Source organism: Leucoraja erinacea, chromosome 21 (assembly GCF_028641065.1).
Source record: "Leucoraja erinacea ecotype New England chromosome 21, Leri_hhj_1, whole genome shotgun sequence".
Taxonomy (NCBI): domain Eukaryota; kingdom Metazoa; phylum Chordata; class Chondrichthyes; order Rajiformes; family Rajidae; genus Leucoraja; species Leucoraja erinaceus.
In genome coordinates, this window is record NC_073397.1 from 24,149,412 (window position 1) to 24,271,307 (window position 121,896).

At 41.7% G+C, this 121,896-nt stretch overlaps 1 protein-coding gene across 1 annotated transcript; it reads left to right on the plus strand.

The window, feature by feature from the left end:
* Window positions 1–34,108: 34,108 nt before the first annotated feature.
* On the plus strand, window positions 34,109–121,352 carry LOC129707421 (formin-H). The gene is made up of 17 exons (XM_055652443.1): window positions 34,109–34,300; window positions 48,291–48,416; window positions 50,359–50,433; window positions 51,326–51,499; window positions 52,831–52,988; window positions 58,718–58,894; window positions 63,198–63,660; window positions 67,473–67,635; window positions 78,250–78,361; window positions 85,630–85,720; window positions 91,182–91,268; window positions 107,926–108,078; window positions 111,851–111,980; window positions 112,426–112,458; window positions 118,670–118,767; window positions 120,713–120,796; window positions 120,891–121,352. Exons 1-17 carry the CDS (start codon window positions 34,262–34,264, stop codon window positions 121,017–121,019), a joined length of 2,292 nt encoding a protein of 763 aa, XP_055508418.1. The 5' UTR covers window positions 34,109–34,261; the 3' UTR covers window positions 121,020–121,352.
* The last annotated feature ends 544 nt before the right edge of the window (window positions 121,353–121,896 follow it).

A 121,896-nucleotide genomic window follows, 5' to 3' on the forward strand; every position in this document is an offset into this window, starting at 1 on the left:
CCTCATGATCTTTCTATATCTCTACAAAATGACCACTCATTCTCCTGCGCTCCAATGAATAAAGTCCTAGCCTGTTTCAATGTGTTTCTATAGCTAAGGCCCTTGAGTCCTGGCAACATCCTCCTGAATCTTCTCTACACTCTGCACTCTTTCCAGCATCTTTCCTGTAACAGAGTGATAGGAAAACAATACTCCAAATGTGGCCTCACCAACATCTTGTACAACTGTAACATAACATCTTGACTTCTAAAATCATTAGCATGGAAAATGGGCAATGTTTTTCTTCAGTTCGGGAAGAAGAGGCAGAGATTCTGCAGCGTGACTTTAGAGAACTCGGAAGTATCTCTGGTTTGCTTCCAGTTCCTCGTGTTGGTGAGGGCAGGAACAGGGAGATTGGGGATTTGAATGTGTAGCAAAGGAGCTGGTGCAGGGGGCAGGGATTTAGATTCTTAGACCACTGGGATCTGTTTTGGGGTAAAGGGGAACTGTACAAAAGGGATCCTAACAGGCAGGGGATCAGCATTCTGGCAGGCAGCTTTGCCACTGCTACATGGGTGGGTTTAAACTAAATAGTGGGAGGAGGGGGGGGGGGGACGGGGGGGGGGGGGGGACGGGGGGGGGGGGGGGGGGGGGGGGGGGGGGGGGGGGGACAAATTTGTAATACGATTGAGTTAAAGGGAAAGACAGTTTAGGGAAAGTTAAGAAAGACACCAGAATTAACGGAACAGAAAGCTCACGAAGAGATAGGAGAGTATGGCCAAGTGAAAAGTGAAATACGAATCGATGTGAAAGGTGAGGGAGTAATGGATTAAAAGTATTATATATGAATGCACAAAGTATAAGAAGTAAAGCGGATGAGCTTGAGGCTCAGATAGAGATTGGTAGATATGACATTGTGGGGATTACAGAGACATGGCTGCAGGAGGATCGGGCCTGGGAACTGACTATTCAGCGTTATATGTCCTATAGAAAAGACGGGCAGGTGGGCAGAGGAGGTTGGGTAGCTCTGTTGGTGAGGGATGAAACTCAGTCCCTTGCGAGGGGTGACACAGGGACTGATGATATAGAATTGCTGTGGATAGAATTGAGGAATTGTAAAGGTAAGAAGACACTAATGGGAGTTATCTACAGGCCCCCAAATAGTAGCGTGGATATAGGGTGCAGGTTGCAGCAGGAGTTAAAATTGGCATGTAACAAAGGTAATGCCACTGTGGTTATGGGAGATTTCAATATGCAGGTAGACTGTGAAAATCAGGTTGGTTCTGGACCCCAAGAGTGCCTCCGAGCTGGATTCTTAGAGCAGCTTGTACTGGAACCTGCCAGAGAATGGATTTAGTGTTGTCCAATGAACCAGATTTAATAAGGGAACTCAAGGTAAAGGAACCGCTGGGAGGTTGTGACCATAATGTGACATTTTAATCTGCAATTTGAGAGGGAGAAGGTTAAATCAGAAGTGTCAGTGTTGCAGTTGAACAAAGGGAACTATGAAGGTATGAGAGAGGAGCTGGCCAAGGTCAACTGGAAAAGGATCCCAGCAGGAATGACGGTGGAACAGCAATGGCAGAAATTTCTGGGCTTAATCCAGAAGATGCAGGATCATTTCATTCCAAAGAGGAAGAACGATTCTAAAGTGAGTAAGAAGCAACCGTGGTTGACAACGGAGGTTAGGGATGGAATAAAGCTATGAGAAAAAGTGTATAACACAGCAAAAAGTAGCGGGAAGCCAGAGGACAGGAAACTTTCAAATGACAACAGAAGGTAACAAAAAGGCCAATGCGTGGTGAAAAGATGAAGTACAGGAGTATGCAGGCCAAGAATATAAAGGATAGTAAAAGCTTCTGTAGGTATGTTAAGAGAAAAAGATTAGTAAAGACAAATGTTAGTCCCTTGAAGGCAGAAACAGGTGAAATTATTATGGGGAACAAGGAAATGGCAAAAGAGTTGAACAGGTACTTTGGTTTTATCTTCACTAAGGAAGACACAAACAATCTCCCAGATGTACAATAGGGCAGAGGATCTAGGAAGACAGAGGAACTGACAGAAATTTACATTAGGCGTTAAATATTATTGGGTAGACTGATGGGACTGAAGGCTGATAAATCCCCAGGGCCTGATGGTCTGCATCCAAGGGTACTCAAGGAGGTGGCTCTGGAAATCATGGATGCATTGGTGATCATTTTCCAATGTTCTATAGATTCAGGATCAGTTCCTGTGGATTGGAGGGTAGCAAATGTTATCCCATTTTTCAAGAAAGGTGCGAGAGAGAAAATGAGGAATTATAGACCAGTTAGTCTGACATTGGTGTGGGGAAGATGCTGGAGTCAATTATTAAAGAAGTAATAACGCTGCATTTGGATAGCAGTAAAAGGATTGGTCCAAGTCAGCATGGATTTATGAAGGGGAAATCCTGCTTGACTAATCTTCTGGAATCTTGAGGATGTGACAAGTAAAATGGATGAAGGAGAAGCCAGTGGATGTAGTGTATCTGGACTTTCAGAAAGCCTTTGATAAGGTCCCACACAGGATATAAATGGGCAAAATTAGAGCACATGGTATTGGGGGTAGGGTATTGACATGGATAGAGAATTGGTTGGCAGACAGGATACAAATAGGAATAAACATGTCAGAATGGCAGGCAGTGGCGAGTGGAGTGCTGCAAGGCTCAATGCTGGGGCCGCAGCTATTTACAATACATATTAATGATTTAGATGATGTGATTAAAAGAAACACAAGCAAATTTGCAAATGACACAAAGTTGGGTGGCAGTGTGAACTGCGAAGAGGATGCTAGGAGGTTGCAGGGCGACTTGGACAGGTTGAGTGAGTGGGCAAATGCATGGCAGCTGCAGTATAATGTAGATAAATGTGAGGTTATCCACTTTGGCGGCAAGAACATGGAGGCAGATTATTATCTCAGTGGTGTCTGATTAGGAAAAAGGGAAGTGCAATGAGACCTGGCTGTCCTTGTACTCCAGTCACTGAAAGTAAACATGCAGGTACAGCAGGCAATGAAAAAAGCTAATGACATGTTGGCCATAACGAGAGGATTTGAGTATAGGAGTAAATAGGTCCTTCTGCAGTTTTACAGGACCCTGGTGACACCACATCTGGAGTATTGTGTGCAGTTTTGGTCTCCTAATTTGAGGAAAAACATCCTTGCTATTGAGGCAGTGCAGTGTAGGTTCACGAGGTGAATCTCTGGGATGGTGGGACTGTCATATGAGGAAAGATTGGAAAGACTGGGCTTGTATTCACTGGAGTTTAGAAGGATGAGAGGATATCTTATAGAAACATATAAAATTATAAAAGGACTGGACAAACTAGATGCAGGAAAAATGTTCCCATTTTGGGGGAGTCCAGAACCAGGGGCCACTAGTCTAAGAATAAAGGGGTGGCCATTTAAAACTGAGATGAGAAAAAATGTTTTCACCCAGAGAGTTGTGAATTTGTGGAATTCTTTGCCACAGAAGGCAGCGGAGGACAATTCACTGGACGCATTTCAAAGAGAGTTAGATAGAGCTGTTGGGGCTAACTGAATCAAGGAGGTATGGGGAGAAGGCAGGCACGGGTTACTTATTGTGGATGATCAGCCATGATCACAATGACTGGCGGTGCTGGCTCGAAGGGCCAAATGGCCTCCTCCTGTACCTATTTTCTATGTTTTATTCTATAGTACTAGATACTACTTCTGCGAGGTCCTTTCTCTTTGGATCACTTCAGAAGAGGTAATGGTGCAACAAACTTGAGAGGAATAAATCTGGTAGATGCACAGAATCTCTTGCCCATGGTAGGGGAATCATGGACTAGAGGACATAGGTTCAAGATGAAGGGGAAAAGATTTAATAGGAATCTGAGGGGTAACTCTTCGCACAAAAGGTGGTGGGTGGATGGAACAAGCTGCCAGAGGAGGTAGTTGAGGCTGGGACTATCCCAAAGTTTAAGAAACTGTTGGGCAGGTACATGGATAGGGCTAGTTTGGAGGGATATGGAACAAGCGCAGGCAGGTGGGACTAGTGTAGCTGGGACATATTGGCCGGTGTGAGCAAGTTGGGCTGAAGCCCTTGTTTCCACACTATATCACTCTCTGACTCTGTGACTGAACCAAAATGTACACTTCCATTGCTCTTGCAGCCACCAGGTGGAGATGTTGCTACTAGTTTGCCTCAATCAGCAGTAATTGTAGATATAAGGAATGTATGAATCTTAGGATAGACACAAAATGCTGGAGTAACTCAGCAAGTCAGGCAGCTTCTCTGGAGAAAATGGATAGGTGACATTTTGGATTGGGACCGTTCCTATGTCTTAAAAAAAATCTTTGTAGCTTAATGTTGTCGTGGTACTAAACTTGGTAGATTCAGCTGATGTTATAAATGTTTTTCTCTTGCACATTTAATATTCATTCCACATTAATCATTTATAGTGAGAGGTCATGCTGCTAGAGGCACTGGTTTTAATTAATCAGATAGAATTAGAGGTCGTACTAACAAGATAGTTACTGTTCCTATAGAAAATATCATATATGGTCAGGCCAGACCCAGCCCAGACATTGCATTCATCTACCCACTGCCACACTAATGTTTTGGGCTGCGATAAGCTGGAGACCATGTGGCTGCAGCCATCCCACATTTGCAGACGACCATGGGTGGTGACTCAAACTGTGACATCGACGGGCCTGATGATGTTCAGACTTGTGTGAGCAGCGGAGTGTATTTTAAAGTTTCCGATTGCCATATTTTCCAGATATCCCCATATTTATTTAAGGTACTGGAGACCATTCAGCCCATCTTGTCTTTGCCCGGCTCACAGAGAAATCCAATTTCCCCAATTAATTATCTTTGTATCATCTTCTCCCCACATTCCCATCAACCTACCCACATCCTTTCATTCACCTACACACTTATAGGCAATTTCCAGTAGCCAATTAACTTTCTAACATGCTCGCCTTTGGGATCTAGGAGAAAACCCATCCACATGAGAAACCCACACTGTCACAGAGAGAGTGTGCAAATTCCGCACTGGAGGTCAGGATTGAATCTGGATCACAGGAGGTATGAGTTGTCCGGCTGTATCACTGTGCCATTGCAGAGCCACTTAAAAAGAGCTAACATGATTTAAAAATGAAACAATTATGTAATTTCTGTACGATGTAAATTAATAAAAACAATGCAAAAAAAAATTCAAATCACCTAGTTCGGAGTGAAGATCAGTGGACCCATTCAAACGAATGTGACTGTTCGATACCCAGCGCTCAGTGACATAAACCTGCCTATTATTTATGATGGCCAGCTCACGCTGGTCACAAAAGCCAACCTGCCTCAGTATTGACTCCAGTTAAGGGCCTGACCCACGAGCATGCGGCAAGCACGACCAAAACGGAAGCGGGGGCCGTGTAGGGGTCGCGCGGAGGTCGAATGATCTCCGTACAGGGCCGGTCCCACCAGCATGCGACTGCATGCGGCGAGCGCGTGACGTGAAGTTCGTGCCAAGTCCGCGGGATGTTCGCGCGTGATGTACGCCATCAAGACGCTGCGTCCGGCGGCGAGACGCTGCGTATGGCGTTGAGGTGGCTGCAGGCCGTTGCCGCGTGGAATTTTTGAACACTGTCAGTTTTTCGGAGCCCCGCGCGATGTTGGAACCAGTTCCGCACAACTCTACACGGCTCCGGCGATCGAAGTGGGACCGGCCCCGCGAGGCCGTACGGCTCAAGCGACCACGTTAGGTCGCGCTTGCCGCATGCAGTCGCATGCTCGTGGGACAGGCCCTTTACAGAGATGCACATCCAGTATGATCCATGCTTCTGTGATACAGTGTAGAGGACAGAGACCAGAGTGCACAGATATATGTTTTACAGTGATGAGTTGTTCTCTGACTGCAATACACTCCAGTGCCCATAACAAGTTGGCGTGCCATGTCTGCCAAACATCACGGCAATGGTTAGACTGCTTTTAATAGTCTGAATCTCCATTTGCTTTGTTGTGAAATGTAGAAATAGTTTGTGGGATTGCATCTTGTTCCTATATGGGCCACATTTAATGGGTTATAGCTGAGTAGAGAATGACAGCAAACGACATGGATCTTGGAACTCAAATCAAACCCAGAATAATCACTTCAAAAAGATTTTACTGAGCGTCTCGTTATATGTTATCCAGAGGGTATTGTGCCAAATATGTCCAGACCAAAACACAAACAAAGCTTTTGGTTTAATATTAGCTGCAAACATTGCCTTGTTACCAACTGTATGTTATAGGACATTAAATTGCATTAATAACTCCATTTATATTTTGTTTCATTTGACAATTTAGACAATCTTAAAGACAAGAGACTTGTGTCCCCTATTTCCTCCCACTAACACTGAAGTTTGAACTTATGAAGAACATTTCTGCTTTGATTACAAACTGAGGCAGGCTGACTTCTGCCCTGAATAATTCTTACTTTATAAAAAATCTATATTTATTAACAGATCTTTTATCCTTTTCATATATCAGCAAAGGGAAAGGAACTGATTGTTAAACATATCTAAGAGGTTCTTGCTATCAAAGGCTATGAGTAAAGGCTATGAGTTCTCTGCTGGAAGCCTTCTCCCGCTGAGGTTCTTCTCTAGGCAGGATGGTGTTCCGATTCTGTCCATCATTGCATGACTTAGAACTGGTTAAGTACTGGTAGGTACTCGGCTGGCATTGTAGGATATTTCATTCCTGACAGCTTCAGGTCATTGTTCAAGAGTTAAGAAGAATCTTACACCCCCATCAAGAAACCTTCTCCATAAATACGTGGCCTTTGTCAGCTGATTGACAACGAGGTAGCTCCCTGACACCATGAAATGTACTGTGCATCTTGCTGTTTCCCATGGGAGATTTAGCATCCACTACTTATTTGCAACAGAAACAGCTGGTTAGAATTACCTTCCCAGTAGGCACCCATTACATAATTTTAAACTGCATATTGTTCCACAGATTTTATTTTTGTGTTTAGATTTCTACAATGAAGCCACTTCATTGCAATTGCATAGAAATTACACTTACATTTATAGATTTAATTTGAACATTTGGACCTGCCAGAACGTGAATAATGTTTAGTGCAAGATAAAGACAAGTAAGGTCCGATCAAACATAGTCCAAGGGTCTGCAATGAGGTAGATAGTAGCTCAGGACTCTCTCTAGTTGTTGGTAGGATGGTTCAGTTGCTTGATAACAGCCGGGAAGAAACTGTCCCTGAATCTGGAAGTGTGCGTTGTCATACTTCTATATCTTTTGAACTATTTAATTTGTCTTCGTGATTTATTATTTGGAACTTGCGTACTTTGAAAGGATGGTTTTCCTAAAACTGGAAATTCTAAATCCTTTTTACTTAATTGGAACACATTCTGGTTTTTGAACAGAAATGCAGCTTTACTTTTTGCTGGCGGACTAAATGATGGTTTTATCAGTTTATCAAGCTTGTCCTACATCAAAAAGGCACATTCATGGACTGTAGATATGCTAAGAAGTCAGAGCCAAACAATAAAAATATAAGTGCCTTGATATTGTAATTTGTCGCATGCCTAAAGGTTAAAAAATCTGCTTTACCATCTACAACATTGTAAGTGCTCACAATGACACTAATAAGTGCTCCAAAAATGGCAGCCAATGTTGATTAGAAGATCTCACAAGTGAACAGATGTTTGTCACCAAGGAGCCACTGGATTTTCAACATTTGTTTCAACCAGGCAGTGCAGTGGTAGAGTTGATGCCTTACAGCTCCAGAGACCCGGGTTAGATCCTGACTACGGGTGCCGTCTCTATGGAGTTTGTACATTCTCCCCATGACCTGCCTGAGTTTCCTCAGAGATCTTCGGTTTCCTCCCATACTCCAAAGATGTACAGGTTTGTAGGTTAATTGGCTTGGTATAAATGTAAATTGTCTCTAGTGTGTGTAGGATAGTGTAGGTGTGCGAGGATCACTGGTCGGTATGGACTTGATGGGCCGAAGGGCCTGTTTCAGCGCTGTATCACTAAACAGTAAATTGACCTGGGTTAAAATGTCACCTGCCAGAAATAAACAATTCTACTTACTTGCTGGATGAACTCAATTTGCTGCAGAATTTTGTTGAATTAAATTTGCTTTAATAAAAATGGAACTTGCAAATCGAAACTCTCATGTTTAAATTTTAAGATTGTGGGGCTTCTGACAAAATAAGTTAAAAATATACAATTACGAAATCATTACAATTAAAATATTCACGGTAAAACAATGAATTTGGGCACATTGCAAAAATCACATATGTGCAAAAGCTTAACTACATCAGTCAAATGCTATCAAGAAATTTGGAGAGTAGGTAGTTTTATCAATGTGCATTCCTGATTTGACTTCACATTCCTGCACTCCTGAAGGGCCTGTCCCACTGAGGCGACCTAATTCACGAGTTTAGAAGAGTTTGCCCTCGACTCATACTTGTAGCATGGTCGACACGAGGTCCTAGGAAGTCTTTGTAACTCTCCTTCATGCTCGAGAGTAGTCCCCGCGTACTCGAGGCCTCAGTTAAGTTGCGGCTTTGTTTGTAAATGCCCGCGAGTAAAAAAAGGTCGGCATGGAAAAATTTGTCGTAGTAGGTCGTAATACTATCGCAGGTAATCGAAGGCAATCGAAGGTAAAGCACGTTGAGAAAAATTGGTAAGTAAACCGACCAGTAATGTTAAATGCCTGTTAAACTTTATTAATTGTCTGGCTTCTTAAAAGTGTCTCCACTCCTTCTCCCCACCCTTCTCCCCCCCTTCTCCCCCCCTTCTCCCCCCTGCTCTCTCCCGTAACTCTACCCCTTCTTCTCTCCAGTTCATTGCGCGTGTGAATTTCAGACAGCCTCCCCCGCTTCTCTGGCCCCCACCTTTGCAATTGTCTGTGTGTTCTGTGTGTGTGTGTGTGTGTGTGTGTGTGTGTCTAAAGGACTGTACTCTGTGTGTGTGTGTATGTGCCTTCTGTTCTGTTCCTGTGTCTGTGTCATTGCGTTTGTGTGTCTGTGTGTGTGTGACAGCACTCCCCCGTGTTTCCCTGTGCCCCCGCCTTTGCTGTGTCTGTGTGTGTGTGTGTGTGTGTGTGTGTGTGTGTGTGTGTGTGTGTGTGTGTGTGTGTGTGTGTGTGTGTGTGTGTGTGTGTGTGTGTCTGTGTCTGTGTCTGTGTGTGTGTGTCTGTGTGTCTGTGTGTGTGTCTGTGCAGACGGTCGATCCGGCTCACGGTTTAATCGCTGACGGTCGATCCAGCTCGAGGTTTTTCAGGCGAGTGCCCTCAAGCTTGAAGGTCGAAGACAGTCACTGAAAAGTTATTGGCCCTTAACCTCGTGGAACTGAATTTGCATTCAACAGAAGGAATGTGATTTTAAAGAATCAATACCCTCCTTTGGATCAGTTGCTAGTTTAATAAAATCTGGGCAAAATAATGCGCACAAGAAATACAACACCCAGCTTTCCTCTTTACTGATACCACCCCGGTGTATTTTCAACATTCTCTATCGCTGTTTCATTCTCCTTTAATCTATGTTTTTAATTCTTATCTGTGCCAGCAGAATTACCTTTTGCTGCTTGCTGATATGTGCAAACTCAAAACATCAACAGATTAATTCTCACATCCTGTGTGATCCTGGGCTGGCCTTCAACCTCAATTCCTCACACAACGATGGTCTACTTCCATGTATTTGATGCAATTGGATCTCGTCTCAACAGATCAGCCATTGTCCTGGAAGCTCCCTACATGATTATTCCATACTGCCTTCCCGATACACCCATGAACAAGCATTAGAGGATACAGCGTGGAAACAGGGCCATCGGCCCAACTTGCCCACACTGACTGTGGAAGAAATTATTAATATCCTTCCTTACTTAATTTTGATTGGAATTGAACAAGGTAACGAAAGAGTGTTTGGATGTGACAATTTGCATCTATCGTTGACCAGGTGTAGAAGGGCTTTGTGGGAATCGGGGAAGTAAGATTAGACGTATTACATTGTCTAGGAATATGTTGAAGGGTGGATGGTAAATGGAAACATGAAATAGTAGATTGAGATAAGGAAGCTTGTTTCCCTCAGCAGTGTGTTACAGTCGACCACCCACGCCCCCTACCGCTAATAGCGTAGATACGTTGCAGTAAATGGGGGGCTTATGATTGGCTCGGCGAGGGAATGGTGGCACAGTCCACCTATAAGGTAAGATAGAACATTGTCAAGATGGCCTTGTATTATGTTGGACTTGTATTAACCATCTGTAATTGAATAAGATTGACATTACAAAATAGTATGTTATAACTAATAAAATAATTGGTACCCACGTATAATAGATAGTTTATTTTTGTATAGTTGTATCTAACAAAAAACAAAAGTTGTTTACTGCACAGTATAAACTGTCGGCTAATTTTACTGTGAAGTTAAAAAACTGGTGAGCAGTTTAACTGCCGCCATCTCTCCATGATATCAGGCAATAAAGTATTTTAAACCAAACTGCAAAATCTTCGCTTTTCATTTTCCTTTAATTTCCATCTAAATTATTTTTTTCCACTGACCAACATGTCCCATCTACAGTAGTCCCACCTGCCTCTGTTTGGCCCATATCCCTTTAAACCTGTCCTATTCATGTACCTAACTCAATGTTTCTTAACCATTGCAATGGTAGCTATCTCAACTACTTCCTCTGGTAGGTCATTGCATACACCTACCACCTTTTGTGTGAAAAGGTTACCCCTCTATCTCCTATTAAATCTTTACCCCCTCACCTTAAACTGATGTCTTCTAGTTCTCGATTCCCCTTCTCTAGGCAAGAGACTCCGTGCATTTATTCAATCTATACCTCTCATGATTTTGTACTCCTCTACAAGATCACCCCTCATACTACTGCATTTCAAAGAACAAAGCACGAGCCTGCTCATCCTCTCCCTATAGCACAGGCCCTCAAGTCCTGGCAACATCCTCATAAATCTTCTCTGGACCCTTTCCAGCTCGACAATATCTTTCCGAGAACATACACTTGAGCTTGACACAATTCATGTGTTCTGCTGCACTAATTTCCACATTCATTTGCAGGGATTGTCAAATTTAACTCCCTGTCCACATATGTTTTGACCCTAGAAAACCTAATCAAAAATAGGAGAAAGAAACCACACAAAGTGCTGGAGTAACTCAACACGTCAGGCAGTGTCTCTGGTGAACATGGATGGGCAATGTTTCCGGTTGGGATCCTTCTTCAGCCTTTGGACCTGACTTGAAACATCACATGTCCACATTCTCTGTAGATGCTGCCTGACCTGCTGAATTACTCCAGCATTTTGTGTCTTTATTTTGTAAACTGGTATCTGCAGTTCCTTATTTCTACATCAGAAATAGCATCATATGATTTGTTAATTTAGTAGTGGAGTAAATTGCTCAGTTGATGTTACTAATCCCACATTCCACATTGATGCAGCTCTAAACTATCATTATAACAACACAGAGACAATTAGCATCTTGAAGCAATGCAAATGTTCCCCTGAGTGCAGATAATCTCACACGGGAACATTTAAACAACGCAGATTGTTCACTTGACTATATTTGAAATGTTGGTCCCAGAAATTCCACCCATGGTGTTTATGTAAAAGGAATGGACTGTATTTCATCTGGTAAATGTGGAGTGGCGGCATTGCAAAAGGCAGATGCTCAGATATTGCATCAACAAATTAATCATCTAGAACAAAAAACAATATTTTGGAAACAACTCCATCCAAGACCACAAGAAATTGCAGAGATTTGTGGACGCAGCCCAGACCATCACACAACCAACCTCCTTTCCATTGCCTCCATTTATACCTCATGCTGCTTTGGCAAGGTATAATCAGCATAATCAAGGACAAGTCAAACCATGGCTCCAGTTTTCCAGTTTTAGGAAAATCATCATTTCAAAGTACACGTTCCAAATAATAAAACATGAAACAAATCAAATAATTCAGAGACAAGGCAGAATGGAAGCTCCTGGTGGCCGGCGCGGGGGTGTGCAGGAGCGGACCCGGTGGACAACGAGAACAAAGACCCAGCAGCCGCCGACAATGAAGATCGACGAGCTTCCCACAGCCAAGTGGCGACAGACCTGATATGCCGCTGCAAAGAAGGCCCAGTGGGCCGCTGGCAGTAGGAGGAAGCTTGGAAACCCCGAAGACCGGAGGAGGGAGCTGTTGATGACGACAGACGCGAGGAGTGGGCCGGTGGGAGAGGGACCGGGATATTACCTGCAGCGTCTTCAAGGTCATCTGCAGGTGGTGCAGAGGTGGTTGGGTGATGAGAAGGACATTAGGTCACGGGCCTGCAGCAGCCTGGGGTTTATCTAGGCTTACCTGGATCACGAGTGCTCCAATACTTCCAGCATGTGGACCAAATGTGACTTTTTATTTTTCTTTGTAAACAGCACTAAAACATAGCAACTGTGTATTTGTGGGTTGTGCAAAAGAATTTCACTGTATATATGTATACATGACAATAAAGAACCGTTGAACCAAATTCTGATGGAAAATGAGGAGCTGATATTTAGGACCTGCTATTGACCCTCTGGACAGTAGATGGCACCAGAGTCAACAAACAATCAGTTTATCTCTTTGAAATGTGGGCTTCAGGCTTTTGATTTGCAAATGGTCAGAAAATGTTTCAAGGCCAATGAAGTTTGTGGCATGAATATATTCACTCTTGCATTTAGCATTACTAATCGTGTATTGAGAATTTGGATTTCACCCTCTCTTTATATGCACGCACATGATACTGATGTCCAGTCAGATTGCCTGAAAATGGTTGTGAAATTGGTCAAAAAGGTTAAAACTATTGGTATGGTATTTACCACTAAGATTAATGTCCAAAAGCAGCACCTGTGCAGTTCCTGTGTAAAGCTGCATTTAAAGCTCACAGTTTTTAGATTTTAGACACTTTCGCCCATCGAGTCCAAGCCGTCCAACGATCATCCCATTCATTAGCAATATCCTGCACACCAGGGATAACTTGCAAATTTTCCTGAAGCTAACTTACAATTTTACCAAAGCCAATTAACCTACTAACCTGTAAGACTTTGGAATGTGAGAGGAAACTGGAGCACCTGAAGAAAACCCACGTGGTCGAAGGGAGAATGTAAAACTCCATACAGAGAGGACCCGTAGTCCGTATCAAACCCGGATCTCTAGCCCTGTAAGGCAGCACTACCGCTGCGCCACTGTTCCGTTCCTGGTCATGCATCATTGCAGCTTAGCCTCTGGATTCTTGGAGAACTCTCCCTGTGGCAACCGCATTACTGTGGCAGAAAGGTTTTACATAGAGGCAATAGTCCAGGGTATTTGACGTTGCCAGTGTACTCGGGCCCTCCATGCCCTTACAACCACCTTCCCCATCCCAAGTGCTGAACCGACTTTACTAACTCCTGAGCTGTGTGTGCCATGGGGTGGAGCTGAGCAAAGGGCCATTGATTGCAGCCTGCAGTTCATTGTAAAAGGTTTGTGATCCATGTTAGAAGATCGACTGCTTAATATCCATCATTCAAAGCACAGCATGTCAAAGCTGCAAATAAGTCAAGTCAAGTCAAGTCAAGTCAAGTCAAGTCAAGTTTATTTGTCACATACACATACGAGATGTGCAGTGAAATGAAAGTGGCAATGCTCGCGGAACAACAAAACAACCAAACAAATTATAAACACAATCATAACACACATATTATTTTACATAATAAATAATAGAAGGAAAAACGTTCTGTACAGTTAGTCCCTGGTGAGAAAGGCGTTTACAGTCCGAATTGCCTCTGGGAAGAAACTCCTTCTCAACCTCTCCGTTCTCACTGCGTGGCAACGGAGGCGTTTGCCTGACCGTAGCGGCTGGAACAGTCCGTTGCAGGGGTGGAAGAGGTCTCTCATGATTTTGTTTGCTCTGGAGTTGCACCTCCTGTTGTATAGTTCCTGCAGGGGGGTGAGTGAAGTTCCCATAGTGCGTTCGGCCGAACGCACTACTCTCTGCAGAGCCTTCTTGTCCTTGGCAGAGCAATTCCCGAACCAGATGGTAATGTTCCCGGAGAAGATGCTTTCCACCGCCGCTGCGTAGAAGCACTGGAGGATCCTCGGAGACACTCTGAATTTCCTCAATTGCCTGAGGTGGTAAAGGCGCTGCCTTGCCTTACTCACCAGTGCTGAGGCGTGTGATGACCATGTCATATCCTCAGAGATGTGGACTCCCAGATATTTAAAACAGTTCACCCTATCCACAGGATCCCCATTTATACTCAATGGAGTGTACGTCCTCGGATGATGTGCCCTCCTAAAGTCCATGATCAGCTCCTTCGTTTTTTGATGTTCAAGAGGAGGCTGTTCTCCTGGCACCAGAGTGCTAGATCAGCCACCTCCTCCCGGTAGGCCCTCTCATCATTGTTTGAGATCAGGCCCACCACATGTAACACATGTAAGATGTTGATAAGAAAGTACAAACAACAAAACCAGACTTGGTTGGTAGTCCTCTTTCTGCGGAGTTTAATGTTATAATAGAGCGATTGTTCCTATTTTCTTTTTCTTTCTTTTCTAGGGTCTATTTTCTCACTTTACTTCCTTCTCTAACTTCTTTTCTAAGGGCTTTCTTTTCCCAACACTCTTGCACTTCACGACTCTTGCGCACTTTCTTTACTTTCCTTACTTCTATCTTTTTCTTAAAGCTCAAAAAAAAAATGAAGCGGTACAAAAAATGTATTAAGATATATGTGTTGTGTAGTATTGTAATTTACCGTACTTCTAATAAAAATAAAATTAAAAAAAAAAAAGAAAGTACAGATCGTTTAATTGCCATGTCAGTTTTGATTCGTATGCAATACACTCCTAGCTTTCTTCTGAGTGAACAGTTTCATAGTTTTACCCCCAAATCTCCAACTTCCACTGGCAATGCAGAATGTACACCCTGCAACACATGATATCATTAGGTATGTGAATTATTCCAGATAAACATCAGCTATGAGGGTGAATCTCTTACTCCGAATGTTATGACCCAAGAATTGTCAGTCGTGCAATCTAACATAACAAATATCAATTTTGTGGTCTTTGTCGGGATCCTCAGTTTTCTCGGACAGAGGGATGGATAAGCCAGTTGTCTATGTTTTTATTTAATTTATGATTAAGGACTTCTTCTGACCTACTCCATGTGATGGCACAATGCTTTGCTGTCATGCACGTTATTGTTATTATGGATCAGGGCAGCTTTGAACTGCAAGTCTACACCATCGTATCTGAAAAAGGTTTGTCTATATTTACCATGTACATCAGCGGGAAGCAAGGATAGCTCACTGCTGGAAGCAAATGTTGATTCATTGGAAATGTGTTCTCCTGGAATGCAAGCTTAACAAGCATTCTGCTCATTGAGAGAATGAGTGCATCATAAAGCCAGGAGATTGGAATAACACTGCTGTGTGGGTCTAGACTGAGTTAACTGACGATGAGCTCTCCACAGCACAGATAACTATTTTCAATGATTTTTTTCTGTAATAAGAGCTGGAAGATGTTGTAATTTCTCAGTTCTCAATAAAATATTTTATGGAGACATTTGAGCAGTTCTGTTTGATAACTGTGCATTGATTACAATTTCAAGCTTGATTGATGACGATGACAATGACAATTATATTTAATTGAGAGTGATCTCCATCAGTTGCTCCTTAAGCATTTTATCATCTGTAAGAAGTAGCCCACTATTACTGAGTTTGAGTTGTCGTAATGTTTTTCAAAGCCACAACTGACCTGGAAGTAATATGCAATATGCACAAGTCATTACATTCAAGCTTAACGGAAAAAAACAAGTTGGACGCAGAGGACATAAGAAATTGCTCCGTCAATTGAAAGTTCTCATTATTAATGAATACGTAGCTTTACAATCTGACTGAACACTTTGTTTAGGGATTTCATGGACTCAGTTTAATACTGAATTTAAAAGATTCCAATGAACTGTTATGAAGAAAAGTAGGTGAGTTCTTCTGGTAAACAGGGAATTCATCTATCAACCAACTTTAAAAAAAAGATTTTCTGTTCCATAACTCATGGCTGTTCATGGGATCCTTACTTATGTAAATCAATGGTGCAATTTTACAGCAGTGATCCCACTTCAAAACTACTTATGGACTTTAATTGTTATTATATGTGGGATAAGAAAGACCAGGCTTGCTAAGAGATTCTTAGTGAATTTCACCACCAATCATTACTTAGATAAAGTATTAGTAAATGGTTGGCAAGCCTTCAGATTTTTAATTTAAATTTGATTGAGAAAATGGCTCAACGATGTTATCACGTTTCCTGAATTCACCAATAATCTAGGTGACCGTTTCACCGAACAATTACAGTGGCTTGCAAAAGTATTCATACCCCATGAACTTTTCCACATTTTGTCACGTTACAACCACAAACGTAAATGTATTTTATTGCCATTTTATGTGATAGACCAACACAAAGTGGCGCATAATTGTGAAATGGAAGGAAAATGATACATGGTTTTCAAATCTTTTTACAAATAAAAAACTGAAAAGTGTGGTGTGCAAAAGTATTCAACCCCCTTTACTCTGATACCCTTAAATAAAATCCAGTGCAACCAATTGCCTACAGAAGTCACCTAATTAGTAAATAGAGTCCACTTGTGTGTAATCTAATCCAGCTGTTCTGTGAAGGCCTCAGAGGTTTGTTAGAGAACATTAGTGAACAAACAGCATCATGAAGCCCAAGGAACACACCAGACAGGTCAGGGATAAAGTTGTGGAGAAGTTTAAAGCAGGGTTAGGTTATAAAAAAATATCCCAAGCTTTGAACATCTCACGGAGCACTGTTCAATCCATCATCCGAAAATGGAAAGAGTATGGCACAACTGCAAACCTACCATGACATGGCCGTCCACCTAAACTGACAGGCCGGGCAAGGAGAGCATTGATCAGAGAAGCAGCCAAGAGGCCCATGGTAACTCTGGAGTAGCTGCAGAGATCCACAACTCAGGTGGGAGAATCTGTCCACAGGACAACTATTAGTCATGCACTCCACAAATTAGGCCTTTATGGAAGAGTGGCAAGAAGAAAGCCATTGTTGAAAAAAAGCCATAAGAAGTCCCGTTTGCAGTTTGCCACAAGCCATGTGGGGGACACAGCAAACATGTGGAGGAAGGTGCTCTGGTCAGATGAGACCAAAATTGAAGTTTTTGGCCTAAATTCAAAATGCTATGTGTGGCGGAAAACTAACATTGCACATCACCCTGAACACACTATCCCCACTGTGAAACGGTGGTGGCAGCCTCATGCTGTGGGGATGCTTTTCTTCAGCATGGACAGGGAAGCTGGTCAGAGTTGATGGGAAGATGGATGGAGCCAAATATAGGGCAATCTTGGAAGAAAACCTGTTAGAGTCTGCAAAAGACTTGAGACTGGGGTGGAGGTTCACCTTCCAGCAGGACAACGACCCTAAACATACAGCCAGAGCTACAATGGAATGGTTTAGATCAAAGCATATTCATGTGTTAGAATGGCCCAGTCAAAGTCCAGACCTAAATCCAATTGAGAATCTCTGGCAAGACTTGAAAATTGCTGTTCACAGACGCTCTCCATCCAATCTGAATGAACTTGAGCTATTTTGCAACGAAGAATGGGCAAACATTTCAGTCTCTAGATGTGCAAAGCTGGTAGAGACATACCCCAAAAGACTTGCAGCTGTAATTGCAACGAAAGGTGGTTCTACAAAATATAAACTCAGGGGGGCTGAATACTTTTGCACTCCACACTTACCAGTTTTTTATTTGTAAAAAAAATTGAAAACCATGTATCATTTTCCTTCCACTTCACAATTATGCACTACTTTGTGTCGGTCTATCACATAAAATCCCAATAAAATACATTTACGTTTGTGGTTGTAACGTGACAAAATGTGGAAAATTTCAAGGGGTATGAATACTTTTGCAAGCCACTGTATATTCTCTCTATCAAGGCCTGTTGAAACTCCCTGTGCTACCCATGTAAGTCCTCTTCAGATTCAGATTCAGATTCATCTTTAATTGTCATTGTCAGTGTACAGTACAGAGACAACGAAATGCAGTTAGCATCTCCCTGGAAGAGCGACATAGAATATGATTTCAATAAGTAAATCTATTTACATGCATACAGTCATAGTGTTTTTTCCTGTGGGAGGAGTGTCGGGGGGGGGGGGGGGGGGGGGGGGGGGGGGGGTGATTGGCAGTCACCGGGGTACATTGTTGTGTAGTGTGACAGCCGCAGGGAAGAAACTGTTCCTGGACCTGCTGGTCCGGCAACGGAGAGACCTGTAGCGCCTCCCGGATGGCAGGAGGGTAAACAGTCCATGGTTGGGGTGAGACCAGTCCTTGGCGATGCTGAGCGCCCTTCGCAGACAATGCTTGCTTTGGACAGACTCAATGGAGGGGAAGCGAGGAACCAGTGATGCGTTGGGCAATTTTCACCACCCTCTGCAGTGCCTTCCGGTCGGAGTCAAAGCAGTTGCCATACCATACTGTGATGCAGTTGGTAAGGATGCTCTCGATGGTGCAGCGGTAGAAGTTCACCAGAATCTGAGGAGACAGATGGACCTTCTTCAGTCTCCTCAGGAAGAAGAGACGCTGGTGAGCCTTCTTGACCAGAGTTGAGGTATTGTGGGTCCAAGAGAGGTCATCGGAAATGTTGACCCCCAGGAACCTGAAGCTGGAAACACGTTCCACCTCCGTCCCGTTGAAGTGGATGGCCATTCCCATACCGACCTTTCTGTCCTTACCCATTGCCATGTGAGGCTGCATACAAAATTAAAGAATAGCATCTCATGTTATGCTTGGGTAGCTTAGAACTCAACCGTATGGACAAAGAATTCCCCAACTCTAGTGGGCACACATTTCTCCCATCACCTCCCACCACCACAGTCACCTCCTTTGTACATTCAATTCCCATCCCCAGATCCCACAGTTCCCTTTTAACCCCCCCCTCTCGCCCTATCCCCTCCCCCTTGTCCCATTTCACCTGTTTCCCTCCCAATGACTTTACAATTCACTCGTCCTCTCCTCATCTGACACCCTTTTATCTACTTTCACCTCTAGCATTTGTCACTAACTCCTAGCTACCAAACAATCCACCCTCACCTACCTATTACTTGTGTAGGGAGGAATAGCCAATGCTAGTTTAAACTGAAAACAGACACAAACGCCTGGAGTAACTCAACGGGTCAGGCAGCATATCTGGAGAAAATTAATAGGTGACATTTCAGGTTGAGACCCTTCTTCAATCATTTGCCGGGCTATGACCTGCTCGTCTTTTCCAGCTTTTCCCCCTTTATTCTAATTAGTCTGAAGAAGAATCCCGACCCAAAATATCACCTGACCATTCGCTCCACATGTTTTTGGTCAAGATGCCTGTTTTTGGTCAAGATTCCAGCATCTGCAGTTTCTTGCATCTCGACAATCATTAGGGATTTGAATACATGGATGGCTTCACCAAGAATTCCTTCTTGTGATATTATAGTTTGTTTCAAAAAGCTTCATACAAATTGACATCTTACTTTCAGCTTGCAAGTGCAAATGAATAACTTTTCCACTATCGCTGATCCCAAAAGGAATGCCTAATTCAATTTTTTTTTAAACCAGAGCAATAATTTTCACTACAGTGCACTGCATTATGTCCTCCACTGTGGAAAATATTTGAAGAGGATCCTTATCATACTGAAGTCTGCAGCAAAACCAAGATAATAATCAAAACAGTTATGAGTTCCATTGGAGTACCTCCAAGTGACCTGAATGTTGAACATTTGTTATAGCTGGTAAATATCTCAATGCAAAGTACAAGCTGTGAGAAAAATGTGCATGGGTAATAGAATGAGAAACAGCAAATAAAATTGACATTGAATAGATTCCAGTGGATTAGCTTAATCTGTGTCCAATGAAAGAAACATAGCAGATATTTAACCTTGGATGCCTCAAATGATGCCTGCGACCAGTGGTCCTCCATCTTGTGGAACAGTGACACTACTACAGAATTATTTATTGTAAGAAGTGCTGCAGTATGTAATTAGCAATGAACTATTTTGCTACAGATAGACACAAAACGCTGGAGTAACTAAATGGGTCAGGCAGCGTCTCTGGAGAAAATGGATCGGTGACATTTCGGGTCAGGACCCTTCTTCAGATTCTTTTGCTGCTTGGATTGATGTCCCAATTAAGGGAAACTTTCTAAATGTTGCTCAGTGAACAGGATGGTTACTAAGCATTAAACAACAGTTTGGATGATGTTCATTAACTTCATCTAAAGAATCCAACATGTTTGTTTTGTTGCAATGATAAAAAATGTTTTAGTTTGAAGTGCGCTACTAGCTGTGTGACATCTGGGTAGCCAATGCTGGAGTCAAATGGAGTCACCTGCAAGATTTTAGATGGATATACTTGCAGATCCCATCTGGAGTTTGCCATGACTTATGTTTCATATCTTCACAATCTTTTATTGGAGAATAGTATGAAGTGAATGACTTCTGAATTGACAGTTTATATATATTGATTTATAGCTCTTGTGTATACAATCTATCAAGTTAAAGTTGGTGCAATCACAATTACCTTAAGAAACTATGTTTTGTTGCTAAGTATTTCAATGCTGAATATACAACAAATAATCCTCCGCCATTTCCGCCACCTCTAACGTGACCCCATCACTCGCCACATATTCCCATCTCCCCCTATGTCTACCTTCCGCAAAGACCGCTCCCTCCGCAACTCCCTTGTCAATTCTTCCCTTCCCTCCCGTACCACCCCCTCCCCGGGCACTTTCCGTTGCAACCGCAAGAAATGCAACACCTGTCCCTTCCCTCGACTCCATTCAAGGACCCAAGCAGTAGTTCCAGGTGCGACAAAGGTTCACCTGTATCTCCTCCAACCTCATCTACTGCATCCGCTGCTCCAGATGTCAGCTGATTTACATCGGGGAGACTAAGCGGAGGTTGGGCGATCGTTTTGCCGAACACCTCCGTAACATCAACATTCCATTTTCCCCATCAGATGCTGCTTGACCCTCTGGGCCTCTCCAGCAAATTGCTTGTTGCTCTGTCTTTCTGCATCTGCAGTTTCTTGTGTGACCTCTTTCATATGCCAGGTCTCACTTTTGAAAATGCGAGTAAGATTGCAATTATGATTTAGAAAAATAGAACTGAATAGCATGGAGCAAGTTTCCATCAGCTCCAGATACAAATACCAAAGCATTGTGCAATTGGGCAGTAACTGTAGCATCAACTGTGGATTGTTCATTAGAACTTGATCAAGGTTAGTTTTGGTGGAAAATGAGTCAGTGCCCCACCTAAACCTAAAATGAGTCAGTGCTCCACCTGAGCCCCATCTAAAAATAAATCACTGCTGTTACTCACAACACTTCCAACAGCACTTCCCAAATGTGCTATCCCTATCTCCAAGAGCAAGAACAGCACATGTACAGGACCTCCACCATCCGCACGTTCTGCTTCAATTTGAAAAGCCTCCTGATTTGGAAATATATTACAATTTCTTTATTATAGTCAGGTAAGGGCAGGGGAAAGCAGTGGTTCAAGAACCCTCCCCAATAGCACTGTGGAACAGCAGTGGTTCAAGAGCACAGTGGTACAAGACCACCACCATCTCAAAGGCATTTAGGGCTGGGTAATAAACACTGACCTTCCCAGCCATGTCCAGATCCTGATGGATGCCCTGTTTTCCATGCCAGTCTTAGTTCATTCAAAAATAGACTTTGTTATATTTGCAGTAAAATGGAACCTGCACTGGTTTCCAAAACTGGCAACCATGTAGCAGGTATTCAGAACTTGTAGTGGTGGATATCTTGCAGGCAGGGCAATAAATATTCAGAGCCAAGTCAGGAAGGTGTATTTTGAATACAATAAAAGTAAATAAAGATATGGAGATTTGTGAATGGTATTTACAGCTGATGACAAAGGTGAAAATTGTTGTCATGTTAACATTACCATTTAGATGAATGGTCAGAATATTGTAATGCATATCGATGCTACTGTTGTTCGGACAGTGACAGGGTGGCCCATTTAGAGATCTAACTTTAGCTAAGACCTGATAACCTGTAGCAATGCCTTACTGTGCCCATGCTCAGGAAAAGTGCTGTAGAACATCAGGGGAGATAAGTTTCATCAATGCTCAAGATGAGATAAATTGTGCTGCACATAATCATGGCCAACTACACCACAACCAACAGTGGACGGACGGTACAGTGGTGCAGCAGTAGAGTTGCTGCCGTTCAGCACCAGAGACCCTGGTTCAATCCCGACCACGGGACCTGTCTGTATGTTCTCCCTGTGACTGTCTGGGTTATCTCTGGGTGCTCTGGTTTCCTCTCGCATTCCAAAGATGTGCAGGTTTGTAAGTTCATAGGAGTAGAATGAGCCCAGTCGGCCCATCAAGTCTGCCTTTCAATCATGGCAGATCTATCTCTCCCTCCTAACCCAATTCTCCTGCCTTCTCCCCATAACCCCTGACATTTGTACTAATCAAGAATCTATCTATCTCTGCCTTAAAAAATATCCACTGACGGCCTCCACAGCCTTCTGTGGCAATGAATTCTACAGATTCACCAGTGTGGGTTAATTGGCTTCTGTAAATTACCCAAGAATAAAACTAGTGTACGGGTGATTGTTGGTCAAGGGCGACTCGGTGGGCCGAAGGGCCTGTTCTATGCCTATTCACTAAACTAAACTACACTAAACTACAGGACAGGGATTAGATCAACACACTTGGGGCAAGTAGCTTCTTCTGTCCCGCATTGGATAAAGATTGGAACAACCTTAATCTGACCTCACTTGCCACGTGATTTCACCCTTTTGGAGACAATCCCTTTGTTCCTCCATCACCACCCCTCGTCCCGCTACCTTTGTTGCTACCTGCACAAAGTTGTCAAGGCACCTTCAAGTGAAATATTCATTGTTTGCCTGCTTGTAAGCTTGACCTACTTAGTTTAGCTAACATTTTTGATTTCCTGTTTTTTATATGATGTCAGCACAGTTGTTTTAATTATAGTTGCCTAAATCTGGCCTGCAAGACAGGTTCCACCACCCTACCCATAAACAACATAGTACATAGAGCAAGAAAGGCCACTCCTTGGATCATCCCCCTCGCTATTAAATCATCTCACCTTGCCCTATTACATTATCTTCAATATATATATTCTTCCTTTGCCTGATAACATGTATCTCTTCCTTTTTCTACTCCACAGATGCTGCCTGACCTGAGTCTTATCAAGTAGTTGCCATTTGTTTTCTGATTGTCACACTGCTGGGTAGATGGTGAAACTGTTATCGTTCTCGTACTTAGTTCAAAGGTACAATTTAGCACAAATTCTGAAAGTGCAAAAAAACAAAAAACAGAAGTATAGCTGGGGGGGGGGGGGGGTTAACTTTGCATTTGTTACCAGGACCCTACAATAGTCACTAGAGCAAGAAACTTTAGTGACTGTGATAATAATGCTATTGCCATCTCACCTTGCCTATTACATTATGGTATATGGCAGAGCTTTGATCTGACCTGATAACATGTATGATCACTTTTTCCACCTCCACAGATGCTGCCTGACCTGAGTCTTATCAAGTAGTTGCCATTTGTTTTCTGATTTCCACACTGCTGGGTAGATGGTGGTGTTGTTATCGTTCTGGAACAGTTCGAGGTGCAACTAATTCTGGAGTGCAGCACCTCTGGCTGAGTATAGCTGCAACACTTCAAACGTTAACTTTGCATTTGTTATCAGTACCCCACCATCACTGAAGCTGCCTCTTCCCAGTGACTTTTTAATTGTCCATTGCCATTCATGATTAGACCTGGTATGATGGCAGAGCTTTGATCTGACCTGCTGGTTGTATGATCACTTTCCACCATCTATTGCACACTGCTGCACACTGTTACCCCATCTGTTGCACACTGTTTTTGCTCCTTGGTACACAAATAGTCCACTAGGTTGGCAAGTCATCATTTACAGGTATGCCTAGTGAAGCCCTCAGGATGCCTTTCCACGCTCCTTACTAATGTCAGGTTATAATGATTAATGGTTATAAAGTAAGATAGTAATGGGAGAGTTAGGCATATAGATAGGTTGTGAATTGTCAAAAGCATGGCTGGTGGACTATAAAGTGAAAAAAATGGAAGGTCATTCACTTTAAAAGAATAACCAGGCAGTTAGAGTCTTATATAAATTATGAGTGATTGGTGTTTGCCAGGACCTGGGTCCATATGAATCATTGAGTCAGCATATAGATACAGGAAGCAATTAGGAAGGGAAACATATTTACAGCATTATTCAATTGGATTGTAGTTAATTGCTAATCTCAGCACCGCTTCATAAACATAACAAGTATTCTACCTGCTATAGTGGTCTCCTAGCGTAAAAAAGGCTATACCTGCAATCGAGGGAGTGCGATAATTGGCTCCAAGAATGGAAGAAGGTTGCCTAATGTGGCGGAATTAAGCAGACCACGCTTATTCCCTGGAGTTTAGAAGAATCAAAAATAATATAATTGGTATATACATACTTTTCACTGGGCTTGACCGAGTCTATCTAAGGCTGATGTTTCCCCTGACTAGAAATGGGTATCACCAATTCAAAATAAGGAGCAAACAAATTAGTATTTAGTATTGATGTGAGAATCAAGAACTGCACACAGGGAACTCTCATTATGGAACTCTTGTGGAGTCTCAGTATCCAGAATTCAGAGCTTGATAAATATTGAGGGGTCATGGGAAATGAGGTAAGTGCAGAGAAGTGGTGCTGAGATTTGCAATTAACTACAATTCAATTGAATAATGCTGTCAATCCACTCCTGCTATCTTTTTTCCCCATGGTTAACTGATGGTAGAAACTGAAACATCACCACCATATGTTGCATGAAGGTAGGACTCACATATATTGAAATGAAACTGGCCACCACTTCCTTGGCGGAAAAGGTGACTTCCACTTTTCCACAGACATGACGTTAATTCTTTTTCAATAGACTGTCCCATCAAAATACTCAGTGTTCTAGGAACACAACTTGTGTGAAAACATAATCTGGTGATTTGGATCCTGAATTATCCTGTCCCTTTAGCAGGATGACAGGCTCCTTGCTTGTTGATTTACCAGAAACAGCTTTCATTTCCAACCTAACCTCCATTGTGAACCCAAAACGCAAGTCAGTCTTCCTAATGGTCGAAAGTGGAATGTAAGACCTCCCTGGTGGAATAAAACTGGGTGTTAAAAAGGTCTCACTGTCCACTACCTGCAACCTCCAGCAACCACCTTCAACTAGCATCACAATCGGCTTCGACTAAAAAGTTACCGATTTTTAAAACGGCAACCTATTTTTAGTCGCGGCCGGTTTTGAATTTTATGAAATAATCGCCGGAACATAGAGGAAGCGGAAACCACTTTCGACCATTAGGGAGACTGACCAAAACCTCCGGGAATCGCACGGAAACTTTGGTGGGGCGCAAAGTCTCCAGAGGTTTCCGTTAAGGTTTCCTAAGTGGGACAGGGACATTATTATCCTCCAGCAGTTATTTCTAAATCCCCCTCCCCTCCCCTCCCTTGTCTTATCTGCCTCCCATCCTCTTTGGTTCGCCTATCAACTACTTGCTTGTCTCAGCCCTTGCCTTCTCTTTATAGTGTTATCTTTCCTCTCTAGTCTCTGTCTTGATGCAGGATCTCACCCTGAAATGTTGACAATTCCTTCCCCACTCCCCAGCCCTGATGCTGCTCAATTCTCCAAGTTCCTCCAGCAGCTTGTTTTTTGCACCTGGTTCAAGCGTCTGCAATCTCTCGAGTCTCCATTGATAGCCACATTTACAAATTAGTCTTCCTATGCTTAGCCTTTATAACACACAGCCTCCTGCAAGTTTCCAAACTTGTGAACCATTGGTGGCTGCAACAGATCATCTTCCCTTTAGAGGTATGACTTCTGCCAGCAGAACATGATATTAAAGGGTCCCAGCATCCCTTTATATTTGACCCCTTGGATGTTTTCTGAGGCATTAAACATTACAATTTACACTTGGATTGCAGTCAAATCAATTCAGAGCAGTTGGCAGTGTGAACTTTGTGCATTGTGGGCACTAAATCAAATGAATGTAGGTTAATTGAGCTGTATTCCTCCTGCAGCGTGCATCCAATAGTAAGTTAAGACTCCCCTTAACAATTTTAGTCAATGAGTATTATAAAACGCAGTCGATATAATGGAAAAGTTGAAAAAAAAATATTTTACTCAAAGTAATTTTGCGATTTGTTCATATGCGTGTGGGAAATATTTTTCATTTGTATCAGAGGGAAGCATGCATGCATTATTATTCAACAGAGACAGAGGAGATAACCATCTTCAAAATGACAGGCTTGATAGGTGTGCAATGCTTTACAAAGGAAACTACTTTCTTAAAGGTCTTTAAAAATGTCCTTCAACTTTACTATGCATCAAAAGCAAATGATACAAATGATTAAAAGGATTTTTGATGAACGCTTTCTACCATCAACATAGAAGTACTTGGCTTTAAAGGAACATATAGCCTCTGTAATGCACATCTTACCATTATTCCCATTGCATTTCTAATTTACTGACGTTTTATTAAAAGCTTGACTAAGGTTACAAGATTTAATTTGTGCTTTGATTGTTCACAAAATATTTGATGACAGGCTTAATTGACAGTTTAATGTCCAAGTAAACCAATAGCTTCAGAATGATTATTTGCACTGGGATTCCAGTTTATTTTGACATTTTATAATATACTAGACCTAGGTATGTTACAAAACCTACCTGAATCGCCATTGGGAATCTGCCCACAGCCAGGTCCGCGATTTTGGCGCTGTTTGGAGGGGGCGGGTTTAAAACGCGATTTTTACTAGGCTGTACTAATCGCAGATGTTCAGCCTAGTAAATCATTAACGAAAAATCGCTGCAAGACCCGGTCGCAAAAGGTATTATTAGTTTTATAGGCCTCGATAATATAGTTATAATAGTTTAAAATTACTCTCTGATTCCGCAACATCTCGCAGCCCCAGGGTTTTATAAAGCAAACAATTAAAGGTATGTACCTTATTTTTACATTAAATGGGGCATATATATAACCCTATATATCAAGTTATCTATAGCGAGTAGTTCATTTTCGGCTTTTTATATCCCGCAGTATTTTTCTCGGCATTTGACGGCACTAATCCAGCGCGCTGTCAACGTTCTAAACCAGCGCGTTCACAGAAACCCACTAGAAAGCCGATTTAAATGGGCATTTATTTACAGCAATTGAACACTAAATTCCTTCCATTTGGCCTATAAATTAATGTAAATTAGATATAAAAATCATGTTATATTGTGAATTATTTGTGAATAATCTTTGGACACTTAGGCTATTTAAAAATGTTAATCTTTCCTTAAGAAATGGGCCTTTGATTATCCAAGATCACAGCTTTTTTGTAATGTCCATTGAAAATCAATAGGGAACAAGATGCTAATTTCCGAGTATGAAAATGGCCATCACTTTTTTAATACTTGAGATATGAAAGTGAATTTGGTGTCAAATTAAACTTATTGTTATGCTTTATCTGATGGGATAAATTGCAGACTTGATTTTTAAAATCTCAAAATTTTGTAACATTGCTACTAGACCAAGTGGGAGCCGTTGGGTCCTGTCCCCTCAACGCGCGGTTGCGAGGGGAGGGGGGGCGGCCTGCAGCGTCACACACACACACACACACACACACACACACACCAACCAACCCGCCACACACACACACTAACTAAGTTATGGAATTCTTGCTTTGCTTCAGCACAACAAAATATAGAATGAGTTGTGTTGGGTGTCCAGGCCTCCGCTCAGGCCTTCAATTCGAACGTTGAATTCTCCCAATTTTGCTAGCCCTTGCTGTCTCCTCCCCTTCCTTAACTCTCGAGCTGTCTCCTCCCATCCCCCGCCCTCGGGCTCCTCCTCCTTCCTTTTTCCTTCCTTCTCCCCCCCCCGCCCCCATCAGTCTGAAGAAGGGTTTCGGCCCGAAACGTCGCCTATTTCCTTCGCTCCATAGATGCTGCTGCACCCGCTGAGTTTCTCCAGCATTTTTGTGTACCCGCTATCTCTAAGGGGGTTGCATCCAATCACCAACCAGCTTGCCTTAAAATTCCCGTCCAATCAACCAATAGGTCTCCTCCCGTCCAATCAGCCGCTGTCTCCAAGGGCATTGTGTCCAATCACATAATTAGCAGCTACGGTAAATGTTGGAAGCCAGCGGAGCTACTGATAGGCAAACGGGAGGGAGCAGGAGAGATTCACACAGTGTATAATCCATAGCACCTAGTGTACAATTTCATAATATATACTAAATAACTGGGCAGACACACCTTGGCTGGGAATCTGGGGTTCACCAAAATTGTTCCCAATTGGGCCCCGCACTCCCTAAGGCCGGCCCTGACTGAGGGTAGGGGAAAGGAGAGGGAGGGAGAAGTGAGGGAGGAAGTGGGGGAGGGGAGGAGGAGAGGGGAAAGAAGAGGGCGGGTGAAGAGGATGGGGAGGGAGTGCTGGGGATGTGGGGAAATGAGCTACGCCTGTATACTTGGGGGCTATGGATGAGTGGTGGAATATTGCGTTGGGGGAACAGGTTGCATTGGGGAATGGGTGAGTGGTGGAATGTTGCATTGGGGAATGGGTCCCACTTGGTCTAGTTATTCACTAAATCTGCGTGGAAAATCTGTGTTCATGAATTATGATGAGCCTAATTTGCATAACAAAAGTCCGTCTCCTGAATATGAGTATAAAAGGGTGACCTCTCCCTGATTTAGCTGTCAAATTTCCCCACCCTGCAATTACAAAGAGAGAAATCATACATCGGTCTCGATTGCCTTTGCACTATAATACTTTGCAATTTTAAAACATGGACTACACTGTGTGAATAAAATCAATTAATATTCAAATTCAAGGGCCCTTGCAATCAATCTTCAGGGACAAGCAAAACAAAACTTTACATTCATGTAATTTATGCATGCTGATTAAGTGAATTAAACTCAAGGCACACTTGATAATAGGTGCAAAAGGTAACAAATTTACTGTGACATTTCATGGCAATAACCCTGTTCTAATAAATGGTGGTCGAAGAAGGATTTCCTAACATATAACAGTAATCCAATTAGATTGTGCATAATTATACCTCAAGGGATTAATTGTTATTAATATTGCAATTTTGAAAATTCTCATTTGTGTCTGTTTTGATTAAAGAATCACTAACCCACGGCAGTAGATGATCCTCTGTTATTTGTACTTTTGTGGCCAGCATTATATTTATCCAAACTCCCTAAGCTTTCTACAAATGGTGCCAAAATGTTATTCAATTGTGTAATAATCTGGAATTTCAGTTCCTCCCAACATTCACTGAGGTCAAACCTGCAGCCACCCTTAACTACTCAGTCTGCAAAGACCACCAAGACTCAGCTACCACAAACACCGCCACTCAGAATGAATTTAAAGGTCATTAAAGGCATTAGCAGACCAGCAGAATCTGTACATTGTCCCTGAGGTGGCACAGAGGAGATTCATCAGAGAGAGGCACAAGAAACTGCAAATGCTGGAGTCTCGAACAAAACACAAAGTGGTGGAAGAACTCGGCGGGTCAGGCAGCATCTGTGGAGGGAATGGACAAATTACATGTACGGCCAGGATCCTTCTTCATACTTCAATATCAACAGTTTAGAGTGATAGAGTCGTTGAGCATGGAAACAGATATTTCAATCAAACTTGCCCATGTCAACCAACATGCCCCATCTACACTAGTCCCATCTGCCTGAATTTGATCCATATTCCTCTCAACCTATCCTATTCATTCACCTGTCCAAATGTGTTTTAAATGTTGCGATAGTACCTGCTTCAAATACCTTCTTCGACAGCTCGTTCCATATACCTACCGCCCTTTGTGTGAAAAGATTGCCCCTCATATTCCTATTAATTCTCTCCCTCCTCACCTATGTCCTCTGGTTCTTGATTCCCCTACTATAGGTGAAATACTCCGTGCATTTACCCAATCTTTTGCTCTCAGGATCTTATGCACCCTCACCCTCCTGTTTGCCGAGGAATAAAGTCCTAGCCTGCTCAACACCTCCCCTGTAGCTCAGGCCCTCGTAAATCGTATCTGCATCCTTTCCAGCATAACAACATCCTTCCTATAATAGGTTGACTAAATCCAAACACAATACCCTAAAGGTGACCTCACCAATATATTGTACAATATTCTACATGTGGCCTATTCAATGTCTTATTCCTTGTGTCTCCACTTTATTCCAACACTGTGAGTCTCAAGAAGGGTGCAGACCAAAATGTCAACTGCCCATCCCCTTTGAGTTCCTCCAGCATTTTGCTGGAGACTCGTGTGGTTGTTGCTTTGATTGAAGTATTTCAGTCATAACGGGACACTGGAGAGGTTAGGTTTTCCTGGAGAAGAGGAGGCTTTAAGGTGGGAGGGGGAGGGGTGGAATAAAAATGTGTATATGATAGAGATACTAAAAATCATTAGACAAATCATGAATTGGAGGCAATATAAACATTTTTTTCTCTGTGGTGGGGGTGTCTAACACAAACATAGAAACATAGAACATAGAAAAATAGGTGCAGGAGTAGGCCATTTGGCCCTTCGAGCCAGCACCTCCATTCAATATGATCATGGCTGATCACTTAAAATCAGTGCCCCGTTTCTGCTTCCCCCCCCATATCCCTTGATTCATTTAGCCCTAAGAGCTAAACTCCCTCTTGAAAACATCCAGTGAGTTGGCCTCTACTGCATTCTGTGGCAGAAAATTCCACAGATTCACAATTCTCTGGGAGAAAAATTTTCCTCATCTCAGTACTAAATGACCTACCCCTTATTCTTAAACTGCGACCCCTGGTTCTGGACTCCCCCAACATCAGAAACATGTTTCCTGCATCTAGCTGTCCAATCCTTTAAAAAAATTACATGTTTCCATAAGATTCCTCTCATCCTTCTAAATTCCAGGGAATACAAGCCCAGTCGACCCATTCTTTCATCATATGTCAGTCCCGCCATCCCGGGAATTAACTTGGTGAACCTTTGCTGCACTCCCTCAATAGCAATAACATCCTTCCTCAGGTTAGGAGACCAACATTGCACACAATACTCCAGGTGTGGTCTCACCAGGGCCCTGTACATCTGCAGTAGGGCCACCTTGCTCCTAAACTCAAATCTTCCTGCAATGAAGGCCAACGTGCCATTAGCTTTCTTCACTGCCTGCTCTATCTGCATGCTTACTTTCAGTGACTGATGTACAAGCACCCCCAGGTCTCGTTGCACCTCCCCTTTTTCTATTCTGACACCATTCAGATAATAATCTGCCTTTCTGTTCTTGCCACTAAAGTGGATAATTTATCCACATTATACTGCATCTGCCAGTCATCTGCCCACTCACCTAACCTATCCGTCACCCTGCAGCCTCATAGCATCCTCATCGCAGCTCACACTGCCACCCAGCTTTGTGCATTCCGCAAACTTGGGGATGTCACATTTAAGAGTCAAGTCAAGAGTGCTTTATTGTCATATGTCCCGGACGGGATAATGAAATTCTGACTTCCTGCAGCATGATAGAATATGTGAATATGTAAATGTTTTAAATAAATAACAAATATAGTGCAAATAATAATATAGTCCTTTGCAGTTCAGAGCTCATAGCTTATTTGTTGTGTTTAATACAATACAATACCAATACCAATACAATAGCCTGATGCCTGTGGGGAAGAAGATGTTCCTGAAGCTGGACGTTACAGTTTTCAGGCTCCTGTACCTTCTTTCTGATGGCAGTGGTGAGATAAGTGTGTGGGCAGGATGGTGTGGGTCCTTGATGATTTTGGCTGCCTTTTTGAGGCAGTGACTATGATAGATCTCTTCGACGGTGGAGAAGTCAAAGCCGGTGATGGACTGGGCAGTGGTCACAACTTTTTGTAGTCTTTTTTGAAACCAGCCAGAATCTTCTCTACCGTGCACCTGTGTAGGTTTAGGAGAATCCTCTTGGACATGCCGAATCTCCATAATCTTCTCAGGAAGTAGAGTCGCTGATGTGCCTTCTTTACAATTACATAGGTGTGCTGGGTCCAGGAAAGATCTTCTGATATATGCACGCCCAGGAATTTGAAGTTATTGACCCTCTCCACCATCGTCCCGTTGATATAAACAGGATTGTGTGTCCTCATCCTTCCCCGACTAAAGTCCACAATCAGTTCCTTGGTCTTACTGATGTTGAGAGCCAGGTTGTTGTGCTGGTAACATTTGGTCAATCGGTCGATCTCACATCTGTACTCTGACTTGTCCTCATTTAATTCCCTTGTCTAAATTGTAGGTAACTGGGGTCCCAGCACTGAGCTTTGCGGCATCCCATTCTGAAAAGGACCTGTTATTTGCTTCCTGTCTGCCAACCAGCTTAAACAAGAGACTTAAAGAGAGGTAGAAAGTTTAAGCGGGGACCTGAGATGGAATATTTTCACACATTTTTTAATTTAAATGCTCTTCTGAAGAAGCGGTTATTCTCATGACATCAAACAAGCGAGCCAATGACAGCCAATCACAGAGACCTCGAATAATATGGATTTAACGCGGGTTAAAGAGACTGTCCCACATGGGACTTTTCAGCAACTGTCTGCGACCTTCAAGCTCAGGGGCACTCGCCTGAAAAACCGCGAGCTGGATTGACCATCATCGCGCGCGCGCGCACACACACACACACACACACACACACACACACACACACACACACACACACACACACACACACACACACACACACACACACACACACACACACGGGGCCACACACACACATTCACACAGTGCAACGCCACACACACACACACACACACACACACACACACACACCCACAGACACACACACACACACTTTTTAGAAGTCAGATAACTTTTAATAAGCCAGAAATAGACAGCTGTGAAGTTTAGCGGGCATTTAACATTTAACTGTTTTCCTTGGTTCTGAAAACACGTGCTTCATTTTTTTTTCACCCAATGAGCCAATTAAAATACCCGTCAGCAAAGGAGATTACGTACGGCTACCTCGACTACGTATATCTACTTGGCGACCCCACTGCCACTGGACCACGAGTTCAAAATAATCGATTTTCTCCATGCCGACCAATTTATACTCACAGAAAAATTTTCAGCTTGTTGAAACATTTTCCTCGACCAAACTGAGGCTGCGAGTATGCGGGAACTCCTCTCGAGCATGAAGGAGAGTTAAGGGGTTGTCCCACTGCGGCGACCTAATCCATGAGTTCTGGTGAGTTTGCCCTCAACTCATACTCGCAGCATGGTCGACACGAGGTCGTGAGAGGTCTTTGTAGCTTTCCTTCATGCTCGAGAGTAGTCCCCGCGAACTCGAGGCCTCAGCTGGGTCGCGGCGTATTTTACAACATCTTCTAAACTCGCCAATTAGGTCGCCCAAGCGGGACAGCCCCTTTGTTAGCATGTATAAAAATACGCCGCAACAATAGCTGAGGCCTCCAGTACGCGGGGACTACTCTTGAGCATGAAGGAAAGTTACAAAGACCTCCTAGGACCTAGTGTCAACCATGCTGCGAGGGTAAACTCTTCTAAACTCACCAATTAGGTCACCGCAGTGGGACAGCCCCTTAATGCCCGCGAGTAACAAAAGGTCGCCATGGAAAACAATCGATATTTACTCGTAGGTTTAGTCAAAGTAGGTCATAGTAGGTCGGTGTGTTATTCGTAGGTAATCGAGGGTAGTCGAAGGTAATCGAAGGTAGTCATAGTCTGCAACATAGTCGAAGGAAATCATCTTCACTCTCCACTATTCCGTGTCCAATTTTCGCAAAGCTAGTCGAAGCTAGTCTTCAACATTTTCGAAGGAGGTCAAAGGAGGTCTTCAACATAGTTGAAGGAGGTCTTCAATATGACACTTTTTCACTCTCCTAAACTCCCCAATTAGGTTGCCGCAGTGGGACTGCCCCTTTAATGGTTTGGGTGTTGAATGGGCTGAAGGGCCTGTTTAGTGTTGGAAAGCCCCCTGGCACTAACTGCTTCTGGTTGAATAGAAACTTGCCCAAATTTGATACAGAGACAGAGGGTGGAGCAATAACTGGTGGTGTCAATTGCAAGTTCTCTCCTGGAGTCTTGGATTGCGGAAGTCCACCACCCGCAAGGTAAGGTTGAATCTGAGTGTAACCAGGACGCATTCGCCGAGAAGCAGGCGTGGCTTCCACATGCGGGAAGTCGGGGACATTGACGTTTGGCCAGGACATTCAGGAGAGCGCAGCGAGTATGGAGCCGACGGGCGCCGATGGCTGTTCCACACCGCAGGTGAGTCCCACAGGCGTGCGGTGGGAACGGGTCGGTCCGCCGGCCGGCCGGGCGGAGACTTGCGTATCCTTCTTACCTGTTGCGCTTTGGTAATGTGTAGTTCCACCACTCTAATCGCCGTACCTTTGGGTTTTGAACTACCAACATCCAACTGCAAGGAGAAATACCGGGCAAACTGGAAAGACAGGGGAAAAAAAGACTGTGTTGGCTCGGTGTTTGATTTAGCAATTGATAGATTCCATTACTTTTTGTTAGACCGACCTCACATACGGAAAGTGCTGTCTGAAACAAAAGCGGAGAACTGGGAACACACATCAGTCAGGCAGCATCTGTAGAAAGAAAGAAAAGGTTTCAGGAACGTGCCTTGTTTTGTTTAAGATTTGCAGCATTGACAGTTTTTCTTTGATCACTGTTCCAATTCCTGGTACGTTCTTGCCATTCACATGCAGTTCCACCAACCCATTGCGATCTTCTGGATTTGGGACAATCTATATCTCCCAATTTGCATGTTTACAGATCATAAGCTGTTTTATATTTTTTGCCTGAGGCATTTCCATTTTCCTTCCATAAATAACTTGTTCTGCATTTTTGCTCTGTTCTTTTAACTATGTCACTCATAGTTTAAGATTTGTGGTTTAGGTGTTTGCAAGTTAATAAAAAAACTTGCAACTTCTCCATCTGAAATGTGAACATTCCTTCTAAACTTCTAACATCCGTTTATTGGAAATCTATCTATTTATCTAATCGTAAGCACGAATTTTCAGAACCAAGGAGAACCGACCGGTAATGTTAAATGCCCGCGGGACTTTACAACTGTGTATCTCTGGCTTACTAAAGTTGTCCGGCTTCTGAAAAGTGTCTCTCCCACCTCGCCCCCTCCCTCCCTCCTTCTCCTCCTCCCTCCCTCCCTCCCCTCCCTCCCTCTCTCTCTCTCCCTCCCTCCTCCTCCTCCTCTCCCCTCCCTCCTCCCTCCTCCCCTCCCTCCTCCTCCCCCCTCTTCCTCCTCCCCCCCCTCTTCCTCCTCCCCCCTTCCTCCCTCCTCTCCCTCCCCCCTCCTCTCCTCCCCCCCTCCTCCTCCTCCTCTCCTCCTCCCCCCCTTCCTCCTCCCCCCCTCTTCCTCCTCCCCCCCCCCCCTTCCTCCTCCCCCCTCCCCCCCCCCTTCCTTCCTCCTCCCCCCCTTCCTCCCCCCCCCTTCCTCCTCCCCCCCTTCCTCCTCCTCCCCCCCTTCCTCCCCCCCCCCTTCCTCCCCTCCCCCTCCTTCTTCCTCCCCTCCTTCCTCCTCCCCCCCCTTCCTCCTCCCCCCCTTCCTCCTCCCCCCCTTCCTCCTCCCCCCTCCTCCTCCTCCCCTCCCCCTCCTCCTCCTCCCCCCCCCTCTTCCTCCCCTCCCCTCCCCCTCTTCCTCCCCCTTCCTCTCCCCCCTTCCTCCTCCTCCCCCTTCTTCCTCCCCCTCTTCCTCCCCCCCTTCCTCCTCCCCCCCCTTCTTCCCCCCCCCCTTCCTCCTCCCCCCCCTTCCTCCTCCCCCCCTTCCTCCCCCCCTTCCTCCTCCCCCCCCCCCCCCCCCCCCCCCTCCTCCTCCCCCCCCCCCCTCCTCCTCCCCCCCTCCTCCTCCTCCCCCTCCCCTCCCTCCTCCTCCCCCCTTCTTCCTCCTTCCTCCCCCTCCTCCTCCTCTTCCCCCCTTCCTCCTCCCCCCCTTCCTCCCCCCCTCCTCCCCCCCCTTCCTCCTCCCCCCCCCTCCTCCCCCCCCCTTCCTCCTCCCCCCCTCCTCCTCCTCCCCCCCCTCCTCCTCCCCCCCCCCTCCTCTTCTTCCCCCCCTTCTTCCTCCCCCCTTCCTTCCTCCCCCCCTTCCTCCTCCCCCCCTCCTCCTCCCCCCCTTCCTTCCTCCCTCCCCCCCCTTCTTCCTCCCCCCCTTCTTCCTCCCCCCCTTCTTCCTCCCCCCCTTCTTCCTCCCCCCTTCTTCCTCCCCCCCCTTCCTCCTCCCCCCCCCCCTCCTCCCCCCCCCCCTCCCCCCCCTTCCTCCTCCCCCCCTTCTTCCTCCCCCCCCCTCCCCCCTTCTTCCTCCCCCCCTTCTTCCTCCCCCCCCTTCTTCCTCCCCCCCCTTCTTCCTCCCCCCCTTCTTCCTCCTCCCCCCTTCCTCCCCCCCCTTCCTCCTCCCCCCTTCTTCCTCCCCTCCCTTCCCCCCCCCTTCTTCCTCCCCTTCCTGGCCTTCCTCCTCCCCCCCCTCCTCCTCCCCCCCTTCCTCCCTCTCCCCCCCTTCTCTCTTTCTTCCCCCTGGCATTCCTCTTCCCCCCCTTCCTCTCTCCCCCCCCCCTTCCCTCTCCCCCCTCTTCCTCTCCTCCCCCCTTCCTTCTCTTGAATGGTGTGTGAGTCAGTGGGGACCCTTGAGATGAAGGTGTTGGATTTGGCAATAGTACTGCAGTCAAATTGTTTTTCTGTCTCAACCTTACCTGCAAAAAGGGAATAATGACTGGTATTCTCTTCAGCCGTTCACCATCAACCTCTATTAATGACAGAGGATGGAGGGCAGGTAAGTCTGCTTACATGTGTGCATCTTGGAACACAGGATTTGAGTATAGGAGCAGGGAGGTTCTACTGCAGTTGTACAGGGTCTTGGTGAGACCACACCTGGAGTATTGCGTACAGTTTTGGTCTCCTAATCTGAGGAAAGACATTCTTGCCATAGAGGGAGTACAGAGAAGGTTCACCAGACTGATTCCTGGGATGTCAGGACTTTCATATGAAGAAAGACTGGATAGACTCGGCTTGTACTCGCTAGAATTTAGAAGATTGAGGGGGGATCTTATAGAAACTTACAAAATTCTTAAGCGGTATGACATGCTAGATGCAGGAAAATTACTCCCGATGTTGGGGAAGTCCAGAACAAGGGGTCACAGTTTAAAGATAAGGGGGAAATCTTTTAGGACCGAGATGAAGAAAACATTTTTCCCACAGAGAGTGGTGAATCTCTGGAATTCTCTGCCACAGAGGTAGTTGAGGCCGGTTCATTGGCTATATTTAAAAGGGAGCTAGATGTGGCCCTTGTGGCTAAAGGGATCAGGGGGTATGGAGAGAAGGCAGGTACAGGATACTGAGTTGGATGATCAGCCATGATCATATTGAATGGCGGTGCAGGATCGAAGGGCTGAATGGCCTACTACTGCACCTATTTTCTATTTTTTATGTTAACACAGATATGGTCATGAGACCAGTGTGAAGTGAGCTGCGAGTATGATTAGATTTGAATTTATTCTAATTTCCATCCATTTTAGGTTTGAAAATTGGGTACCAATACGCATTGTATTTTGTGGAGATATAAATTCTGCTCTGTACTGGTATTTGCATCCTATCCCATTAGATGAATGGATACTGGGCTAGGAAGGGCCAAGTTCTTGATTTACAGTGCTAAATGCAGAAGCAATATTTCACATCCAAATACAGGAAATTAAATAAAGCATAATAACTTATAGCTCCATCAAACTTGGCAAGAAAATAGACTTTGAAATTTCTTGAGATTCAAGCTCTCTTTAGGAATTGTGTAACTGCCATATTAATGCATATTAAAATGCCTTTTCAGATTGATTGCATAGTTATCTGGTCTTTTGTGTTCTTTTTTAAAATAAAGGCTTGGATTTTTTTTTACTACAATTATCCAAGTTGTCATTTGGTGCGCCAATAAAAAGGAAGGGAAAGACCAGGTTGGTAATTGAGTTTGTTGTCAATAGAATTGCTGCTGCTGCAAAACGAAAATCAGTGTAAGAGGTCTCAAGGATCCTACAAATAGAGTACAGAGTCTAACATCCCAACCACTCCCACCTGTGGGATCTGTAGATTATTCACAGTTCTCTGATAGTGAACGCCTTATGGCTTTTTTTTTTAAGCCTACTGCAGCCCAGTGAAAATAACAGGCACCATTGCACAACCACCTCATCCATTCATCGACCCATCTTCCGCATCAAACACTTCCTGCCCCCACATGTGGTAGATTGATGAGGCTATTGTGGGATCTGTACAGCTCCTGCAGAACCTGGAGAACTGGCGCAGAAGCAGGTCCACCAGGAGTTTCAAGGAATGCTTGAAATAATCTTTACATCGAAGCGCTGTGGCAAAAAAAAAAGGAATATAGTGCTGCAAAATAATTTTATTACTAATTTAAGTGACCAAAACAAGTTAATTGTCCAGTTAATCTATAAACATCAGTGTTCTTTCTGTGGCCTAATCAAATAGAGTTTGAACAGGCCATACAAAAGGCAAGGATGTTGTTACTTCTCGTGGTTCTTTTGAGGCTGTTGACATGGTTTGTTAATGCAGTCCCTGATTCTTGTGCAGGATTGGACTTTGGGCTGCACTCTGCAGTGTGCCAAGGAGATTGAACTGCTCACTGGGTGTTTGTAAAGTCCCTCTTTATTTATAGCTCAGGCCATCCATCACCAGTTTATGAAGGTTCGATCACAGTTTTGATGTGCATGCAAATAAAGTCCCGCACTTGGGGAGACACTTGTGTATTCACGCAAACATTCTTGATAACTAAGGCAAAATACTCTCCGTATCTGTGCCAGAAATCTGATACTTGAAGCTGCCTGTAAAGATGGCACAAGGTGAATGATTGGGTTGGTAAGCCCCCTGTCTAATAACTGCTGTAAAAAAATCGGGCGTGTTCTCATGCAAATCATTTGTGGTCTTTCCTTAATGTTTTGTGTGTGTTTCCTGTTCAAGAGTGCATCCATGAAAATGTAAATCTCTTGCATTGCCCTTTCATGAAATCAATTCTAGATCATGACATCTAGCAGTCTTCGGAAGAGAAATACTTATTTTGCCAATTATCTTAAATTTGTAACTGGTGTTAAGCCTCCCAAGGATGGGAATATTTTCTTCCTATTAACTTTATCAAAATGCTTTGCTGTTGTATCTCTAATCTCCCTATGCTCTGCATTAAGGAGATTAAACCCAAGTTTGCACTCCACTAGTATTGTCTGATTAATTTTCTCTATGGTCTTGCCAAGGTCTTCCTAAAATGCCAGGGAAATCAGAGGTTCAAAAGTTATAGGAGCAGAATTAGGCCATTCAGCCCATCAAGTCTACTCTGCCATTCAATCATGACCTATCTTTCCCTCTGGAGCCCAGTCTCCTGCCTTCTCCCCATAAATCCTGACCCATATTAATCAAGAACCTATCAATCTCCACCTTACAAATGCCCATTGACTTGACCTCCACTGGATTCTGTGGCAATTCCAAAGAAGAAAGTAGATGGCACATGAGAAGGACATAACACTCAAGTACATAGAGATTTCAATAAGAAACTTAGTCTTGCGTGAATCACACAAGCTTGTGGACTAAGCTGTCTCCTGTAGGAGCTATTTCCTCAGCAGAGGGACAGTGGTGAATAATCAGTGGTGAAGAGTACAATAATATTGACATTTTTCCAGCTGTGAAGAGGTGGAATCTGGAGCCTGACTTGAAAGGATGGTTGGGCTGGAATCGCTCAACACAATTGAAAATGACCTAATTGAACATTTAATATCCATTACCAACAGGGTTCAGACTGGGAGCAGGGGAGTAGAGTTAGAATAAGTAACTGCTTTGGCTTGTGTGGACAGATTGGACTGAAAGGCCTTCTACTGAGCCATAACTTCCTATTGCCAAACCTTCTGTAAACCTGTAAAGGGTAGTGAATCTGTGGAATTCTTTGCCAGAGAAGGCTGTGGAGGCCGTCAGTGGATACTTTTTAAGGCAGGGATAGATAGATTCTTGATTAATACAGGTGTCAGAGGTTATAGAGAGAAGGCAGGAGAATGGGGTTAGGAGGGAGAGATAGATCCATGATTGAACGGCAGAATAGACTTGATGGGCAGAATGGCCTAATTCTACTCATCCCTTTTGAACATGATAACCTACACAACACACACACACATTGCCTCCCACCAAACCCAATGCTATCTGAATTAGGTCCTTGAATTCTCAGAGGCACACTGACCTTGCATCAATAAGCATTCCTTATGATTGGCAATACTACTTCTAATTTTAAATGGCCAGCCTGTGCACAGTATCATTTTCATGGCCAATTAAACCACACACCCAGCCTCACCAGCTGTTAAAAATTGAATGTTAGGGAAAGCAAATTAAAAATTAAGCACATATTTGAACATAATTCTTTAAGTTGAATAAAGCAATTAATTCTAAGATCTAAATCTCCTTGTGCTTTCCCTCATTCCACACAGCTGTTCATCCCCATGTGAATGAGTGGATGTGCTGTTCTGACTTAAAGATTGTGTGTGAAGTCCATCATTGGAAGGCCGTGTTCTGTTAGTAGCTAGACACAAAATGCTGGAGTAAGTCAACGGGACAGGCAGCATTTCTGGAGAGAAGGAATGGGTGACGTTTCGGGTCAAGACCCTTCATCAGACTGATAGTTCTGTTAGTAGCAATCATTTGTGTGGCAAGTTGGGATTCTGGCAATCGTACACTGTTGTGCAGTAATCCTGATTTTATGCCATGTTATGAGAGTAAGTGATGCAGTACTACGCAGAATTGATGGGGTGGGTGGGTGGGGGGGGGGGGGTTGTGGAAGTTTCAAGTCTGATTCTGTGAATGTGAGATTTAGCCAAGGGTGAAGCTGGTGATCTGGTTATCAAAGTAGCTTTTGATGCCAAGGAGTCATCCATTTATGTAATTGTGCAAATCAAGAGTCAAGGGCACAGCTGTGAAGTTCAGAGAAGACAAAGCCAACTTATTTTGTCTGTGGTCCTAATTTAACAAAGCAAGGGACCATTTGGGATTTAAAATGTTATATTGAACTGGCTTCTTAAACTAAAATAAAAATGTAATTGGGGAAAGAAATTGATCTTTGATCACCAATGCTAACTCATACTTAAGTGCCTCCAGTACTTACCTCTACAAATGGATTCCATAGATACCTCGATGACCAAACATGTGAATATAATTGATGAGCAAGACCTATGGCACATTTTTCAAAAAAGCCATCATAGACACATTTCTGGTTTTTTTTTGGTGGAGGCAGAATATTTAGTAATGACATTATATTTTAGAATTAAACCATTGTTTTGTTGATAACATAACCATTTTATACATAATCAATGACTTGTATAGCATTTTCGTTACTTGCATCTTTTGTCAACAGTGGCTCTGCTAACATTTTCCTTGTTATTCTTGGCAGCTTAGCAACAATGAACAGATCAGGTTACTCAATGTAGTGAGAAACTGAGAGCTCACCATTGATCAGGCCTGGGAAGTTGCTCAGGTTTAGGGTTAGGGTTAGCAAGTCTACATTTCAGGAACCAACCAAACTGGATAAAGTATGAATGCAGATGGGTTTTTTTATTACCCATTGAGCAATTATTGGATTTAAATCTGACTGGCACTAATTAGTTAATATATAGACATCAATATAGGCAGATTGTGTTGCTCTGCCTAAAACAGCTTAAATTTCCGATAGGTTCAATAAGATGCTCATTAATTTAGTACCTAAGGTATATAACCTATTGTTCTTGCAAAATATTACCCCTTGTTCAAATATCTGTTTCAATTCCAAATTCCTTGAATATGTCTTCATGTTCCTCTTACCGCATTGTTCTCAATTTTTTATGTCCAGCAACTTAGGGGTATGAAACCCAATAATGCACCAGTCACAGAGTGTGTGCCCCGCTGCAGGAAGGTCTCTTGAGTGTCCTGTTTTTTAGATCAGTTTTCTTGGATAAAACCTAAATTACAATTAGAAATTTGATATTTTATAGATGTCTACATGTCATTTATTCAAATAACTGTAAGTGAAATGCTGAGAATGTCCTATTCGTGTCTTTTTCTTATACAATCTGCAAGATATATAATGACCAACATGTCCAGTTACACTAGAAATGACCATCTTTGTATAAAATATCATAGTTGTCTATAAGAACATATACTCCAAACCTTCTCAAAATATCTCCTGTAGATCAGTGCATGTTCCCTTAACCATAGTGACCTCCCCATTACTAACCACTCCCCATTGTCTCCAGTATAATTGTAGTGTCCCCACCTCTAGCTCGCTCTCTAGCTCCAGTGATGACCACGGACAGCTACAGCATAGTGTAAAAGAGTTAGTTTAATAAACAGTTACAGTAAAAGACTTGTGTGTGCAGTAAGTCATTTTACATGGTGTCACAGCGGTAGACCTGCGAGCTAGAGGTGGGGACACTACAATTATACTGGAGACAATGGGGAGTGGTTAGTAATGGGGAGGTCACTATGGTTAAGGGAACATGCACTGATCTACATCCTTCCTCTTAGAAACAAAAGCATGGCAGGTATTATACAGAGTGACCACGGACAGCTACAGCATAGTGTAAAAGAGTTAGTTTAATAAACAGTTACAGTAAAAGACTTGTGTGTGCAGTAAGTCATTTTACATCTCCCTAGTGTGGTTGATGGATGTCTTAGCATAACTGTTGCATGTTGTAAATTGCTTATAATTTTGAATGGAATGATTTTATGCTTGGTAATACTCGTATCTTATTTTCAAATGAGGCTCTTTCATATGAGAGGAATCTGTCTTTGGAATGGTTATTGGTGGCTTGAATCGTGCTTGTCCTTTGCCGATGGAGCTAGATGATGCTCACTTGGTTCCAGATTGTCCTTATTGAGATGGCCAGGTGCATTTTGTACGTAGCTCTAACCTCATGCCAGCTAAGGCTAGCATATCTAGTGTGACCCCATTCACTTGAAAGAGGTTATCAACCTTTAGCAACAAAGGTAATTTAGCTAAATATTTTGTTTTCTTGGCTGTATGTTAAATTTTTGAATTAATCAGCATAAGATTAACATTTTTTAAATAATTATATGTTTTTTAAATGTTCAGATCTATTTTCAATATTGCTAATCTTAAAGAATAGTTAGAAACAGCTGAAAAGACCTTTTGACAGACCCAGCAGCAAGCCTTTGAGGTCATTGGAAGTTGCACAGATTTTTGTCCCGCTCTGATTGATTGACAACTGCTTTGAGTTGGCATTGTGACCCAGCCAACTGCAGGAAGAGCGAGACTATGCTCTTTGGCCACTGGCCCAACCAATCTTCTGTCCCTTTCATCCTCTGGTCTGGTCTGGTCAAGGGAATGGAGGGTTATGGTCTGAGCGCAGGTATATGGGACTAGGGGAGATTATGTGTTCGGCACGGACTAGAAGGGTCGAGATGGCCTGTTTCCGTGCTGTAATTGTTATATGGTTATATGGTTATATGGTCTGAGTACCTGAAGGGGCTGGAGATCTGGTTTTGAGGGGCCAAGGCATGCAATAAAAATTGGCTGGGTTGGATAGCCAATGTCAAGTGGAAATTGGGTCTGTGGAAACAGCACTCCCTCTTGATAACCCAGAAAATTGTGGTCATCAAGTGTGAGGTGGTCTCAAGGCTGTACTTAGTGCGGATGTGGCCAGTTCCCCGCTCCTCTGCCTAATCAATTACCCAGCGATGGAGCGGGTCCAACTGGTCACGATGCCCAAGTTGGCAGACAACGGAAGAAAAAGCATGTCCAACATCTGCCTCATCTTGATAGCTATCTTCCTGTGTGGCTGCAACAGGCTGTGCATAGATCCAAAACACATGGGCACCACGTGTCATTACCTGCCGAGTGCAAGAGTGGTTTGTTTTGTTTAAATATACGTGTGAACAATACTGGATATGGACATGGATTATGGTGTGGATGCTGAGCATGTCTGACACGTTTTTGCACAGTTTTTGTTGTATATATTTTTTATTCGGTATAAAGTTTATTTTGGCAATACAAAGTCAATAAATCTTTGTGCAGACACAGAAGGCTGACGCAACCACAGAACAGTGTGTGTATTATAGTGGTGGTGAAGAGCATGTTTTGAAGCAGACTGTGCCAAGAATGATTTGGGTCATTGTTCTGAGATACTAAGATACTCAACTCCTATAATTATGAAACTGGAGCAATAAAAAATAATCTTCTATCAAGATTTGTAAGAAAAGAGTCTCAGATCTGTTCTTTATTGCATAGATTAAAATTCCCCTTCTGAGCTTCATTGGAACAGCATATCCTGCCTCATCAAATTAATGAACTGGAAATTTTTGGCACAAAGAGCCCCATTTCATGATACGTGGATCCGATGTGCACAAGAAAAGCAGAGTTAATCATAATCATAAACACACTTTATTAGCCAAGTATGTTTTGCAACATGTGAGGAATTTGCTTTGTCATACAGTCGTACTAATAAAGACATACAAAATATATTTTAACATAAACATCCACCACAGTGACTCCTCCACATTCCTCACTGTGATGGAAGGCGAAAAAAAATTAAATCTCTTTCATTCTTTGTTCTCCCACGGACGGGGGGCCTCGACCCTTCCGTTGACGGGACGATCTTGACTCCCGTAGCCGGCGGCGGGCCTCCTCATCGGGGCGATCAAGCTCCTGCATCGGGCGGGGGGGGGATGTCAGCTTCCTGCACCAGTGATCGGACTCCGGGTCGGGGCTTGTCGAACCTTCTGTGTCGTCGGAGCTCCCAACTCGGTCTCTCCTGAGACTGCGAGCCCTTGATGTTAAAGTCCGCAGGCCACGGTTGGAGCATCGATCCCAGGCAAGGAATCGGTTCCGATGTTAAGTTCACGCTCCGCGGTGGTGCTCGGTCAGTCCCGAGCAAGGCCTCCAGCTCCACGATGTTAGGCCGCAGAGCGACCGGAGATACGACCCAGAAAACAATCACGTCTCCGGCAGGGTAAGAGATTGAAAAAAAAGTTCCCCTAATCCCCTCCCTCACCCCCCCCCCCCCCCCCCCCCCCCACGTAAACCAGAAAACATGAACACATATTTTTAAAACACACTATGAAATAATTTAAAAAGGATGAAAAGACATACAGACTGTTGGTGAGGCTGCCAATGTGTCGCCACATTATAATTGTTTTGGAAGATGTGGGAAATATAATACGGTTTTAAAAGTATTGTCTCCAAGCTCCCCTGGATAAACATATCTTGCAGCATTTAATATTCATATCCTCTTTAAGAAGTGCACAACCTGTGCATTTTCAAATTACTAGCGTGTGCTCTGCTTTCTTTGGATCTATTCAGCAGTTTCGGCCCTCTTGGGCTTTTTAGAATGCCTTGGTCAGCCTTTGTTTGCTTTTCTAGATTGTTGATGCGGTTATGGACATGCAAAAAGCTACTGCAAAACCCAGCTGGTGCGTCTTGTTTGCCTCAAGATTATTGAATGTGATTTGTCATTTGTCATCAGGCATTCACCAGGCTTGTAATTTCCAGGAGGATACAAGATAAAGGAAACAGAATTAAATACTTTGGGGGATTTCTATACTGCCCCATCAGATGCTTAGAATTATGCTAGAAGGTTTTGTTGACCAGTTAATCTACTTATTTTCCATATGGTTCGCACTATGCCCCAGTTGAGAACTCTTTGACTCCTGATGAAGGCATGCAGAGTATAGAGCAGTTGTGACATCTTGCCAAAACTTTGAGCCTGTTGACTTTGGTTACCATTACATACCTAGGATACAAACAAAAAGTGTTGGAAATATCAACTGATCAGGCATTACCTATGGAGAAAGAAATAAAGGTAATGTCCAGATTAATAACCTTTTATCGGAAATGTTCACCACTAACCCATGAAGAGATTGATCTACGCATTGTGAGTTTGTTAAATCCCCGCATAAGCAATTTAGGTTAAGAACAGTTTCAAAAAATGTGTTGTGGGAATTTCAGCTCGGCATTCTAACTGGAATTTGGGAGCCATGGGAGCATTGTGTGCAGGGATTCCTGAATCCTAAAGATAGACACAAATAGCTGGAGTAACTCAATGGGTCAGGCAGCATATCTAGAGAAAAGGAATAGGTGACATGTCAGGTCGAGACCCTTCAACCACCATCTGCTGTTCCTTCTTGCACATCTGAATCTTTATGTCCTGAGTATATTTGAGTTCAGATACCATTGTCATGTAGTGAAACACAATGTAAAAAGCCTTGAACTAGTTACAATGTTCTCAGACAGTGAAATCTTGATCAGAGCATCTTATTCTGTTCAAAATAAATCTTTCAGAAACTGCCCTCCAGATCACTCAGCAGTCTTGTGGGTTTCCTACCAATTGAGATAGTTTCTTCCAATCAGTGCAATAAAAATGATAATTTAAAAAATCATGATTAGATTTCCCATTTTACCATCTCTGTTGCAAGAGGAGAATTCCTAGGTTTTTCCACAAACTGAAATCGCTCTCTCCTGATACTGTTTTGTCTAAGCTTCTCTGCAATGTTTGCCCAGAACAGTGTATGCCCAGAAGAGTGTATGTCCAAAATAATTCAGCTCGGTGCTAATAAGTGATTACTAACCAATTAGCATGACATTTTTTCCAATGACAAATGAAGGGTCATTGACCTGAAGCCATTGCTCTCTCGGCAGATGTGGCCTGCCTTGCTAAGAGTATCTGGGATTTTCTGTTTTGGTTTCAGATTACCAGCATCTGCAGATTTTTGCTTTAATTCAACAAGCATTGTTTCTGTACCCTCTGTTTCTATTTAGAAAATGAATTGCTTAACCTTGAATCATTGTACTTAATATCTATATATTACTAAAAGTCTGTTCTTGACCGGTTTTGGCCAACTGTGCCACGATTTCCGAGAGAACGCCGCCACCTATGGCTGTCATTTTTGGCCTCCTTGCTCAGAACCCCCCTCCGCCGCATGTGTGCCGAGGATTTTTCCCGTCGATTAAAAATGACAGAGATATTAATGTTTTTACAAAATTCCCCATTCTCTCTGCTGCCCCCACTGGCGGCAGGGGGGAGGGACTATAAAACCAGGAAGTGGTGTGCCTCAATCAGTGTCTGCAAGCTGGAGGAAGGCAGAGGGTCACGTTTCTCTGAGCTGAACACATGTTTACTCAAATGTAAATGCCCTTAGTGGTTCTAAAATGCTTGCAGAATGTGTCTATTGATTCTAAGCTTGCAAAAAAATGTCTATTGGTTCTAAAGCTTGCAAAAAGTGTCTCTATTTGGTTCTAAAGCTTGCAAAAAATGTCTATTGGTTCTAAAGCTTGCAAAAAAAGTGTCTATTGTTCTAAATTGTCTATTGTTTCTAAAGCTTGCAAAAAAAATGTCTATTGGTTCTAAAAAAAATGTCTATTGTTTCTAAAGCTTGCAAAAAAATGTCTATTGGTTCTAAAGCTTGCAAAAAAATGTCTATTGGTTCTAAAGCTTGCAAAAAAATGTCTATTGGTTCTAAAGCTTGCAAAAAGTGTCTCTATTGGTTCTAAAGCTTGCAAAAAATGTCTATTGGTTCCAAAATGGTTCATACTAGTGCTCCAGAAAGCCCCCTCCCCCCCCCACGGTTGGCTTGGCTTGGGTGTGTCTTGAAATTGAAAGGCACTACTTACTGCAAATGATGGCATGAAGTTGAAAGGCACTATTGCTGCAAATGGTGGCTTGGTTGCTTTGGCTTGCAGTTGAAAGGCACTACTTACTGCCAATGGTGGATTATAATGCCATACTAGCGCTCTAGAAAGCCCCCCCCCCCCCCCCCCAACTGGCCACCAATATTAGAATTGTTGGAGAGGTGGAATATTGCGTTGGATGACCAGCCCTCCTGTGATGTTGGGACCCAACGGGTCCCACTTAGTCCAGTAATTAATATATTTTACGAATTCACAGGATATTGATTACTTGTAAAAGTATCTTTCCTTAGTGAGCTTTGGTTAGTTATAATATTAGAAGTGTGCATTAATTTGTCTGGAAGATTACCTTGAGTTGGCAGAGCTAAATATTCGGTATAGTATTGCAATGGGTTGTATTTGCCCTCTTGTGTTGATTCATTTGAAGATAATGGAATGGATTTCTGATGCTGGGTATAACATGCTAAAATTACCAAGTGATTAAATGACAATATTAACATTTTAAATGCCACCAAACTGAAATTAAATTTCTTGGCCTCATTTTTTTTTTATGGTGAGTCCGCTAACGTCTTCCAATATTCTTATTGTTTACAACAGCTGAGTAACGATGAGCAGATCAAGTTGCTCAATGCAGTGAAAAACCGAGAGCTCACGGTTGATCAGGCCTGGCAAATTGCACATAGTGGCAAGTCTACAGTGCAGGAGGCAAGCAAACCAGATAAGGTACGATAATCTCTTTTCTCCTTTCTTCACATTAAGATCGCTTTGATTTAAAATAGATTAAGCTTTGTTTGGATAAAACAGGTTGTTAATTTTGATGCCACATGAAATTGCAGATAATGAAATCTTCTGCAAAAAAATCAAAAAGTGCTGGAGTAAACTCAGTGGGTCAGTCAAAATCTGTGGAGGAAATGGACAGATCACAATTTGGGACAGACATCAGAGTTTGAAGAAGGGTTCTGACCTGAAATGTCATTTGTACTTTTCCCTCTACAGATGCTGCCTGACCCACTGAATTCCTCCAGCCTTTTTTAAATCAATTTTGTCAGATTAGGTCATACTATATAAATGAAATTTAATGTTAGAAAGGATTCATTAAAGTGACATTTGTATATGCACATCAGTGGAAATATTGGCAATCATGAATTCATAGTATTAATACTGGGGAAAAGAAATCTAACTCCTTTCTGAAGAAGGGTCTCAACCCCAAAACATCACCCATTCCTTCTCTCCAGAGATGCTGCCTGTCCTGTTGAATTACTCCAGCTTTTTGTGTCTATCTACGGTTTAAACCAGCATCTGCAGTTCCTTCCTACACACTAACTCCTTTCTTACAGTTACAAGAACAAATACTTGGCCATTGTTGTTAGCGAATATTCCAAGTTGTCAGCATTTTCTGGGTGGTAGAATGTTATTCCAAATAAAACAACTTCATCACCAATGTTTTCAGAAAGATAAAATATTCTGTTGGGTTTTTTTTAGTGGTGTACAATTCAAACTTAGGCGGGGATGAAGTGAATGAGATTCTGAATCCATGCTAGATTTTAGGATGCAACCTAAAGTTTTTATTTATGTAAGACATCAGAAATGGGTAAATGTTCAACATTTCCAATTCAAAGTAGAGAAGGCACTTCTTGGGTTAATCCATTAAATGATCTCAGGGATTAAGGGAACTTCCATTACATCAAACATTATAACATAACTGCAGTTCCTGCCTGGCCTTGGAATCAACATGAGGGCAAATACAACCCAGTGCAAAACTATAAAGAATATTTAGCTCTGCCAACACGAGGTAATCTTCCAGACAAATTAATGCACATTTATAATATTATAGCTTGCCAAAGCTCACTAAGCAAAGCTACTTTTACATAATCAATATCCTGTGAATTCATAAAATATGTTAATTATATTAAGTACAAAAGGGCACCGCTACGCACGTTCTGCTGCAAAAACTTGGGACATCAGGAAACCATCTAATCAGAATTTAGCTTGTATAGAGTTATTTAATTGCAAAATTAATATAATCTTTCTGGTATAAATTAGCCTAAGGATTTGAGAAATCCTGCTTGAAAAAGTCACAAAAAAAGGCAAGAAAACACAGAGATATATCTGATGTTTTTAGATTGATTTATTTTTGCTTCATCTAATTATTTTGGATATATATATATATATCCAAAATATATATATACCATGATCTATACTAGTTAAAATACAGGATATAAAAGTGGAAATATTACATAAAAAAACAGGAAAATAACCTGGAAGTTTGGAGACCTTCAGTTTCACCTTCAGTGATGTATTTACGGAAACACCCATATGTGTACAAAATATGATAACACTTTATTTATCTCAGGAGAGAAATTGATCTGCCAACAGTCATAAAACACAAAATACATGAAACATGAAATTAAACTGACGGAAAGGATTTGGGATGTGCAAAGATTGGGGAGGGGTAGATGGGAGGGAGTCACTGATGCAGCCCACAATTGCAGAGTCATCTGAAAACTTCTGCAGGTGGCAGGAGTCCAATTTATATCTGAGCTCCTACTTTAAGGATTATTATGAAGTCCTATTTCAGACTTTCACAATCCATTTATAACCAATGCATCTAGATTCTCGAGTGCAATCCCTAACCATACTTATTTGGATGTCTCTTTTTCTTAAGATGCTTGAAAGTACACCCTACAGCTTTGTTGTCCACAAATATAACCGATACAGATGGCAGAAAAGAATATTGATGGTAAGTTAAATGACTTGCTTTGTCATTAAATTAAAGTTGCCTTGCACAAAGAGGAAAGATATCTGCACAATTGTTTGCAGACATTTGTAACCCATCAATAAACTTAAAATAGCATAACTTGTATTAAACCATATTATTGCCGTGATTTTTCAGTAACATACATGTAAGAACAAGACATGGTAACCCACTTTATTGCAGCCCATCCATGACCTTAAACATTCTCCAATCTCTGCACCAGTATATATGTGGCTGCAGTATATACTATCTATAAAATGCACCTCAGCTACTTGCCTGTGCTGAGTAGGTAATGGCATGTCCCAAACCCACAGCTTCCATCACCAAAGACAAGGATTGCACTACCTGCAGCCTCCAGCTTAAGTCATGAACTATCCTGAAGTTCAAATGTATCTAACCATGATCTCCACCTCCAAAGGTAGAGCAGTCCAAACATGTGTAAGGCTGGAATTCTTCCCTTGGAATGCGGCAAAACTGTGACCATTGCTTTGCAAATTTCGATGACCATTGCTTTGAAAATCAGATATCAGAAGATGGATGCATTTGGTTCAGGAAGAGTTTTGAAAGGAGATACCTCTGTCCAAAGACCTTCTTCAGTTTCTCCCTTGGCCTTGTCTGGCAGGGAGGCCTGGCTATTAACAGAATACTTCAGTCAGCCTTGGCTAGAACCCTGCTTTATTATTGTACTTGATGCAAGGTGCATTGTAGTGCTGCACCTTGCCAATGAATATGTGCACACATTAGTTTATGTGGTACAGTCGAAATTCTACCCCAGGATACTTCCCCCTTTCAGCATCTTCCTGACCTTGACCATCGTTGATCTTGACGTGGATTTGATTGTCATCTCTCATTCCGTAACTGTGCATTTATTTTACAGATTGATTTCAATTCAAGGATGTTGTGTAATATTGAAAAAGGAATGATTAAAAAACAGTTTAAATTTAATTCCATCCAATCCTGTGAACATCTTGAAGGGCAGAAGTTCAGCATTTCATTTTTAGGCCACCATGATTATGAACTTGAAGCCACATCTTCTGAAGATCGAGTAAAGGTAATGTCAAATTCTTCAGTGTCCCCAAGCTGCATATCAGTTACGATCTTAAAACACATCTTTGTTGGATTGATGTAGAAAGATAATTTGGATAGTTTAATTTTTCTCATTTGTTACTTAGGGAATGCATGAATGGAATACAAGTCAATTATTTTTGTTGATTCTCTTAAGAGGATCTTTCTTGTACAGCTGCCCAGAGCCAGTTTATCCTGGTGATCATTTTCATCTGGATAACCTGAAGAAGGGTCCAGATCCGAACTGTTGCCTATCCATGTTCTCCAGAAGTGCTGCCTGACCTGCTGAGTTACTCCATCACTTTGCATTCGTTTTTTTGTAAATAAGCATCTGTAGTTCCTTGTATCTACGTGATCATTTTCATTTATGAGCCTGGCCGCCAGCACACATCCATACATTTATTAATCTGGGTGTTTAACTCCCTAATGCAAAGAGGGTGAATCCAGTTGCCATTTCTCTATTTTCATTGTTATTGGGAGCTGATAATTTGACACAAGCTGGCCGTCAAACATCAGTGAATACTGGGGTTGATTTCTCACTGGCTGGTTTGTAGGTGGCTAGCTGGTCACCTCCCACTGTCTTCCTTGGATCAGTGCCTTGGGTTTGAAAGCAACTGCAAGATTTGCTAACCAGGTGCAGATTGTGTGGAAGGTTTCCCAGCCTAAGTGCTGAAAAATCTTCAGAGGTTTGTATTCCCCCGTTGAAAATTGTTGAAGTCCAATGGCAGAGGACAACATGGTCAGGATCATGGAGCCGATGATGGCACTTCTTTATGCTTGGGAGTTCTGAACTTCCACATTACTAATTAGGTAAATCCTAGCAGGCTACAATGCTTTACACTAATTCCTGATGAGCCAAACAATGTATTATTTTTGTACCGAAGATAGACACAAGGTGCTGGAGAAACTCAACGGATCAGGCAGCATCTCATGAGAAAAAAGATGGATAACGTTTTGGGTCAGAACCTTTCCTCAGGTTGAGTGTGAACCCTTCTTCAGAATCCTGACCTGAGAAGTCACCCATTCTTTTTCACCAGAGATACTGCCTGACCTGTTGAGTTACTCCTGCACTTTGTGTCTATCTTCAGTAGAAACCATCAACTGCAGTTCCTTTCTACATAGTTCTGTTTGTAGTTTTGTATTTATTAAGATAAAGATAACACATTATTAAATTGCTTCGTTTTCTGCTGCGGGAGCCAACATTCATTCTTTTGAATGCCATCTGACAAGTTTGCAAACACCAGATTATTACCTCCAATGCATGGACTTCAGTTAATTTAGTGACTTAATTTCACATTTCTTCAACAATGCTTACAGATCCTCCAGCTTGTGAACCAAAGCATTCAGAGTAATATTAATGAGGCAGAGCAGAAACAACAGAGTGCCAATAATACTGCACAGAAAAATACTGGAATCATAAAAGAGGGACATATAGAATTACAGAAAGGAGGCCTTACTTCAGTAAGGTGGAACAGGTAAAAACTATTTTTTTTAAAATAATTTCAGCTGCTTTTCTCATTGCTTGGCATTCTATGAAAAGCCAAAAATTGTCCTCAACATTTTGAATAAGCTTCAATTCATCATATAATTTTACTTATTACAGCATATACTAGAAACATGTTTGGATCTGTGGCTTCACCTTATTTTCATTCCCCTATTCCTCCAATGTAAACAATAGCTGAGTATCTACGGCTCTCTAGGACAAAATCAATTCAAAAGATTCACAACCTTTTCAGTGAAAAAAATTCTGCTCGTCTCAGCCGTAAATGGCCAATCATTCTTGGATCCACGGCTTTAGTTCTAGACTCTCCAGGATGTAAAGTAAACACAGTCATGCGTAACTGCAGGTGCTGGACGCCTATGTGGGGAAAAAAAAACACTGGAGGAACTCAGCAGGTCAGACAGCGTTTGTGGAGGGAATGGATAGATTACATAATGGGCCTGGATCCCCCTTTTGACTGATGGAGTAGGGGAGAAAAAGTGGAAAAAACTAGGTGGGAGTGTGGCATACAGCACCGCCTATTCCCCTTTGTTAGCATATAATCTAACAGTATGAGCATTTTAATTATCCAATTTCAAGTGGATAACTAGCGCTGTTTTCTTTCCTATTCTGCACACATTTTTCCCACCATCTCCCATGATCATCCATATGTTCATCTCCCATTCTAGAATCCCATATTCCCTTTTATGCCCCTTTCTCTCCCCTCCTCCCTGTCCAATTTTCACCCATATTCCTCATACAGATTTACATTTCAAGGGGCCTGTCCCACTTGCGCAACTTTTCAGGCGACTATGGGCGACTAGACTGTCGCCACATGGTGGTGTTGCCTGTATGGTTGTGAGTGGTCTCCTCAGTCGCCCAAAGAATCTTAGCGTTTTTCTGGTTGCCACTGGATTTTGAAATGTTTAAATCCTTTTCGGCGACAGTTGGCTTGATGCCGATGACGTAGGTGCTGACGTAGATTGCCGCCAGGATGACGTAGGTTTCTGCCAGTGCTGACTTCAGTGAATTCCATTGGCGACTACCTACGTCAACCGGCGACAGGTACTGGCGACTGAATTGTCTTATCTTGTCGTAGCTTGTCGCGGGTGGACATGGGTTGTCGTGGATGTGGTCGTAGGTGGACGTCCTAATGGGTCACCGGTTGTCGATAGCTTGCCGTAGCTTGACGTCAACTAGGTGGTAGGTTGTTGTAGACATTGTCGTAGACATTGTCATAGGGCGGGTCTAGTCGCCGTTTTTTCGGCGACCTGCTATGACTATGACCGTCACCGGAAGTCGCCGAAAAATCGCCTAAGTGGGACAGGTCCATCTTCCTTCCTTATCTGACTACCTTCATTCATTTGTCTCCTTTTCACCTCCAGCCTTTGTCACCATCTCAACTCACCTGCCAAATACCATCCTCCCACCTCAATATATCCATCTATCACGGGCCAGGATTTGCCCCACCGCTTCCAACTCTTTCCTAGCTTTCTGATTGTACTCCATTAGTCTAAAGAAAGGTCCTGACCTGAACAAAGTAGGTCTATTCCCTCCATGGTGCCTGACTTGGTGAGTTTCCCCATCACTTTTTTTGGTTCAGTATCTAAAGTTACATATGTCCAAGTACAGAATGATATAAACCCTGTAATAATAGTCTGGTTTTTTAAATGAGTGATATTTATTTAAACCAGTGATATTTATTTTGTGATCTCCAAGTACGAGCAGTATTGGGTTTGGATAACAGCATGAGTTATCTCTATTGATATCTGTATAGAAAACCAGATTAAATAATTGTTTATCATGAATCAATTTTGCTATCCATGAAGAATAAACTTTGTTTTGTGAGTTTACATTATGATTTCTGCTTTATTTTTTTTTAGTTGACAGTTTACTGAGCAAAATGCCCATTTATTCCACTTAGATCAGCCTTGGCCCTGGGCCAAATATAACCTTGTGTGGCAATTATTAACTGTTCTCCTGCTACTAATAGTAATTCTCCACAATGTCAGGTTGAAGTGTTTTTTTTGTACTCATTTCTGGATTAATTAATATGCTTCTATTAGCTCTTGCAAGAGCTAGTAATGGTTAGACTAAATGGAATTTGTTTCCTAGATTTCATATCTGTATGTAGAATTTGCTTCCTGATAATCTCACTGAATTTTATTTGTAAAATTCTGACATTTTAACATTATTATAAGCCTTAACATAAGCCTGTAGATACATTTGCTATTGATAGTATTTGCAACACTAATTTAAAAAAAACATTTCTTAAAATTTATTTAAGGAAGTTTAAATGTAATGCATGAAATTGTGGCTGTATGCAGCACACCAATTTAGTGTTAGATTATAATACAAATGAGGTGGAAATGTTATCATTTCGACTTGTTTCAGACACTCATTTAGTATCCACACTTTCCCTGGCAGAAAATGGTAATTCATTACATAAGGGCGCTCTAAAGTGTGATTAATAATGTTATATGAAGTTGCCCGTGACAATTTGTACCATTTCAAATGACACTCAATCACCATTTCCTGTTCTAAATTGAACACTTGTGTGCTGTATTTAATGTGGAGAAATGAGACTTAATTAGATCTGAATTCACCAAGCGTCATTGATAACATCCGTTAATTGGTTGGGTGAAATTTGCGTGATGATCTATAACACGGCATGTGTGCAAAGTATGAACATTACCAATTCTCAATGTTCTGTTATCTGTCATTTGTAATTTTGCATTGACAAGAAAGAAGGCACTAACATATGGCCCTGTTGCAGTGTGCTTCAAAGCATTTTACATCTAAAAATATAGTGTTTCTGCACAATATTTAAACGGATTATATTGCTCGTTTTCTAAAACACTGGTGGTGATTTGAACAATTAGTAAAGATATTTTCAGTGTTTTGAAAAATTGCTTTACCTGTGGGGAAACTTGTAGAATATATGATTTCACAGCTTTGGAGGAAATTACATTGGTGATTCAATGCTATTTGTTTGCAGCAGTGTGCCTTTTAGGGTTAAGCAAATTGATCTTGATGGTTAGAGTTTAATTGGGCTGGGCACAAGAATTCCCGTGTAGCAAGATTCCTGCAAGAAATCATTACCAGATAAATAATATCATGTTGCTATGATAAATTGTGTCCCCTTACTAGCCCTACATGTTATTTGTTTGTAACAGACAGGCATATTTAACTTAATACACCCTTGGAAAAATGTTCACCTGTGTTGAATGGTTAAAAAGCTTCTGTGAACCATTGGAATCAATATACATGTAGGTGTTGTCACTGATCAGTATCTGGCTTGGACATAAGGTAAATCTGAACACCAAATGTCAAATGGAAGAGTGAAGTTCATGCACCAGAGAAACCTGGTTTCTAATCTCTTGAGTCCAGACGACTGAGGATTGATCTACAGTGGTTTCCAAAATGATTATTTTTCTAAGCCAAGAGTATAATGGATATGTTTTCTTCTGGTCAGGCAATCGAGTATGAGGTGATATAACCATAAAATTGAAGCTAGGCAGTTCAGGATTAAATGAAGATTTTTTTTTTTACCAAGCGGTTATAGAAACAGAATTCCCTCCCTAAAAAAACATGTGGGTACTTGGACAGATGAAGGTTTCGAATTTGCGAAAATTACATTTTAAATGCCAACATCAAACCTGTCGATGAGGGTGATGATAGACCCCAAAGCTGGAGTAACTCAGAGGGTCAGACAGCATCTCTGGACAAAAGAGGAATAGGTAACGTTTCGGGTTGAGACCCTTCTTCAGACTAAGTGTCAGGGGGAAATGGAAACAAGATATATAGATGGTGATGTAGAGAAATATAGAACAAATGAATGAAAGATATTCAAAAAAGTAATGATGATAAAGGAAATAGGCTATTGTTTGCTGTGTGCTAGGTGAATTGTAGACAATGTTTGTTATGCTATTACATTATTTGAATTATAGATGAGTTACAGACAATGAGACTCAACAAGATGACTTTAAAGCTAGTACAATTTGGATGGAGGAGGGATAGAGAGAGAGGGTTTCAAGGATTACTTGAAGTTAGAAAAATCATTTTCAAACCACTGGGTTGAGAGGTGCCCAAGCAAAATATGAGATGCGGTTCCTCCAATTTGCATTTGGCCTCACTCTGATAATGGAGGAGGTCTAGGACAGATTGGTCAGTGTGGGATTGGGAAGGGGAATTACATTGTTTGGCAACTGGGAGATCAGGTAGGTCCAGGCGGACTGAGCAAAGGTGTTCGGCAGAACAATCGCGCAGTCTACGTTTAGTCTCGCCAATGAATAAGAACCAACACCTTGAATAACGGATACAGTAGATGTGCTCTGACAAACTGACATCTTGCAAATGGAAAAAAATTATTGCAGCAGTCAAATGTTAGCTTTCTGATAATCTTCATACCTGTTCTGTACTATGTATGACCCAAACATCAGGACGTTGTTTCCCAGACAGCCACAGATATATCTTCCGTTCACAGCCTTTTTGTCACCCAGCCGGACTCTAGCTTCAGGCCAAGGTCCAGAAACTGGACTGTTGCAGCGGACCCATTGTTTCCGCCAGTTCTTGCCCCACCCAACTTCCTATTACTACTCTTTATTTCTTCCTATTTTGACTTCATCCTTTCTCAATGGAAAGAGAAATAGAGGTCATGTTTTGGGTCAAAGATCCTTTCTGCTCCTTTTTACACATGTTATCTGATGTGCTCAGTGCATCTGCAGTTTTTGTTTCTTTCATGATATCCAGCATCTCACCTGGTCTTGTCCCATCTCGCTTCCAATTATTTTACCTCTGATATCCTCCTCCTAATTCACTGGTCCTCACCTCTCTCATCTTCACATGATTGTTTCTTGGATGTCTCCATCTCCTTCTTATGGGACAAGTTAACAACAAGCATTCAATGCAAGCCCACAGGCTCCCAATACCATCCTGACTACACTGTATTTCATACTCTCTCCTGTAATAATTTCACTCCATTCTCCCAGTTGATTCACTTCCACTGTGTTCACTCTGGTGATGAAACTGTTCATGCAAGTGGTTGTAAGTGGTATACCTTTTCTCCTGAACCACAATTCTGATGGTTTACAAGCTAAAGAAAGGCCAATTGATGCTACCTGGCCTGCTGAGTCTTGTTGGCACATTTTGCTTTTATTGCTGGATTTTCATTTGATAAGAGTATTACAGAGATGGGTTTAGGCAGGGAAATAGATTTGAGGCATGGATAGCAGAATGTCATGAGAATTGTACAGTTTACCCCTGACTCTGTTCTCCTTGGATTTGTTGAAGATGATTTGGTTGAGTTAATGTTCCCCAAAGAAAGTGATTCATAACTCTCGCATGGCAGAATGATTATAATTTTACTTGGTGATGAACTTATTTAAGAATTTATGAAAAAACTGGGGGAAGAAAAAAAACTAGCAGTACTACCTAATTTTTACCTCGAGCATTCCCCAAAGCATTTATCTTCCTGATAATTCAAAATTGGTTAGTTGAAGGGGTTTAAGTTAATTTAAGTTAAACACTGAATTCCGATGCTGCAGACTTAAACTGTTTAATCAAATTTGTGATGCAAAAACTGAATTACAATTATTAATTGTAAGCTTCCCAGATGCCATTAACTCAAATGAAGATTCCAGTGTACCATAAAAAACTTTAATATGTGTCTTAAAGGAGAAAATTTGCTTCATCTTCCATATCTTTACTGAATCCTTGTTTCAGATGCTATGTGCAACTGCGCAAAGGGGAACTGCATTTCCAAAGTGTTAATGTTGGTGAAGCTGGTGAACCGCTGGGCTTGACCCCAAACCTGATTTACTTGTCGGATGGTAACACAAGTGTACACAAGGAAGCAGAAAATGGATCCTTTACCATCATCACAAAGAAAAATTGTTACTTGTAAGTTGCTTTCATGTCATTTGAATGAATCTTATGTCGGCGACTGTCATTTTCTGCTGTGAACTCCCAAGGACAAAATTCTACTTTGAGCCATGTTTGATCCCACTAAAGCTCACAGCACAGACATTGTAAAATACTTACTGCAGAACAGACACAACAGATTTAGTCCTACCTGTTATCGCTTATTTTTACTCCATTTTTCTTGTCCCTGACATACTAGTGCCTTCTGAAAAAGAAAAAGGTTTCTGCACTATACTGTTAAGAAGATGCAAATCTGTTAATCATAACGGAAGCCCAACACTGCTTCTTTAGAAGATTGAGAGGATTCAGAATTTTGATGAATGACCTCTTGAACTTCTACATGTGTATGGTAGAGAGCATATTGACCAGTTGCATCACAACTTGGTTCAGCATCTCAAACACCCCAGAATGAAGGAGATTAGAAAAAGCTGTGAATACTGCCCGGTCCATCATAGGTCCTGATCACCTGACCATCAAGGTGATCTATAGGATGCGCTGTCTTAAAAAGACAGGCAGCATCATCAAGGACCCACACCACCCTGGCAAAGCACTCAATTTTCTCCTGCCATTCGGAAGAAGGTATAGGAGTCTGAAAACTAACTTCCAGGTTGAGGAACCGTGTCTTCCCAATAACCATCGGACTATTGAACACCACCAACTGTAACAAAACTACAAATTGCCTTGCACTTGGGACTTTGGGCATTGTTTAGGTTTTGCTCTATATTGGATTTTTTGTTTATTAATTTATTGTTTGCTTATTATATTATTGAGCGCTGTGTACTGCTGCAAATAAGGATTTCATTGCTTTGTTTTGGTACATGTGACAATAAAACACTCTTGACTCTCTTAACTCTTGTTACAGGAATTAGAATTGGCTTCTTAAGGGTTTATCGCAGGCAAATGGGACTACCTTAGATGGGGCATTTGATCTAGTTAGGCCAAAGGGCCTATTTCTGTGCTGTATGATACTGACTCTATCTGTCAGTTTTTGGACAGAAACATTCAATGCTGTGGGGATTATATTATATCACTTTGATTAGACTTCCGTCATACTAGTATTTTGGATCACAAGAAATCTAATCCTCTTATTAAAGCCTTATACATCTCTTCCTCTCTCCTAAATGCTTCTGTCACAGGATAGTGTCAGTTCTCAACTGACATGGATTAACTGGTGCTTCTCCCCTCTTCCAACTCCACAGTGAATTTTCAACTTGAATTGATAATGCTTGTTAAAGACTACAACCGTTCATCTTGTTTCAATTACAATACCTTACAATTAAAGCCATATCTATTTCTCCTTATTGTTTTGTCCAAGAGGCATTTCATTACATTTGTATATTTTGCATCCATTAAGCCTGCCAACAATTGGTTAGATCCAATTTAAGGTGGAAAAAGCAGGGGCTGGGTGAATTATGTTAAACACACTTTCAAACACTAATATGTCAACAAACTACTTTGATGTACCACTGCATTTTTAAGCTCTAATGCTCACGAGGTAGTCTGTTGTACAATAACATGCGCTTGAAAGTTAGATCCATTTCTTTTTAAGAAAGGACAGATAAATGTTGTGCCATGCCACATAGAATTTGACATGAATCAGAATTCTTATTCTACTCAATGACAAAAATATAAGGCCACTTTATGAACACACATTAAATAATCCATCTGGTGGCGTTTGAAACTGACAAATCTAGTTTTATTTTAGCTTTAATAATGTGTAACCTTGATTATGGAGTATCTTTTGTTCCCGAGCCAGAAGATTCAAGCCTTACTTAAGAGAATTAAGTGCATAACCTAGGAGGACACACCTCTTCAGCACTGAGTGCATGTTGCACTGTCAGGAATTACATTTTGCAGAGCTGATGTTAATCTGAGGATTGTAAAACATGCACCTGTATCTGTTCTGCCTGTTTGTCTTTCTATGTGACTGTCTTGTATATTCTGGTTCATTCTTCTCCCTTTTCCTTTTTTCCCCCTCTATTCTCTACCTGTTTCCTTTCTTTATTGGCGTGCATTAAAAAGGTGATCCATCAGGTTTTATTTTGTAAAGAAAACCTTGCTCGCCATGGCAACAAAGCAACTAAAGTATGGTGTTGCATTGCAGAACGACTTAATGCAAAAACTAAATTACTTAGGCTCTTGCTCAGTGCTCCATTAGAAGAACATTTTGTAGATGTGATTACCCAGTTATAGGATATCATTACCTTTCAGAGCGTACAAAGTCAACCACCAAAATGATTCTGTAGAATTTATTCAGATATTATTTTTGAACAAGTCTTTGTTAAAAATTGGACTTTGACTTGCAGAACTTATTTGTACAATAAATATATATTTCCATATTTAAACAAACTGTATAGAATGGAATGTGTAAATCTTACCCCGCCTATATCTTTGCACTGAAATCTATTCTAGCTTAAAGACTGCTTACTGCCTTTAAAGTAGGATGCCCAATGAGAGCACTATTTCAAGAGATAAGAAATTATTAGACTTATTTTTACAAATTGACCCAAAGCCAAAAGAAAGGGCAAAATGTTGTTTATTTTTGTAATAATGAGATGATTGATAACTGCACCACCTTCAAAATGTCATTGTCTCCTATGGGAATAAATAAGCAGCTAATTCATGAACTCTCCATTCTTCTGAGTGTGAGTCAGCTCAATGAATACAAGTTATTGCAAAAGAGTTCTGTAATTTGAGGACACATTGGGATTTGAGTCAAAAGAAGGAGTTTGAAAGTTATCTTTCCTGGAAAGAGTTTAATATTCGCATCTCAGTAAATAACTGGAGTTGCCACAGGAACCTCTTGCCTGTGATCTGCATCTTTCTTTGTTCAGCAAACAATTGGAGCAACATGACAACACATGGAATGAGTGTTTGTAGTCTCATTGGTTGATTTTCATTTGATCTGAACAATTGAGTCTTGGGCTGGTCACATTCTTTTCAATGGGGGGACACCCAGCTAGTACTTTGACAGAAGCTTATTGAGTGTGGAGAACTGGGATTTGGGTAGTGCCCATACTGATCTGGTCACAGTCGAAGTGCCTGGCACAGGAGGGGGATGAATCCCAGCCGGCTATCCTGAATGGGTGGGAAAGAGGCTGGAAACTTTTTTTCATAGATCCAGATCTCTCCCAGTAGTATAAAACAGCAAGAGGCCCGTTATAAGGTGCCTGTGGTGATCACACAAATGATTGCTTTTTATGCTCTGTATTGGGGCTGCAGAGTGTGTGAGACACTTTAGGACCTATGCAGTCTAATTTATGCATTCTGTTCTTACCAAAACACTCTTAGTTGTCCCAGGATCCCAGTGAAATAACAGGTGTACCTTTAAGGAGGTTTATATAACATAAGCGGCATAAATAAGATGAATAGTCACTGTTTGTTCCCAGGGTAGGCGAGTCTAAAACCAGAAGGCGTAGATTGAAGGGGAGAGATTTAAAAGGGATCGGAGGGGTAGCTTTTTCATACAGATGGTGGTGCATCTAGGGAATCGGCTGCCAGAGGCAATGGTGGATGTGGGTACAATAGTGACAGTTAAAAACAATGTGCATAAATAGGAAACAGATGGATGAATATGAGCCAGGCACATACAAGGGGGAATAGACCGGACAGATCTATTATATCTATTTTTGAAAGATTTAACTCTGAAATGTAGGCTTTGTTCTCTGGTCCTGCACTCCCAAAGAGGGGAAATAGTTTATTTCTAGGGACTGATTAGTACGAGTTTCAGGGGTTATGGGGAGAAGGCAGGAGATGGTGGGAGGGAGGGATAGATCGGCCATGGGAATGGCAGAGCAGATTTGATGGGCCGAATGATCTAATTCTGCACCTATAACGTAAGAACTTATGACTCTGTTAGTCCCCCATCATGTGTTGGAAACTTGCATCAAATTATCTATTTATCTAGGATAAACAGCAGAGCTTTGGGTAACAGCTCACAATTTAACCCTAAATTCAGTCTGCAGTCCATCCAAGACCAACATAATGTATTTAATATTTGATACCCAGAATTGGAGTCTAAACTCTAGTTATGAGTTAAGCAGAAATTTGAATGTAATTTCTCCCCATCAGGTCTAATGGTCATTGGTCATATATTTGGACATAGATTTCTTTCAATATATATTCACAGTAGTTCCACCAATGCCATGATGTTCCCATTTCTAAAACAGTGTAGCTAAATGTGAAACTAGTGTTGTCTTATATACTTTAATGAAGGAGATATGTACTTTTCTGGTTAATTTTTGACGTGCATAATAATTCAATGGCATTGTTTCAATCTTAGACTTCGAATACCAGTTACTGACCAGTTGAAAAGCACAGAAGATTTAATATTGTGCCGGGATGAATGGATAGATGCAATTGATAAGTGTTGTTTGCATTGGAAGAGATTATCTCAAGCACAGTTTTTTGGTGAGAATACCTTGTTTGAGGTTATGCCAGCTACACCATCCAGAAAGGAGCCTGCTGAACATCTCTCATTAAAACAACTGGACTTGCTTCAAAACCAGATGTGGGATAAAGGAGAAGAAAAAGAAGAAGGAAAAAACACTTCCCCCGCTGAGAAATCCCCATTCCAAACAGTGCCTATTTCTCCCAGACCTCTGCGCATCCCAATGCCACCTTTACCTCCTGTTCCATACCAGAGAGCTGTCATCCCCACACCTCCTCCGCTCCAAGCTCAAAATTCAAGTGGTATCATGAGGAAGACAAAACCATTCCACTGGGAAAAGGTTGCTCCAGAAATGGTAAGTGCTTTAAGCAACTGTATTACCTTTTATTCCATTATCGTTGTTTGGACTGATAGTCAATGTCAGCACTGGTCTCCGACTTATTTGACTGTCCTCCTGATTAGATTTTACTTTGTATTTCTCGTTGTCACCTTCCCCTAGCTAACAATAATCTATTCTACATTTTTCTTGAGCTTCATCTCCTTTGATCTCTTGTGTTTATACTTTACCCTCCCATATCTCTTGGAATCCTCCCACCTGACTCTCAGTCTGAAGAAGGATCTCGACCCAAAACATCACCCATTCCTTCTCTCCAGGGATGCTGCCTGTCCTGCTGAGTTACTCCAGCATTTAATGCCTATATGAGGACTTAATATCCTGGAACCCCAGCTTTGAGTCCAAGCATTGTAATTGAGGTATGAGTGAGGCTTCACACTTATCAGTCAAATATATCATCACATCTGCAACTCTTCCAACCTGGTTAATGTTGTAACAACCCAGAAATTGGCCATTTGACCCATCAATACCATGCTAGAAAGCAATTTAAGCAATCCTTTCTTCCCCCTGCCCTCTCCCTCTTTATTTCTCTGTATCATTGCAACTTAACCTCACACATACCCATGAACTCCCTTAGATTTTTGTTTTGCCATTAACTTATGTTGGTGGCAATTTCCAGCAGCCAGCAGCCAGTAACCTATTGACATTTCCTTGGGATGTGGGAAGAAGGGAGGCAGTTCACACAGTCACACAATGTGCAGAGACGGCACACGAGGCCAGGATCAAAACCAGGTACCTCGAGCTGTGAAGTAGCTGCACTAACAGCTGTGTCGTTGTGCAGCCCACACCACAAATGAAACATTTCTCCAGCAATTTAATTTTTTTTTAATGTTTTTAAAGTTATTTTGGAGATGTGGTGTAGGTGGGAGGTCTGGTAAGAGGCAGAAATCAAACTGTATTTAAAAAAAATAAACTGCTAAAATAAATGTATCCAGATTCTCATCATACTTCTGAAAATGTTTTAAAAATGCACACACGGAAATTTTTTTGGCTTTGTATAAAATAACAACTGATTACTGGGGGGCATTGAATACAAGTAATTTGAGCATGTACCTTCCACAAAGATAATTTTTCAGAGGAATAGAATGCCTTTTATTGTCATTCAAACAACTTGGTTTGAACAAAATTGCATTTTCTACAGTTTTTACATTACAAAAAACCCAAGACCCACACTTAACACAGTTTACATACACATCCATCACAGTGAGTCTCCAACACCTCCTTACTGTGATGGAAGGCAAAGTCTTATCTCTTCCCTTTGTTCTTCTCCCGTGGTCCAGCAGTCCAACTGCAGCATCGAGGCGAACTGGGGCTCCGATGTTAAGCCCCCGGCGGACGATGGTAAGTCCTGTGGCCATTTAAGCCACGCGGGGCGATGAAAGGCCCCTGCTCCATGTCCTTTAAACCCCGTGATTCCAGCGGGAGAAGTTGCCATCGCGGGAGCTCTGAAAAGCGGTCTCCCACCAGGGAACTGCGAGCTCCCGATGTTACCGTCCACCAGGCCTGCAGCTGGAGCCCCCGAAGCTCCAAAGTCGGGTTGCAGCCGCGCGCCACCATAGCTCCTCCCGCTCCGAAGACGGCCAGCTCCATGATGTCAGGTCTGCAGGCTCCGTGATTGGAATCCTCGGGTTAGTCCGGGCCGGAGGCCGCCGCCGGCTCCTCGATGTTAGGCCCAACGACATCAGAGACCCGACAGGGAAAAGCTCGGGTCCCTGTACAGGGAAGAGATTAAACGGTTTCCCCAACAGACACCCCCCCCCCCCCCCCCCCCCACCACCCCCCCCCCACATATACATAGCTAAAAAAAAAAAAACTAGCTCAAGACATACATTTATCAAGACAAAAATGAAAAAGACAGACGACTGTAGTCGAGACGTTGCCGTTAGACGCCACCACACTCAGTAACCAACCAACTTACGGACTAACACGACTTGGGTAAATACAAAAAGATGGAGTGACTCAGTGGGACAGGCAGCATCTCTGGGGAGAAGGAATGGGTGACGTTTCAGGTCAAACCAGCATCTGCAGTTCCTTCCTAAACATGACTTTGGGTTATGGTAGGAAATTGGAGAGTACAAGGGCAACCCACATGTTGGCAGAAAAGATGCAATCTCCACACACTGGGCTCAGGAAGTCAGTGTTAAACCCAGCTTGTTGGAACTGTGAAACATCACCTGCAATGCCAGTGTGCTACCCAAATAAACACCACTTAGATCCATGATCTCCCCACACCATGGAACAAACACAGACATTTTTGTCCGTATTGGTTAGTGGCTTATATGCCCATTTTTTCTCCCAAAATCATGGATAAATGTAAGCATCCTTTTGATCTTGTGCAGTAAATAACCAATGAAAAATTGATATTGCATATGTAAGCTGGATGTAAAAAAAAAATCAGAAATCCATTTTGTATAAGCCATGCCATTGTGCATATCACAAAGGTAAGTTTACTAATGTATCATGTATTGCCGGAATGAAATAATTAATGATGGCTGACATTATGCAACAGAAGAATTTTAATCAAATAGTTTTAAATAAATCTTGTAGTTGGATGCTTGCATTTAGAATTGTACTCGGTTGTCATTTTTCAAATAGCAGAAGTTTTAAGGTCGTCAGATTTACTGAACTTCATTTCCATATGACCCACATGTTATACATGTAAATGCTCTGTGTCGAGTGTTGTAGGCATTGTTTACTGCCTGCAAGTTATAACACATTGTTTATCACAGTATTGATAATGCAGTATTTTAAGGAAGTCGTGACTTGTTTTGCTTCATTGATATTTCCAGATCAAACCCTACCTGTACCTCAGCAGCAGTCAAATGTTTCAAACATCTGAGCTTTCATTTATTAATTTCAATAGTGAATATAAGAAAGGTACATGAACTTAGTGAGAGATTACACGTGGGAATATTTGTTCCTCTTGTTGACCTACAGTTATTGAAGGTATGCCTTTCCTGAAAGCTGTAATATAATAGCAGGGTGTGTAGGTTGGGTGGATGTAACTTCACAAGATATTGGCATTAATCCGAGTGATATCAATCTGGCTGTGGGACTCACAAATTTGAGGTAATGGTAAAGGCGTATGGCTGAACTTTGTAAAGAATCAATGTACTGAGATATGTACCATGACTTTGCTAATGTGAGAAGAGCATTTCCTGTTTCATCACAGCTTTTTAGAATTCTGTTTCTATACAAGATGTACTATTAATATTGTTGGTGAAATGTATATAGCAGCTTTGTTTGTTACAGATGCATGGATATGTATATCACACCATGTACAAAGAGACATTTACAAGATGTGTTTTAGGTGATGGCAGAAAATGAGCAAAAGTGACAGAAAAGCAAAGTTGGAAATGAACAAAAAAAAAAACAGGAGAAAAGAAAACTGCTGGAGGAATCTAGCAGGTCAGGCAGCATCCATGGAGGGAATGGACATGATGTCTTGGGTTGGGACCCTTCGTCAGATTGAGGGAGTAGAGGGAGATCGCTGGTAGAAAGCCATGAGGGGTAAGGCTGAGGCAAGAGTGGCAAGTGGATCCAAGTCGAGAGGTTGGTTGGCAGATTTGTCAAGTGGGGGAGAGAGAAGGCTTGGAGATAGTAACCATGGCTAAAGAGTGTGGAGATAGTAACCAAGTGGTGAAAAACAGAAAGCAGGAGATGTTCAGCTGGATAGGCAGCATCCACGGAGAGAAGATGTTCTGCTTTTTTTGTGGACCAAATGGAACTTGGTTATTATCACTGTTCAGATAATTATTTTCCTTTTATTTCAGATATCAAGATCTATTTGGGGACAGAGTTCTGCACAAGAATTGCAATTAAATTATCCAAGTCTCGTAGATCAGTTCGCTGCCCAAGAAATGGTGATCCATTCAGTCAATGATTTTTCCACTCATCAGGTTATTCTTCTGAATCAAAAAGTTGCTCAGAACTTCAGTAAGTGTAGTATTGCATAATTAACTAAACAATTCCTAGTTTATGTTTTTTTAATTGTACGGTGAGTAAAACAGTTCCCAGCTGTTATTATTGCTGTGATGAAATATTGGTCATACTATTAGTTTTTTGAGTTGGTGGTGAAGTGGACCCATGTCTGTATTGTGCAAGTTATCGGCTGCCTGTTTAGCATTTTAGTCAAGTCAAGTCACTTTTATTTCTATAGCACATTTAAAAAACAACTCTCGTTGACCAAAGTGCTTTACATTGGTGGAGGTACTAACGTTATACAACATTGGTTCATAGATTAAGTACATACATAAATCAATCAATCAACCTTTATTGTCATCTTGCAAAGCAACAGTTGTAAAGTGCAAAATGAAAAGACGTTTCCCAGGGAATAGCGGAGCATCGCACATGAAATTTAAAGCGTTTCACACATAATAACACTCAAAACAATCCAGTCCCTGATGGAACAGTATAAATAAATAGTTAAAAGCTGGTAAAACACAACGTTAAAATACAATAAACCAATCAAAAAAAGGTCCGGGGCAGTTGATTTGAGTGGCCAATGCCAGTTATTAAAGTGTCCGTGCCAGCCGCTGAATCAATTGACTGTGAGTACAGAGTGACTGTTTAGCAGCCTCACAGCCTGTGGTAGCAAGCTGTTTAGCAGTCTTGTAGTCCGGGCTTTGATGCTTCGATATCTCTTGCCTGATGGCAGGAGATCCAGGTGTATGTGGTGGGGGTGCAGTTTGTCCTTAGCAATTCTCTCAGCTTTTTTCAGACAGCGGCTCTGGAACAGTTCTTGTACCGAGGGTAGGGAGAAGCTAATGATCCTCTCTGCTCCCCTCATTACCCTCTGCAGAGCCTTCCTGTCCGAGCAGTTGCAGGTGGAGTACCACGTATTTATGCAGTACGTGAGTACAGACTCCACCGTACCCTTGTAGAAAGTCCTGAGGATGTTGGTGGGGAGTGAGGCCTGTTTTAGTTTCCTCAGGAAGTGCAGTCGCTGATGGGCCCATAAATACATATAGCCTTCCCTCAGAGGACGTCAAGAAAGGTTTGAGAGTAAAGATGAGTTTTAAGTCTCGACTAAAAAGAGTCGATGGAGGGGGCAGTTCTGATGGGAAGAGGGATGCTGTTCCACAGTCCAGGAGCTGCAACCGCAAAGGCGCGGTCGCCCCTGAACTTATGCCTAGACCGCGGGATGTTCAGTAACCACAAGTCGGCCAATCTGAGGGTCCTGGAGGTGGTGTGGTGGGTAAGCAGACTTTTGCTGTAGGTGGGGGCAAGCCTTTTTAGGCAAATGAGACCATTGAACCAAATACCATGCTGATTTATTTAGAGATTTCTTCATCTTGCTTATGTCTTACCAAGTAATTTTATGTAACTCTTTTATGTCATAAGCTATTTTGAAGAGATAACTGGGTTAGTGGGATTAGCAGCAAATAGGACCAAGGTGGCTGAAGTTAGGAGAGTGGGCAAAGAAGTTGCAGGGAAGGAATAGGAATACTTTAATGTCTACATGTGACTAGGCACAGTGAAATGTGTTGCTTGCATACACAATATATACAAATACCAGCCACCTATGGTGCTAACAACGTTATAAAACATGCCGGTTCCCCCATGTCGGGTCCCCATTGTCCCTTGTTCTCCCCCACCTCCCTCACAGTGGTCCCCACATGCCGGGTCTTCCATTGTTCTTCCCCTCCCCCCCTCACGGGGGTCCCCCACACCTGAGTAAAATGTGCAATCAGGCACTTTGGTAGTAGGAATAAAGGTAAATACATGGGCAAAGGATTCAGAAATCAAAGGTGCAAAAGGACTTTGCAGATCGAATTGATAGTAAGGAAGGCAAATGTAATGTTAGCATTAATTTCAAAAGGACTAGAATATAAAAGCAAGGATCTAATGCTGAGGCCTTATAAGGCATTGGTCAGACCGCATTTGGAGTAATGTGAGCAATTTTGGGCCTCCTATCTGAGGAGGGATGTGTTAACATTAGAACGTTAGAACGGGTCCAGAGGAGTCTTACGAGAATGATTCGAGGGATGATTGGGTTAATGTATGATGTGTGTTTGACGGTTCTGGGACTGTACTTGCTGCGGTATAGAAGAGTGAGGGGAAATCCCATTGAAACTTGTTGAATAGTGATATCCCTGGATAGAGTGGACTTTGTGAGGATGTTGTCACTAGTGGGAGAGTCTAGGATCAAAGGGCACAGTGTTAGAATAAAAATGTCTTAATCCAGATGGTGTTGAATCTGTGGAATTCATTGACACAGACGTCTGTATAGGTCACCTTTTTGGTATTTTTAAAGCGGAGATTGTGGGTTCTTATATGTAAGGCTATTAAAGGTTATGGGGTGAAGGTTGGAGAATGGGGTTGAGAGGAAAAGATAGAACAACCATGATTGAATAGCAGAGGAGACTTAGTGGGCCAAATGGCCTAATTCTGCTTCAATGTCTTATGAATCTATAAAGACCTTGCAATGTGGTGGGGCAATTGGCGAAGGGATGCATTGGTTAGGGCAGAGGTTGTAGAAGCAAAGAAGATTGTTAAGGCGGTTTGATGTAAGGGAAGGGATGAAGATGGGGATGTGGATTTCTAAAAATAACGAGTCAGGAAAAAAAGTTGTCAATACAAGTAATAATGTCTTAATTGTTAAATTGAGATGTAATAATGCTTTCTAGATTTATTATAATTTGAAGAGAAACGGGAAAGCTAATTTGTTGAAGGTGGAATGCAGTGTGTGGGGAAGTTGTGATTAAAAAGGCAAGAAAATGGTGATGAAATGTTAAAATATTGTGACTATTTTCTTCCTTTACTTTTACCCTCTTAACCTTGATGGTGGGGAGTTCACCAATAACATTCTCGACTGCCTCTCTCGAAATAGCAAAGAATTACCAACTTATTCTTTATTATCCAATCTAAATTGAAAATCTGAATTTAAAATCTGTGCTGGACTGAATTATTAATGAAGAAGATTAATTAACTTAAGAGTAGACGAGTTGGCCATTGGACGATGTATGTGTGTGGGAGAAAGATTTTTCAATGGCCAAGCAATGAACCAAGACGTATCTGAGTACCAGAAATCATGTGGCTGCAGGAATGAACATTGCATGATAAAACAACAGCAAATAAAAATGGCATTATCATATTTTTATTGTGGAGAAAGCATTAATCTACCAAGACTTTTCAAATCGATGTTAATAGCTCATTTAAAAAAAATGTTTGTTTAAAATTTGTAATGTGTGATATAGTTTCTGTTCAGAGAATTGTATTACACACTGATTGATTCATTCTATTCATGAGAAAGGTTGAACAAATAGTGGAAACGTAGTATTTGTGCAAGTTCACTCAATGTAAAAATAGTAAACTGCCTTGGGATGCCTTTCTGATCTCAGCATATAATAACATTTTGAATTAAGCAAAGAATTAGGGTGCAACAGAGTGAGAATTGAGAATTTGCTTTGACAATATTGAACAATGAGAAATTTAAATGTCTCAGATGATGCATTGTGTGGATAAGTTAACCCCTTGTCTAATAATGATTTAACATTTGTTGTCCACCTCAGATGCCATCGATCTTTGAATGACTCATTCAGAGACATGGCATAGTAGTGGGGGACCCTCCCTTCCATTGACTCCATTTACACCTCATGCTGCCTCTGCAAAGCCACCAGTATAATCAAGGACAATTCGCACCCCAACCTCTTCCATCAGGCAAGAGGTATAGAAGTGTGAAAATGCACACCACCAGATTCAGGGACAGTTCTTTCCCAACTGTTATCAGGTAACTGAACCATCCTACCAACAACTAGAGCGCAGTCCTGAGCTACCCCATTGGAGACTCTTGGTCTATCTTTGATAGTTCATTACTGGACTTTATCTTGCACTAAACCTAATTCTCTTTATCATGTATCTGTACACTGTGGATTACTCGATTTTAATCATATATTGGCATACCGCTGACTAATTAGCATGCAGCAAAAGCTTTTCACTGTACACATGACAATAAACTGAAATCAGAAAATCAAACAAGTATGTAATTGAGCAACAGCAAGCCATTTCAACATTATGAATACCTGACATGTAAAATTCGCTTCCACAATTCGAAATAAAGGACTAACATAAAAATGAATATATACTGTAACTGACCATATGAGCAAAGTAGTTGACCTTGATAATATTGTTGTCCCAGTGATTGTTATGATTTGTAAAGAATGGAATTGAGAAGCATTAAGTTGTAGAGAGCTGCCGAGCAGGCAGTATGTGGCGGTTGTGTGGGTTTGAAGTACTGAAGAGGTGTCAAAATTAGTGTTGTGATCAAGCACACCAAAATAATTAATGAATTAAATCTATATGCTTGTCACGTTGCCATATTTGTCATCCACAAGTTGCACTTGATCTCTGTTTAAGATGCAGAATATTTGTGTATTTGTATGTTTATTCCACTTATTTCTGCCCTTGGCTGCCACACCATGTTACTGTGTTCGGATTAGTAATCTAAAGGTGAAATAATGAGATATTGGGGAAAATCTGAAATAAAAAATGAAAGATGCAGGAAAACCTCAGCAGATCAGACAGCTCCATTAGAGCGAGAAACAGAGTTAACGTTTTGGGTCGATGACCTTTCATCAGAACACTGAGTCTTTCTGTGGAAGGTTAACTCTTCTCTCCACGATTGCTGCCTGATCTGCTGAATATTTGGGGAATTAGCTGTTTTTTTTATTTTTGATAATCCAAAGAATCCTTGAAGCATGAATTACAATCCTACCAAGGCAGTTAGAGAATGTACATTCAGCAATTTAAATGAATCTTGAATACAATGCCAGTATCAATAACATTGACCACAAAGCTACAAGGCTATTGTTACAATCCCATCACTGCTTACCTTTACAGATGGAAAACTGTTATTCTTGCAGCCTGGGAATGTAATTTTCCCTTAGCTGCCCTCTTGTGGTTAGAGGTGAGTTGAGTGATTTCTTGCAAGGTTTAAACAAGTGCAGTGCCAAGGGGGCTGACTGAAATGAAATCTTTACCAACTGATTGAAAGACTCTCCAGAGTAATATCCAGTGCAAATGAAGATGCCAGTAGTTGTTGCAACTTTGATATGGCCCCAAATATTGCTGTTGGAGCACTTTTATATGAACATCATGAGTGGGAGTGAAAGTAGGCATCTTGCGCCAGCTCTATCACTCAATAAGATCATGGCAGATCATTGACTTGATGCTACCTTACTGCACTTTACCCTGTAATTCTCAATTCCCTTTAATATCTAAAAAATGTACTGTTCTGTTTCTTGAACTTGGTAACTGAGCATCCATAGCACTATTAGTTGAAACATGCCTGATCTTTGTCCCAAATGTCAGGCCCCTATTATACAACATGATCCCTGATTCTGGGAGCCCTTATCATGATAAATGTCATCCATTTTACCAAGCCCATAAGGATTCATAATTTATTCTTCCCATGCATCCCTTGTGATGAGGTGTTTTGAGAGGTCAGTTATGACACATATCACCAGCCTTAGTAAGGACCCGGATCCAGTTCAATCGCCTTTCGCCACAATAGATCAACGGGAGATGCAAGGACACTGATTCTCCACTCTGCACTGGATCACTTTTGTACATTGTCATCATCATCCTCTCCAAACTTCTCAAACTGTGTCCCTGCTCATTCCTATGTAATTGTTACTTGACATCCTCATCAACAAACCACAATCAATACAAATTAGCACCAACACTCCCTTCTTGATAACCATCAACCCAGGAACACCTCAAGACTCGGTGCCCTGTTCTACTCTCTCCATACCCACGACTGTGTAGCCAGACAGCTCGAACACCATCTTTAATTTCACCGATGATACCAATGAATAACAGGTGACAATGAATCAGAGTACAGGAGGGAGAATGATAACATGATTGAATAGTGCCCAAACAATAATAATTCTTTCAACGTTAGCAAGACCAAGGAGATGAGTGCTGACTTCAGGAGGGGAAATCCAGTGATCTATTTTCCTACCTTCATCAATGGGATGGCAAAGGAAAGAGTCAACATCTTCAATTACCTACGTTTGCATATCTCTCAACATCTGTCCTGGGACCAGTACATCAATTCAATCACAAAGACAGCTCATTAACACATCAACTTCCTAAGAAGATTGAAGATTGATGTTGATGAATACTCTATGAAACGTCTAGAGGTGTAGGATAGAGAGCACACTGACTGGTTGCACCACAGCATCTAGAATGGCCAGCAATGAAGGAGACTACAGAGAATGGTGGACACTGCCAGTCCCATCACAAGTACTGACCTTCCCACCATCAAAGGTCGATATGATTATCTGTGTGCTGTTGTTATCATTGTATGTACAGACCTGTTAAGCTGCAGCAAGTACGAATTTCATTGTTCCATTGGTGGTATATAGGACAAACACTCTTATCTCTTGGCCTCAATAAAGGCTGATGCGGAAGATGTTCATAATGACTACATCATGCTCAGTACCAACTAATGGACCTCAGGCAATGAATCAAACAATTTCTCCCTGTAATATTGTTACATTCAGATTTAGGCGGTTAGATGGTAAATCACAATAGTTGAACACAAATGCTTAGTGATAGCTATCTTCAAAGCTATACATCAAATCCATATTTACTATGTTATTTTGTTCTTGACATTCAAGGGCATTACCATCATCAAAATAGCTACAATCAACATCCTAAAGATCATTACTGACAGTTGAATCAGCCACTGATACACTGGCTTCAAGGCAGTTCAAGAGATGGGACATTCTGTGAAGAGGAATTAATTTCCTGACATCCTAAAGTTGTTCTGAAGAGTAGTGGAATCATCTTTATCTTGAACAAGTGCAACTACAGTGTGACTCGAGTCTCAATGGCATCCCGAACAAAACAGCCTACTTAATTGACATATCTTAAACATTTACTCCCTCCTTTAATAATGTACATGGCCGGAGCATTGCCCCTTGACTTCTTTATTTGTACCTCGCAAAAGCTAGTTTCTATTACAAAGGAGCACCAGGGCAACCGATGCATAGGGATAAATATTAAAGACACAGATTGCTGGAGTAGCGCAGTGGGCAGGCAGCATCTCGGGCCAACATGGATAGGTGACATTTCAGAACACGTTCTCTGGTGAAAAAACTGAGTGCTGGAGTAGCTCAGCAGATCAGGCAGCATCTCAGGAGAACGTGTCCTGAAACATCACTTATCCATGTTCTCCTGAGATGCTGCTTGACCCACTTGACCAAGACTTTAAGTTCAACATTCTCAAGCACGATATTGAAACATGGATTGCATGTTTCTGATTTCCATTTACAATGCACATTAAAAAGAAGCACTATGTGCAGAGAAGTATTCTTGCATTGCTATTTATTGACCCTCAACAACAATCCTTTATAAACATGCTGCGATAATCTCTCCTCAAACAGCTGTTTAACATCAAATAACATTCTAAGACTATGCCTTTAGCCTATCTCTGAAATCTTGCAGTCACGTAATCTCTTTTTAAAATGCTCCAGAATATTGTCCAGTAATTTTTTTTAAAAAGCTGGGATAAAAGATATCCAAAATAGGAAAAAAAAAAATCTTATTTGACCTAATTAAATAAAAATGTGAAGATAGTGAAAGTTTAAGATTAATTCCATAGAAGTTGATCTTTCATGAAAGTTGATCGTGGAAGTTGACGGTGTTGGCGTTCCTCTTTACGTTGCTACTGCTAACCGGAATATAGAGTACACTTATGTCAAGCTTTGCCATTTTGTGGTCAACATCTGTGTGCCTTCTAGCAGTTTAATAAATTTAGTTTAGTTTAGAGACACAGTGCGGAAACAGGATCTTCGGCCCACTGAGTGCGCATCAACCAGCGATCTCCCGCATGTTAACACCATCCTACACACACTGCGAACAATAACATTTATACCAAGCCAATTAACCCTCAAACCTGTATGTCTTTGGAGTGTCGGAGAAAACCCACACAGGTCACGGGGAGAACATACAATCTCCATACAGCCAAGCAAACATGATCAGGATCTAACCCCGGTCTCTGGCGCTGTAAGGCAGAAGCTCCACTGCTGCACGACCATGCCAACCCTTGACCGTATTCCATTCCAATCTCGAGCCTCCGCTCTTTATTATTGCAAGCATTGTCCGTGCATTCTCTCTTTCATGTTCATTTGTCCTGTTCAGCAAAGTCACTTAGTGCCGCCTTGCTAGCTTTTGGTAATTCACACCATGGTTGTTTGTTTTACAGGGACTGCTGCTTCAAAGTTGTTGATCAATCTGCATGCTTCTCGATAAACATTTTGTCCTCGCCGGATAATGTTCACAGCTTTGGCAACTTTTTCACAAGCCACTCACTGTGTCTCCACCTGATAATTGCTTGTGTTGATGTATCAAAATAAATTTCTCTACAATGCTGCTGAAGTTTCTCAGTCATGATATTACATTTCCTGTGGTCTACTGTTCTCCAAGTTCCCTCTGAACCGCATGAAATGAGTACAGGAAATCTGCTGAAAATAACAGCACATCAGTGCCATGTTTTCCAGTCTCTAACTTTTTTTCAGTGCTTTTGTTTCTTGTGCTGCTCATGATTAATCTTCTGAATTGGATTCAGTGTCAGGTGCACCCTGCTGTATCTTATTGCTTGAATCTGAGTTCCAGTTCCAGATAACAGTATTGCAAGACTATGGCTAGACTATTTCATGGCTTGTCCAAAGATATTACACCATTAGTAGCCTCTGTAATATATGGAGCTTCAGATGTTAATTCTGATAGGTTAAATGCTATTAAAAGATGGCAATATGCATTTGTTTTTATATTTCATACATCAATAGAGTTGAAGACCTATGTTAGGATTCTTGTCTGTACCCAGACTAGTTTGTTTGAAGTTGGATTAAATACAAACGTATTCACAAACAGTTTAAAATCTCACACCTAGCATTTTCTGCAGTATTTGATTTTGCAGTTACTGTTGTAAAAACCTGTCCATGAATTTACAATCTTGCGTCTTGGATTGGCAAGTGGTTGTCAATTTTTTTTTGTAGTCTGTTCACATGGGGTGGTACAGCGGTAGAGTTGCTGCCTTACAGAGCCAGTGACCTGGGTTCAACACTGACTACGGATGCTGTCTGTACGAAGTTTGTACATTTTCCCTGTGTTCACGAGGAATTGTTCTGGGTGCTGTGGTTGCCTCTCACATTCCAAAGATGCGTATGTTTTGAGGGTTAATTGGATTCTGTAAATTGCCCGAGTGTGTAGAATCTGAACCTGGGAGGAAGGGTGATTGTGCAGAAACAAGGAACTGCAGATGTCGGTTTACACCAAAGAAAGACACAAAGTGCTGGAGTAACTCAGCATGTCAGGCAGCATCTCCAGAGAAAAGGGAGATTTCTGGTTGCGGTTGAGTCCCTTCTTCAGACTAACAATGGGTGATTGTTGGTCGGTGCAGACACTGTGGGCCGAAGGGCCCGTTTCCATGCTGTACCTCTAAATTAAACTAAACTAAAACATCAGTTACATTTCTTCCACTCTCATCTGTCAGTAAATCACACAGTTAAAAGTCACCTTTTTATTTTCTATGGCCGCATCAGGTCTCTACCACGATATTGTATTTAAACGTTTACTTGCTGATGTTTGACATTAGCAACAGTTTGTTAAGTTTTAGTGTTAGTTTGTGAAGCCTTTCTCCAGAAAAGGTTTGGAAGGGTCTGATATCCTTGCAATGAAGTGTATGCATTTTCTGTCATTTGTCTTTGTATGAGTTGCAGTGTGTTTCCTCAGCCAGGATGTGTGTGATGTCTTGTGCAACTGACTAGGCCCTGCAGTAGACTGACTACATCTTTCTTCAACGTGCCACTGCAGAGATGAATTACAAAAGCTCTTTGCTGTCATGATCCAGCAGAAGTTTGCAATACTTGAATTGTACAAATCCATTTGATTTTTTTCCATTCTGGAATATTGCGGGTACGAGTGAAATATTTCCAAACTGTTTCCAGTGAGAAAGCTGTCCATTATTAATCGTTTATCCACAGTTTTCCTTCTATCCATCTAAGCCCCGTGATCCAGTATCCTATATTTTTACTCTGTTTTGCGGAGTAAATTAATGTGAATAGGGGGATACTACTCGGTGTAACTCCACTCTTTATGCTTTCCTCTCATGGGATTATTCCAATAAAACCATTCATAATTTTGGGAAGAATTTGCACCTAATAAGGCTGCATTGCTTCGATAGTGCATTTATTAATAGACTTTAAACAATCTAAAAAAGGCTAAATCTGAATGAAAATTGCCATCCTTGCATCTAGTCAGACCTGCACATAATATTGCCTCAGATCTGTTGCGTTTGAATGGAGTAGTTGGTGTTGCACAAAAAAAAGATGAGAGTTTTAAGTCTTTGAAAAAAGAACATTTAGAACTGGTTAATTTGGTTGCTTCAATGGAACCAGCAAAAGAGGTGGAAATATAAACTACAAGATTTGAAACGAAAACCCAAAGGAAAGCAGGATTTGTCATTTTTCAGCTAATCAATTTGAACTTCCTAATTTATGGACAAATGATTGATTGATGATATTTTTCTTTTCTTTAAAGACATTTTTCTGAAAAGTTTTCCTGTCAAAGTGAACCAATTGAAAATGAAATTACTCATATTACAAGAAGAAAATGGCGGACTAACAAATGAGCAGATCACTTCATTGCGGAGGTAAGACTGGGGGGAGTTAATAATTGAGTCCATTCAGGAATGGCGTGAGACGGGGAATTGTGAAAAGTGGATCAGCTACATACTGGTTTAAAGATAAGACTAATTGCTTTAATTACCAAAACTGCAAACCATTGTTGCTGACTTTCCCAATCTTCTTTTAACAATTTAATACCCATGTGTGGAATTATCTAATTGTTCATCAATTGTTCTACAGCCATCTTGGTCTCGCTGGATACATTTTAAATTTTAACTTGAAATATGACCATCCTGGTAAATGTTGCGTACATTGTCCATCACACAAGAACTGTAGCAATGAAGGCAAAATTTGGCAGTCCTTTGAAACAGGCACAAGGGAATGCCATGCACAATTAATGGGTCATGCAAAACAGGTCAGCACTTTAACTGTGTACTTGGCAACAATGGAGTTGAAAGGTACAGTACCCTTAATAATATTTAAAACTGGTCCATGTGCTTACAACTAGCTGGTATTTGAAGGAACAAGGAAGGATCCAGGGAAGAGCAACGGGGACCCAGCATGGGGCGCTCTCTCTTTATGGGCGACTATTTGCATGCCTTGACCCACCGAGACTGCGCTGGCCAACAATCACCCTGCACACTGGTTACTGCACTCTTGGGACAATTTACAGAAGCCAATTAACCTACAAACCTGTGTAGGAAAGAACTTCAGAGGCGGGTTTAAATCGAAGATAGACGCAAAATGCTGGAGTAACTCAGCAGGGCAAGCAGCATCTCTGGAGAGTAGGAATGGGTGACGTTTCGGGTCTAGGTCTTGACCCAAAACATCACCCATTCCTTCTCTCCAGAGATGCTGCTTGTTACTCCAGCATTTTGTGTCAACCTACAAACCTGCACATCTTTGGAATGTGGAAGAAAACTAGATCACCCAGAGAAAACCCACACGGTCACAGGGATATGGGGAGAATGTAGGGGAATGGGATTAGAAGGCAGAGATCAGCCATGATTGAATGGCGGAGTAGACTCGATAGTCCAAATGGCCTAATTCTACTCCTATAACTTGTGAATTCGGGATGAAGGGGACCATGATGATGGACTGGTGATACATTTGCAAATGAGGAACCCGGAAGGCAACCAGCAGATAATAGTGATCCCAAGCCCTTCTTGGAGCAGAGATCACAGATTTGAAAGATTTAGTTGGAGTAGCATTGGCAAGTACCTGCCCTATATTTTGTATAAGTCTCATATTACAGCCACAGTGTGCCAGTGGTGGAGGGAATGAGTGCAGAGGGTGATGGAGTGAGCTTCAATGAAATGGACTGCTTTGTCCTGGTCAGTGTTGTGTTTCTCGAGAAATGTTTGTGGTCAAATGAAGATTGTTAAATCAACTCCTCATTTGTGTCATGTGGAAAATGACTTGAGGTGTCAGGAAGTGAGTCACCTGTCCCTTTCTACCCTAAGATCTTTATGTGGCACTGTGTCCAGATCTTTGAGTCACTGACTTTCATGGCAACTGATTTTCATTTCTATCCAAATATGTTCAAGATCTTTCAGTCTATCAGCACATCTCTACCACCTTCCACTTCACCAAATGGACCCCTAAAGCAGTGTTATTTTACTTTGCAGTCTATTCTGTCCGGTATTGTTCATTATATCTCCAAACTTGCTGCCTTACAGTGCCAGAGGCCCTAGCTCGATCCTGACATTGGGTGCTGTCTTTCCATTCTCCCTGTGACCGTGTGGGTTTTCTCTGGGTGATCTAGTTTTCTTCCACATTCCAAAGATGTGCAGGTGTGTAGGTTGACACAAAATGCTGGAGTAACTCAGCGGGACAAGGGCACGGTAGACCACACTCTGATTCCCTCTCCTCTCCTACTGGTCTTGCTCCTTGCCCGTTGTCACCAGCTCCCTCCTCCCTTCTTCGGGGGACCTGTTGGGACCACCCTCCCCCATCCAGTTTGGCGGCTTGTTCCTGCAGTCTGCTGGATCTTGCATTTCGCCAAGCAAGGGCCACGGCTGCTAGACGCTCGTGTTGTGTGTGTAACGTTGTGTAATCCGCTGTGTGGCATGGCTCCTGCAGCTGAATAGCTGGCGCTGTGTGCAGGGTATGAGGTGCGGGTGCAGTAAATAGTCTTGGCTTTAATTATGATGACTGCAAAGTTATCAGATCATTATTGAAGCCCATCTGCTTCACTAAGGACTTTCAACCAAGGACATCTGGTGACCTTTCTTTATCGGGTCCTGGGTGTAATCCCAGACCAACAGCAACTTGGTTGACACAAAAAAAACTGAACACTCTGGAATCTCTCTGCAAGTCAGACAGCATCGGTCAAATAGAAAACTATACCTCATCTTCTGTGGGGGTACATTGTAACCTTTCAGACTTGATTATGAATTCTCCAAAATCTGGTAACTTGTATTCTCTGTCAATAATCAGAACTGGTCACTTTTGCAGCAAGCCATCCATTTGTACTGTTGTCTATTCTTTGTATTCCCTTCCTTTTTTCTTTCTCCATTAGCACACATTGGGACATCTCACACCTCTTTGTTACCCTCTCACCCACCTTGTTAATTAACTCATCACCCCAGCAATCCTGACCACTAACTATCTAAGAAATTCCTTTTGCCTAATCGATCCCTCCCTCCACCTTCACTGCAAACTCAAACTAATTGTTCTCACTTTCCCAGTTCTGTTGAAGGGTCCTGGGCCTGAAAGCGTGACCCTATGACGTAATCCAGCCACATTCTTTGATCAAGGGGAAATGGGGGTGGGGTGAGATTTTGAGTCTGAACCTGTCTACAAGACTGGAGATGAGAGCAGGTAGCTGGTAGAAAGGTGAAGGCAAGAGATGGGAAAGGGAAGGGACTGGAAAGTAATAAGGTGGATCCCCACAATGACAATTCAGTGAAGGATTTTCATCCAAAACATTGTCTGTCCATTCCCTCCACAGATGTTGCCTGATCTGCCGGGTTCCTCCAGCAGTTCGTCAGTTCTTTTTGCTGAACAGTCTAGCGTCTGCCTTCTCTTGTGTCTCCTCTTTATTATCTGCTTGATCTTTCATCTATAATAGCTGGAATAAAATTGCAAGGATACATAATCAAGCACTACAGCAAATGACAAGATAATCTATACCTCAAATAGCTCGACAGAATTTCAGTGAGGAGTTTACGAGATGATCATTTACAGAATGTGGGGCAGTTCAGAAGACACCGATGCCTTCATAATATCTAATGAAGGCTTTAAAGTTAAGGGAAAGTCAAATCTAATCTAGAGGTCGTTTACCACTTGAAAACTGAAGGATGATTCAATCATCCTAAAGCCGTGATTATCCTTCCAAGTGACATGGAATTCATAGTGAAGGAATTATGTCTTATTTACCCTATAGGGCTATTGAGGTGAAGAATGAAAATGTTTCCTTGATGGCAAGGTTTTGAAGGAATCCAGTGTTTTGCAGTGCTTCAGAATTGTTTTGAAAAAAAAAGTTTTGTGCATCATTTTCCAAAAATTTCAACAGACCTAGTGAAATAGCTGCAAAATATGCCATTGCTGTATTCTAATGTGAAAAATGCAAATTAATGAGCAACAATGACAAACCCGTGAAACAGAAGTGTTTTATTAATCTTACAAAGCTGCTAATGAGTCATTTGGCCTCTAATAAATTTGATCTTTCTCTCTAGCGATGGGATGCATAATAATAGCAGGAAATTATTTAACGTTAATACCACAAAATGATATTGGGTAATTATTGTGCGAAATCGGACACTAGGTAAAGAAGAGATTTCAGATGTGAGTAGAGGGATCAATTTTAGCAAATGCTACTTGGAGTGTAAATTCTGTATCAACCATTCAATGCACCAGGCAACTCTAAAAGATGATTGACAATTTAAATAAAAATGCACAGAAGTTACGTGAATTATAAAGATCACACAGATTCTGTGAATTCCATAGAACATTAAACCTAGAACACTACAGCATAGGAACAGGGGCACTTCAACTCATAGTGTCTGTGCTGAACATGATGCCAAAATAAACTAATCTCATCTTCTTGCATGTGAAACATATCCCTCAATGCTCTCTATAGAATAATATTAACAGAGAAAATATCAGCGTTTCAAATTTGTTTGTTTCGAAGAAAACCTGTAGGCCTCTATCTGTAGTTATTTCAGTATTGAGAAACCATTATTAGATTCACCTAAGCATAATTGCAATGAACTTGTAACAAAATATATACACTTCATAACTATGTATTTCTGTTGAGCTCACACCTGTTGCCAGCTTGATTTGTTATGTTTTTTTGCTCCCAGTCTCCCCAACAATCAGTCTGCAGAAGGGTCCTGACCTGAAATGTCACTTATCTATTTTCTCCAGAGATGTAGCCTGACCTGCTGATTTACTCCACCATTTTGTGTCTATCTTCTGTACTGAGGCTTGTCATCTTGCACTTGGCATGTGACGGAGGTCTCCATTGTATGGAAGAGAACCATTCATGTACCTCTGTCACATGAGCACAAAGCAAGGCCAGTCCAACTGCGGGGAAGTTCCTAGTTTCATGCATACACATGGGCGAGTGGGGGATATTCAATTTTGTTGCTAATTCTATTCTCATGATGTTGAAAAAATGCAAGTAATTTTCCAATGTCCAATAAAATATGCAGAACAGGAACAGCAGCAAATAGACATTACACGCAATAATTCCAGAATTATTGTGTCAAAATAAAAACAATCGTACGGAGCCCAGCATCTGCTGGTTGAAATAGGCATTTATTTATGTTCTGGCTTCCAGAGATTGATCAGCTTCTGATCCTAATATACCAGTGCTCTTTATGGATACCCCATTAAGCTGGTTCAAGCCTTGCATTGAGAGACCAACCGAGAATACCAAGTGCAGTAGACTTCCATCTTGAGGAAATAGATCATCCCATTGGCAGACTGAATTTGCGTCTGAACAAGAATTTCAATCACATTGCTCAAACATTAAAGAAAAACAAGGCATGCCACTAGTTAGCGTCACAACTCTTAATGTTAAGGGTAATGGGGTGAAGGCAGCAGAATGGGGTTGAGAGGGAAGGATGATTGAATGGCAGAGTAGACTCAATGGGCCGAATGGCCTAATTCTGCTCCAAAGACTTATGAACTTATGGACATCCTATTCTTCACTCAAATAAACCGTGAATTGTTTTTGTAAAGGCATCCTTTCAACATATTTTCCCACTCGCATAATTCACAACAATAACATCACATTCTAATTCTTACAGCTGCGTTTCCTTTCCATGAGACCTGAAGAACATGATAGAGGCATAATGATCATGAACTTGCATCACACAATGAAAGATTAATTAGCACTCTCACTACTTTCAACTGGCTGACACCAGTCCACAAAGGAATAGAGAGTGCCATTGAACCCATCTCTTTCAGCTTTTACCCAATTAATTTTTAATGTATGATGTAAACTGAATACATTGAAAGCACATGAGATATGATTGATAGCCCACTTATGAAATAAAATATAATTATTTTTTGACTTTGCTTATGAGTATTCAGATCTACCATGTTATTGGATACATATCCTATCCTAATATTTTTATTGTACATCTTAAGACCACAGCATGTGGAAGAAAACTTTGTCACCTTCCCCTAGCGAACAAAGATCTATTCTACATGTTCCTTGCTCCACATCCCCTTTGATCTCTCGTTTTCACACCTTACCCTTCCATTTCTCCCGATGCTATATTTACTTTAACAAATGCATAAAGAAGTTTGAATATTTTTTAGTAGCAAGTAACTATTACAAGAATGAGTTTTTTTTGAAGCATTGACATTGCATTGACAGCCAAGGTCACCAGATAAAGAGGGGGCATTACGGAACCGGCTGTGAAATTCTTTTCAGCTGCCAAGTGGATGTGATTTGGGACTTGCTTGTCCACTATACATTGCACCCCACCCCAACCCCCCACCACCCAGGCACAAGCCTTTATTATTAGTGACGAGGTAGTCATGGAAGTGGAGGTTGATACCACTATAACTAGATAATGTTAGAAAATGGATTGTCTTTGGGTCACAGGTGTTCAGCCCTGACAGTAAAATTTTACCTATAGATTCAGAAATGTTTCAAACACTTACATTGAATTGAATTGAATACTTTATTGTCACATGTGACAAGTGACAGTGAAATTCTTTGCTTGCATTCCTTACCTAACTTACAAAGTTAAAATCTCTTCCCCCCCCCCCCCCCACTGGCGCCAGTTCCCCCCTTTGTTCTCCCCCCCCCCCCCCCCTCACGGCAGTCCCCCCACATCAGGTCCTCCATTGTCCATTGTTCTTGCGTCCAGGGAAAGGTATCGATTGCCACTAGAATGAGAGTCAATTTCACCAACTAGTTTCGTGGAATATTAAGTCCTCCAACAGCATACAAAATAAAACTTACAGTCAATCTTTACAGTCAATGCAGAATGCTATAAACTGCCATAATTTTGACAATCTACCCTCAACCCAATGCTTCACAGCTTCATGTTAGTCATAGCCAAAGTAATTAACAAAATACTTTGTACCTATGATGTTATTGTCGTTTCTTACATATCCTTTCTAACACTGGGAAAGTCCCTTTCTGCTGGTCATCTATTTGCCCCTTCATCTTCCAGGATGGACTTAATGCAAGTATTGGACGCAGCACATGCATGAAAAGATAACAAACAACCCTTTGGTTTTTGGTTATGTATTGTGGAGTTGGGTTGTTAGTGATTGTTACACAGATCAACCCTGAGATGAAAGAAAACTGTATAATTTACAATGGCCACTTTTCATTTTTAGCAATTAAATGCTTAGGATTAGAGTGTTTTTCAAAAATGTAATATATGCCATGACAAGTTCAAGCACAATAACAATGCTCCATTAACACAAACCTAACATTCCTTCAACTTCTACATTGTAATTAATTGTTTCACACCAACCAAAATGACCTACTCAAATTTCTTTGGTTGTGTTAGTGTCTTTTATTTGTGTAAAATCGCTAGAAATTGAAATTAATGGGGCGGGTTCATAAATTTATTCCAGTGTATTTTTAATGTTCAGTTTATTATTATCACGTGTACTGAGGTACAGTGAAAAGCTTTTTGTTTGCACGCTATCCAGTCAAAGGAAAGACTATGCTTGAATACAATCTACCTGTCCATTGAGCACAGATAAGGGACACAACATTTTATTGTGTATTTTATGTTTGAACTTTTTTATTTATATGTAGGTTGATTAATTACTTTTCATAAATGTAATATAAGCTTTTTAAATAAATTGTCAGGTATGTTCCCACTCTCAGTGATATTGAAAAATACAAAGCATTCAAAGACTCTCCATCTGATCTCCATATTGTTGACCAATATATGATGGAGGTAAGTCATCTTATTTAACTCTATAGTGTTCAGCAAAACCTAAGTTTCTTAACAACTTATCTACTTAGAAAACTGATTGTAAATCATAAGAAAAATCAGAATCTTGTTTGTGACTGCAATACTGGTATGTTGAGGACAGAGGGAATTCTACCAACGTATTGCTTGTCTTATTGGAACAGTGTTGAACAATGTGTGCCTTATAGATAGATATGCCATTTAGTGTCACTATACATGTTCAGTGAAAGTGAAAGCTGCTCGTACTCAGTGCATACATACAATTTAGCACAAAAAACAAGAAACAGAAAAAATCAAAAAACAGAAGGGAGAAGGGGGGGGGGGGGGGGATGGGGGGGGGAATAGGTGCCAAATTTTTTGCGGCGCTACATACATATATACATATATACAGATGGAAGTCCGTGGTGTTGGGCAGTGAAATCAGTGCATGTGTGAATTAGAATTAATAGTAGTTATAATTCTCGGAAAGCAACTATTCCTGAGTCTATTTGTCCTGGATTTGATGCACCTATAGCGCCTTCCAGAGGGCAGCAGGTCGAACAGTCCAAACGCAGGATGGGAGCTGTCTTTGATGATCTTCTTTGCCCTGCTAAGGCAGCGGGAGGTGTAGATGTCCATCAGGGAGGGGAGAGGGCAGCCAATGATCCTCTGCGCTGTCCTAGTTACCCTCTGAAGCCTCTCCCTGTCTGCCATGGTGCAGCTGCCATACCATGCTGTAATGCAGTATGTCAGCAGGCTCTCGATGGACGAGCGGTAGAAGATCAGCAGCAGGTTAGAGTCCAGGTTGTGCTTCCTGAGGACCCTCAGGAAGTGCAGCCGCTGCTGAGCGCTGTCATCAATGGATTTATTCAGTTGTTATTTATCTCTTGATAATTGAGAGGAGGGAGATAACATTTTCAAGAGGTTCCTTACCTTGGAATCTTTCTTTCCTTGTTAAATTATTTCCAGGGTATACAAGTGGACTTGACAGGCTATGTAACTTCTCCCACATTCTGAAATAATTGACACCATTGGTTATTTTAGGTTTATCGTAACGATAATACCTGCAGAGGATTTAAAGTACAAGGAGAGAGCCATAACACTGGGGTGGTTTCTCTGCAATGTTTTCATGTGGCATTGCTTTTTGTTCTCTATGCAGTTGCATCCAGAGTGGATGTCAGTTGTGAATCTAGACGGGATACTATATTATCAGACCAAAATGTGCCATCCATTCATTCAGTTATTTTTAGTCGTGAATTAGCTTGCAGGCATGATGTAATTTCTGTTTCAAAACTATACCGAAAGTCTCCTGTCAATTATCATTATTTCAAATGAACTCCCAGATCTACCCCCAATCTCCATTAAGGGACTGTTCCACTTGGGCAACCTAATTGGTGAGGTTAGAAGAGTTTAGGAGAGTTTGAAAAAATGTCATGTTGAAGACCTCCTTCAACCTCCTTCGACTATGTTGAAGACCAGCTTCGACTAGCTACGACTAGCTACGACTAACTTCGGGAAAATTGGACACCGAATACTGGATAGTGAAGACGATCTCCTTCGACCTCCCGTCGTCTATGATGAAGACTATCTACGGCTACCTTTGACTACTCTCGATTACCTACAACTAACATGCCGACTTACTACGACCTACTACAACTAAATTTACGAGTAAAAAATCCATCGATTTTTTCCATGGCGACCCTTTTTTAACTTGCGGGCATTTTTCAACGTTGAAAAATACGCCGTGACCTAGCTGAAGCCTCGAATACACGGGGACTACTCTCGAGCATGAAGGAGAGTTACAAAGACCTGCTACGACCTCGTGTTGACCATGCTGCGAGTATGAGTCGAGGGCAAACTCGCCAGAACTCGTGGATAGAAACATAGAAACATAGAAAATAGGTGCAGGAGTAGGCCATTCGGCCCTTCGAGCTTGCACCGCCATTCAATATGATCATGGCTGATCATCCAACTCAGTATCCTGTACCTGCCTTCTCTCCATATCCCCTGATCCCTTTAGCCACAAGGGCCACATCTAACTCCCTCTTAAATATAGCCAATGAACTGGCCTCAACTACCTTCTGTGGCAGAGAATTCCAGAGATTCACCACTCTCTGTGTGAAAAATGTTTTCCTCGATTCCTCGATTAGATCACCCAAGTGGGACAGCCCCTTTAGACCCACACTTTTTGTTCGTAGTGTCTTTGAAGTCCTGGCACCTGCGTGTGGGTTGGAAGGGATAAAATATTCATGGTAGATTGGTGAGTGTTGTGATTGATATTGAATAGACTGGTGTGCAGGTGTGGAGGTCGTGATTGTGATTAACAATTTGTGTAAATGTGAGTGTGTGTTTATGTGTGAGTGCATGAATTTTTCAGATTAAATGTGTCCGTGTATTAACGCTGACACAACCATGGCTTAATGCACCAAAATTAAATGCAATCCATATCCTGATCAGCCGTGTAGGAAGGATCTGCAAATGCTGGTTTAAACCGAAGATAGACAAAAAATGCTGGAGTAACTCAGCAGGACAGGCAGTGTCTCTGAAGGAAAGGGGTAGGTAACGTTGTGGGTCGAGACCCTTTTTCAGACTGGAGTCAGGGGAAAGGGAAACGTGAGATATAGTACATCACCGTCTATATCTCTCGTTTTCCTTTCCCCTGACTCTAGTCTGAAGCAGGGTCTCAACCCGAAATGTCACCCATTCCTTCTCTCCAGAGATGCTACCTGAGATTATTCCAGCATTTTGTGTCTATCTTCTAACCCAATGAAGTGCTTCGAAAGGCTGGTCCTCTCCCACATCAAATCCAGCATCCCTGCCTCACTGGACTCTCATCAATTTGCATACAGGGCAAATAGATCAACAGAGGATGCCATCTCTCTGGCTCTTCACACTGTCCTGACTCACCTGGACAGACAGGGCACGTACGTGAGGATGCTCTTCATTGACTATAGCTCTGCATTCAATACGGTCATCCCCACCATGCTCACCACCAAACTCCACCAGCTAGGCCTCAGCTCGCCGATATGCGATTGGATCCTGAACTTTCTGAAGGAGCGACCGCAGGCAGTGAGACTGGGCCCGCACCTGTCCTCCACTATTACCCTGAGCACCGGCACACCACAGGGCTATGTACTAAGCCCCATGCTCTACTCCCTCTTCACTCACGACTGTGTATCTGCATTCGACACCAACACCATCGTGACGTTTGCAGACAACACAACAGTGATTGGGCTGATCACCAACGGTGATGAAACTAAATACACAACGGAAGTGCAGAACCTGGCGGACTGGTGCGCATGTAACAACTTGTCACTAAACACCTCCAAGACCAAGGAGCTGATTATTGACTTCAGGAGGTCCCATAATGGAGAATACGCCCCAATCTCCATTTACGGGGAAAGTGTGGAGAGAGTGTCCAGCTTTAAGTTTCTGGGCACTCACATTTCAGAGGACCTCACATCGTCCACCAACACCGCTGCGCTGGTCAAGAAGGCACAGCAACGACTGTTCTTCCTGAGGACATTAAAAAAGACTGGTCTGCCCCAATAGCTGCTGACAACGTTCTACCGCTGCACCACAGAGAGCATATTAACGTATGGCATCTCTGTGTGGTATCTCAGCTGCACGGAGGCGGAGAGGAGAGCTCTTCAGCGCGTCGTCCACAGAGCGCAGAGGATTATTGGGACACAGCTACCAGCCTTGGAGGGCATCTACCGCACACGGTGCCTCAGGAAGGCCGTCAGCAACATAAAGACTCCTCACACCCCTGTAACGGACTGTTTGAACTACTTCCCTCTGGCAGACGTTACAAGGCCTTCTACGCCCGAACCTCCAGACTCAGAAACAGCTTTATTCCCAGAGCTATAGCGGCTCTGAACCGGCCCTGCTTAGTGCCCCCCACCCCCCCTGGACTGTCTCCCTCGGATGGTCACATCACACAGCTTATTTATTTATTTTAATTTTCTTTTACATCGTTTGGAAGCTGCATACTAAATCTCGTTGCACTGACGTGCAATGACAATAAAAGATATTATATTATTATTATTAATCAACAGTGTTCAACTGACATCTTTGATTTAATTGAATGACAAGAGTCAGCTAAAGGATAAATGGGCTTCACCCTTTTACTTGGTTCTGGGTGGGGGGGGGGGGGGGGGGAGAAAGGGGGGGAAGGGGGGGGGGGGGGGGGAGCTTACTTGAAGTATAAATACCAGTACAAGCAATGTGATCTTTTTATGAGCTATAGATCTTATGCAATTGTATGATTTCACTGCCAACTTTCCAGCTTATTGCCAGAGTTATCACCGTTAGAGAAATTTGTGATCAACATGAATGTGACGGATTGCAAAAGCATTTGAAGTAGTGGAGTTGCTTGATGTTAGAATGAAATTATTCTCTTTAGATTTCACCTTTAAGCCAAGTGCGAGTGTTTCTTTGTGAGTGAGATTGATTAAGTCTGCTGGCTCCCAACCAGTGCTAGGCTCACTGTATAACATCTTCCACAAAATGGTGTGTACAATATTTTCCTCTCAAATTTCTCCTGATGACACCCATGTTGGAGTGTGGTTCTTGCCCTGTAAGCTGTTGGCTCCGTAGAAAAGTTCCAGTTCCTCATGCATAAGGCCAATAAGTTATTTGCAAGAGGATCATCAGGCTATTTTATTTTGCTAATTTTCATATTTACATCTCAAACAGGTATGAAATTGTGAGGCTTTATATAGCACTGGAATAATGTGAGCAGTTTTGGGTCCCATATCTGAGGAAATATGTGCTGGGTTTGCAGAGGTTCCAGAGGAGGTTACAAGAAGGATTCCAAGAATGATTGGGTTAACATATGTTGAGCATTTGACAGCACTGAGCCTGTACTCGCTGGAGTTTACATGGATGACGGGTAACTTCATTGAAAGTTACTGAAAGGACCTGGATAGAGTGGATGTGGGGAGGATGTTTCCATTAGTGAGAGAGTCTAGGACCAGAGGTCATAGCCTCCGAATAAAAAGACGTACCTTTAGAAAGGAATTTCTTTAGAGTGTTGCAAATCTGTGGAATCCATTGACATAGAAGGCTGTGGAGGCCACGTCAATGGATATTTTTAAGATGGAGATTAACAAATTCTTGATTAGTACATGTCTAAGGGGTTATGGGGGGAAGGCAGGAGAATGGGGTTGTGAAGGAAAGATAGATCAGCAATGATTGAAAAGTGGAGTAGACTGGATGGGCCAAATGGCCTAATTCTGCTGCAATAGTTGATGTACTTCTGATCTGAGTAGTGTATGCTGCAGGGTGGACATCACAAGGTAATATATGTTGAATAAATTATATTCCATGCATCAGAATGTACAGATTAGGGTTAATAAAAATAATACCGTGATATTGAGATTTTAATGATATTTGTATAACAAGATACAACTCTTCAATTGGGTCGTTCAATTACTTCATCAGTCATATTCTGGTTCCTTTACAGATGTGCAACATTAGTTGTCTGAGCCAAAAACTGGATCTTATCCTTGCCTTGCGAGAACTTCCAGAAACTATTGACTACCTTCAGCCCGTAAGTACTAGATGTGCAATGATGACAGTGGTCATGGAAATAACAGATCTCTGCAAACAGGCACTGTTAAAAATGACTCATACACACGTTATACTTGAATAGAGGACCTGAAATGTCCAATTAATTTATGGGACAAAACAGTCGGGGGAAAAAGTAATTCAGAAACACAGAGCTAGAAACTGAAAGTGTCTCTGCTGGGTATATTAAGCTTTCTTTCACCCCTTACACCTTAATGGTGAGTTGCTCCACAAATCCCACTGGATGCCTGTCCATTATGTCCAGCAGGGGTCACGTGTGCAGAGCAGGCTTCCTTCCTCAACATGCACCAATATGACCCCAGTGGCATCGAATACCAAAGAGATCGATTGTAATTTGAATTAGGAACCCATAGTGTAAGGACAGAGAACCTTTCAAAGTCAGGTATCTTCATTCATGCTAGTCTGTATTGCACTTTCATTGAACAGGATGACTTGAATCAGAGTACTGACAGATCTTTCAGGTGGGCACTGTTTTTTATTGCACAGCATCTATGTGCACCCAATTCAAACACATTCAAGACCTTGTTCTTTGAAATGTAGATGATGCAGGTTAGTAGATGACAAAATCACTGTTCCTTCGGGAAATGTCACCGGACTTCCAGTGGTACAATAGTCTCTTAGAATTTCTCAATATTTCAAGATCCCCATGGGAAAGACACAAATGTGGAGGATTTTGCATTGAGGTGTTAAGGGCATGTCCCATTTGCGTGTCATTTACACGATATAATTTACGTGTCACGACGCACGACAGGCGCATCGTGAAGCGCATGTGACGCACGCATAGCGCGTGGTGGGGCATGGTGGCGTAGGCAGTGATGATTGGTGCCCCCAGGATTTTGTGATTCACAAAATCTTTGCGCGCCAACTGCTTGGCGCGCAAATGACGTCCAAGTGGGACAGGCCCTTTAATGTGCACCATTAAAGACATAATCAAGTCATAATGGTGTCCTCTACAATGGAAACTGGAGCCCAAAGCAATGGGCACACCAACAAGTGCGTCTAAAATTAATTAGAATAAAGAATCTGAACTGAGATATGCAGAATCTACTCTAGAATGTGTTAGAACATTTAAATATAGGTGTGGTATTTGATCCTGATCTTGGGTGCTATCTCTGTGGAGTTTGCATGCACTTCTTGGGAATGTGTGAGTTTCTCCTTGTTATTTTTCCTTGCATCATATAGGCATGCAAATACATTAATTGGCTACCGTAAGTAACTAGCTAAATAATCAGAGGGCAGTGCGAGAGAAAATCAAATAAAGAGATTCTGCAAAATTAAGTAGTAGGATTAATCAGTTGGGAGCTGCCATGGACCTGATTGGCTGAATAGTCTCCTGTGTCGTAAGATACAATTTAACATATTTCCAGAAAGTAAAACAAAAGAACAAAAGTAACAGTTGAGAATAATGGGATTAAATGAAGGACCACAAAGAGTAAAACTTAAAAAAAAGTTGACTTTTAACTTTTATTTAAAGTCTCCAATGATAATTAAAATGAGAGAAAATAAGACTTTACACTTGTAAAAAAGAATATTCCATGCCTAAGGGTTTGTTTTGCAGTAATGAAGACTTTGCATATTGTTAAAAATTCACTTCACATTTGAATGGGCAAAATCTAACATTTCTACTGTGTTTATTAGGTGCCTCCTGATTAAAAATCACAGCTTCACACCGCTGTACATTTTTAAACCTAAATTTCTCAGCAAGGTACCTGTGCATCAACGCTTACTGTGGAGCTGGGAAATTGGACCATAGCTTTCTGATTTCAGCAATTAACTGCACGTGCTGGTGCCAGAAATTGCTGTCCAATTATTTTTTTTTTTAACATTGATAGCTACTCCATTATTAGCAGAATCCAGGGCAGTGTAAACACTATTTAACAACAAGACGATACAAGTTTATAACATTTAGTATGGACTTCAACAGAATCAGCACAGAATTGCATGAAATCACTTACAGGTATAAATCAAAAAAAAAAAAAAAGATTGCTTAATTTAAAAGCATCTTCAGGTTACCAAGAAGGGAAAACAAAACTCGTATAAATCATTTAAAATTAGGTCACCGTATCCATCACAGTTGACTGATCTCATCGTCTGAAATGATATAATAGCATAAAGTTCTGATTTATAGTATGACCTAGATTTCTCACTGTACTCTTGTATGCTTGGCTGGTATATTTGCTTGAATTTAGGGAACTCAGGCACTTCAACTGTGGCTAGGGAGAGCTGGGGAAAAGGTAGGTTAAAGAGGTAGCTCCATGCGTTAGAAAATGGGTGCTAGCTACAAGGAATCGACTGTATGGTTCATCTCTACATTGAATTGAATTTTGGACAGACATACAGTAACAGTGATAGCAGATGGTAACTGGAGGTACGGCACAGCAAGTAATCCATCAGTTTAATTTTCCCCATTCTCACAACACGCACACAGTGGCAGATGTGTTTCAGTGTGTGGTTTCTATACTGTAGATTGTACAGAGGTGCTGCAGCCATTAGCCATAGCTGTGTCAGTATCAATCCCTGGTGGCATAGATGAAGCAGCCAGTAGAACTGTTTCCTCACAACTCCAGCAACATGGCTTCAATCCTGACCTCGGGTGATGTCTGTATGGAGCTTGCATGTTCTCCCTGTAACCATGTAGGTTTTCTCCGGGTGCTCCTGTTTCCTCCCGCATTCCAAAGACGTGTAGTTTTGTAGGCTAATTGGCCTCTGCACATTGCCCCTAGTGTGTAGGGAGTGGATGCAAAACACGAATAACAAAGAACGTATAAATGGGTAATCGATGGTCGGTATGGACTCGAAGTGCCAAAGGGCTTATTTCCATGCTCTATCTCAAAACTAAACTAATTGGACTGGTGCTGTTCATCTGTGCTCTTTGTGACCATGTGGGGTTTCTCCACCTCCCATTTTTTCAGACATGTCAAAGCTGGGTGCAGTGTGGGAAGCAGTGGGAGTTTAGTAGGGTAATTTGTGTCAATACAGTGCCGCTAGTGTGTATGTAAGCAGTAGAATCTGTGAGGTGTTGATGGAAATGTGGGAAGAATAAAAAATGGGAACAGGGTATGGTTAATGCAAATGGTTCTTGATGGTTGGTATGGACTTGGTGGGCCAAGGGGCCTGTTTCTGTGTAGTATGAGGGAACTCTATCTCCCGAACTCACATCAATCACCATCTGGAAGAGCTAAGAAAGTATTTTCGAAGTGTAAGGTAATGGCTCATGAGAACAATATCACTCCCTAAGATCATTTCCAAGTGACACAACATCCTGATTTAAACACTCCTCATAGGTCTCCAATATTGCACTGCCCTGGTGTGGATGTGTGGGAACTCTTCCCAACCATGTCCTCACCCAGGTCCTAGAGCCACTCGCCAGTCATGGTGAGGCTGCTGAGCATCTGCCCTCTAAATGTCCTGGTTGCCCTTGAGAGGAAGTAAGGCTAGGCTTGGTGCCTTGCTGCATGTAAAATGTATCTACAAGAGGTTTAATTGCCTCCGGTGTACAATTACATGTAAAAAAAATGCTTTGAGTAATCCAAAAATTAAAAAAAATAGTGTTTTTAACTGCGAGTTTAAAGTTATTTAAAACTCACTGGAAAATGAATAATTAATTAAGAAAATAAAAAAGTCGTAAAGAAAAAGAGAATAAATGGCTGAATTTTCTGTGGTGACATCCTATTTATGATGAGGAATCCAATCTGTGGATAAATTGCCTCCGTAAATTGTGCCTAGTGTGTAGGGAGTAGATGTGAATGTGGGATAACATAGAACTAGTGTGAATGGGTGATCGGTGGTCAGCATGAAGGGCATGTTTCTATGCTGCATCTCTAAATTAAACCTGTCTGGCAGACTTCGACCGCAGAGGTGAATTCCCAGTGTTATGCTGAGGATAAGCCCAGTACAATTAGGCTCAGTTGCAGGATGCCATTTGAAGTCCAGTGTTAGTTTGAAGTGATCAATATTCTGTCACTAAGCACATCCCAGATTTATGATAGGTCTTATACTTATTGGGAACAGTTCAACTCGGTTTCATTGTGCCAAAATGTGGGTGCACCCTTCCTAAAAATGGTGGAAATATCTTCTCTGATTTAAATGATTACACTTCTGCCAGCTGAAGTATCTGTGAAATGCAATGTTTCACCATGATCAAGGCACTGTAAGTGCTAGTTGTCGTTGCTTTATATGTGACCCACCACTGGTTTGACGAGTTCAACTGAGAGCAGACACTAATGTTGACTTTGCCACTGACACACATACCACAAGATTCAGATGAATGTGGATGAATTTAGTTTCCCATTCATCTGAGGTAGAATTGAGGTCTGAGCACCTTCACTGCAATATTTTGTGGTGCCATGATAAATCTATTCCTAATTTCCATTATATCACAAGTCAAATCCCTTGACATTAAACAAACTCCATCTGCAGGGAAATAGCAGTTTCATCAAATTGAGCAAATTGTCAATGTGGAATTAGCTGGAAACATTGGCATAAAGTTGTCTGTATTTGAGTTTCCTCACATTTCTCACGTGGAATTTCCTTTGATCCAGTCTTTGTCCAGGCTTTGATCCCCTAATAGTAATCTGCGATAGGCTGTGTTTAAATGTGTTGGTTCAATGGTTGAATGGTTCTTTATTATCACATGTACCAAGGTACCGTGAAATTCCTCTTTTGCATGCAGATCTGTAAGATTATTGCCACACAAGGGGAACAAGGAAATGGCAGAAGAGTTGAACAGGTACTTAGGATCCGTCTTCACTAAGGAGGACACAAACAATCTTCTTGATATACTAGTAGCCAGAGGATCTGGGGTGACGGAGGAACTGAAGGAAATCCACATTTGGCAGGAAATGGTGTGGGGTAGACTGATGGTACTAAAGGCTGATAAATCCCCAGTGCCTGATGGTCTGCATCCCAGGGTACTTAAGGAAGTGGTTCTAAAAATCGTGGATGCATTGGTGATCAATTTCCAATGTTCTATAGATTAAGGATCAGTTTCTGTGGATTGGAGGGAAGCTAATGTTATCTCACTTTTTAAGAAAGGCGGGAGAGAGAGAAAACAGGGAATTATAGACCAGTTAGCCTGACATCAGTGGTGGGGAAGATGCTGGAGTCAATTATCAAAGATGAAATAGCGACACATTTGGATAGCAGTAACAGGATCGGTCTGAGTCAGCATGGATTTACGAAGGGGAAATCATGCTTCACTAATCTTCTGGAATTTCTTGAGGATGTAACTAGGAAAATGGACAAGGGAGAGCCAGTGGATGTAGTGTACCTGGACTTTCAGAAAGCATTTGATAAGGTCCCACATAGATTAGTGGGAAAAATTAGGGCACATGGGTATTGTGGGTAGAGTGCAGACATGGATAAAAAATTGGTTGGAAATAAAGATTAGGGATTAACGGGTCCCTTTCAGAATGGCAGGCAGTGATTAGTGTATGTATGTACATATATATTGTGTATATATATACACAATAAAAATCAATGATTTAGTTGAAGGGATTCAAAGTAACATTAACAAATTTGCAGATGACACAAAGCTGAGTGGCAGTATGAACAGTGCGGAGGAGGCTATGAGAATGCAGGGTGACTTGGACAGGTTGGGCGAGTGGGCAGATGCATGGCAGATGCAGTTTAATGTGGACAAGTGAGATGTTATCCACTTTGGTAGCAAAAACAGGAATGCAGATTACTATCTATATGGTGTCAAGTTGGGAAAAGGGGAAGTACCACGGGATCTGGGGGTCCTTGTTCATCAATCAATGAAATTAAACATGCAGGTACAGCAGGCAGTGAAGAAAGCGAATGGCATGTTGGCCTTTATAACAACAGGAGTTGAGTATAGGAGCAAAGATGTCCTTCTGCAGTTGTATTGGGCCCTAGTCAGACCACACCTGGAGTATTGCGTGCAGTTTTGGTCCCCTAATTTGAGGAAGGGCATTCCTGCTATTGAGGGAGTGCAACATAGGTTTACAAGGTTAATTCCAGGGATGGCGGGACTGTCATATGCTGAGAGAATGGAGCAGCTGGGCTTGTATGCCCTGGAGTTTAGAAGGATGAGAGGATATCTTATTGAAACATATAAGATTATTAAGGGTGTGGACACGCTGGAGGCAGGAAACATATTCCCGATGTTGGGGGAGTCCAGAATCAGGGGCCACAGTTTAAGAATAAGGGGTAAGCCATTTAGAACAGACACTTTTTTCTCACAGAGAGTTGTGAGTCTGTGGAATTCTCTGCCTCAGAGGGTGGTGGAGGCCAGTTCTCTGGATACTTTCAAGAGAGAGCTAGATAGGGCTCTTAAAGATAGGAGAGTCAGGGGATATGGGGAGAAGGCAGGAATGTGGTACCGATTGGGGATGATCAGCCATTCATTGGCGGTGCTGGCTCGAAGGGACAAATGGCCTACTCCTACACCTATTGCCTATTATCTATTGTCTACATAAGTTCAATCCCTGGTTCAGTACAGATGCATGGAAACAACTCACTGAGTCCATCTGCAATAGTCACCAGGTTTTGGCACCTTTTTCAAAGTCTTAGTTGCAACTGGCCAACCCCGTTGTAGCTACTGCCCCCATCCGGTCGTACTGCGAATCATCATCGCTCTCCTCACCTGGCCATCTTTAACATTTGGTTCTTATCTGTCCAAAGTGATTAAAAAAATGTGATGAATAAGCAAAAAAGATTAGATTAGGGGGCTACATTTACAATCAAATTTCAATAAGGCAGCCAAGTTTATTCAGAAAGCTTTGTGCTGGAGGATGCGTGTTGGCAGAGTTATGTGATGTCTTTCATCCTGATAACATTAAACAATCCCCGTGGTGGTTAAATGTACAGTGTACTGCCTCACTGCTTTAGATCTTATTCTCCTGTTGGAATACCACTCAATCAGACAGTAGAAAGAGTTCAAGGTTCAGTCTGCAGAAGAACCATTCATTCCCCTCCAAATTCAGAAAGTCTCCAAGGATCCAATGCTAAACTAGTTCTCTCCCCTCCTCTGTGTATTTAATGCATGCTTCAGTAGTAAGAGAGTAATTATAGCATGCTGATTTATTTATTTTTAATGACAAACTGAATTTGGTACAATATCTGCAGTTTTTGTCGGCAATAAGAATATGAATAGAGGATCTGATTTATTTACGAAGTTCAAATTTAACCTCCCCAGTCTACTAGAATTGTAACAGGAGGATTCATTTCATGCAACTAAAGTCCAGGCACTGTCATTCTGGTTGCTATGGAGAGAGGCATTTGAAATACCTATAACCATACTGCATCAACTTTTTCAAGATTTAAATGCCTAACTGACAAGGCTTTTGTCGACAAGTGCATATTAACATTACTCGGCAACCTTTATGCGATATTCTCCATGCACTCTTAAGGGTTGATTTGCTTAAAATAATCCCAATATCTGCTACATTGCTATTAACTTGTCCATTTGTTCTCATTTTGTATAATGTAATGGAATGTACCTTTGCATTAGTTAATTTCTCTCAAGACTCAGCATAATGTTTTATGGTCTTAGATTCTTTGATAGATAGGCAGTATGGCTTTTACCCTTGGGCAGATCATCGAGCTCCTGATAAAAAATTCTGCTTCACTAGGCACTTTTCATTCTACTTTGGGGAAAAAAAAGAGGCAGGGTACTAATAGCCTTAGTACTTAGCAAATGTGACATGGTGAGATAAAATCAAGGGAACATTAAAGTTACTGAAAGTGGTGAGTGCTGAAAGAACTGTAAGCTTCAAACCTCAAGAAAATGGGTTTGTGCGAGTTGTGTTAAAATATCTATCTATCCACTTCTAGATCCAATGGAGGTGAGGTAATGGCTAAACTGCCAGGAGGCAGTTTAGCCATTACAAACTTTTAATGAGGTTGTCAGTGTTTGATTCCACTTGATTTGCAAGCTTGACAGTGGCTGGCTGGGTCTCCCAGGCTTCAGGAAACTTGCCAGCTGAAGGATAGCTTCAGGGAGAAAATAAGTGCCTTCACAGCAATGCATGCATATGTGGTCCCTCAAACCGACTCTCTAGGGCTGTCGCAAGTCCCTCCTCCCCAGCGAACAAGAGCTCTGGCGTTCAAGGTCTTAGAGTTAAAGTCATACATACAGGAAACGGGCCCTTCGGCCTAACTTGTCCATGCCGATGAAGATGTCGCATCTAAGTTTGTCTCATGTGTGGCATAGTGACACAGCAATAGAATTTCTGCCTTACAGCGCCAGAGACCCGGGTTTGATCCTGATTACAAGTGCTGTCTGTACGGAATTTGTAAGTTCTCCCCGTGACCTGCGTAGGTTTTTCTCCAGGTGCTCCGGTCTCCTCACACACTCCACAGACGTACAGGTTTGTAAGTTAATTGACTTTGGTAAAATTGTACATTGTCACTAGTGTGTGTGTAGGATAGTGTTAGTGTGTGGGGATTGTTGGTCAGCATGGACTCAACAAGCCGAAGGGCCTGTTTCCACCCTGTATTCCTAAACTAAACATTTATCTGCATTTAGCTCATATCCCTCAAACCCTTTCATATCCATGTACCTGTTGTATTTAGAGGAGGGAACTGATGTAGTGGCTCCACTAACTGCTGCACCCTCTAAACCAGGACATTAGTCTGCTGTGGAATCCTTCTAGCTTGACAGGAAGATATGCCAGACATCTGATTTACAGTGCGGGTTGGAAAAATATTGGCTCGTTGCAAGGACAAAATCTTGAATTCTGGACTTGCAATATTTCTGGCCAGAACCTCCATAAACTACCCTTGCCAAATCTGCCCCTGAATTTTCATCACCAAAAAGTACTACCCGTGGTTCATTGTTGCCAATAATAAGTCAGCATCCAGCAATTTCATGAGCAAACCACTAACCACTCTCATCTGCCAACCTGCCATATCCCACGATTACTTTACCTGATTTATCCTGCCCCAACCTTTCTTTTCTAGTCCCCCCCCTCCCCACTTCAATTAGTCTGAGGATGGGCCCTGAGCCAAAATGTTGCCTGCCCATTCTCCCCCAGATGCTGTCTGCCCCTCTGAGTTCCTCCAACCTTTTGCTTGAGATTCCAGCATTTGCTGTCTCTTGTGTCTCCAGCATTACAGCGGATGGGGGAGAGTTGGGAGCACTTTAAGCGCTGTTCACTCATTCTTACTGCATAGACTATCGTATCATTTGCTGATGGATGGCTTAGGAGGACCTCCAGGAAGACCCAATGCTACATTTGCATTAGGGAGCCCCAAACCTTAGGGTAAGTTGTTGGGAGTGGTAGGATCATGTTTTGCTATCATAAAAACTAGGAGAAGCAGCTCCGCTTGTGAGCTGCTGCCTTGAAACTGGCATCCTTGTTGAAATTTACAGATCCTTGTAGGAGGAAGGAGAGTGAGATCAGAGGTCTGGAGGTGGAGGAGGGAAGTGGGGGTCAATATAATTGTAAATGGGGAAGAGTGTATGAGATTGAGAAGTGCAGCTAGTGGTAGGATTTGGAGAAACCAGAAAGGAGATCATTGATCAGCTCCATGTTGGTGCTCTGCAGTTGAGGGTCAAGTGGGAAGTGGGATAAACAAGGATGGGTATCAATTGGAGAACTAGAGTGGTTGTGAGTTAGGATATCAGCTGAAGAGTCTGAAGGAGAAGAAAAGATTGCATGCTGCTAGTTGACGAAATGAGTGGGGAGAAAGATTGAAAATAATGGAGGACATTGACTGCATCCAGTTGCAAGGAAAGGGGACTGATTAGCAGACAATCAGCCTTTCCTGACTGGCCCTGGTACAAACAATGCTGGAGAACCATGTCAAGTGCCTGGTCCTCCTGATGCTGCTGAGTTTCCTGAGTGTAAATGAGGGATTTGTACATTAAAAATCTTGGTTGCCAAATCTCCAACTCGCATACATTAAAATAGAAACTTAGCAGTCTGAAGTTCAACAATTCCCCTTGACTGAATTTTGAGGAAGAGAGTTACAAATTTTCAGAATCCTTTGTCCACAATATTGCCCTAGCTCTTGATGTGTTATGGCCCCTTACACTTCCCACCAGAGAAAATAGTTTGTCTTTACACTATTAACTCTTTTAACTAGTTTACACAGCTCAAGTTGGTTATCCCCTTAATGTGCTATATTCAAGGAAATATTACTTCAGTATGTGCATGTCTCCCTGTAACTTGTTCTTTTTAGTTCACGATAGCTATCTAACAAAACATTGCTGCACATTTTACAATATATCCTTCTCGAGGTGACTAGACCCGAATAAATTACTTTACCAAATATTTCCCGGTTTGATACCATTTGATGCAATTCATTCAGAATATGTTTTGTAGCTAAACACTACCTGTTGCTGCTTTATTTACATGGAGGTCTCAATTCCTATCCTGCCCTGAAAATCACCAGCTTCTTACCATTCAGAACATTATCTATCTTCAGTGGAAGATCTAATGTGGAACTTAAGCAGACACTGTTTCACCCACTCAATTAAACTAATAATGTTTCTTTGCACCATTCTTCCTCCCTATTCACAGATTTCCAAGAGACCTCATTGTGTGTTTTTGGGTCTCTCTGTCTCTAACACATTTATGAACAAACAAACTGAAAAACAGTCCCTAATAAAGGCCTGTGAGGAACTCCACAAGGTCATTCCTGCCAATTCAAGCACCTGCCTATTACCCCTTCTCTCTTTCCTACCACCTGTCCAAATTGCTACCCATGCCAAAAGGTCACCTTCAGATCCATGTGTTCTCATAGATTATCTATCTTGGTACAGCTTCAAAAGGAGACTGTCTGCACACACTAAAAACCCATCCAGCCTGCTTCACAGAATATTTTGTAGGTTCAGATCATTTCATGTGAGCTTGCAGCAGATCAACTAATTTGACTGCAGCCTTTGGACAAAACATTTGTTGTTTTACGTGGTCATGCCCGCCTTTAAAAAAAGGGAACAGATAATATTATGACATTTTTGTATTCTGAGGTTATGTTCCCAGTGGAAGCAATGAGCAGACAACCAGACTTCTATGATGTGTAGTGAGTGTTTATAATTGATGTTAAAATAAGCCCACTTTATATAACCTGATTAAACAATTGATCTTTCTTTATTTGGGTATCAAGAAGTTAAGTCTGAGTAAAGATTTTGGAAGTTGCTCATGTTCATTTTTGTGGGGGACGGGAAAGAGGATATTTTGAAATTTGAATAGAAGACTGATTGGAAATATGATTGACAGAACCTATCCAGAGAAACTGCTCAGTGCTGCAACCGGCTCAAATACCAGGGGACATGAAAAATAAGAACAAGTTAGAAGGAGGAAAGGAGAAACTTGTTACACAAAGAATAAGAGGCATTTGGAATAATTTGCCAGAGAACTCCTTGAACTGAATAGTACTTCTCATATCAAGAGGATTAAGACATTTATGAATAAATCATGGATTATCAATCAATTGGATGTGGTGTTCTGGTTTATAAGTGAGTAATGACCAATATATATGGGCAGCTTCTGCAAGTAGGATCCAAATCAAGCTTGCCTCAAGTTTGACTAGATCCTTAACATATGTTTTCTGGATGATAACATATCACAACAAGGACCATAGGCATTTGGGACCTTTGCCACATTGCCCTTCATCAGTTGAAAGGTCATGTTACAGTTATATAAGACATTGGTGAGGCCACATTTAGACTATGGTGTTCAATTTTGATCACCATGTTATAGGAAAGATGTTGTCAAGCTGGAAAGGGTGCAGAGAAGATTTATGAGGATGCTGCCAGGACTCGAGGGCCTGAGCTATAGGGAGATGTTGAGGAGGACAATTCTTTATTCCTTGTAGCGCAGGAGGATGAGGGATGATCTTACAGAGGTGTAAAAAATCATGAGAGGAATAGATTGGGTAAATGCACAGCTCAGAGTAGGGGGAATCGAGAACTAGAGGATATAGCTTTAAGGTGAGGGGGAAAAGACTTAATAGGAACCTGAAGGGTAACTCAGGGGGAAATTCAGAGTGTCTCCGAGGATCCTCCAGTGCTTCTACGCAGCGGCGGTGGAAAGCATCTTGTCCGGGAACATTACCATCTGGTTTGGGAATTGCTCTGCCAAGGACAAGAAGGCTCTGCAGAGAGTAGTGCGTTCGGCCGAACGCACTATGGGAACTTCACTTGCCCCCCTGCAGGAACTATACATCAGGAGGTGCAACTCCAGAGCCAACAATATCATGAGAGACCCCTTCCACCCCTGCAATGGACTGTTCCAGGTGCTACGGTCAGGCAAATGCCTCCGTTGCCATGCGGTGAGAACAGAGAGGTTGAGAAGGAGTTTCTTCCCAGAGGCCATTCGGATTGTAAACGCCTATCTCACCAGGGACTAACTCTACTGAACGTTTTTCCTTCCATTATTTATTATGTAAAGGTATATGTGTGTTATGATTGTGTTTATAGTTTGTTTGGTTGTTTGTCTTTTTGCACAAAAGTCCGCGAGCATTGCCACTTTCATTTCACTGCACATCTCGTATGTGTATGTGACAAATAAACTTGACTTGACATGAACTTTATACAAAAGGTGATGGTTGCATGGAACGAGCTGCCAGAAGAGATAGTTGGGACAGGCACTATCACAATGTTTAAGAAACATTTAGGCGGGCACATGGATATGATAGGTTTGGAGGGATATGGGCCAAAAGTGGGCAGGTGGGACTAGTGTAGATGGGGCATGTTAACCAGCTCTCCCTGGATACCACACGTTCTTCCAGAGCAGCCTATCATGCTGAACCTTATCAAAGGCCTTGCTGAAGTCCACATAGACAACATTATAGCCCAACACTCATCAACATTCTTGGCTATTTCAAAAATCGAAATCAAATTCGAGAGATGATCTCCCACACACAAATCCATATTGGTTATCACTAATTAACCCGTCTTTCCAAAAACATGTGTATCTTATACCTCAGATTCCTCTCCAGTAACCTTTCCTACAACAGATGTTAAATTCCCATGTTTTTGTTTGCAGCCCATCTTAAGGCACACTACTAGCCACCCTCCAGCCTTCCGGCAGCTCGCCCATTTCTATGGAGATATCTGATCAGGCCCAGTAGTTATATCTATCTTCATATGTCTCTGGATGTCCAACTTCTCCTTGATTGCAATACAAAATGCCCTCAAGATATCTCCATTAACTTTCCTAAGTTCCCTATTCTTCATGTCTTTCTTTGTGGTAAAAACAGGAGAAATTGGCCAGCTTGGCCATTGGTGTTCTCAGTATCTCCCTCCATTCAATCACTCTTACACACTATGGACAATTTGCTTTGGTCAATTAAACACCCAACATGCATATCTTTGGCATGTGAGAAGAAACCAGAGCACTGGAAGGAAATCCACTTGGTTACAGGGAGAACATGCAAACTCCTCACAGACAGCATTGAAGTCCGGACTGAACCTCACTGGAGTTATAAGGCAGTAGGTGGACTAGCTGCACAACTGCACAAAATCTATTAACAGGTTAAAGTAGAGTATATAATTAAAGAAAGAAAGATGAAGGGCTCTGGGTTAAGAGTTTGTCAAATATGATCGTTCATTTAAAGAATCTGTACTTGCACCATTGGGCAAATGACTTCCACTCTTTAGAATTTCTGTGTTTTTATGATATGTGTTGATGCTGTGTGTCTCATATTTCGAGGTTGAACTTAGAGCAAGATGCTTATGGTTGCGAAAAGTTGCTGAGCAAAAACTTTGTTGAGTTTGAAATGTTGTTACCTTGTAATAATGTTGAATTAGTCTCTCTGTCTCTGTCTCTCTCTGTCTCTCTCTGTCTCTCTCTGTCTCTCTCTCTCTCTGCGTCTCTGTCTATGTCTCGGGTCTGTTCTAAATTGATTACTTGGTTACATACAGTCAAAGGCAGTATTGTTATGATGAAGGATAACATTTTGCTTATTCCTTTGACAAAGCAGTTGAAATTGGAACATAATTCCGTCTGTGCTCTCAACCTTTCACAAATCTGTGTGTAGTGTGATATTAAACTTTAGAATCCAGCTGCCGTAACTAAAGATATCTAAATGAATAAAATCAAATGCACAGTGGCTTCTTTTAGAACCAGCTCTCTGCATCATACGGACTCAAGGAAGATCTGTGAAGAAAGTACATTCATTCCTTTATCATACTATTCTTGCAGCTTATCATTGAATTTCCATGGTGTATAATTTACATGAGAATGTAAAAGCATAATCACTGTCTGTACACATGAAAAGTACACTGCATCATATCTGTTGATTCCTATCAGATTTGGAATAAGAGCAATACTTTAGTAGCTCTACATGCCATTGTTCCTACACCAGACAAAATGGGATCTTGGGATAAACAATGTATATTCTATTGCCAAAATGTACTTGTGTGTGAGGAACTGATATCTTCCATTGAGACTACGAGAAAGAAAGATTTGCACTTATGTGGTGCTCAAACATTTCCCCCAAATGTCCCTAGTTTTTCTACAGTTCAATATGGGCACAGCTGCCTTAGAGCACCAGAGACCCGGGTTTGATCCTGACTATGGGTGCTTGTCTGTATGGAATTTGTACGTCCTCCCTGTGACCTTTGTGGATTTTCTTCCGATATCCAGTTTCCTCCCACACTCCAGAGACTACAAGTTTGTAGGTTAATTGGCTTGGTATAATTGTCCCTATTATGTGTAGGATAGCGTAAGTGTGGAGATCGCTGGTCGGCGCGGGCCCGTTGGGCCAAAGGCTTGTTTCCTCACTGTATCCCTAAACTAAACTAAACTAAAATATGGAATTCCTGCAGTGCTGCAGCAAAATGCCAGCAGGATATTTTGCGCAAGTCTCTGCAGTATGCCTAACTAGAGGCAAGGGTGCCACCACGGAGTCACATCTAACAGAAGGTCTAATTGATGTGGAGCTAATTGTCCACATACAGGTTTGGAAGTCCTTTGGAATGAAAAAGGATAATAAGTGCAGCATGGAAACTTACATATGAGCCACTTCATGACTGGTGATTAAATATATAGATAAATGCTGTGCCAATGGTCATTACCCTTAGAGAGTTGAGCAATTTACATTCAAGTATTAGAGTGACTTGCATAGAAGATTATTTTAGTAAACTGGATAGCCAGTGAGTTAATATGTTTTACCTCTGAGACTATATTTCAAATCTCTGCCTGCTCATTATAAGAACTCTGAATGAAATAGTTTGGATAATTCCAGCTAAATTTCTTGAGGTCTTGGCAGAATCAGGCTCTTGTAATTAATTATATGCTGATTTGAAATTCATTGCCAGTCTTGCTCACAGAATATATCATGTGAGAAAGGGAAAAATGTTGCTTTGTCATGCAGAGCTCACTATTCTGAAATCAGGAACAAACGCATATTGGGCAGAACCAGGGGTGCTATTTAGTAAATACTGAATCTACTATTTGGAAGCAAAATTGAAAGTTAATAAACAGTCAACACTGTTCACAAACAATAACGATAAAAATACATATTTGCAGATCATCTTTCAGAACCTAGTACAGGCACAGTTAGAAAATTTACTTCCAAACTTCCCACAAACAGTGACAAATGTATGACTTTAATTCCAATTAATTGATTTAAAAAAATGTAATTGTTAGTTTAAGAGATGCGGATGCCTCGCACATCATTTATTGTACACATTTAACTTCCTCTGAAATGAAGAAACCGTTTAGAATCACCCACATTAGTGGGTCTGGAGTCACATATAAGCCGGGCCAGCAAGAATGGTAGATTTAACATTAGTGAAAACATTCGTTTTTTTTCACTATCCACAAGTTTCATGGGATTTTACCACAAGCTCTTTAATTCCAGTTTCATATAATCCCATGGTTGGATTCAAACTTATGTTCATAGATTAATGGGCCAGACATGTAGATGCCATCGAACCACATTGCTCCTGTATTCATGTGGGGACATTGCTAAATTCCAGCCATTCAAATTATGAAGCAACTTTGGTTGTAATCTGGGGTTTATAGAAACTATTGTCAAAGAAAATAAAGTATTCATTTGGGAAGGCAGGGTTTATTAAGGAAAGCCAATGGACATTTGCTAAAAGGAAATTGAGGAGGTACTATAATAGGAACAGGCTCTTGGTATTTAATCTGCCTATACCCTTCGTTATTTAAAAAACTTAGTATGCTTAATACGTGATTCATGATTCTACGAAAACAATAGAGCAATATGACCCTGTTTGTATCTAATGCTATTTTCTGTTGTAGTTAAGATTAAGGATTTTTGTATCTATTACCCATCAGGTCATTCATGCTCTGTGAACTTGAAACTGAATTTGGAATTTGAAATTTCTAGCATCAGTTTTCCTTTTCAGTCTTGTGTTTCCTGGAATTACATTAATGATTTTCCTCGTGAACTGGCATGTTCTCTCTATCCTATGCCAAAAGAATGACCCAATCTATCATTCATCAAGGGTGTAATGGAATGATTTCAAGCTGTCGTGTCCATCTATTGCCTTATTGTACATTTTATGGTTCAATTAATCTTTTTTTTCACAATATTGGACTCCATCTTCAAGCTCCATCTCCATTTCCATCTCCAGGTGAAATATTGATAGTGAGCGCCAATTTGTCAAGCTGTAGATTTGAACTTTATGTGGTATAAAGTCACATTAACCTTTTCATTTTCCTTTGTTTCAGTTGATAAAGCAGAAGATCAAGGCATGTTCGCAGTTGCAGAACAGCAAGATGTTTGCTTCTGTGCTTGATTATCTTCTCGCAATAGGCAATTTCTTGAACAAGAATGCTGGCAAGGAAATGGCAAAAGGATTTTCTCTGTCATGCCTTCCAAAAGTAAGCTAACTGATACTACCAGCTAATCACTACTTAAATGATGCACAATAGAGTCGTAGGGTTGATGTGATCATGTTTACATGATAATGTCCTCTTAATGAGCAATTTATGTGGGACTTGAGATGGCTGGAGGGGCCAATCATGGAGCCACAGACTTTATTTCAGTGTGGGCATGGACAAGTAGTATTGGTGGTGGGATGTGGTTGGGCCTTCGTGGTGGTGGTACTTGCTAGTGCTTGTGTTTTGCAGGCTGTCAGAGGTCTTCATGGAGTACAGTTCCTTTGTGATCATTGATTCTCTATGTTGCTCTATCCTGGTCTAGATCCTAGTTGGTGGGGCTGATCTAACACTCTTTGGTGATCTTGATGTTATCCTTGTAGTACTTCTTCTGATTTCCAGGGATTCACTCTTTTGCGAGTAGTTGAGAGTAGAGGATTTGATTTTGGGAGATAAAAGTTGGGCATCTTGACCACATGGCCAGTCCATCTGAGATGGTGTTCGATGATGATGGTGGTGATGTTAATCAATATTAGCCTCTTCTAGCACTCTGATGTTAGTGCACCTGTCTTCCCAATTGATTTGAAGGATCTTCTGGAGGTCCTTCTGGTGATAGGATTTGAGGGCTCTGAAGTGTCTGTTGTAGGTGGTCCAAGTCACCCTCCTACATGGAGTTGAATCACGAATAATGGCATTGTAGGCCAGTAGCATAGTTCTTGCTTGGAGCTCATTGTGGTCAAAGATTCCTAAGCCTGACAAAAGCCTCCCTTGCACAGCAGAGTCAGTGGTGTGTCATTGCATTGGAAGGGAGATGAGCCAAGACTACTATCTAAATGACGCCAAGTTGGGGAAAGGGGAAGTACAACGGGATCTGGGGGTCCTTGTACATCAGTCTATTAAAGTAAGCATGCAGGTACAGCAGGCAATGAAGAAAGGGAATGGCATGTTGGCCTTTATAACAAGAGGAATCAAATACAGGAGCAAAGAGGTCCTTCTGCATTTGTACAGAGTCCTAGTGAGACCACTCCTGGTGTATTGTGTGCAGTTTTAGTCCCCTAATTTGAGGAAGGACATTCTTGCTATTGAGGGAGTGCAGCGTAGGTTTACAAGGTTAATTCCCGGGATGGCGGGACTGTCATCTGCTGAGAGAATGGAGAGTTGGGCTTATACACTCTGCTGAGAGAATGGAGCATAACCATATACCATCTAACAATTACAGCACGGAAAGAGGCCATCTCGGCCCTACAATCCATGCCGAACCATTTTTTTAACCATATAACAATAAGCACGGAAACAGGCCATCTCGGCCCTACAAGTCCATGCCGAACACATTTTTTCCCATTAGTCCCACCTGCCTGCACTCGTACCATAACCCTCCATTCCCTTCTCTATCTCAATAAAACATATAAGATTGTTAAGGGCTTGGACATGCTAGAGGCAGGAAACATGTTCCCGATGTTGAGTGAGTCCAGAAGCAGGGGACACAGTTTAAGAATAAGGAGTAAGCCATTTAGAACGGAGACGAGGAAACACTTTTTCTCACAGAGAGTGGTGAGTCTGTGGAATTCTCTGCCTCAGAGTGCGGTGGAGGCAGGTTCTCTGGATGCTTTCAAGAGAGAGCTAGATAAGGATCTTAAAAATAGCGGAGTCAGGGGATATGGGAAGAAGGCAGGAACGGGGTACAGATTGGGGATGATCAGCCATGATCACATTAAATGGCGGTGCTGGCTCGAAGGGCCAATTGGCATACTCCTGCACCTATTGTCTATTGTCTAAGACATGGAAAGTGATCCACATTTTCCAGATGGCAATTGTTGATGTGTATTGTTGGATACAATGGCCAGCTGTCCAGTAGAGAAACTTGCTATTCAATCCAACTCGTCCACGCTGGCCAAGATATGTATCTGAACTAGTTTAATTTGCCTGTGTTTGCCATTCCATGTTCATGTCAAAAACGGAGGCATGTGGGAATTGCAATTCAAGTCTGAACAATAACTGGAATTGTGTTGGATTCACACACTCTCTGCCCTGGGATGTTTTAGTGTGAAACATCACTAGCCTAACTTGGGAGTGAACACAGTCTCACACCAAGTTGAATTTGGGGAAATAATGATGTGTGTTGGACTAATATTCCGCAACCTTCTTACTGTTTAGAGAATTGCTGTAGATTTTAAAAAAATCACAAACTTGTCTCATTTTATTGTTGGCATAAAGCAAATGATGACAGCATCAGTTCTCTGCAACATTTTGGATTTGTTTGGGTTTTAGATGCTGTGAATGGAGATGTAAGCACAACCATAAGCACTTTTCCACAGACCTCTATAGATCTTAATCAGAAATGACATTCAGCTCATTGTTGGACTCAGAGCTGTGCAGAGTCAACTGGGTTCCAGTTGCAAACCATTGTCAGTGCTCAGTTTAACATTACCATAAGTGATTTATTTCTGAACTGAATAAGGATTTCTTTAGATAATTAAAAATATAATATTGTCACGTTTGCAGGTTTTGTTGGAAAATAGCTAATTAAAATGAAGTATTTTAGTGGTCTGACAAACGACTCCTGGAGTTTTCAACAATACTTTATTCGAAAGTTCAAGTTGCAGCATACAGGTTTAACAGACAAGTCTGGCCACATCGGTGGTCAGCACTGAACTAACGCGCGCAGGGGAAAAAACGTGCGAAAACAACAGCCCCTCCTGAGTCACGTGACCACGGCTTCCAAACGCCAGGTTCGATATCTGCGTGCGATAGCAGACGCCTCTACAGTATTACGTTTATTTGCTGCATATCCCAATTCATCTACAAGGGCACTTGGCTCACTCTCCATTGCATGGTTCTTGCTGACCTTCGTCATTCCATCACTGCTCGATACCTAGAAATAGCTTTGCAACGTTCAGAATCATTGCACCTTCGTAGGCAAGTTCAGTCCTTTCAGATCTGGTTTATCCATTCACTCTGTCCGTTTATTTTACTATCATCTTATAAAAGGTCTCATATTTACTTACTGTGCAGAAGACCCACCCATTAAAACAAACGAAGAATGATTGAAGAGGAGAGCATTGATCTTTTCGAGTGCACATCATTCTGCCGGCAGGTTGAAATATGGGTTTCACAGGAATACTTAAGTCTTTAATGTCCCATAACCAGCATGCAGGAAGAAGCTGATAAATGTCATAGCTTGTAAAGTAATGTATTAGTTGGACATGATTACAAATATTTAAACCATTTAAGGGACTTATTGCAGGTAGTCAGCCAAACAGTTTCAATTATGGATGCAATTTATTATGCCACTATTTCTTATTTATGGATACTTTGTAACTTTAATCAACTGTCACTATCCATAAGTAGGAATTATTTTACCGCAATGTGCAACAAATTCATGTGTTTATGATGACTTGCCCGGACACTACCTCAAGTAAAACCATGAATGGGTTTAAAACAGCTGATATATAATTTTGCTGGAAATTTGGCAAACAAAATCTCTCTGAAGATGTTCATGATGTTACCATCTACAGCAAAGAGAACCCCCCCACCCCCCCTAATGATTTAATGCAAATGGAAACCATTTTGCAGGGAATTTATTGCAGATTTTAAATAGTTTGTCTGCCAACCCACTATTTTATAAAGATCTGTATACTGATGTTCAAACATTAGCTTAGTGTGGGAATGAAAGTAAAATCCAACATTGTAAAGATTTAAATTGTATTAAATTAAATTAAGATAGGTATTTAGCAATCCTCTAATCTTGACCAGTCTCATTGATGATTGTCTGTAGGTGGTCGACTTGAGAGGGAAGGACAGGACATTCACCTTACTTCATGCTCTTGTGGACCAGATCATGTTGCTAGAACCAGACTTGACAAACTTTCCCCATGAGCTGACAGAATTTGAAGAGGTTCCTGGAGGTAAGTGGAAATCTCCGAAACTAGCAGCACTGTGGAAAAGAATCAAGGTTCAAGAGTGTTTAATGTAGCGACAACGGAACAATGGAATTCTTGTTTGCCTGCTACATAACAGACTTGTATAACAATATACATAGATAATTTATAGTAAACAAAAAAAATCAATAAATTAGTAGTGACCCAATGCGTTCAAAAAAAGGCTGAAGTCCGAAGTGCAAACCAAAAACTACAAAGTAGAAACAAAGAACTGCAGATGCTGGTTAATACACAAAAGGACACAAAGTGCTGGAGTAACTCAGTAGATCAGGCAGCATTTCTCAAGAAGATAGACGGGTGATGTTTAGGGTTGCGATCCTTCTTCAGTTACTCCAGTACATTGCATCCAAAAGCTACAATATTGTACAACAACGTGCATTCCTGATGCTGATCTATTTATTCCCCTTCATAGATTCCATTAAGGGTTTGATTGCAGAGGTAGATGGTAAGTAAAGGCTCCATTTTAATATATGAAGATATTTTGTAACACTCTGTTATCAAGTGTTGTGGTTGATCTTATGAATATTATAGGAAGTATTAATGTGCATTAATTCTATGAAACTGAGAAACTATGCTGAATAATCGCCTGGAATTTCCATTCAATTGTATTAGATTATTATATTTTAAAAGATTTGGGATTTTTTAATATAAATTGCATTTGCTGCAATTGGAATATGATTTTTTTTTCTCTTTTTTACTCGTGCATTGAGAATACCAAGGTGGAAGCCTGCTTGATCCCAAAATGGTTCATATTACCAGGATGTGTTAATCACCATCGATGTTATTGGTGTTAATTGCAGATCTACAGGAAGATGCTAAAGGTTAAGCTAGGTGTATACATAACAGAAGAAACATTTTAAATGATATAATTTACTAAGGATCTAAGTATGAGTTTTTGCCATGAATTATGTCATGATTTTTTAAATGGCATCAGTAGGATGAACACAGTGTGTAGGAAGGAACTGCAGATGTTGGTTTAAACCGAAGATAGACACAAAATAATGGAGTAACGCAGCAGGCAGCATCTCTGGAGAGAAGGAAAGGGTGACGTTTCGGGTCAAGACCCGGTCTGGCCTGTTTCCTTTATTGTCATTACCTTTTTGCATATCTTTCATTCATTTGTTCCATATATCTCTACATCACTTTCTATATCTCTTGTTTCCCTTTCCCCTGACTGGTCTGAAGAAGGGTCTCAACGCGAAACGTCACCCATTCCTTCTCTCCAGAGATGCTGCCTGTCCCGCTGAGTTTCTCCAGCATTTTGTACCAAAATAGGATGAACACGCAGTCTTTTTCCCATGGTTGGGGAATCAAGGGGCATAGATATAAGGTGAGAGGGAAAGATTTTATAGGAACCAGAATGGCAACTTTTTCACACTGTGGTATGTATGCAAAACAAGCTGCCAGAGGAAGTGGTTTAGGTGGGTATAATAAAGACATTTATTTAAAAGACAATTAGACAGGTACATGGATAGAAAAAGGTTTGTGGGACATGGGTCAAACATGGGCTAATGCTTAGGTGGGCATCTTTGTCGGCCTGGACAGGTTGGGTCAAAGGACCTCTTTCCATCTCCATTACAATCTGTTGGACCTGTGAGGCATCTGTTCCATCTAATGATAACACTGTTTCCTTTTTTACGATATCATTTTTACTGAGAAACAATGAGATACAGAAGGACTCCATGACTAGGTAAATTGTCTCAAGGAAAACTAGCCAATACAAGTGATCATTATTAAAAGCTTGTTTTCAGTACTATAGAATAGGGTACTTGGAGGACTGCTTTTATGTTTACTTTACATTAAAAAAAAATTCAGCTGCATTAAACATTTTTTTCCAAATCAGAATTTAGAAACATTGAAATCTTTTTAAAGCAATTTTTCCCTTCAACTTTGAATTTTAGAGTGTAATATGTTGACATCATCTTATGATATCTTTGACATTGACAACCATAATCGAGGCAAGTGATTTTTTTTCCACACTGCCCGATCATGCTGGATAATGTTAGATTCTGCACTCATTGGGTTACAATTTGAGTTTTAAAGGAAACATTTCCCAAAATGTTTGCTTGAATTGTCGTTTGTCCTTAAAGTGGAAACTCCCATGCCAAATCCAAGCTGAAGAATTCTTGCTTCTTGGAAGTTCGATTGTTGCTTCTGCAATGTTTTCAATTATTATTTTATGGTCAACCAAGGAGTACGTATGGTAATCCATTCTAGGTTGCCTGCATGAAAACAGAAGATTGCATAGAATGGTTCTTTTCCTGTGTTTGATTAGATGCTTCACCATTTGATTGATATTTTGAAGATATCGGTACTTGTTAATTTTAAAAATTGTACTCATTGTTTCTGATTGAAAATGATTGTGTATGAAAGGAAATATAATTAACATTGGATGGAACATATACCCCACAGGTCCAACACAATTTGCTTCCTTAAATATTTCTCTCTGCAACCAATGTTCCCTGCATTCCCATCAACTTTCAATCCTGAGATCAAGTCTGGTCTCTGGTGCTGACTTTGTGGAATTTGCACGTTTCCTCCAGACCATAAGGTCATAATTAGGCCCATTCAGCCCATTAAGGTTTCAAGGTCAAGGTCAGTTTATCGTTACATGTACCATAACATACAGTGAAATTTGAGTTACCATACAGCCATACTAAGTGAAACGCAACAAGACACACGACCACATAAATATCCACCACAGTGGATCCCACATTCCTCACTGTTGTTGAAGGCAATAAAGTTCAATCTTCTTCCTCATGTTCTCCCGTGGTCGGGCAGTCAAACCATCTGCAGTCGGGGCGATCAAAGCCCACGCAGCCGACGATCAGAGCGCCCATTGGGGTGGACGAAACTCCCGCGTCGGGGTGGTTGAAACTCTCCGCGGCATCGAACTCCCGAGTCGGCCTCTTCTTACCAGAGACCGCGGGCTTTCAGTCCACAAGCCCCGTGGTTGGAATCCCTGGCAAAGGGATCTCAAGTTCTGCAGTGTTAAAGTCTCCTGCAGCTTGGTCTCCAGGAAAGGTGCCAATTCCACAATGTTAGGCCGCAGTGGGGACAGAGATATGATATGGAAAAGAATCGCATCTCCGTCGAGGTAAGCGATTCCAAAAAAGTTTCCCCCAACCCCACCCCCCACATAAAACAAACCAAGGAACATTCAATCATGGCTGTTGTATCTCTCCCTCCTAACCCCATTCTCCTGCCTTCTCTGTGTGGCGGCGCCTTGCGGCAGCGGCTCGACTGCTGTCCGTCCATTTTTTCTTTCTTTTTGTCCCGTTAGATGTATGTTTTTGTTTTTATTTTTCAGATATGTGGGAGGGTGGGGGAAACTTTTTAATCTCTTCCCTGTACGGGGACCCGACCTTTTCCCTGTCGGGTCTCCATTGTCGTTGGACCTAACATCGTAGAGCCGGCGGCCTCCAACCGGAACCAATCTGAGAGCTCCAGTCGTGGAGCCTGCGGACTCACCATTGCGGAGCTGGCTGACTTTGGAGCATGGAGAGCTGTCGTGGCGCGCGGCTGCGACCTGACTTCGGAGCTTTGGAGGCTCCGGCTGCAGGCCCTGTGGACGGTAACATCGGGAGCTTGCAGGTCCCTGGTGGGAGACCGCTTTTCGGAGCTCCCGCAACGGTAACTTCTCCCGCCCGAATCGCGGGGTAAAATTACCCGGAGCAGGGCCTTACATCGCCCTGCATGGCTTTAAAGGCCGGGGGACTTACCATCGCCTGCCGGGGGCTCTAACATCAAGACCCGGAGCAGGGCCTTGCATCGTCCGGCGCGGCTTTAACGGCTGCGGGATCACCCACCGGGGGCTTTAACATCAGGAGCCCCGGTCGCCTCGACACAGCAGTTCGACTGCTAGAACACGGGAGAAGAATAAAGAACAGGAAAGAGACAAGACTTTTGCCTTCCATCACAATGAGGAGGTGTTTGGAAATTCACTGTGATGGATGTTTATGTTAATTGTGTTAATTGTGTGTCTTGGTTTTTTTTTGATGTTATGACTGCAGGAACGAAATTTCATTCAAAACCATGTCTGTTTGAATGACAATAAATGGCATTCTATTGTATTCTATTCTATTCTCCCCGTAACTCCTGACACCTGTACTAATCAAGAATCTATCTATCTCTGCTTTAAAAATATCTATTGACTTGGCCTCCACAGCCTTCTGTGGCAAAGACTTTCACAGATTCACCACCATCTGACTAAAGAAATTCCTTCTCATCTCCTTCCTAAAGGAACGTTCTTTAATTCGAAGGCTATGATCTCTAGTCCTAGACTCTCCAAACATGCTTTGGTTTCCTCCCACATCCCAAAGATGTGTGGGTTGGTAGGCTAATAGGCCTCTCCAAATTGCCCTAGTGTGTAGGTGAATAGTAGAATCTGAAGAAAGTTGATGGGAATGTGGGGCAAATTGGTTACAGGGATAACTATTCAAGGAATTGGATTGCTCTGTGCATCAATGTAAATCCAAGGGGTGAGTGGCTCCTTATATTTCACATATTTCCTTATAAGGAAATATGCGAAGAAAAGAGAAAAACGAGAAAGCAGTAAATCAATACACGTTGGTAAAAGCACAAACTGGACTAAATATCCTACTGATACATTTTATCCTGAAACGCAAATAGATATGAGGCAATGTATTTATTTAGATCTGCCTTCCTCTTTAAAAATATTTTCAACTTGCATAGTGAGTCTCAGTTGTGTCTGGGGATTTAAATATTTTAATATCTTTGTCAACTGATAAATTCTTCTCTAGTGTCACATATAAGCTTCTCAAGTGATGATATCTCCAGGTCTTCAAAGTACAGTAATTATCTTTCAGAATAATTCATGGTTTGCTAAACGCTTCCATCGTGGGAAATTTGACCTTGTAGGATGTACTGTGTGCTCTCTGATGTGGCACAAATTACTGCAACATCATCTGCAGGTGTTCTGAGGAAATTTTGGCTCAGCAACGTACATGGGCAAGAGATTCCATCCTGTAAAGTCAGCATTACTGTGCACCGCGTAATAGAAATTTATTCCAAAGATGATCACATGGTACTCATATGATTTTTAATGCTTTCTATTTTGCTTCTATGCCTTCCATGTTTAGTTTTAGTTTAGATATACAGCATGGAAACAGGCCCTTTGGCCCACATAGTCCATGCCAACCATCGATCACCCATTCACTCTAATTCAATGTTTTCCCACTCCCTATACTCTAGAGGCAGTTTGCAGAGGTCAATTAACCTACGAACCCTCACATCTTTAGGATGTAGGAGGAGACTGGTCACAATTCTGCATGGACAGCAGTGAGGCAGCAGCTGTACCAGTTGCGCCATCATGCATCTGATGTGCTAATGCACTGAAAGGCCTGAAGGTGCGAAATGGCATCCATTCCCATGTGACAGATGTCTGGAGAGCTTCTCCGCAAATTCATCTGCCACAGTGCAGACAGTGTGGGACACATGTGCATAACAAATGCATAATTTGCTTTGTGGAGCCTTAATGGAAACCTGTTGATCCACAGGACCGAGCTTATGCTGTGAGCACTGGGAACAAGTTGCAGGAGGGTAGCCTTTCTCAGCCCACCCAGCTGTTGAGCATGGGGTGGAAGACGTTGAACACGTGCCGTGGAAAGCCTGTTCTACCAACCTTTCCATAAACAGTAGAATTTGTCGACCATTTGGTTTGCACCCTAGTAATCGCCCTAAACTCTGTTCCAAATGAAACTTTGCATTTCACAGATAATATTTAATTTGGCACATGTTTCTGAGCACTGACCCGGAACAATTGCCCAAATAATAATGTAAATGTCAATATAAATATGACAAAAATGTTGCTATATATACTGATCAAGTAAAATGTGTAAGAATCACATATAAATTGGTGTTTCAGTGGGATAAAGGCATTTGTTAAGGACAATAAAATAAAACTACTATTGAGCTGATTGATCTGAATGAGTTGGCACGCTGCTTATCCAGTCTTTGTGATTGAAGAATTAATCTTATGAGTAGTTCACTGCACTTGATGGCAATTTTGATTTGGGCAGCGTAGTGACTGATTCATATTTCATTTCAAATAGATGAAGTGCAGTGGTGTATGCATCACTGTTCTTTATTTGCGTTATCTCAATGGCTCTACTGGAGTCTCAGATAATATTTTTGCTGGGTGTGCAGTTGCTCTTGAGTTATCTGCAGCACTAAATTTGCTGCACTACAGCCGAGAATGGGATTACATCACCAACACTCCTGCAAGCCAGACTAAAGAATATTTCCCACTAATCAAATTGAAATTACATTCACAGTTTAGAGATGCATAGCAGAAACAGGCCCTCCGAGTCCATGCCGACAAGCAATCCCCATACACTAACACTATCCTGCACATTAGGGCCAAATTTTACTAAAGCCAATTAACCTACAAACCTGTATGTCTGGAGTGTGGGATGAAACCGGAGCACCCAGGGAAAACCCATGGGGAGAACTTATAAACTCCGTACAGACAGAGCCTGTGGTCAGGAACTTGAACCTGGGTCTCTGGCGCTGTAAGGCAGGAACTCTACCACTGTGCCACCATACTGCCTAGTTGTTGATGATTTGTTTTTACCTGTTTTCTTCAGTGATTTTCAAATAAGAATAATTAAGTTCATGCATTTTTACAACGACAGGTTTAAAGAATGAGATGGGAAAAATCACTCTGAACAGAGAGATACTTAAATCAAAGAACAAGAACAGCTCAGATGTGCAATTCTACAAAGAACTGAAGGTAATTCCTGGTGAAAGGTTTACTGAAAAAGCATTGATTTAAAATGTCTGCGCTGCTACTTTAGACCAGACATTGTGCTTGTCAGGGGTGTCCGTCACTATTACCTGTCTAAAATTGATCAGTCAACGAATATCACCATAGCAGATTACCTGGTGATTATCATCTTGCCGTTCATGACACCTTACCGACCGTAATTTGCTTCCATGTTTTCTATGTTGTAACTGTGGCCACATTTCAATGAGTGAATCATTGTTTGTGAACTGCTTTAGGATGGCCTGAGGTCATGAATGGTATTATAGAATTCCATTTTTTTTTCTTCATTCAAATTCTGTTATCTTAGGTTTGTATCTCAAACCTTCTAAAGGCTTTCTCTCCTATATTAGTTTTTTCAGGTTCATCTTTTTGTTATTGGGACATTGATCACTGTCCATAATTCACCTATTAAAACTCACTCGGATCTCTCTAAAGTTCTCAATGTTAATCATTTATATATTTTGTTAGTCCATGAAGCAACATTTGGTCTTTGATACAGAGCTCAATCAAGGAGACTATTGCATTAGAGCCATCCGACATTGTGTACCATCAGACGTAGCCTTCCCAAACTCTTTATTAGTTTAGTGCAGTTTAGTTTAATTTAGAGATTCAACACAGACACAGGCCCTTCCGTTCACTGACTCCACACTGACCAGCGATCCCAGCACATTAACACTACCCTACACACATTAGGGACAATTTTACATTTCTTCATTTATACCAAACCGATTAACCAACAAACCTGTATGTCTGGAATGTGGGAGGAAACCAAAGATCTCTGAGAAAACCCATGCAGGTCACGGGAAGAACGTACAAACTCTGTACGGAGAAGCACCCGTAGTCAGGATCGAACCTGGGTCTCTGGTGCTGTAAGGCAGTTGATCAATCGCTACACCACCTTGCCGCCCTTGTATTGTTAAAGCATAACCTCAGTTTAGAGCAATACTGAGAAATTTGATGATGTGGCTGAAACTGAGTTTCATGGACTGGCGTGCAATGTAATTAATCACCATTATTAGTTTGTTTTACGATCATTTTCCTCATAAAGTATTAATGAAGTTTGTTTCTTAGCTTGTGAAATGCAAGAAAATATACAATGTGCTAGTGGCTAATGCCTTGGGATATGATATTTATCTGTATTGCAAAATGCATTCCTATCTATTAGTATGGGCACCATCAGTTTTATATTATTTTTATATAAATATTTTGCATATATCACAGAGGAGGAGCATGTGGTATGAGCAAAGGAAAATAAATTGGGATGTATACATTCGTAATGAGTTGGGGTGGACATAGATTAGGATTTGAGGTTCTATCAAAATGTTGGCTGCAGAATCTGCAAATTAGAGGAACAGCACCTCATATTTTGCTTGGACTGCTTACAACCAATAGTATGAATATTGATCTCTCCAACTTCAAGTAACCCTTGTTTTCCCTCTCTCTCCATCCTTTCTACATCATAGTTCTCTAACTAGTTTTACTGTCCTCCTGATTAAGATTTATTGATTGTATGCTTTGTTGTCACCTTCCCCTCAGCTAACAATGATCCATTCTACATTTTCCTTGGACATCGCCGCCTTTGATCTCTCATTTTCACACCTTGCCCTACCAAATCTCTGTGTCTCCCTCTCCCCTGACTCTCAGTCTGAAGAAGGGTTTCGACCCTAAGCGTCAACCATTCCTTCTATCCAGAGATGCTGCCTGCCCCGCTGAGTTACTCCAGCATTTAGTGTCTATCCTCAGTGTAGATTAATCTGAGCAAGTGAGGACTTTTGATCAAACAATTAAAGCATCAGGAAAATAATTAGATGAAGGAGAAATTTGAAAATGAATTTAGTAACATGGATGTAGCCTGTCCATCCAAATTTCAGCAAAAATGTTTTGAGATAAAAACAAATTCTTTTTTTTCTAGTCTATTGTTGAAAAACATGAAGTCGAACTGTCACAGTTGAGTAAACAATGTGATGAAATGAAGAAACTCTACAGTGCCATCTTGGTAATATTACTTGCAATATTTGTATTCATTTGGAGACTCTGCTTTCCGCCTATTTTTGACGTTAATCTCGGATCTGTTTCTGTCACTGTTTTAGGTCAGATTTGGAGAACCACGAGATCGAGACGCGGAAGCTATGTTCGGATGGGTCTCCTCCTTCATAAAAGATTTCAGAAAAGTTGTTGCAGAACAAAACAAATGTAGATTGAAAACAGTTCAGAAATAATACTGACTTTTGTTATAAGAACTTTTCTTTTCCTGGTGGCTAAATGATGTATTTCAGAGTAGTGCTGAAATTAGTCAAATTACTAATGTTATTCTAAAATCCAGTGCCCTGAAAACTGAAATAGAACCATCAATTTGTTCATCTTAATGTCGAGATATTCATCACCCCTTTCATTTAACTCCCTCTATAATCACACACTAGGAGAACAAATGGCTGCAACGTCCTCAAGGCTCCCACCAGTGTTATTCATGCGGGTTCTCAGAGGGTTGCAGTCCTGGAAGATACACTGGCCCATTAATTGGATGGAAATTCAATTGTTCAGAGGATTATACAGCTCATCAATTCAATTGTTCAGAGGCCTACTCCTGCACCTATATTTCTAGCTCATTATGACAAGATTCAAGTGTATGGACAATCAAGTGTATATTACAATCAAGCACAGAATGCGTGAGCACCAGAAATATACCCCATGTTAGGTACTGTGGTGCAATTAATGGAGTTGCTGCCTCACTGCTCTAGTGACTTGGGTGCAATTCAATCGCCTGGTGCTGTCTGGTGTTTGCATTTCCCAATGTGATCATGTGGGTTTTTGCCAGGTGCTCTGGTGTCCTCTCACATTCCAAAGACGTGTAGGTTGGTAGGTTAATTGGTCACTGTAAATTGTTCCTAGTGGGTGGTAGAATCTGGGGGGAATTGATGGGAATGTGGGAGAATAAAATTGGATTAGTGTAAGTTTACTGTAAATGGCTGCCCAGTAGTTGTTTCTGTGTTGTGGAGGCAAATTCACTGGATGTTTTCAAGAGAGTTAGTTATAGCTCTTAGGACTAATGGAATCAAGGGAAATGGGGGAAAAAGCAGGAATGGAGTACTGATTTTG

Coding starts and splice junctions, on each gene's coding strand:
- LOC129707421 (XM_055652443.1), top strand. CDS start 34,262: ATGGAGCCGACGGGCGCCGATGGCTGTTCCACACCGCAG. Junction 48,417..50,358: donor AGGCAAGCAAACCAGATAAG/GTACGATAATCT, acceptor CTTTTTCTTAAG/ATGCTTGAAAGTACACCCTA. Junction 50,434..51,325: donor GGCAGAAAAGAATATTGATG/GTAAGTTAAATG, acceptor TTTATTTTACAG/ATTGATTTCAATTCAAGGAT.